Here is a 144,179-nt window from a genome sequence, read left to right on the forward strand (position 1 = left end):
TGGAGCCTTCGTATCGAGCAACCTTTCCTTCAATATCAATATTTGTATTGTAGATTTATTACTTCGTTATATCCTCATTCTTACCCATTATTTCTGATGTTCCCATGGCTAGACATAAATGTGATTCCCAGGTGATAATTTCTTCCCTTCACCGAAGAAACATTGTCCAACATAAATTGAGATTGCCTGTGTTATTGCCTTAGGCATTTCCAGGCTTTCTCTACATAAAAACATTCCAGATTCTATCTAGCCCTTTCCCTGTCCCTACCTGCTTGCAAGGTAAGTACACAAAGACTCCATTTCCACTCTGGATTTAACTAGTTCATGCCATATTTCAACATCCCCCATCAACCTTTTATGAGAAATCCAAAAATCATTACATGCCTCAATTCAATTCAGTCAATGAAGAGATATTGCTAAGCCTAAATAAAATGCTATCTTATGTCTTTGTTAATGAATTTGGCAGCAGCAACACAGATGAAAAATTAAAAAAAACCTTGTACAAATTTGTCCAAATATGCTTGTACAGTAAAACTTTCAGATGATTAAAAGGTAATAGTGAAAGAACATCTACCTGACATATTTTCCTCTCTCCAGAGATATTCTTTATTTGCTGAGCATCTTTAGTATTTTCTATTTTTATTTGTGTGTATTTTCTTAGTGCTTCAGTTTGTTTACTATTTTTATTTGTGTATGTGATCTTAGTGCTTCAGTTTGTTTACTATTTTGCTTTTGAATTACATAGCACATAGAACAGTACAGCGCAGTACAGGCCCTTCAGCCCACAATGTAGTGCTGATCCTTACACCCTGCCTCCCATATAACCGCCCCACCTTAAATTCCTCCATATACCTTCTAGTAGTCTCTTAAATTTCACTAGTGTATCTGCCTCCACCACTGACTCAGGCAGTGCATTCCACGCACCAACCACTCTCTGAGTAAAAAACCTTCCTCTAATATCCCCCTTGAACTTCCCTTCCCTTACCTTAAAGCCATATGCTCTTGTATTGAGCAGTGGTGCCCTGGAGAAGAGGCGCTGGCTATCCACTCTATCTATTCCTCTTAATATTTTGTATACCTCTAACATGTCTCCTCTCATTCTCCATCTCTCCAGAGAGTAAAGCCCTAGCTCCCTTCATCTCTGATCATAATCCATACTCTCTAAACCAGGCAGCATCCTGGTAAATCTCCTTTGTACCCTTTCCAATGCTTCCACATCCCTCCTATTGTGAGGCCACCAGAACTGGACACAATACACCAAGTGTGGCCTAACCAGAGTTTTACAGAGCTGCAGACACAAGGAAATCTGCAGATGCTGGCAATTCAAGCAACACGCACAAAAAATGCTGGTGAACACAGCAGGTCAGGCAGCATCTATAGGAAGAGATACAGTCAATGTTTCAGGCCAGGACCCTTCGTCAGGACTAACCGAAAGAAGAGATACCCCCTCCGACATTCAAATCTCTTACTATCTCTTCTTTCAGTTAGTCTGACGAAGGGTCCCGGCCCGAAACGTCGACTGTACCTCTTCCTATAGATGCTGCCTGGCCTGCTGTGTTCACCAGCACTTTTTTATAGAGCTGCATCATTACCCCGTGACTCTTAAACTCTATCCCTTGACTTATGAAAGCTAACACCCCATAAGCTGTCTTAACTACCCTATCTACCTGTGAGATAGACTTTCAGGGATCTGTGTACATGTATCCCCAGATCCCTCTGCTCCTCCACACTACCAAGTATCCTGCCATTTACTTTGTACTCTGTCTTGGAGTTTGTCCTTCCAAAGTGTACCACCTCACACTTCTCCAGGTTGAACTCCATCTGCCACTTCTCAGCCCACTTCTGCATCTTATCAATGTCGCTCTGCAATCTGTGACAATCCTCTGCACTATCCACAACACCACCAACTTTTGTGTCATCTGAAAACTTGTCAACCCACCCTTCTACCCCCACATCTAGGTCATTAATAAAAATCACGAAAAGTAGAGGTCCCATAACAGATCTTTGTGGAACACCACTAGTAACAACCCTCCAATCCGAATGTACTCCCTCCACCATGACCCTCTGCTTTCTGCAGGCAAGCCAATTCTTAATCCACCTGGCCAAACTTCCCTGGATCCCATGCCTTCTGACTTTCTGAATAAGCCTACCGTGTGGAACCTTGTCAAATACCTTACTAAAATCTATGTAGATCACATCCACTGCACTACCCTCATCTATATGGCTGGTCACCTCCTCAAAGAACTCTATCAGGCTTGTTAGACACGATCTGCCCTTCACAAAGCCATTCTGACTGTCCCTAATCAGACCATGATTCTCTAAATGCCCAAAGATCCTGTCTCTAAGAATCTTTTCCAACAGCTTTCCCACCACAGACGTAAGGCTCACTGGTCTATAATTATCCAGACTATCCCTACTACCTTTTTTGAACAAGGGGACAACATTCGCCTCTCTCCAATCCTCCGGTACCATTCCCGTGGACAACGAGGACATAAAGATCCTAGCCAGAGTCTCAGCAATCTCTTCTCTTGCCTCGTGGAGCAGCCTGGAGAATATTCCATCAGGCCCCCGGGACTTATCCATCCTAATGTATTTTAACAACTCCAACACCTCCTCTCTCTTAATATCAATGTGCTCCAGAACATCAACCTCACTCATATTGTCCTCACCGTCATCAAGCTCCCTCTCATTTGTGAATACCGAAGAGAAGTACTCATTGAGGACCTTGCTCACTTCCACCGCCTCCAGGCACAACTTCCCACCTTTATCTCTAATAGGTCCGATCTTCACTCCTGTCATCCTTTTGATCTTCACATAATTGAAGAATGCCTTGGGGTTTTCCTTTACCCTACTCGCCAAGGCCTTCTCATGCCCCCTTCTTGCTCTTCTCAGCCCCTTCTTAAGCTCCTTTCTTGCTTCCCTATATTCCTCAATAGACCCATCTGATCCTTGCTTCCTAAACCTCATGTATGCTGCCTTCTTCCACCTGACTAGATTTTCCACCTCACTTGTCACCCATGGTTCCTTCACCCTACCATTCTTTATCTTCCTCACCGGGACAAATTTATCCCTTACATACCGCAAGAGATCTCTAAACATCGACCACATGTCCATAGTACATTTCCCTACAAAAACATCATCCCAATTCACACCCGCAAGTTCTAGCCTTATAGCCTCATAATTTGCCCTTCCCCAATTAAAAATTTTTCTGTCCTCTCTGATTCTATCCTTTTCCATGATAATGTTAAAGGCCAGGGAGCAGTGGTCACTGTCCCCCAGATGCTCACCCACTGAGAGATCCGTGACCTGACCTGGTTCATTACCTAGTACTAGATCTAATATGGCATTCCCAATCATCGGCCTATCGACATACTGTGACAGGAATCTGTCCTGGACACACTTAACAAACTCTGCCCCATCTAAACCCTTGAAACGAATCAGGTGCCAATCAATATTAGGGAAGTTAAAGTCAACCATCATAACAACCCTGTTATTTTTGCACCTTTCCAAAATCTCCCTCTCAATCTGCTCCTCAGTATCTCTGCTGCTACCAGGGGGCCTATAGAATACTCCCAATAGAGTAACTGCTCCCTTCCTGTTCCTGACTTCCACCCATACTGACTCAAAAGAGGATCCTGCTACATTACCCACCCTTTCTGTAGCTGTAATAGTATCCCTGACCAGTAATGTCACCCCTTCTCCCCTTCCCCTCTTCTCTATCCCTTTTAAAGCACTGAAATCCAGGAATATTGAGAATTTATTCCTGCCCTGGTGCCAGCCAAGTCTCTGTAATGGCACGACATCATAATTCCATGTATGTATCCAAGCTCTCAGTTCATCACCTTTGTTCCTGATGCTTCTTGCATTTAAGTACACGCACTTTAGCCCTTCTACCTTACTACCTTTACACCCTTTATTCTGCTTCTCTTTCATCAAAGCCTCTTTATATTTTAGATCTGGCTTTACACCATGCACTATACTTGCAGTTCTCGCATGACCTTTATCCTCCTCCACCTCACTATCTGCTCTGACACTATGGTTCCCCTCCTCCTGCAAATCTAGTTTAAACCTCCCAGAGCAGCAGTAGCAAACCTTCCCGCAAGGATGTTAGTCCCCCTCCAGTTCAGGTGCAACCTGTCTCGTCGGAACCGGTCCCACCTTCCCCGGAACAAGGCCCACTTGTCCAGAGCTATTACAAATAAGCTATTACAAATCTGTATAGCTTACATTATTGATGTTAAACTATTGGTTTATGTTTTCCTGGTTTAATTTTGTTTTTCTCAACAGATGTTGTTGGATTACCAAATTTCGGATCTGTTGCCCAATTTACATATCCCAGAAAAATGACAAGATTATCTTCAAGAGATAAGAATCTTTACCTTTGTCATGATACTTTTTGTTTAGATTTTGGTGCGTGCTATCAGGACCTGATAAAATGTTTAAAAACACAAACACGAGGAAATCTGCAGATGCTGGAATTTCAAGCAACGCACATAAAGGTTGCTGGTGAACGCAGCAGGCCAGGCAGCATCTCTAGGAAGAGGTACAGTCGATGTTTCGGGCCGAGACCCTTTGTCAGGACTAACTGAAGGAAGAGCTAGTAAGAGATTTGAAAGTGGGAGGGGGAGGGGGAGATCCAAAATGATAGGAGAAGACAGGAGGGGGAGGGATGGAGCCAAGAGCTGGACAGGTGATTGGCAAAAGGGATATGAGAGGATCATGGGACAGGAGGCCCAGGGAGAAAGAAAAGGGGGAGGGGGAAAAACACAGAGGATGGGCAAGGGGTACAGTGAGAGGGACAGAGGGAGAAAAAGGAGAGAGAGAAAGAAAAAAATGTGTATATATAAATAAATAATGGATGGGGTACGAGGGGGAGGAGGGGCATTAGCGGAAGTTTGAGAAGTCAATGTTCATACCATCAGGCTGGAGGCTACCCAGACGGAATATAAGGTGTTGTTCCTCCAACTTGAGTGTGACCCAGATGGAATCGGAATCCCATCCGTTATTTATTTATATACACACATTCTCTTTTTCTCCCTCTGTCGCTCTCACTGTACCCCTTGCCCATCCTCTGGGTTTTTCCCCCCTCCCCCTTTTCTTTCTCCCTGGGCCTCCTGTCCCATGATCCTCTCATATCCCTTTTGCCAATCAACTTTCCAGCTCTTGGCTCCATCCCTCCCCCTCCTGTCTTCTCCTATCATTTTGGATCTCCCCCTCCCCCTCCCCCTTTCAAATCTTTTACTAACTCTTCTTTCAGTTAGTCCTGACGAAGGGTCTTGGCCCAAAACATCGACTGTACCTCTTCCTAGAGATGCTGCCTGGCCTGCTGCGTTCACCAGCAACTTTTATGTGTGTTGCTGATAAAATGTTTATCTCCCAGATTACAACCAGTGGCTTATGATTGTGAATACAAAAATAGGAAATGAATGTAAATGGATGTGTAGTTGAAGAGATTGTATAAGTAGAAAGATTTAGTTTTAGTTTGGGACAAAGTCAGTGGGAAATGGGCCACCACTAAAATCCAAGTAAGAAGGAGGTTGCTATTGGCATTAGTGATGTTGCCTGCAATTCGGATGCAAAAGGTATAGTTTTAATAAAAGATATTGGAAGACAGAGGAAGCAAGGGCTGAGGAAAACAACATTAATCCCTTCATTTAATGGGAGAAGTAAATAAAGTGGTTAAGAAGGCAATTAGCTAATTGACCATAATTGGCTGAAGCATTACTAAAATGTGCCAAAAGGGAATGTGCAATAAAGAGTCTGTGGGCTACTGTTAGATTGCTTTGCCCATTTTCTTAGCTCATCCTATGATTTGTGAGGTGTCGATAAGCTAGATGTTGGGCAGAGGTGCTTGGTTGGAGAGCAAGAGGTAGTTTGGGAGGTGGAGAGATCATTCTTCCACTTAGGCCAGCTTTCTGTGTACTTCTGATGAAAGAACCAGCCGAAACGCTCCTTCTCCATTCTGAATAAGCCAGGGAATCAAGACTCAGTGGGAATATTATATTTTTCAAAGCGGTTTGGAGAACAAAATTGAGCTGTTTCTTCTGTCCACTTGGTAATCATTTGCTGTGAGAAAGCTCTTAACAGGGTACCTGTTTTGAGTTTGATGTCAGGGGACCAAACAAAGTGGCCCTGCGTTGGAGATGACTGAGAATAATTAGAACCTTTATTGAAGATGTTGGTCTGAGATTGGTTCACTTAGGCTGCCAATGGACCAGGAGGATTTTGTGGTGACAGCATCCTTCATGTGCTCTGAAAAGTCTGCTGTGGATAATCCATATCTCCACGTGGATTCATGAGGGCAAAGATCATTGCTGCATGGTAGACCTTGAACTTCAGGTCAGTTTTGAGGGGCTGATCTTTAAATATTTGTTTCCTCAGATGGCCGAACGCTGAGGTAGTGCATTGAAGTCTAAAAGATTCTTCCCAAGATAATGGAAGTGATTCATATATTTCAGAGTCTCCTCATGACCTTTATTGGTAATGGAGTTGGTAATAGCACGTGTTTAACTTTAGAGACAACTCTCTCATTGACTTCAGTGAGCAAATCAAATCAACATGCAAATGTCCTACAGAGATTGCAGTTTGATGACCATGGTTCTGGAGATGGTCAGAATATAGGGTGAACAGTTTCCCAATTGTCATGCAAGTTAGGCATGAACTTCTTGGCGGTCATGTGCAGTATTGTGGCAGAAAAGAATAGGATTGTGGTAGTGACATAGCTTTACTTGACACTATTCAAATTAGATTGGTCAAGATGGCTTCTATCCGAGGTAGTGTTAATCTAAGCATGTGCGAGTGTTTTCTAAAATTTGTCATCTCAGTTCCTATTTTTCTTTGTAAGTTTTCCAGATCACTTTCAGACCAAGATATTATGCCAAAAGAATGTGTTAATATGGGTATAGTGAAAGTATCTGTTACTTTTGTTATATTTTTACTGTTGAGCTCTGTTTGGCAGAATTTCTTAAGCTTATTAAAGTAAATTCTGTTGAAAGTCTTCCCATTATCACACTGTGATCTATTTCCTTTGCTTGTTGATATCCCAGTTACTTATATGTTGCATATTCATCCATCAGTTGTATTGTACCCTTCTGTTCTGTTTTGTTTTCTGTTAACTCTGTTGCACCTTTCTTTATGTTTAATGTTCTGTCCAAAGTTGTTGTTGTTGTTGTTGTTCTTATTGTTTATTTTTTCTCAGCCCAAGCTGGTAAAACCTGAGGTATGGGCACAGCTAAACATGCTCATTTGTCAATTGCTAGGAACCTTCGAGCTATTCTATTTCTCTTTTTTTCTTTCGATTTGTATTTGCACAGCTTGTTGTCTTCTGCACATTGGCTGTCCAGCCTGTTGTTGTGGTCTTTCATTCATTCTATTATAGTTATTGGATTTATTGAGTAAGAAAATGAATCTCAGGGTGTTTATCATGATATATATGTACTTTGATAATAACTTTACTTTGAACTTTGAGTCACGTGTTCCAAGATTTACATCTGAGAACAAAGAAGGACAGGCAATACAGGATGATGTGCAGGTATACATGGATGGGGACCTGTAGATGGCAGTATTGCCATACACCTACTCACTGACATTTATTGAGGTTTCAGATTTTGAAAGTCCCATTCAAGTCCAAGGTGTAATATCTGCATTTTGTAGATATGACACCCTGGAGCCACAGTGTATCAGAGGTAACGTACATTTAAGGGTAGACCAGTGGAGCTAATGTACACTTAAGGGGAGTGGATGGGGCTCAATTAATGTTGGCTACTTTGCCTTTGATAATGTTGAGCTGCTTGGGTGTGGTTAGAACTGCACTCATCTAGGGAAATGGAGGGATTACAATGCCAGGACATAATCCATTTACTGCACAATACCCAGTTTCTAACCTAGTCCAATGGCCACCGAATCTTTTGTCAATTGAATTTCTAGCCACTGATGACATCCAGAGGTATTGATTGTGGGAAAATTGGTGATGGTATTGCAGTTAGGTGTAATTGACAGGTAGTTCAACATAAGACCATAAGATATAGGAGCAGATTTATGCCATTCCACCCATTGAGTTTGCTTTACCAATCCACCATGGCAAATTTATTGTCCCTCTCAATCTCATTCTCATGCCTTCTCACCGTAACCTTTGATTCCCTGACTGTTCAAGAACCTATCAACTTCTGCTTTAAATGTACCCAATGACTCAGCCTCTACAACCATCTGTGGAAATGAAATCCACAGATTCACTACCCTCTGGTGAAAGAAATTCTTCCTTATCTCAGTTCCAAATGTTCTAATTCATTCTTGTGAATTAAGTGAATACAGGCCCAAAGCCATCAAATGCTCCTCACATGTTCACCCTTTCATTCCCGGTTCATTCTCATGAAACTCCTCCAGACCCTCTCCAATGCCAACTCATCTTGGCTTGCATAAGGGGTCCAAAACTGCTCGCGATACTCCAAGTGCAATCTGACCAACGCCCTATAAAGCCTCACCAATATATCCTTGCTCTTATATTCTAGTCCTCTCAAAATGAATGCTAACGTTGCATTTGCCTTCCTTATCGCTGACTCAACCTGCAAGTTAACATTCAGGAAATTCTGCACAAGGACTCCTAAGTAATTTTGCACCTATGATTTTTGAATTTTCTCCCTGTTTAGAAAATAGCCTATGCTTTTATTCCTTCTACTGAAATGCGTGACCATGTATTTCCCGACACTGTGTTCCACCTGACACATCTTTGCCATTTTTTCTTTCAATCTAAGTCCTCTGGTGACTCCCTGTTTCCTCAACACTTTTTGCCCCTCCACCTATCTTTGTATTGTCAACAAACTTGGCCATAAAGCCATCAATTCCATCATCCAAATCATTGGCATATAACGTAAAAAGAAGTGGTTCCAACACAAACCCCTATGGAACACCACTGATCACAGGCTGCCAACCAGCAGAGGCCCCCTTAATACCTACTCTTTGCCTCCTGCCAGTCAGCCAATCTTCTATCCAGAGCAACACACATAGAATGTTGGGGGAACTCAGACTGTGAGACAGCATCTGTGGAAATGGATAAACAGTCAATGTTTAGGGCTGAGACCTTTCTTCAGGACTGGAAAGGAAGGAGTATGAAGCTGAAATAAGAAGGAAGGGGAGGATAAGAAGGATGAGTTATAAGGTGATAGCTGAAGCCAGGTGAGTAAGGGGGAGGGGGTTGATGGTGTAAGAAGCTGGGAGGTGATAGGGTGAAAAGGTAACGGGCTGGGGAAAAAGGAATCTAATAGGAGAGAAACGTCATCTGTTTATTCATTCCTGGCCCGCTGAGTTCCTTCAGCATTTTGTGTGTGTATTGCTCTGGATTTCCAGCATCTGCAGAATCTTTTGTGTTTATAATCTTCTGTCCATACTAGTATCCTGTTAAGCAGCCTCATGTGTGGTACCTTGTCAAAAGCCATCTGAAAATAAAAGTATTCAACAACCACGGACTCTCCTTTGTCTATCCTGTCATTTTCTCAAAGAGTTCCAACAGATTTGTCAGGCAAGATTAAAGGAACCATTCTGAATTTGGCCTACTTTGTCACGTGTTTCCAAGTACCCCAAAACTTCATCCTTAATTATAGACTCCAACATTTCCCCAACTACTGAAGTCAAGCTAACTGGCCTATAATTTCCTTTCTTCTGCCTCCCTCCCTTCTTAAAGAGTGGAGTAATATTTAAAATTTCCAATCCTCTGGAATTGTTCCAGCACCTCGTGATTTTTTTTAATGATCATTGCTAGTGCTTCCACAATCTCTTCAGCTACCACTTTCAGAACCCAGGGGTGTAGTCCATCTGGTCCTGGTGACTTAACTAACTTCAGACCTTTCAGCTTCCCAAGTACCTTCTTCTTAATAATAGCAACTACATTCACTTCTGCCCCCTGACACTCTTAAATTTCTGGCATACTGCTATTGTCTTCCACAGTGAAGAATGGTGCAAAATACTTATTAAGTTTGTCTGCCATTTCTTGGTACTCCATTATTACCTGTCCAGCCTCATTTTCCAGAGGTCAGATATCTACTCTTGCCTCTCTTTTATTCTTTATATATCTTTAAAAAAAACTTTTGGCAACCTCTTTTAAATTATTGGCTAGCTTACCTTCATATTTCATTTATTCTCTCTTTATGGCTTTGTAGTTGCCTTCTTTTGGTTTCCAATTCTCTACCTTCCCACTAATTTTATGCCCTCATTTTTGCTTTTATGCTGTCTTTGATAACCCTTGTCAGCCACAGTTGCTTCATCCTCCCCTTAGAATAGTTCTTCATCTTAGTGATGTACTGTATTTATCCTGTGCCTTCTGAAATGCTCCCAGAAACTCCAGGCACTGCTCTTCCATCATTATCCATGCTAGTGTCTATTGTGTTTTGTAACTTCAAAACATGAAACTAATTCAAAGGGAGACGTGGGAATCCAAGAATGGTGGTCTAACGCCGAGTTTGCTTTAAGCGAGACATGCACACTATCACATGATGGCATATGCAATTCAATATTTATACATATAATCCATAATGACCTACTTAAATGAAGAAAAATGCTTAACCAAACTTTTATATACATACATACACAAGATTACTCAAATATTAAATACACAACACTCCTCCCTGATTAACTATAAACTCCAACTCCTAGAGAATGCATCTCAACGATTTAGAATACAACTTCTATACACAGACATCCACAGCATAGTCAATTTTAAATTGTCCCATTCAAGCATAAAGATTTAATCACTATTGTGGGATAAAGTGTTTTTCTAGCAAGGGGGACCACTCGGCTTAGCAGGTGAGACTTGTGGCTGTGAAACAATCTCAGGTTCTGGGGCCTCCTCTGTGGTGGTTGTAGGAGTTGACTCTGAGACTGCAGGAAGTGGTTTTGATAGCAGTGGCCAGCTTTCTTCTCTAACAATTGACTGTGCTCCTCATTGATGTGTTTTCAGTAGATAATATCAGATGCAATCTACACTGTGTAGAAGACTCGTCCAATTCTGTCCTTACCGAGTTTTCGAGTACCCACTTTTGGTCATGTCTGTTGTCCCTCACCAGGACTGCTTGTCCAGGAGTGAAACATTGAACTTCCTTGTTTGAGGAGCCCTCAATTTGTCTCAGCTGTTTGTCCTGCATACATAGATTGGGTTTGAGAACGCCCAAGCATGAGCACAAGGGAGGACCAAGGAACAGTATAGCTGGGAGTTGTTGGTTGAGGAGCATGTTGCATTACAATAAGTAAGGAGGAAATCGGTGAGCTTCTGGTTCAGTGTTAGTGTAGTGTGCTCTGCGGACATTGCTTGCAGTGCATTCTTGAGACACTGGACAAACCTTTCTGTGAAGCCATGCGTATCTGGGTGAGATGGTGCAGATCTAATATGTCTTATTCCATTCATTTCCAGGAATGACTGAAACTGTTCCCCCACAACCTGTGGTCCATTGTCACTGACTAAGTCCTTGAAAAGAATCCTCTCAACGTATCAACAGTGTGTGAGGCTGCAGTGGAGGCTATTGGGAACACTTCTGGCCACTTTGTAGCTGCATCCACTACAACCAAGAAATTTGTGCCCATGACTGGTCTGGCAAATTCCACGTGAATCCTCTGCCAGGGCAATGCAGGCCATTGCCAGGGATGGAGAAATGCTGCTTTGGCATCTTCTGGGCATGTTGGCATCCTGAACAGTGCATGGCAAGCTGCTCGATCTGCTGGTCCATTCCAGGCCACCAAAGCTTCAAGCCAATGCTTTCATTTTGAGCACACCTAGGTGACCAGCATGTAGCTCCTCCAACTCTTTAGCTTTCAGCTTGGATGGTACAACAATTTTTAATTCCCACATAAGGCAACCCCTGTCAAGGGCAAGTTGTTCATGGCACTGCTATAAATGGGGGAACTGGAGCTTTTGCCGCAAACTTCAGCTATTTTGGGTGACAATGTAGACCTGAGACAGTGAGGGGTCTTGTCTGGTTTCCCTTTGGGTCATCTCTGCCATAACAGGGAGATTTTCTATTTGCATTAGGGAGAATGCATCAAGAGGAGTGTCCTCTTCTGTAAATTTTTCAGGCAATACTTTTTCCATGGGTAAGCAGGACCATTTCCATGATTAGTCATCCTCTTGAATTTGATCTTGTAATTGTGTCCTCCATGAAACAGCCCATCTCTGCACTTGTGGTGTTGCTGTTAGTGGAACACTCTTCTATGGATTGAGAATAGACACTAGTGGTTGATGATCAGTAAGAGGGTAAGCTCTCTCCCACACAAGTCCTGGTTGAAACATTTTACATCCCAAACCAGACTCAAGGCCTTTCTGTCAATCTGTACATAATTTTTTTTCTCTGCAGCAGTAAAGGAATGTGGTGAAAAAGAACTATGGGGTGTTCAATTCCATCACTCATAGCATGTGATATAACTGCACCTATACCATAAGGTGGGGCATCACAGGCATGTTTCACTGGATGATGTGGATCATAATGTACGAATACAGTTTACCTTTTTGAAAGCCACCTCCTACTACTTTGTCCATTTCCATTTTCTCTTGATCTGCAGTAATGACTTCAAGGGGTGGAGCACAGGAACCAAGTTTGGCAGGATCCTGATATAGTAGTAAATATGACAAGTCATTTAGCCTTGGGGTATCCACCACTGCTTCCTCAGCAGGCTTATGTAATACTTAAATGTCAATCCTATGAATGCAGTAAAAAATGCTTGGTTTAAAGAATTCACTCTTGACACATCGTGCACTGAACCCATAATCTTCTAACCTTTTTGACACTGTCTTGAGGGTTTGGAGATGTTCCTTGTCATCCTTAACAATAATTATATCATCCAGATAACACTGAGTGCCTGGGAAGCCTTGCAGCGCCTGGCCCATAGCTTTCTGCCAGAATGCAGGTGCAGATGCTCCAAAAATTGGCCTATTATAATGATAAAGCGTTTTGTGACTGAGAAACACTTTGGACTCTTCTTCTATCTGCATCAGTAAGTAGGCCTCAGCCAAGTCCACTGTGCTGAAGTGTTTTCCTCTAGAAAGGTTTGCAAAGATATCTTCTATCCTGGGCAGAGAGGACTGAGCTACTTTCAGTATTGGGTTGATGGTAACTTTAGAACTACCACAAATCCTGACAGACCCATTCTTCTTGGCTACTGAGACCCATGGTGTTCCCCATGGGTTTCACTCAACCTTGGAAAGAATTCCTTTAGCCTCCATGAGAGCTAGCTCACTGACTACTTTATCATGGATGGTATAAGGAACCGGATGGGCTTTGCAAAACTTGGTTGTGGCATTTTCATTTAACGCTATTTTACCCTTGATATGTTTGAGTTCCAATGACATTCTTGAACATTGCTGTAGCATCATCCAGGATCTTTCTTAATTCACTTTCATATGGCTTCATTGCAAGAGATGTATCATGCAAATAGTTGATGGATCTCTAATCAAATTGTAGCTTCTCAGTCACTCGTGTCCCCACAATGCTGGTCCTCTTGTTTTTACCACATACAAGACCAATATGTCTAGTAGGTTGTTGTATTTCACTGGTATGGATATCATTCCCTCAGTAGTTATCTTTTCTCCAGTATAAGTTCTTAGTTGGATATCTGCAGGCTTCAGTTCAGTATCTTTGAAATGCTATTCAAATTCATTTTATGGAATGACTGAAACAGCCGAACCAGTGTCCAATTCCATTTTAATTGATTTGCCATTCTCTTCTGCTGTAAGCCATATTGCCTGTCTCTGGTTAGTTTTCACACTATCAATTATAAGGTTATACAATCCTGTGTCACTCTCATCATTATCAGATTTTTCATCAGCAGCATGCAGATTAGTTTAGTGCTCTTTCTGAAACTGCAGCAACCTTTCCCATTTTTCTCTTGCCTGTACAATCCATTTATTTTTGTCTACCTGACATGTTCTTTGTATGTGTCCTACTCCGTTGCATTTTCTACAAGTTTCACCTTTAAACCAGCATTTGTTTGATGTATGTGAGCCCCCGCCATAACAGTAACACAATTTGTTCAGCCAGGCCAGCTTCTGCCAAATCATCCTATTCTTACCCACACTGGCACACGACACGGGCAGAAATTCTGAAATTACTACCCTGGAGGTCCTGCTTTTCAGCTTTCTACCTAATTCCCTATATTCTCCTTTCAGGACCTCATCCCTTTTCCTACCTACAGTATATTGCTGGTACCAATATGTACTGCGACTTCCAACTGCTCTCTCTGTCCCTTTAGAATGCAGTGGACCTGATCTGAAACATCCCTGATCCCAGCACCTAGGAGGTAATATACCGTCTGGGTGGCTCTTTCACATCCACAGAATCTCTTGTCTGCTTTTCTAACTATGGAATTCCTATTACTACTGCACGCCTCTTTCCCCCCTCCCTTCTGAGCCACCGAGCCAAACACAGTGACAGAGACCCGACCAGTGTGGCTTTCCTCTGCTAGGGCACCACTCCCCCTACTTCCTTTTCCATCCTCGCCACTCCTCCCCCCCCCCCCAACAGTCACTCAGTCGCCTGCATCCTGTCCCTGTCAGAATAATTTCAAACAGAAACATGTTTGTGTTTGAAATTTTGAAATTTTTGTGGCACGGATCTCGGTTGACAGTTATCACCCTCTGTCTGAATGTTGTCAAGGTCTAACTTGATGCAGGCAAGGAATGCTTCTTTGCTGAACAGTGGCAAATGGAAGTAAACAATGACACTTCTCACTTCTGAATTATGCTAATCCCAAGCAATTGAGGTGGTTGGCTTCAGAATGCTGCTCTGAGGAAGCTCTGCAGTGAAGTCCATTGAAATAGTTATGTCTTGATAAAACATTTTGCTGAGGGAACTTGTGCAGCCTGGGACTAAACTGAAGGTAGAACCTCAAAATAAAATTCTCTGGATTGTTATCAAAGCATTGAGTAAATTCTCGCAGGATTTAGAGGAACAGGGAGTTGAATGTGTGGCTCAAAGAAGATGGCGAGTATAACTTGCTATTAAAAAACAGAATGGAGGGAGAAAACGGAGCTACAGATTGAATACACTTTTTTCTGCATTGTTATTGTTTTTTCTCATTCTACCTCAATGCACTGTGTGGTGACTTGACCTATATAAGCAATACTTGAGGCAAGCTTAAAACTGTATCTCAATAGAATTGTTTTATTATTGTACCATGTACGAATTCAAAATCCAGTGAGGCCTCTCATGGTAGGTTAATTCAGAATATAAGGGTGCATGTGATCCAGGATGGATTGCAAGATTGGATTCAGAACTGGCTTGCCCATTGAACAGAGTGGGGATAGAAAGCTGCTATTCTGTCAGGGGGTCTGTGCTAGTGGTCTTCCACAAAGATAGGTGCCAGGACATCTGTTGTTTTTGTTACATATCAATGATTTAGATGAAAAATGAGATGGATGGATAAGCAAGTATGTGAACAATACTAAAGTTGATGAAGTGTAAAGGACTATCAGAGAATACAGCAGGATATAGAGCAGTTACAGATGTGGGCAGAGAATTGGCAGATAGAGATTAATCTGGGCTAAAGTGAGATCAAATGAAAGGTGAAAGTGTACAGTAGCGCTGAGGCATCTAGCAGTCCAGTTCACTGAAAATGGCTATCCATCCGAGTGTATAAGATGGCAAAGAAGGCACGTGGCATGCATGCCTTTATTGGTAAGAGCAGTAAGTATGAGTAAGGAAGTCTTGCTGTTCATTCATATATAAAACTTAGTCAGATCTCATTTAGAGTTTTGCAAGCATTTTTAGTTGTCCCATAGGAGGAAGGATATGGAGGTCATGGGAGAGGGTGCAGAAGAAGTTTACGAGGACACTCCCTGGATTAGAGGGTATGAGCTCCAAGGAAGGTTGGATAAGCTATGATTGTTCTCCCTGGCGAATCAAAGGCTAAAGGAGACCTGATACGAGATTTTAAAGTTAAGAGAGGCATTGATAGGGTAGACAATGAGAACCTTTTCCTTAGGGTAGAAATGTCAAACACTGGACATCATGCTTTTAAGGTTTTGTGGGGTTGGGTGAATTTAACAACAACGTAAGGGCAAGTTTTGTATACAGAGAATGGTAAGCGCCTGCTATAGGTCACCAGAGTAGTAGTGGAACCAGCAGTCTGGAGGAGTTTAGGAAGCTTTTAGGGATATAGATGATACACAGGGAGGAGGACATTTAGTACAAATCGGCATCAAGATCGGCACAATATCATGGGCCAAACAGCCCGTCTAGGGCTGAATTTTTCTGTTCTACACCCTAAGTCCACAGATGACTTTTTTTTTGTCAGCAGGTCTGTGGTGGCAGAGTTCTTGGTGTGTGGATTGATTGTAGAAAGATTTTAGATAGAACTGGTTTAAAAAAAGATAGCTTAATGTTTGACAGAGCATGAAAAGTAGCCTCCTCATGGAAAAAATATTCACAAAGATAATGCAGTTTCATGTGAAGTATGAATCTGAAATGTGGGTGTTGGCCACGTGAAAGAAAATTGTAATAGCAATGTCAGTTTTGCCTACAGCCTAGTGTCAAGAAATTCTTGTACTACCAAGGAAGGACCTGGATAACTATCTTGGAAAACGTCCAAAGAGCTGTTTTCTACATACACCACAAACACAAGCATCTGAGGAAGAATCGAAAGTTTATAGTACCTTTTCAGTGGTAGATGAAAGTTTTCAGTATGGTAGTGTCGATACGACCAGTGTTAAATAAATTCCTGGAAAGATATTGGTTGATTGTGGATCATTTGTTGATTTGAGATCACAACAGATATGAGGAGTTGTTCAGTGTAATACTTCAGGGAAGCTTTATGGATGAGCTTTGGAGAGGATCTTCAGATTCTGATTGAAGTATCAGATATTGTAATATGTTTTGATTGATCAAGATATATTAATGAACTGGAGAAGTCCTTCTTAGTGCTTTCTGCTCAAGCACCAGTATGGAGATGGCTAGCTCTTCCATCTTATACTAAGAATTTTTCAAGAGAAATCAGACTATTTCCTCCAAAAGAGGTCAGAAGTGCTACCGTTTGGATCATATATCTGCATTCCACTGAAGTCCTGTTTGTCCAACCATGACCTCTCTGCAAAATTAGTTTCTGATTTTGATCCACAAACTTTGTCAGATTTTTCTGCTCAAACAGAATTTGACCTACCATTCCCCAACTCATCTAACAGTCGAATCAGGAGACTGAAAAACTTATCCCCGCATCATTATCACAGAATCAAGTATATCTAGGGTGGACATTTTGTAGGTATCAAAACATTCTTACGCTTGAGAAAATTGTAGACATTAAGAAAATAGGTGGATCAATATAATTTATGCTGTTGACCAGGTAGTTATAATTAAATGTTTAATTGATGATGTGAAGTATTATATAGGTAGACTTCAGTTTACAACAGGATTCTATTCCCGAGAAATGTTTGTGCTTGGCCTGTTTGTAATTAAGAAATGAATAAAAATGTGAAGGGGGGAGGATCACCGAAACAACTGTGACACAAGCATAATCAGGCAGAAAGAACAGCTGCCAGCCGGCCTTGCTGATTCAGTGAGTGAGGGAGTGAGACTACTCAATGCTCCCTCTGCTGCTCGGCTCAACCCACGCTCTGATTGTTGTGGCTCGGAGGTGGGGTGGGTGTGGGACAAGAAGGCACATGGGAAACCCTGCTCACACCCAGCTCTTCAGCAGCCAGCAAATTCATCTGCACCCATTCTACCTGTCTCCCAAAAGCTCGTATGTATGCACAGTGTGTCCACGTCAAGCATTCGTTACTTGTGACTACTAGTATTTAGTTTTGTTAACATCACATTGTTATTTTTCTAGGGACAAAATATGTAAAGTATGTTGAATGTACTATCTATTGTGAAATCTTGTTAGTTTGGCAGTAGGCCCACCAGATAATGTTTACTGTGCTCCCTTTCAACCTACTAGCAAACCAGTTCCCACACTGTCTTCAAACCGATTAGCTCCTCAGGTTTTTAAATTTTGCAGATTTTTAGAAAATTGACTATATTACATCTTTTTGAAAAAAGTGAATTTAATACTAGTGAATAATGTGTTGCGTTATAGATAGAATAACATTCTAATGTAGAAAATCTGTCAATCTAGCATCACCATATCCACAGTATATTGGATTATCAGTCTTATTCTATATTGAATGTTAAACTATGTGCACTATATACTTTGTCTTTTGATATACAGTGTATAGTTTAATTAGAGACTGCAATTAGTTGAATGCTGTCATTTAATGACATTTAGTTTGAATTAATGTTAACTTGTTAATAAATAATTATGTAGAAGAACCTATGGGCAATTCCTACTTTATGTGGTTGAATGGTAAGCATGCCTTATGAAGACATTGAGGTCATTATATGTTAATTGTTGTATCAGTTTGGAAGCTATAGAGTTGACAGCTAATAAAAACAGAAAATCTTGGCCAGTTCAGGCAGCATCTGTGGGGAGAGAAATGGAGTTAACCTTTCAGATCAATGGCCTTTCATCAAGATGGACATATTCCATTAGTTTAATGATTCTAAGTCATCATTGTAAATCCATGCCCAGTTTACTCAGTGTTTGACATATAAAATCAGATCTGACAAACTGACAGACATTCAGTTTGTCAGGTCTTTGCTGTCAATTCCATTCAGAGCCTTACACTCACATCGTCAGATTTTCTCGATCAATGAATATGCCCATTAGTTTGACGTTATATTTACTGAAAACATTTGAGTGAAATGTTACTATGACTGGTTAGATAGAAAAGGCTGCATTCCAGGTTCTTCAGAAAAATCAATGTTTGTCATATTTGCTTGTACGCATGAAAGTATCAGAATGGTACGATACAATTGTTGCAGGGTAATTAAGTTGCATTATCTCATAATCTCACACCCTTGTTAGGAAAAACCAGCAGAGCAATCTGGCATAGTCTTATCTGTAAATATATACATAAATACTGCAAAATAGGAACTGGATCAATTAGGATGTTGAACTGTATTTTTAAAAAAATGCTTATTTTGTCCAGCGTAGATTTTGGGTCATGTAATAACTGATACTGTGATTGTTATTGAAACCCCGCTGGTTTCTTTGGCTATATAAGTCCAAGGAAGACGCACTCTGATCCTGCCAAACCCGTGAGGTTGAGATGGCTCTCCCACCCAAACACTGGTTTGTCTGGATGCTGTGTAATTTGTTACCCTGTTATAACTCAGTGCCAAGAAACAACAGACAGCACACTACATACGATTAAAGGAATTATATTTTTGAATCTTAACTAAAGGGTTATTAAGGAAAGAACAGAAAAAAACAAAGGGCCCATTATAATTAAGCAATCAAATGTGCACCAGTTGGAGCTCAATTCACCGAACAATGATCTTGTCGCTTGGCTTCATCGAATCACGATCTCCCTACCTGGTCGCATCATGCGACCGGTTCTCTCCAGTGTCTTCTCTCTTCATCTCCTGCTGAACGAATGACCCCACTCACATTCCAAAACACCCGTTATCTCTAACCGTAACCCAAGCACTGCTTCTACAGAAAGACCATTACATTAGCAGTGAAACTTTTTCTAGGGTGTTACACTATAAAATTCCATATATTTAATTAATATTAATTGAATTCGCACCGCTGTCTGTAAGGATTTTCTACTCTCTCACTGTGACAGCGTGGGTTTCCTTCAGGTGTTCCATTTTCCTCACACATTCTAAAGATGCACGGGCTAGGGTCAGTAAGTTCTGTGCATGCTTTTTCCCCCTAACATTTTTATTAAATTCCATATACACAAATACAAAATTCATAAGGATACTTATTATAAATCAAAATAAGGTAGCACAAAATGCACTATATATAAATCACACTGATACAATCACAGTATCCCATATTCATGATCAATCAAATAAAATAAATTGAATTATGAAATACAATAATGTGGTTAAATATATATTTTTAAAAAATCTACACCAAAACAAAGCTGGTCGGTAAAAAAAAAACAAAAGAAAAAAAAAGTACTTTACCATATAGTGTTTTATTATAATAGCCCAGATCTATATTTTAATAACAATAACAATTCAAAGATTTTCAAAATAGCTCAGAAAGGGTCCCCATAACATTTGAAAATCTTGGTTAGAATCAGAAATCAAACAACGAATCTTCTCTAAATTTAAACGTGACGTAACATTGCATAACCATTCAGCATGTGTGTGTGGCGGGAGGGGGGACCTCCTTCCATTTAAGCAAGATCGCCCTCCTAGCCATAAGAGAAATAAAAGCCAGTACCCGCAAATGAGAAGGCTCCAAAATTATAGCTCTTTCCTCAACAATACCAAATAAGGCAGTTAAAGGATTGGGCTTAAAATTAACTTTAAAAAGTACAGAAAAAGTTTGGAATACATCTTTCCAATACTTTTCAAGGCTTGAACATGACCAAAACATATGAATAAATGAAGTCTCTCCATTATTACATCTGTCACAATAAGGAGATATATCCGCAAAAAAAAATGAGAGAGCTTGTCTTCAGACATATTAGCCCTATGTACCACTTTAAATTGTAGGAGGGAGTGATGAGGACATAATGATGAAGAATTAACCATTTTGAAAATAGCCCTCCAGGTCTCATCAGATAATGAAGTGTGTAAATCCTTTTCCGAATCTTTTTTAATTTTGTCTAAAGGAGCCATTCTCAGTCCCAACAACAGACCATAAATATAAGATATTGAGCCAGTATCAAAAGGTTTCAAATTAAAAATTACATCTATTATGTTCCTATCTGGGCTGGTAGGAAATATATGTAGTTTAGATCTTAAAAAATCTCTAATCTGTAGATATTGAAAAAAGTGGGTATTTCATAGGTTATATTTCACAGAGAGCTGCTCAGAAGAAGAAAGAGGCCCTCCAACAAATGAATCCTGAAATCATTTAATGCCTAATCTATCCCATTCTCTAAAAAACAGAGCGGTCGTAGATGGTTTAAAAAAAAAATTAGAAAAAATAGGACTACAAAGGGAAAATCTCAATAAACTGAAATGTTTTCTAACCTGTAGCCAGATCCTCAAAGTGTGTTTAACCACCAAACTGTCAGTTAATTTATTTAAAGATAAAGGAAGAGAGGTTCCAAGAAGAGAAATAATAGCATATTTCGTAACAGAGTTGGCTTCCAAAAAGACCCATATTGAACAATCCTCACAATTAATATAATATAACCAGAATGTAAGATTTCGTATGTTAATTGCTCAATAATATAACCTAAAATTGCGTAGAGCAAGGCCTCCATTCTTTTTAATTTTGCGAAGGTGAGCTTTATTTATTTGGGGTTTTCTGTTCTTCCATATATAGGAAGAAAGAATCAAATCTAAAGAATCAAAAAAAGACCTAGAAATAAAAACAGGTACGGCTTGAAAAAGGTATATAAATTTAGGTAAAATATTCATTTTAATAGAATTAATTCAACCAATCAATGTTAAAGAGAGAGGCAACCAATTAGAAAGTGTCTTTTTCACATAATTCATTAAGGTCAGAAAATTTTCTTTGAATAGATCTTTATAATTCTTAGTGATTGCTACACCCAAATATGTAAATTGTTTTCTTACAATTTTAAAAGGAAGGGTATTATCCATTGGTATCAAATTATTTAAAGGAAACGATTAACTCTTATGTAAATTCAATTTATATCCTGAAAACTGACTAAAATTAGTCAGTAAAAGAAACATAGAGGGTAATGAAGTTGTAAGGTTAGATATAAAAAGCAATAGGTCATCAGCATAAAGCAAAACTTTATGAATAGTACCTTTCCTTAAGATACCGGTGATATCTTTAGACTCTCGAAAGGCAATTGCTGAAGGTTCTAATACCAAATCAAAAAGCAAAGGGCTCAACGGATATCCTTGTCTGGTTCCACATTGGAGTTTAATTGGTTTAGAATTCTGAGAGTTAGTAAGGACCCAAGCGGAGAGAGATAAGTAAAGTAATTTAATCCAAAAAATAAAATTGGGCCCACAATTAAATTTTTCTAAGGTTTTAAATAGGTAATTCCATTCAACCCAGTCAAAAACCTTCTCTGCATCCAGAGAAATCACACATTCCGATATTTCCTTGGATGGAGAATGCATAACATTTAACAATCGCCGTATATTAAAATGGGAATATCAGTTTTTAATAAATCCTGTCTGATCATCAGATATTATAGAAGGTATAATATTCTCGAGTCTACGGGCCAAAACTTTAGATCGGATTTTAGCATCAACATTGAGTAAAGAAATTGGTCTATATGAAGAGCATTCAGTGGGATTCTTATTCTTTTTAAGAATAAGCGAAATGGAAGTTTCATGAAAAGATTGTGGCAACCTACCCACCTTGAAGGAATCAGTAAGGGTAGAACATAAATAAGGTATAAGCAATGAAGAAAAAGCCTTATAAAACTCTACAGAGAATCCGTCAGGTCCTGGAGATTTCCCAGAATGCAATGAACGCATAGCCTCAGTGATTTCCTCCTGAGAAATAGGTTGATCCAACTGCTTTTGATTATCAACCGAAAGTCCAGGAATATTTAATTGGTCTAAAAAATTGTTCATTGCAGTATTATCTTTAACAAAATCAGAACTATACAGTTTAGAATAAAATTCTCTAAAAGTGTCATTTATTTCAAAATGGTCAGTTGTCAAATCACCATTGGTTTTGCATATTTCTTTAATTTGCCATTTAACTATAAAGGTCTTCCATTTTTTTCTCCATGTGTATAGAATTGGCTTCTATCTTTTAAAAGTTGGCTTTCAATTGGATTCGTTATAAGAAGATCATATTTAGTTTTAATTTCAGTACCTCTTTTGTATAGTTCAGGGTCTGGTGCCGAAGCATATTTCTGGTCTAATTGATTAACTAAGTCAGTTCTCTTTTTATTAGCTTTTTCCTTAATATATGCAATATAGGAGGTAATTTGTCCTCTAATATATGTCTTAAAAGCGTCCCAAATGACAAGACTAGAAGTCTCTTGCAATGCATTTTCTTCAAAAAAAAAGAGTAATTTGATTCTCCAGAAATTTTAGAAAGTCCTTATCAGATAACAAAGTTAAGTTAAAATGCCAGGATCTGTTCCTGGTTTCACTCATCTGTTCATATGAGTGAAACCAGGAAGATTTAAAGATAGAAATACAGGAGAATGGTCCGATACAGCTATTTCTTTATATTCAATGGATCAAACTAATGGAATCAATAAAAAAAAAATCAATCCTGGTATAGGAATGATGGACATGAGAGAAGAATGAATACTCCCTTTCTGCCAGGTGAAAAAAAATGCCAGACATCAAGAATATCACATTTTGTTAGAAAGGATTGAATAAATAAAGCTGATTTATTAGGTGTGGCTGATTTAAGAGAAGAACGATTTAATACTGGGTCTAGACAACAATTAAAATCTACCATCACTAAAGAATAAAGACTCAAATCTGCAGGAATGAAAAGAAACGCTCAAAAAATCCTGGGCCATCACATTGGGGGCGTACACATTAGCAAATACAATCAATTTATTATTTAGTTTCCCTGACACTATGACAAATCGCCTATTAGGGTCAGAGACAACTTTACGTTGAACAAAAGAAGTTGTATTGTCTATAAAAATCGAGATCCCTCGAGATTTTGCTCTGAATGAAGAATGAAACTGTAAACCCCTCCACCGATTAAAAAGGCATACGTTGTTACAACTATGTACATACGTTTCTTGTAGAAAAATAATGGGGATAATGGGGGCTCTTAATCTTTTAATATAAGCAAAAATCTTATTCTGTTTTACAAGATGATTTAACCCTTTCACATTAAAACTAAGTAAATTAATATTTTGATCCATTTTAAATACTAATTAACAGAATAGTTAAAAAATCTGACCATAAATTATTAGAACCAAAGAATGAACCATAAAATAAGGTACTCGACCCAAACTCTTATTTTTAACTGCGTCATTTCTTCTTCTTCCCTGGTGATTCTGGGTGGCCACTCCCACAGCATCATTTTTTGTACATACCTGGAGGCATTAAACTTAGTAATTTTTTTTTGCTACTGTATGAAGATATTTCATCTCTTTTCCTAACTATACCATTTGGTGAATGTTAATTTTTTTTTATATATATTTAATTTTTTTGCATTATATCTTTTCCGTTTTAGTCCGTGTACTTCTTGATTTGTTCACTTTTCTACTGTTTTTCAACTTTAGTTATCTTTTTTATATATACACTTTTTATTGAGCATTTATCGGAAGTCATGGGGGTAGATTTAGTGCTTGCTTCTATCTGGCTAGTCTATTTTAGATTTAGCTTTGAGGTAATGGGGCGGGGTGGGGGGCTTCACTTTTTAGTTTTTTTTCTTCTTGGGCGACTCATATATTATTGAAGTATTTTTCACATCTTCTTTCTTGTTATCTCCTGTTTACTCTGTTCCCTTTCCGGGTTCGTGGGTTGAATCTATTGTCAATCCTCCCTTTATTTGAGGGTTGACTTTAGAGGTTATGGATTCTACTATTAATTTTGTCCCTTGGAATACTAACGGTCTTAATCATCCAATTAAGAGGAAAAAAGCATTCAAAGTATTCCAGAGACATATATTTTTATTTGTACAAGAGACCCATGGGTGGAGGGAGGACAGATTACGTTTTTTTTTTAGTTCTGGAAGGATGAACAATACCACTCAAATTCTAATGCCAAAGTTAGAGGAGTTTATATTTTCATAGATCCCTGAATTATATTTGTGCAACAGGATATTATCTCTGATCGGAATGGTAGATTTTTACTGGTTAGTGGTTTACTTTTTAATAAAAAGGTAGTTCTGATTAACGTTTATGCTTCTAACTCGGATGGTCCGGAATTTTATAAATCGTTATTTAATACGTTTCCAAATTTGAATGGGTTTACATTAATTTGGGGCAGAGATCTTAATGCTTGTTTATCCCCACTATTGGACCGTTCGGCCCCTATAAAGACTGCACCCAATAAATCCACAACCTTGATTAATTCATTTCTCTTAGATTCGGGGTCGATGGACATTTGGTGGTTTTTACATCCCCAGGAAAAAGACTTCTCTTTTTTTTCACATGTTTGTCACTCTTACTCAAGAATTGATTATTTTCTGTATTGACTCTTGTTTTATTTCTTCAGTAGTTAAATGAGAATATGACTCTATAACCATTTCGGACCATGCTCCACTTAAGCTTTCTATTAAATTACATAACAATAACAATAGACAATGGCGTTTTAATTCACTGTTGCTTCAGGACTTGGACTTTGTTAACTTCATGAATGAACAAATTGATCGTTTTTTTTACAATTAACAGTACAGAGGATATATCTATGAACATCCTTTGGGAAACCTTCAAAGCTTATATTCCTGGCCAGATTATTTCATACTCTGCTGCTTTGAGGAAAAAGTTGAAGAAGGAAGAGCTTGCTCTTGTGGACAAGATTAGGGAAATTGATAAGAAATATGCTACAGCTCCATCTGAGAAGCTGTATAAACAAAGAACTGAACTTCAAATGGAACACAGTTTATTACTTTCGTCCTCTATTGCAAATCAACTAATGAAGACAAAGTCAATTTTATATACATAGTGACAAAGTTGGTAAACTGTTGGCTAATCAGTTGAAGACTAACTCCATTAAACTTCAAATTAATCAGATTTATAATCAAAAAGATCAACTGACGTTTGATCAAGCTGAGATCAATCAATCCTTCTTTGATTTTTATTCCTCTTTATATCAATCAGAATCCCCATGAGATTCTAAACATAGGTGTGAATTTTTAGATAACCTAGACTTCCCTAAGCTATCACATGATATATGCTCTATGTTAGAAACATCCTTTACTACTGATGAGATTAAGAATGTTATTTTTTCTATGAACTCGAGGAAAGCTCCTGGCCCTGATGGGTTTACCATGGAATTTAAAAATTTTTTTGCTTCCTCATTGGTCCCCTGGTTATCCAGGGTTCTGGAGGCCTCACTAAAACTTGGTAAACTACCAGAATCCTCCTATAGAGCATCGATTTCTTTAATATTAAAGAAGGATAAAGACCCCGCTCAATGCGCATCTTATAGACCAATATCCTTGTTAAATGTTGACTCCAAGATTTTTACTAAATTATTAGCAAATACACCAGAAAAAGCTCTTCCTTATATTATTTCGGAAGATCAAATGGATTTTATTAAGAATCGCTATTGCTTTTATAATATTCGTACACTTTTAAATATTGTCTATACCCCATCACAAACCGATCCTGAATGTGTCATTTCCCTAGACGCTGAAAAAGCCTTTGACAGGGTTGAATGGCCCTACTTATTTAAGGTGCTTGAAAAGCTTAACTTTAGCCAGAAATTTATATCCTGGATTAAATTGTTATACCATTCTTCTATGGTGTCAGTTCGTACTAATACTCAAAACTCACCTTTTGTTTCCTTTATTTCGAGGTACCAGAGAAGGGTGTCCTCTTAGCCCTTTATTATTTGATATAGCATTGGAACCACTAGCAATTGCTATTCGAGAATCTCCTAACATTATTGGCTCGTGGGTTAAAGTCCCATAAAGTATCACTTTACGCTGATGATGTACTCTTATATATTTCCAATCCTTAAAAATCTATCCCAGCAGCTCTAGGTTTATTAGCCCACTTTAGTCTTTTTATAGGATACAAATTAAATCTTCATAGGAGTGAACTTTTCCCTGTGAATAAGCAAGTTCCCTTATATCAGAACCTGCCGTTTAGATTGGTTAATAATCACTTTTCATATCTTGGGATTAAAATTACCTGTAAACATAAGGATCTATTTAAGGCTAATTATTTACCCTTAGTTGACCATATCACACAACTTGCCTTTAAATGGTCTCCACTTTATTTAACTTTAACTGGTTGTATTAATGCTGTTAAGATGTTTATTCTGCCAAAATTTATATATATGTTTCAGACATTACCAATTTTTGTTCCAAAATCATTTTTTAATAAAGTAGACTCTAAAATTTCTTCACTTATTTGGCAAAATAAAAACCTGAAGTTGGGTAAAGTACATCTACAGAAAGCTAAGAGAGATGGAGGCTTGGCATTACCTAACTTTAGATTTTATTACTGGGCAATCAATATTCGACACATGAAATTTTGGTTACTTGACCAAGATAATCTATCCATTCCTAAATGGGTAGTATTGGAATTACAATCTGTCCAAGGCTATGCACTTGGTTCTACATTAGGATCTTCTCTTCCTTCTGATTTGAAATGGTATAAGCAGGTTTGCAACCTGATAGTTAAACATACCTTACATATCTGGTTTCAACTCCGAAAATTTTTTGATCTTAATCAATTTGTGCTCGTGATTCCTATTATTGGCAATATATTTTTTCTCCCCTCCTCTATGGACCCTGCCTTTCAAATTTGGAAGACTAATGGTATATCACGGTTTTCTGACTTGTTTTCAGATGGCTCCCTTATGTCTTTTGAACAGTTATCTAATAAATACAATTTACCAAGAACACATTTTTTTAGATATTTGCAAGTTAGAAATTTCCTAAATACCATACTCTCTTCCTTTCTGGCGTTACCCCCCGTGAACATTTTAGACGCTATCATTGACCTTAACCCGTTTCAGAAAGGTGTAACAGCTATTATTTATAATATTATCATGAAATTTAGGAAAGCTCCATTCGACAAGATTAGGACTGACTGGGAAAGGGAATTGGGTCATACTATCCCGGCTGAGGACTGGGCCTATATTTTACAACTTGTTAATACTTCCTCTATCTGTTCCAAACACTCTTTAATTCAAATTAAAGTTGTCCATAGAGCACATATCTCTAAAGATAAATTAGCTCGCTATTACTCTCATATTAACCCTCTTTGCGATAGATGTCATGGGGAGATAGCTTCCTTGACCCACATGTTTTGGTCTTGTCCTACTCTGGAAACTTTTTAGAAAGACATTTTTAATATTATCTCAAAGGTTTTGAATAGTGATATTTCTCCCCATCCTATTACTGCTATCTTTGGATTACCTAAAACTTTTGGTAATTTACCCCCCTCAGCTTGTAGAATGATTGCATTTCTTACTTTAATGGTGAAAAGATGTATTTTACAACATTGGAAGGAGATTAACGCTCCAACTACGTTTCCTTGGTTCTCTCAAACGGTACTGTGTTTAAATTTGGAAAAAATCAGAAGTAAACTTTATGATACTTCAGTTAAATTTGAACAGACTTGGAGATCATTTATTCAATATTTTCATTTAATGTAACTGTTTTTTTCTCTCTGACCATATATACATTCCCTTCGTGGACTTTATCTGTTATTAGTGGAGGTCGGGTTTGAGGATGCAATTGTTTAATTGTTTAAAGTCTACAATACACCTAGTTAGCCCATTTCTTTGCTTTGTTAGGTTAGTTGCACGGTAGGTGTTTTTTCTGGGGTTTTTTCATTCTATTAGGTATATATGAAATAGTAGCATACAATTATATTACCTTGTCATTCTACAATTAACATACGTTGTATTTTTTTTGTATTAATATTACTTTTATATTTGTATCCTAACAATGTATTGGTTGCTGTATGTTTTATGTTTTGTGTCCTAACTTAATAAGAAGATTTAAAAAGAAAGAAAATAAGGTACTCAAACAGAAAATTTGGATGGTAGCCGAACCCAGCTTCCCCTCCCAAAGCCAAAAAGCCGGCCAAAGGACAGTCAGCATGCTAAACCCTAAAGACAACTCTCCCAAAGAAATCCTGCTGGCAAAACTCCAATCATTCAAGGTTATTATGTTCCTATCAAGAGAAAACAGACAAAAAAAATTTAGATCAGAAATCCAAAACATAAGAGGATTCATTTTAACAATTTCAAAAAAAAGAATAAAGTAATAAAAAATATCAAAAAACAAGATATATAAACAGTCAAAATGTAAGTTTATTAAAACCTTATTCTATCCAACATTAAAAAGATAGTTGGTCTTGTAAGAGATATAATGCAATTAATCTTCTGCTTTCAAAAACTACTGTGCGTGTTCAACTGATCCCAGCCATTTCTGCACACTATTTTTCTGAACGATTGTAAGACATGTGGGGAAGCGAAGGGGGGGCTTAAACCCTTCATTATAAAGCAGCGACATAACCTCTTTATACATGGCATGTTTAGTCATAACCTCCGGTGTATAATCTTCCATGAATCTGATCATCTTTCCATTGTAATTGATCATTCCTACTCGACGGGTATGATGGATTAAAAGCTCCTTAGTATGAAATTCATGAAAACATAAAATAACCCACCTAGGTCACTCCCCCAACTTTGGTTTCGGGCCAGTGACCAGTGGGCGTGGTCCAACATAGGCACAGACGGCAATAAATCAGGGAATAGCTGCTTCAGAAAGCTTGCAAAGAACTCTGTGGGGTGGGCACCTTCAATTGATTCTTCAAGACCCAGAATATGTAGATTGTTCCTTCTGTTTCTGCTTTCCAGGTTGGTAATCTTCTTTGTTAATTTTTAATTAGATAATGATAATTTTTTGCAGAGCTTACTCATGTCTTCTAAGTCCGCTTCCAGTATTGACAAAGTTTCTTTATTCTCCTTAATTCGCTTATCATGTTCGATTAGAGTTTGTTGAATAGTGTCCAACTTAACATTAAGATGTTGAAATTCCTCAGAAAGTTCTGTTCTTTGCTTTTTAAGGAAATCTCCAATTGATTCCGAAGTGGTTGGAGAATCATCGTCTTTTTCTTTTGCAGAGGCTTTAGTCTTTCTCATAGACATAATAGAGCAATATTTTTGTTTAGATTTAGATTAGAGATTGAAATTTATAATAAGGTTTCAAAAAACTGGTAGGAAACAAAAAGATAGATAAGGTAGGAGCAAGTTCAAAAAGATGTTACCCCATCGGCTGTCAGCAAGGCTCTGCCAGTGCATGCTATGTTGGTGTCAGAACCATGGTGATGTTTGTGGGTTGTCCCCAGCACATTTTTGGACTGTGTTGGTTGTTAATGAAACATCATGCAAAATCCATGCCTCAGGTCTCTGCACAACCAGGCTCCAACCTGATGGTTATAAACATTGATTTCTCTAACGTAATAATTTTTCCCTTCCCTCCTTTTCTTCTTCTCATCTGCCCATCACCTCCCTCTGGTTCCACTCCTCCTTCCTGTCCTCTCCTATCTAATTCCTTTTTTCTCAGCCCTTTCACTCATCCATTTCGTCCTCCAACCCACTTTCCCTCTCACCTGCTGTAGTCTCGCCCATCACCAGCCAGCTTGTATTCCATCACCTGCTCCCTCCTTCTGACTCTCGTTTCTGCCTCCTCCCTTTCCATTCCTAATGAAGGCTCTCAGCCTGAGATGTTCACTATTCATTCCCCTCCGTTGATGCTGTCTGACTTGCTGAGTTCCTCCAGCACTTTGTGTGTGTTGCTCAATAATTTAGCCACCATGCTGTTAATTTGACTAAGTTTGATCCAGAATTCTGGTCCATTCTGAAAGTTACCAGGTCTTTCGGGGCTTCAGTGAAAACTTCTGGTTCCATATCCGTCATGCACATGTGTACTGGCCATTCAGGCCACAGGACTTAAATTGTGCACATGTTGTTGGCATTAGTGGCGAGGAGCTATACATCTGCATCTAATATCATCTGGCATTGGCTGATGAACTGTATAGGTGCACTCAAGGTCAGAGTTACCACTTCTTAGAAGGCTGCAAGGATCAAGGGGTCTTCAAGCTGAAATGTTAACGCTTGACTCTCTTTCCACAGTTGCAGATGTCAGAACATATTCCAAGAGGGTGAACCCTTGTACCGTGTCAGGCCCTGATGGTGTACTTGGTAGGGTTCTGAAAATATGTGCCAACCAACTGGTGGGAGCGTGCAAGGACATCTTCAATCTCTCACTGCTGCAGTCGGAGGTTCCCACCTGTTTCAAAAGGGTAACAGTCACACCAAGAAGAGCAGGGTAAGCTGCCTCAATTACTATTGCACAGTGGTGCTGACATTTACTGCAATAAAGTGCTTTGAGAGGAAGGTCACGGCTAGGATAAGCTCCTGCCTAAGCAGGGACTCTGATCTGTTACAATTTGCCTATCGCCACAATAGGTCTACAGGCAATGCCATCTCACTGGTTCTCCACTTGGCCTTCTAATCAACTAGCTCCAAACCTGGGCCTCTGTACCTCCCCCTGCAACTGGATTCTTGACTTCCTCACCGAGAAACCACAGTCTCTGAGGATCAGAAATGACATCTCCTCCTCGCTGACCGTCAACACAGGCACACCTCAAGGATGTGTACTTAGCTCACTGCTCTACTCTCTCTACACCCTGACTTTTGGGCTCGGCACAATCTAAACAACATCTATAAATTTGCCGATGGCACAACTATTGTTGGCAGAGTTTCAGATAGTGATGAGGAAGTGCAGAGGAGCAAAGTAGATCAACTAGTTGAGTGATGTCACAACAACAACCCTGCATGTAATGTCAGTAAGCTCAAAGAATTGATTGTGGTATTCAGGGAAGGGAAGTCGAAGGAACACACAACAATCCTCATTGAGGGATCAGCACTAGAAAGGGTGAGTAGTTTCAAGCTCCTGGTTGTCAAGATCTCTTGAAGATCTATCCTGGGCTCAACATATTGATGCAATTATAAAGAAGGTGTGACAGGGAACAGATTTCTGAATCGACAATGAACTCATGAACACTACCTCAGTATTTCTTTCCTCTCCTTTTGCACTTATTTGATATATATACAGTGGCATGCAAAAATTTGGGCACCCCGGTCAAAATTTCTGTTACTGTGCATAGCTAAGCAAGTGAAAGGTGACCTGATTTCCAAAAGGCATAAAGTTAAAGATGACACTGTAGTCGCGCTGATACACAACGAGTGAAAGCAACACACTGTGTTGAGCAGGGTCTGCTTGAACTGTTTACTGTTTCAATCCGCACACGCTTAAGTGCCCGCTCCCAGCATCCCCCACTCTTTGCGGGGCGGAAGTGACGTCGGTTTCCGGGCCGACGTCTGCCCCACACTCAGAGCCCTCTCAGTTGCCGCTGGCTGCGGGCTCGACCGCGACTGCTGGAGCCGGTTCGCTTGCCGTGTGGGCGAGCTGCCACGTGGCTCTCCACCCCTCCCAGAACTGGCGATAGGTGGTGCAGAGTCCACAGCCTGCACACTGCCAGTTCTTTAGGTGGCCGACCTCGACGTCGTGGGAGTGGCACCACAACCGGGCGTTCAAGGTCTAGATGTGCCGGTTTGAGACGGTCAATGGTAAAAGTCTCTTCACGACTGCCGATGTCGAGAACGCAGGTCGTCCCATTATGGCGCACCACCTTGTAGGGTCCTTCGTATGGTCGCTGCAGAGGTGGTCTGTGCGTGCCTCGGCGAACGAAAACATACTTGCTCCGTTGTAGGTCCTTGGGCACGAAAGAGGGTGTTGTTCCACGATGGGATGTCGGGACTGGGGCAAGTGTTCCAAGCCGCTCCCGGAGTTTAGTTAGGACCACTGTAGATGTGTCCTCCTGGCCACGGGGTGCTGGCACAAACTCACTGGGAACTGTGAGCGGAGCACCGTAAACAAGTTCGGCCGATGATGTGGCCAGGTCCTTCTTGGGTGCCGTGCAGATACCAAGCAGCACCCAGGGGAGTTCATCCACCCAGTCTGGCCCTCGGAGGTGTGCCACCAGGGCTGACTTCAAGTGCCTGTGGAAACGTTCCACCAGGCCGTTGGACTGCGGGTGGTAAGCAGTCGTTTGGTGGAGCTGGGTTCTGAGGAGTCCTGCCAGCGCAGACCACAAAGCCGATGTGAACTGCACACCCCTGTCTGAAGTGAGGTGGGCTGGGAGTCCGAACCGTGTCACCCAGGTGGTAATCAGGGCTCTGGCGCACGTCTCCGTGGCCGTGTCAGCAAGTGGGATAGCTTCCGGCCATCTCGTGAACCTGTCCACCATGGTGAACGGGTATCCTGCTCCTCACAAAACCAGCAGTGGGCCAACGATGTCCACGTGGACATGTCCAAACCTCCTATGTGTCGGCTGGAAGGGTTGCAGTGGGGCCCTCATGTGCCTCTGGATTTTGGAGGTTTGACAGTGCGTGCATGTCCTGGCCCAGTACCCGACCTGCTTGCGTAGGCCGTGCCACACAAACCTGTCTGCGATCAGCCGGATGGAAGGGTGGGCTAAACCGTGCAAGGCGTCGAAAACGCGGCGCCTCCAAGCAGTCGGGACAATGGGCCGAGGTTGCCCGCTGGACACATCGCAAAGGAGCTCATTACCTTCGGGCCCAATGGGTATGTCTTCAAGGCGGAGTCCTGAGACTGCGGTTCGGTATGCCAGCATCTCGCTGTCCAGTCGTTGCGCCTTAGCTAACGCCACATAATCCACCCCCAGAGACAGAGAGTGCACTGATTGGATGGAGGTGTGTGACAGCGCGTCGGCTACCACGTTGTTCTTCCCGGAGATGTGCGTGATCGTGGTGGTAAACTCCGAGATGTACGACAGGTGGTGTTGCTGGCGGCCCGACCATGGGTCTGACACTTTGGCAAACACGAAAGTGAGGGGCTTGTGGCCTGTGAAGACCGTGAACTCCCTCCCTTCCAGGAAAAACCTGAAGTGCCGGATGGCATGGTACAGGGCTAGCAACTCCCTGTCGGAAGAGCTGTACTTAAGTTCCGGGGGTCGTAGGTGCCGGCTGAAAAAAGCGAGCGACTTCCACTGGCCTTCAATGAGCTGCTCAAGCACGCTGCCAACTGCCGCGTCGGAGGCATCCACAGTGAGGGCATCGACCCGGTGGTGGACCAGGAGCGTGGCGTTTGCTAGCGTGTTATTCGCTTGTTCAAAAGCCACCATCGCCTTCTTTGTCCAGGTGACCTCTTTCACCTTGCCGGACATCAAGCCGAAAAGGGGCCGCGTGATCCGGGCCGCTGAGGGCAGGAAACGGTGATAAAAGTTAACCATCCCAACAAATTCCTGCAATCCTTTAACAGTGCTGGGTCTGGCGAATTGGCGGATGGCTTCAACTTTTGCCGGCAGGGGCACAGCTCCATGGTGATTGATCCGGTGTCCCAAGAAGTCGATGGCGGGTAGGCCGAACTGGCACTTGGCGGGGTTGATAGCCAGGCCATAGTCGCTTAGGCCATGGTAGAGCAGGCGTAAATGTGCTGGATGTTCCTGGTGGGAGCGGCTGGCGATAAGTATGTCATCCAGGTAAATGAACAGAAAGTCCAGATCTCGCCCTACTACGTCCATTAGGCGCTGGAACGTCTGCGCCGCGTTTTTGAGCCCAAACAGCATCCTGAGGAACTCGAACAGGCCAAAGGGGGTAATGAGGGCCGTGTTGGGTACATCGTCTGGGTGGACTGGGATCTGATGATACCCTCAGACCAGGTCAATCTTTGAAAAGATGCGCGCCCCATGCAGGTTGGCTGTAAAGTCCTGTATGTGCAGTACTGGACAGCGATTGGACGTGGTGACGTCGTTCAGCCTCCGATAGTTGCCGCACGGTCTCCACCCTCCCGTGGACTTGGGCTCCATATGGAGTGGGGAGGCCCACGGGCTGTCGGAACGCCGCACAATCCCCATCTCCTCCATCTTGAATTCCTCCTTCGTGAGGCGGAGCTTGTCGGTCGGTAGCCTGCGGGCCCGGGCAGGAAGGGGAGGTCCCTGTGTGGGGATGTGGTGCATCACGCCGTGCTTGGGGTCTGTTGAGGAAAACTGCGGCGTGATGATAGATGGGAACTCCGATAACACTCTAGCGGACTTGTTGACGGAATAAGTGATGGAGTCCAGGTGTGGGGCCGGTAACCTGGCCTCACCGAGGGAGAAAGACTGGAACGTCTTCGCATCAACCAATCATCGTCCCTTCAAATCCACGAGCAGGCAGTGCGCGCGGAGGAAGTCCGCACCCAGCAATGGCTGTGATACTGCGGCCAGTGTAAATGTCCATGTAAAGCGGCTGGAACCGAACTGCAAGGGGATGGTTCTTGTGCCGTAGGTGCAGATGGTGCTGCTGTTGGCTGCTGTAAGTTCAGGTCCTGTTCTTCTAGTTCGGGTATCATGGCTCGAGGGGGGTAGGACGCTGATTTCTGCCCCTGTGTCCACCAGGAATCTTCACCCGGAGAGCTTTTCCCAAATGTAGAGGAGGCTACCACGGTGACCAGCTGCTGTAGCCATCCGCGACGACTGGTCCTGGCGTTTCCCTGGAACGAGCATGGCGGTCGGCAGCGGCAGGCCCCGGAACCCCACTTTCGATGATAAAAACACCAAGACTCAGAAGTGGTGCCGTCCCTTGGCGTGGGTGTTACGTGCTCCGCTGCTGGGGTGTGGGAGGACTGGACTTTTGGCCGTGCCACAGCACTAATTTCGATGGTGGTTCCGCCAATTTGTTTGGCGCGCCAAAGTACATCAGCTTGGGCAGCCACCCTGCGCGGGTCGCTGAACTCTTCATCTGCTAGCAGGAGACGGATGTCTTCTGGCATTTTGCTCCAAGAAGATCTGTTCAAGAAGCAGGCAAGGCTTATGGCCGTCTGCCAGTGCTAGCATGTCGCTCATCAGGGCTGATGGTGCTTAGTTGTCCAGGCCGTCCATATGCAGTAACCGTGCGGCCAATTTGCAGCGGGAGAGGCCAAATGTGTGGATTAACAGGGCCTTGAGTGCCTCGTACCTGTCTGTTGCCGGGGGCTGACGCAGAAAGTCGAAAACTTTCGAACCAGACCGGAGGTTAAGTGGTTCAGAAAGTTGGCAGTTTAAGGGAAACTGCATTCTGCAGAGCCGAGTTGTTCATGCTGGGTCCAAATGCCGTTGGACCGTCAGGGTCACCAATGTGGTCGCGCTGATACGCATCGAGTGAAAGCCGCACACTGTGTTGAGCAGGGTCTGCTTGAACTGTTTACTGTTTCAATCCGCACACGCTTAAGTGCCCGCTCCCAGCATCCCCCACTCTTTGCAGGGCGGAACTGATGTTGGCTTCCAGGCCAAGGTCTGCCCCGCGAAACTCAGAGCCCTCTTGGTTTCCGCTGGCTGTGGACTTGCCCGTGACTGCTGGAGCCGGTTCACTTGCTGCATGGACAAGCCGCCACAACACATTTCTTTAATATTTTAAGCAAGATTACTTTTTTATTTCCATCTTTTACAGTTTCAAAATAACAAAAAAGGAAAAGGGCCTGAAGCAAAAGTTTGGGCACCCTGTATGGTCAGTACTTAGTAACACCCCCTTTGGTAAGTATCACAGCCTGTAAACGCTTTCTGTAGCCAGCTAAGAGTCTTTCAATTCTTTTTTGGGGGATTTTCACCCATTCTTCCTTGCAGAAAGGCTTCTAGTTCTGTGAGATTCTTGGGCCGTCTTGCATGCACTGCTCTTTTGAGATCTATCCACAGATTTTCGATGATGTTTAGGTCAGGGGACTGTGAGGGCCATGGCAAAACCTTCAGCTTGCACCTCTTGAGGTAGTCCATTGTGGATTTTGAGGTGTGTTTAGGATCATTATCCTGTTATGGAAACCATCCTCTTTTCATCTTCAGCCTTTTTTACAGATGGTGTGATGTTTGCTTCCAGAATTTGTTGGTATTTAATTGAATTCATTCTTCCCTCTACCAGTGAAATGTTCCCTGTGCCACTGGCTGCAACACAAGCCCAAAGCATGATCGATCCACCCCCGTGCTTAACAGTTGGAGAGGTGTTCTTTTCATGAAATTCTGCACCCTTTTTTCTCCAAACATACAGTACCTTTGCTCATTGCGGCCAAAAAGTTCTATTTTAACTTCATCAGTCCACAGGACTTGTTTCCAAAATGCATCAGGCTTGTTTAGATGTTCGTTTGCAAACTTCTGACGCTGAATTTTGTAGTGAGGATGCAGGAAAGGTTTTCTTCTGATGACTCTTCTATGAAGGTCATATTTGTGCAGGTGTCGCTGCACAGTAGAACAGTGCACCATCACACCAGAGTCTGCTAAATCTTCCTGAAGGTTTTTTGCAGTCAAACAGGGGTTCTGATTTGCCTTTCTAGCAATCCTACGAGCAGTTCTCTTGGAAAGTTTTCTTGGACTTCCAGACCTCAACTTGACCTCCACCGTTCCTGTTAAATGCCATTTCTTAATTACATTATGAACTAGGAAACGGCTACCTGAAAACACTTTGCTATCTTCTTTTCCAATATTTTTATTAATTTTCAAAATTATAAACATAACAACAGTATTAATGAACAGAGATAGGGATTACATTATTAATAATTAACATTACAAATATAGCATTGGTAATAATACAGATACATAAAGTTTCCCAAACTCTAAATATAATTAACATGGTAAAGGGATAAATGAGAAAAAATCTAAAAAAAACCCCGAATTAGAAAAGAAAAAAAAAGACGTATTAGTTAAACTAAGCGATAATAACCCAAACTAAATAAAACTCAAAACAGAACTATAGAAAAAAAAGACAGGCTAACATACTACATTGGATAGAATCATTAATGTTGTTAACTCCACTCCTCTATCCATGTATTTTAAGTTAAAAAAGGCTTTGAAAAGGTCAAACCACATCATATGGAAATGTTGAATAAATGGTCTCCAAGTTTCTTCAAACTTAATCATAGGGTCGGAGGTGCCACTTCTAATTTTCTCTAAATTTAAACAAGATATAGTTTCAGAAAACCATTGAAATGTAGTAGGGGGATTGACCTCTTTCCAGTTCAATAAGATAAATTTTCTAGCCATTAATGTTAAAGAAACAATCATCCGACAGGCTGAAGGAGATAAGTAATTATCTTCCATCATTGGTAACCCAAAAAGTGCAGTAACAGGGTGCGGTTGTAAATTAATACGCAAAACAGTAGAAATAATATCAACGATATCTTTCCAATATTTATGCAAGAAAGGACAAGACCAAAACATATGAGTCAAGGAAGCCACTTCAGAATGGAATGCTTTGCTATCTTCTCATAGCCTTCTCCTGCTTTGTGGGCATCGTTTATTTTAATTTTCAGAGTGCTAGGCAGCTGTTTAGTGGAGCCCATGGCAGCTGATTGTTGGGACAAAGTTTGAGGGGTCAGGGTATTTATAAAGCTTTGAAATTTGCATCACCTGGCCTTTCATAACGATGATTGTGAATAAGCCATAGTCCTAACAAGCCAAATAAGGTCTGAGACCTTGGTAAAAGTTATTCGAGAGCTCAAATCTCTTGGAGTGCCCATACTTTTGCATGGTACTCCTTTCCTTTTTTCACTCTAAAATTGTACATAATAAAAATAATACACTACTTTTCCTTAAAATGTTGAAAAGAATGTTTCATCTTTAACTTTATGACTTTTGGAGATCAGTTCATTTTCTGCTCACTTAACTATTCACAGTAACAGAAATTTTGACCGGGATGCCCAAACTTTTGCATGCCACTATGTGTGTGTGTATGTATGTATATATATATATACATACACACACAATTCCATGAAAAAGTATTCAGCTACCAACCCTCTGTTCACATAAATGAGTATTACAACCAGAGATTTTGATCAATTTAACTGAGAATTTTTATTCACGAATTACACGCTCCTTTTTCACAGCAGAGCCTGAAAACAGGGAAAGTTGTGAAGTATGAAAAACTAAAAATTCAAAACCTGAAATGTCAGTAGTTCAAAAGTATTCATCCCCCTTTGCTCAGTACCTGGCTGAATCACCTCTCATAACTATTACAGCCAGTAGGCTTTTTGGATTATTCTCTATTCGCTTGCTCAACATGATGGAGCAAGATTTGCCCATTCCTCCTTGTGCCAGGTTAGTTGGGGAGCATTGGTGGACATCAATCTTGAGGTCTTGCCAGAGGTGCTTAATCAGGTTAAGGTCAGGATTCTGACTGGGCCACTAAAGGATATCAATTTTTTTCATTTGAAGCCACTTCATGGTTGCTCTGGCAGTGTGCTTTGGGCCATTGCCCTGCTGAAAGCTGAACTTCCTTCTCAGTTTGAGCTTCCTGGCAGAAGGTAGCAGGTTTTTATCTAGGAACTCTCTGTATTTAGCAGCATTCATCTTCCCATCTATCCTGACTAGATTTCCAGTCCCTGCTGCGGAAAGGGATCCCATAACATGATGCTACCTCCACCTTACTTTACAGTAGGGATGGTGTTACCTGGCTGATGCGCAGCATTAGATTTATGCCACAGTTACCACTTGGTGTTGAGGCCAAAAAGTTCCAATTTAGTCTCATACATCCACAAGAGCTTCTTCCATATCTTTACAGTATCTGCTAAGTGATGCTTTGCAAAGTTTTATGAGCAAGGATATGCTTTTTTTAGCCAAAGCTTCTTCCTTGCCACTCCTCCATAAATACCCATTTTGTACAAGGCCTTAGAGATTGTGGAGCCATGAACTTCATTTCCAATTGCAGCCATCGAATTCTGCTGCTCATTCAGAGTGACTGTTGGCATCATATAACCTCTCAGGTAAAAGTGCCATTCTCCTCTGGCGACCTAGGTAGTGTGTCTGTGGTTTCACAGTGGCCTGTACTGAGCACAGCGGTGTGTTCAGTACCTTTGAGATGGTCTTATACCCTTCTCCAGGTTGGTGCTTTTCTATTATTATTTCCCTGACATGAATACTCTTTTGTCTTCAGTTTTGTTTGATCTGTTGAAGATCTACCATTCTGTTGCACCTTACAGAGAGAGGGTGTAATTATTCTTGTGAATTCATTAAAATCAGGTGATCTTCCAATTTTCTACATCAACAAATTGGGTGAATTGGTAAGGTAACATTCAGTATCGCACTTGAGGAAAGTTAGCATAGTGATTACAAAGGGGATGAATAGTTTTTCAGCCTCACGACTTTGGTTTTTAATTTTTAGTAAATTGTTGACGGGGTTTTGGAGTTTTTCTTTTGATTTGACATGATGCACAATGTTTAGTGGATTAGCTCAAAAAATCCTACTTTGATATATTTAATTTTAGAAAATAAGACAGTTAAAAATGAAAATAGTTATGGGGCTGAATATTTTTTGAGGCACTATATATAGAACCATAGAACAGTACAGCACAAAAAACTGGCCATTCGGCTCTTCTAGTCCACGCCAAAACATTATTCCGCTAGTCCCATTGACCAGCATCCAGCTCACAACCCTCTGCCATCCATGTACCTTTCCAATTTATCCAATTTATTCTTAAAACTTAAGAGTGAGCCCTCATTTACCATGTTAGATGGCAGCTCAATCCACACCCCCACCACTCTCTGAGTGAAGAAGTTCCCCCTAATGTTCCCCCTAAATCTTTCCCCTTTCACCCTAAAGCCATGTCCTCTCGTATTTATCTCTCCTAATCTAAGTGGAAAGAGCCTACTCACATTTACTCTGTCCATATCCCTCATAATTTTGTAAATCTTTATCAAATCTCCCCTCATTCTTCTACGCTCCAAGGAATAAAGTCCTAACCTGTTCAATCTTTCCCTGTAACTCAACTCCTGAAGACCCGGCAACATCCTAGTAGATCTTCTCTGCACTCTTTCAATCTTACTGATATCCTTCCTATAGTTAGGTGACCAGAACTGTACACAATACTCCAAATTTGGCCTCACCAATGTCTTATACAACCTCATCACAACATCCCGACTCCTATACTCAATACTTTGATTTATGAATGCTGGGATGCCAAAAGCCTTCTTTACAACCCTGTCTACTTGTGACGCCACTTTCAGGGAATTCTGTATCTGAACTCTCAGATCTCTTTGTTCCTCTGCACTCCTCAGTGCCCTACCATTTCCTACCTTGATTTGTCCTTCCAAAATGCAGTAATTTGTAATCCACATCCCGGCTGCTGTTTGGAGGCCTGCATACAACTGCCATTAGGGCCCTTCTACACTTGCCATTTATTAACTCAACCCATAGAGACTCTATACCTTCGGATCCTATGTCATCCCTTTCTAATGATTTAATATTATTTCTTATACACAGGGCCACACCACCCCCTCTGCCTACTAACCTACCTTTCTGATACACCGTGTGTCCATGGACATTCAGCTCCCAATGGTAGCCATCCTTTAGCCAAGTTTCAGAGATGGCCACAGCGTCATATCTGCCAATCTGTAGCTGAATTTCAAGATCATCCATTTTATTTCTTATGTTGCGTGCATTCAAATACAACACTTTCAGTCCAGTATTTGTTGCTTTCTGTTTTAACTGTACCATGCCTCATTTGCCCTGTAACTCATCCCACTGGCTGTAATTATGCCTCATCTCTTGCCTGTCCTTTCTATCATCTCTGTTGCACGCTATCTTTGATTTATTTCTGTTTTCCCCTTCCTCAGCCCTATCACTCCGGTTCCCATCCCTCTGCCAAATTAGTTTAAACCCTCCCGAACAGCTCTCTTAAACCTGCCTGCTAGGATACTGGAACCCTTTGGGTTCAGGTGTAACCCGTCCTTTTTGTACAGGTCGTACCTCCCCCAGAAGAGACCCCAGTGATCCAAGAACCCGAAGCCCTTCCCCCTTCACCAGTCTCTTCACCACGCATTATTATGTCTGATCATGCTATTCTCGCACTCGTTAACATGTGGCACAGGCAGCAATCCTGAGATTACTACCTTGTCATTGGTACCAAAGTGTTCACCCTCTCCCTTCAGAATAGTCTGCACCTGATCCGAGATTTCCCGTACCCTGACACCTGGGAGATAACACACCATGCAGGTATCTGCAGCAGGCTGATAGAACCTCCTGTCTGTTCCTTTCACTATGGGACTACTGCATTCTTCATCTTCTTCTCTCCCTTCTGCACCATGGAACCAGGTTCGGTGCCAGAGACCTGATCGCTGTGGTCATCCTCTGTCAGGTCACCCCCCCCAACAGCATCCAAAACAAGATAACAATTACTGAGGGGGATGGCCACAGGGGTACTCGCTACTATCTGAAGGTACTGTACTTCTGGAGGTAAGTTTTGTTGATAAAAAGAAACAACATATACAAGGTATTTACATGAGTAAAAACAATTCAAAATTCTGTTTAGGTTCCAAATCTCAGATATCAACAAAAACCAAATTCCTGTTTAGTTAGAATCAGTGATATTCATTAGAATAACCTTTGTTACTCCGATTTCTCTAACTAATTAGATCTGGTGTTATTCCCTATTTAAAGGTTTACAGACTAACTTTTCCTTTTTTTTAGACAAGCTAATTGAATTCCTTATTCTTAAGTATCATGGTTAACTTTAGTTTCAGTTTAAGTCAGAATGTCTTCAAGTTCAAAAATTATATGTCTATACAGCTTAACTTATTTCATAACAATTCTCCAACATCACAACTTTTAAACAAAGTAATTCTCATTCAGTAACTTAAAATCTTTGCAAAAATAATCAGCTCTTGCAGAAAATCAAATTCAGATCCTTCAAATGAAAATAAACTTGTACATCCAACCGTTTTAAGTCCTCTATATCATGAACCATTTTGTTCCCACGCCAGTTCTTCATCTTGGATGGCTCGCCATCTTGTTTGTTCTGTTGGATTAAATAGTTATCATTCACAGAAAGTCGATTCACAACACACAAAAAAAACCCTGACCTGTATACAACAGGATTACAATTTGTAAGGTTTTATACACGTTCTATTTTCTATTTCAAAATAACTCAATATCACATTGTCATTTCCAAACATTTCTCAGTTACACTACTGAATGTGTTTCGCACACAAATTGATACACTCAGAACAGTAAAAGTTTTAACTCAACAAATCCCTTGGTGTGATTTAACAAAACTAATTACCGGTTACACAGTAGAGATTTTGGACACTTGTCTCTGCCGATATTGTATCATTACAGCTGCTGCTTGAACAGTTATAGCTTCTATAGATCTTTTATTGCTATCGTCTCTCCTCCAGGGGTTTCACCCTGAGGTTTTCAAGTAAGCAGGGTAGAGGTACTCACTACTAATTCCAGTTTTAACAGTTTATATCTTTAGTCTCTAATAGTTTGCTGTGTTTCTCTCGCTTTCCTGCACTGTGTCAGCCACGCCTCATTCTCGCATAGCTTTTTTTATCCAAGTTCTCTTTTTTTAAAAAATTCGGTAAACCTCATTTTCATCCCTCCACAGGTGGAGCTTTCTGACATTACATCTTTCGGGTTTAATTAACCTGGGTTACAGATGGGTTACATCTGAACCCAAGGGGAACCACATCCTTGCGGGTAGATTTGCTAGAGCTGTTCGGGAGGGTGTAAACTAATTTGTCAGGGGGATGGGAACTAGAGTGATAGGCTGAGAATGGGGTAGTTAGTTTGCAAACAGAGGCAGTGTGTAGTGAGACTGCTAGCAAGGAGAGGCTGATGACAGCAAAATTGCAGTCAACAGGATGAAATGCAATGTAAAAGGGGAAAATTTGAAAAGTGTGATGAATACAGGACTCATAAAAGTTGCTGGTGAACGCAGCAGGCCAGGCAGCATCTATAGGAAGAGGTGCAGTCGACGTTTCAGGAAGGGTCTCGGCCTGAAACGTCGACTGCACCTCTTCCTATAGATGCTGCCTGGCCTGCTGCGTTCACCAGCAACTTTTATGAGTGTTGCTTGAATTTCCAGCATCTGCAGAATTCCTGTTGTTTGCATGAATACAGGACTGAAGGTTTTATATTTGAATGCACGCAGTATATGGAATAAGGTGGATGAACTTGTAGTAGTTATTGAATTTAATTGAATTTTTTACACATCCTTTACATACATGAGGAGTAAAAATCTTAATGTTATGTCTCCGTCTAAATGTCCAATGTGCAATTTATAATAATGTATAATAAATAGTATGTACAACGGGACAGTCAATATAACATAGAAATACAGTTGTGTCAGCATGAATTAATCAGTCTGATGGCCTGGTGAAAGAAGCTGTCCCAGAGTCTGTTGGTCCTGGCTTTTATGCTGCAGTACCATTTCCCGGATGGTAGCAGCTGGAACAGTTTGTGGTTGGGGTGGCTCAGGTCCCCAATGATCCTTCGGGCCCTTTTTAAACACCCGTCTCTGTAAATGTCCTGAAAAGTGGGAAGTTCACATCTACAGATACGCTGGGCTGTCCGCACCACTCTCTGCAGAGTCCTGCGATTGAGAGAAGTACAGTTCCCATACCAGTCAGTGATGCAGCCAGTCAGGATGCTCTCAATTGGTATGTATGATTTTGTGGGCATCATTGAATCATAGCTGGAAAAAGATTATAGCTGGGAGTTTACCAACTAAGGATACACATTGTATCGAAAGTACAGGCAGGTAGGCAGAGGGGGTGAGAGAGCTCTGATGGTAAACATGAAATGAAACCATTAAAAAGAAGTGACATAGGATTGGAAGACGTAGAATCATTGTGGTTAGAGTAAAGAAACTGCAAGAGTAAAAAGATACCGAGTTATATGCGGACCTCTGAACAGTAATAAAGATGTGATCTACAAATTACAACAGGATTTAGGAAGTACATGTCAAAGGGGCAATGTTACAATGATCATGGGGGGATTTCAATATGCTGGTAGATTGGTGCTGGATCCCAAGAGAGAAAATTTGTAGAATACCTACAAACTTGCTTTTTAGAGTAGCTCGTGGTTGAGCCCACTGGGGGATGAGCTTTTCTATATTGGGTGTTGTGCAATGAACTGAAATTGATTAGAGAACTTAAGGTAAAGGAACACTTGGAGGCAGTGATCATAATATAATAAGATTCACCCTGCAATTTGAGAAGAAGAATCTAAAGTCAGATGTATCAGTATTACAGTGGAATAAAGGGAATGAGAGAGGCATGAGAGAGAAGCTGGCCAAAATTGTTTGGAAGGGAACACTAGCAGAGATGACAGCAGAGCAGCAATGGTGGGAGTTTCTGGGAGCAATTGGAAAGGCAAGTATAGATACATCCCAAAGACAATGAAGTGATCAAAAGGTAGGATGATAGAACCATGGCTGACAATAGAAGTCAAAGCCAACATAAAAGCTAAAGAGAAGGCATACAATAGAGCAAAAATTAGTGGAAAGTTAGTTGATTGGGAGGCTTTTAAAAACCAACAGAAGGCAACTAAAAAAAGTCATAAGGAAGGAAAAGATGGAATACGAATGTAAGCTATCCAGTAGTATTAAAGATGATACCAAAAGCATCTTCAGGTATATAAAGTGTAAAAGTGAGGTGAATACAGATATTGGACTGCTTGAAATGATACTGCAGAGGTAGTAATGGGTGATAAGGAAATGGTGGATGAACTGAATAAGTATTTTGCATCAGTCTTCATGCCAGAAGACATTAGGAAGAGAAACTATAGGCCAGTTAGTCTGACCTCAGTGGTTGGGAAGATGTTGTTAAGGATGTGGTTTCGAAGTACTTGGAGGCACTTGATAAAATAAGCTGAAATCAGCGTGGTTTCCTTAAGGGAAAATCTTGCCTGACAAAATATGTTGGAATTCTTTGAAGAAATAACAAGCAGGATAGACAAAGGGAGTCAGAGGATATTATGTACTTAGATTTTCAGAAGGCCTTTGACAAGGTGCCACATGTGAGGCTGCCTAACAAGAGCCCATGTTATTGCAGGAAAGATTCCAATATGGATAAAGCATTGGCTGGTTGGCAGGAGGCAAAAAGTGGGAATAAAGGGAGCCTTTCCTGATTGGCTGCCAGTGACTCGTGGTGTTTCCACATTGGGTTGTGTTGTGACCATTTCTTTTTATGGTATATGTCAATGATTTGGATGCCAGAATTGATGGCTTTGTGGCCAAGTTTGTGAACGATGAGAAGATAGGTGGAGTTAGTTTTGAGGGAGTTGATGCTAGAGTAAGATTTAAGATGGATTAGAAGAATAGGCAAAGAAGTGGCAGATAGAATACAGTGTCAGGAAGTGTACAGTCATGTACTTAGATAGAAGAAATAAAAGGGTGGACTATTTTCTAAATGGGGAGAAAACTCAAAAATCAGCGGTGCAAAGGGACTTCAGATTCCTCGTGTAGGATTTGCCTAAAGGTTAACCTGTAAGTTGAGTTGGTGGTGATGAAGGCAAATGTTATGTTAGCATTCATTTTGAGATGAATTGAATATAAAAACAAGGATGTAATTTTGAGGCTTTATAAGGAACTGGTGAGGCCCCACTTAGAGTACTGTGAGTAGTGTTAGGCCCTTATCTAAGAAAGAATGTGCTGATATTGGAAAGATTTCAAATGATTTTCGTGAAATTGATTCCAGGATCAATTGAGGAGTGTTTGATGGTTCTGAGCATGTACTCACAGGAATTCAGAAGAATGAGGGGGGGATCTCATTGGAACCTACCAAATGTTGACAGGTCTCAACAGAGTGGATGTGGAGAGGATGTTCCTGTGGTAGGGGAGTCTAAGACCAGAGAATGCAGCCTCAGAATAGAGGGATGTCCTTTTAGAATGGAGATGAGGAGGAACTTCTTGGGCCAGCGAGTGGTGAATCTGTGCAATTTGTTGTCACAGGCAGTTGTTGAGGTCAAGTCATTGTGTATATTTCAGGCAGAGGTTGATAGATTCTTGATTAGTCAGGGCAAGAAGGGATACGGGAAGAAGGCAGGAGATTGGGGCTGAGAGGAAAATTGGATCAGCCATGTTGAAGTGGCAGAGCAGACTCAATGAGCCAAATGGCCTCATTCTGCTCCTCTATCTTATAATCCTATGATCTAAGAGTGTGTATTGTAATGATATGAGTATTATGGATAAAGGTGATTAACTTAGATCATGGATCAGTACATGGATCTATGATGTTATGGCCCTTACAGAAACTTGGTTGAGAGAGTGACCGGGATGGATGCTTAACGTCACAGGGTTTCGATGTTTTAGAGGGGATAGAGAGGGACTTAAGAATGAGGGGGGAGTTGCACTATTAATAAGGGAAATCAGGGAGTTGCACTATTAATGAGGGGAAATATCACAGCTACACTCAGAGGGGGCGTTATGGAGGGCTCCTCCACTCATTCTATATGGGTAGAACTCAAAAATAGAGTTGATGGAATTGTACTACAGACCCCCCTGTAGCCACTGCGACATTGAGAAATAGATATGCAGGCTGATTAAGGAAAGGTGTGAAAAGAATAGAGTTGTTGTAATGGGAGGATTTCGACTTTTCTGATATAAACTGGGACCTTCTGAGTTCAAGAGGTTTAGATGGGGCAGAATTTGTTAGGAGTATCTAGGGGGATTTCTTAAATCAGTATGTAAATAGTCCAACAAGAGGAAGGGCTGTACTGGATCTGGATGTTGGGTTATAAGCCCAGCAAGGTGACCAACCTTTCAGTGGGTGAGCACTTACATAACAGTGACTACAACTCCTGAAGTTTTACGATAGCTATAGAACTTAAAGGAGAATGTTGAATTGGAGCTGGGCAAACTACTCGAGTATTAGGCAGGAATCAGGAAGAATTAATTGGGAACGGCAGTTTTAGGGCAAGTCCACATCTGACATGTGGAGAGTGTTTAAAGGCGAAATACACAGAGTACTGGACAGGTATTGTATGTTTCAGTACAAAGGAAGGATATGGGTGGCAAAGTAAGAGAACCTAGGATGTCAAGAGAGTTGATGAATTTAGCCAGGAAGAAGAAGGAAAAGTATTAGATTATGAGGACACTCAATTCTCGTTTATTGTCATTTAGAAATGCATGCATTAAAAAATGATACAATGTTCCTCCAGAATGATATCACAAAAAAAAAGGACAAACCAAGACTAAAACTGACAAAACCACATAACTATAACATATAGTTACAGCAGTGCAAAGCAATACCATAATTTGATAAAGAGCAGACCATGGGCACGGTAAAAAAAAAGTCTCAAAGTCCAGATCGACTCATCACCTCATGCAGGCGGCAGAAGGGAGAAACTCTCCCTGCCATGAACCTCCAAGCGCTGACAACTTGCCGATGCATTGGAAGCACCCAACCACAGCCAACTCTGAGTCCGTCCGAAAACTTCGAGCCTCTGACCAGCCCCTCCGACACAGCCTCTCTGAGCACCATCCTCTGCCGAGCGCTTCGATCCCGCCCCAGCCGCCGAGCAACAAGCAAAGCCGAGGACTTGGGGCGTTCCCCTCCAGAGATTCTGGATCACACAGTAGCAGCAGCAGCAAAGCAGGCATTCCAGAAGTTTCTCCAGATGCTCCTTCGTGCTCTCACGTCCATCTCCATCAAATCAGGATTGTGCATGGCACCCTACTTGACAGATAACAGACATCACTACCGGAGTGGCCGCTGCGAGCTGCGTCGCGTCGCCATCTTCTCCTCCCGACTATGCAAACTATAGGAGGGGTTAGAATCAAATAGAGCCCTTGAGGATCATAATGAAGCCTGAAGGGAATTACAAAAGCCAGGAGGGGCCATGAAAAATTCTTGGCAAGTAGGCTTAAAGAGAATCTCAAGGCATTCTTATATCCAATACAACTAGAGCAAGAGGGTAGCTAAGGAGAGAGTAAGACCACTCAGGGATAAAAGGGGGAACATTTGTTTGGATGTGGAGAATATGGGTGAGGTCCTCAATGCATCAATATTTACCAAGGAGAAGGATGTGGAGGAAAGAGAGATCAGTGTAAAGTGTAGTGATATGCTGGGACATTTGGAGGTAAAGGAAGAGGTAGTGTTGGGTCTCTTAAAGAGCATTAAGTTGGGTAAGACCATTACGCTGGTCTGCCGGCTGGGCATTTGGTTAAGCATTCCGGCAGAGTGCATGGATGTCCCATGTCCACATTGTAGGCATTTGAACGTGGAGCGGAGACTTAGACTCCAACCATGAGATCTGATTTCATCACATCCCTGTCCCTAAACCCTAACGTGACCCCTAACTCTTAACTCCTAACTTCCCTCTTTGTCCCCAAAACTGTTCTGTTTAATATCTCAGTAGTAATATAGTATGGTCAGGTCACTCGTCTGAGTGCTACTGGAACCATGTATCCCAGTACTACCTGTCGCATGGTCAGGCGGTCAGCGACTAAGCCGGCTGCCCCACGAGGCTTGCCTGGTGAGGAGGGTGGCTAGACACCCTGCAGGACGAAAAACAAGACCTGTCAAAGGGCGGATGAACCCTCTTGTAGGGTCAAGGGCCATCTAACAAACACGTGCCATGAAGCACGGAAAGGGCATCCCTTGCATCGAAGCTTGGTCTGAACATTCACTGCAACAAAACTTCCCCCAGCCGTCTTGGACCCCACCATGCTGCTGGATCCGGGAGGGGATGTCGAGAGGGGGGTCTGGACCTGTGCAACCCCCTACTCACCTAAAATCCACTCACGTACACACTTTTCCTTTCTGAGGAGTGGGGTATCATCAAACCCCACTAACTGACTGAAAGAAACCATCATCATCCTATGCGATGGATAGCCAGAGAGAGTAATATAGTAAATATATTGTTTGATTAAGCATTCTTGTTCATTTAAATTATTCATTATGGGTTATATAAGTAAAAATAAGTGAATTGCAAACATTATGACACTACTGCGTGATACGTGCATGCCTCATTTAAAGTAAAACAAAATTAAATACACGTTTTCCTTATGTAGATAGTATTTTATATATATTGTTACGTACCCCGTAACTGGGTTGCCAAACCAGCAGAAATGGACTACTTAGTTGGAGTCTGGATTACTGGAACTAAGAAAGTTTTATTAAAGAAATAAGTAACACCGTACTCTAAACGTAAGGATATAAATGCAACAGGTTAGCAATGAATAAACATACATGTAGACGGAACTATGATAATAGGATCAATCAAGCTCTATCGCAGTCGAGGGGTAAAATGATCAGTCGCAAGTGACACAGAGTTCAGTTCAGTTTCAGTTCGCAGTAATCGCCGTCGTGCCATTGGGAAGAGAGAGAGAGAGCGAATGAATATGCAAATCGGATTCCAAACAGACCTTCAATATTCCTCGCAGTTAGCTTTCAGGCGAGCCCTTTGTAATGTCTTCTGAGGTCACCGACTGTGACCCCTCCATTCCAGATACGATCGTTATTCTGCGGTGAACCCGGCACCCAGGCAAGGGCGGACACACACACCAGGCTCCCGCCCGACCGTATCTTTCCACCCTGTGCGTCCATGGCTGCTCCCACGACCAGACCTCCAAAACTCCTACCAACTTATGGGGGCACACTGCTTCCAGGGTCTCGTTACCTCGTGGTGTCGTGGTGTGTCTTGTCTTAGCGAACCTGTTCCTTTTATCCCCCTGCTGGGGTATCGCCTGTCCATCAAACTTCAAACAGTTCGGGTTCAAAGCAACCGGTCTCTGACAATACTCGGAACTGTCTCCTTTCGGTAATCTCTCTCGTCTCTCTTTTATTAGCATTTTGAATGTTCCCCCATTGTCATCTTATCAGCATCAATCTTCTGATAATTTGGTCTGTTGTCACAATATTCAGAAGGAAAGGGGGAAGAGGAGAGCGGTAGTGAGGGAATTCAATAGTTAGTGAACAGATAGGAGATTCTGTGAATTTGAAAGAGAGATCCAGATAATATGTGATCTCCCAGGTGCCAGAGTCAGTGATGTCTCTGATTTCGTTTCAGGGCAAGGGTGAGCAGCCAAAATTCATGGTACCAATAACATAGATAGGAAAAGGGATGAGGTCCTGAAGAGGGAATATAGTGAGCTAAGTAAGAAACTGAATAGCAGGACCTCAAGGGTAGTAATCTTTGGATTGCTGCCTAGGCCATGCATCAGTGAGGGTAAGAATAGAATGATGAGGTAGATGAATGTGTGACTGAAGAATTGGTGCAGGGGACAGGGTCTTGAATTTGTGGAACTTCAGGATCTCTTTTGGGGAAGGTATGATGTGTACAAAAGGGACAGATTACACTTGAACTCAAGGGGTATTAATATTCTAGTGGGCAGGCTTGCAATGCTGCTGAGGAGAAGTTTAACTAGTTTGACAAGGGGATAGGAATAAGGTCAGAGGATGGAGCAGTCAGTATATAGGTAGATGCAATGTGTAGAGAGACCAAGAGGAAGGGTAGGCAATGGCTATGGCATAATTGCAGTCAGTTGGATGGGATAAAATGTGTCTTTTTAAAGCCAGAGGTATCAGGAACAAGGATGAAGAACTCAGATCTTGGATCAATCAACACAAAGAACTATGATGTTATAAGTCATTACAGAGACTTGGCTGTCAGAAGAGCAGGAATGGCTGCTGGTTTTTCTGGGGTTTATATATTTCAAAAGGGACAGGGAGGGTGTAAGAGGTGGAGAGTGCTATTGCTAATTATGGATTGCAAAACAGCTGCAGAAAGGGTGGAGGTCTTGGAGGGATCATTTACTGGGTCTGTGTGGGTGCAAGTCAGTAACAGGGAGCAATCACTCTAATGTGAGTATTCTATAGGTCCCCAATAGCATCAGGGACAATGAGGAGCAGTTTGGGTGACAGATTCTGGAAAGGTGCAAAAATAACAGGGTTGTTGTCAAGTATCAACTTCCCTGATATTTATTGGCACACCCTTCGTGCAAAATGCTTAGGTGGGGCAGAGTTAGTTTGGTGTATCCAGGAAGGATTCCTGACACAGTATGTAAGCAGGCTGACTAGAGGAGAGGCTATACTGGGTCCAATATGAGGCAATGAACGTAGTCAGGTGAGGGTTCTCTCAGTGGAGACAGTGACCGCAGCTCCCAGACCTTGACCATAAACTTGGAGAGGAAAAGTAGTTGGAGGAGAGGAAATTTTGATGCTATTAGGCAGGAACTTGGGAGCATAAATCGGGAACGATGTACTTGGGGAAATTCAGAATGGAAATATCGATGTTGTTTAGGGAGACTGACATGGGGTTCCGAAGAGGTTTGTCCCATTGAGCTTCGGAAAGAATGTGAAGGAACCATGGTTGACAAGGGATGTAGAGAGGAAGAAAGAAGCATACTGGTGGTTTAGGAAGCAAGGATTAGACAGGGCTCTGGAGAGGCCCTACCATATCTGCATCTACCACCGTTGCCGGCAGCCCATTCCATGCTCTCACCACTCTGTGTGTAAAAAATATTTACCCCTGACATCTCCTCTGTGTCTACTTCCAAGCACCTTAAAACTGTGCTCTCTTGTGCTACCTATTTCAGCCCTGGGAAAAAGCCTCTGACTATCCACATGATCAATGCCTCTCATCATCTTATACAACTCTATCAGGTCACCTCTCATCCTCCATCACTCTAAGGACAAAAGGCTGAGTTCACTCAACCTATTCTCATAAGGTATGCTCCCAAATCCAGGCAACATCCTTGTAAATCTCCTCTGCACCTCTGCACCCTTTCTATGGTTTCCACATCCTTCCTGTAGTGAGGTGACCAGAACTGAGCACAGTCCTCCAAGTGGGGTCTGACCAGGGTCCTATATAGCTGCAACGTTACCTCTTGGCTCCTAAACTCAATCCCACGATTGATGAAGGCCAATGCACTGTTTGCTTTCTTAACCACAGAGTCAACCTGCGCAGCAGCTTTGAGTGTCCTATGGACTCGGACCCCAAGATCCCTCTGATCCTCCACACTGCCAGGAGTCTTACCACTAATACTATATTCTGCCATCATATTTGACCTACCAAAATGAACAATTTCACACTTATCTGGGTTGAACTCCATCTGCCACTTCTCAGCCCAGTTTTGCATCTTATCGGTGTCCCATTGTAACCTCTGACAGCCCTCCACAGTATACACAACACCTCCAACCTTTGTGTCATCAGCAAACTTACTAACCCATCCCTCCACTTCCTCATCCAGGTCTTTTATAATCACCATGAAGGGTCCCAGAACAGATCCCTGAGGCACACCACTGGACACCAACCTCCATGCAGAATATGACCCATCTACAACCACTCTTTGCCTACCGTGGGCAAGCCAGTTCTGGATCCACAAAGCAATGTCCCCTTGGATCCATGCCTTTTTACTTTCTCAATAAGCCTTGCATGGGGTAGCTTATCAAATGCCTTGCTGAAATCCATATACACTACATCTACTGCTCTACGTTCATCAATGTGTTTCGTCACATCCTCAAAACATTCAATCAGGCTCGTAAGGCACGACCTGCCTTTGACAAAGCCATGCTGACTATTCCTAATCATATTATGCCTCTCTAAATATTCATAAATCCTGCCTCTCAGGATCTTCTCCATCTACTTACCAACCACTGAAGTAAGATTCACTGGTCTATAATTTCCTGGGCTATCTCTACTCCCTTTTTTGAATAATGGAACAACATATGCAACCCTCCAATCCTCTGGAACCTCTCCTGTCCCCATTGATGATGCAAAGATTATCGCCAGAGGCTCAGCAATCTCTTTCCTCGCTTCCCAAAGTAGCCTAGGGTATATCTTGTCTGGTCCTGGTGACTTATCCAACTTGATGCTTTCCAAAAGCTCCAGCACATCCTCTTTCTTAATATCTACATGCTCAAGCTTTTCAGTCTGCTGTAAGTCATCCCTGCAATCACCAAGAGCCTTTTCTGTAGTAAATACTGAAGCAAAGTACAGTATTCATGAAGTACCTCTGCTATCTCTTCCGGTTCCATACACACTTTTCCACTGTCATACTTGATTGGTCCTATTCTCTCACGTATTATCCTCTTGCTCTTCACATGCTTGTAGAATGCCTTGGAGTTTTCCTTAATCCTGTCCACCAAGGCCTTCTCATGACCCCTTCTGGCACTCCTAATTTCTTTCTTAAACTTCTTCCTGCTAGCCTTATAATCTTCTAGATCTCTATCTTTTGTAAACTCTTCTTTTCTTCTTGACTAGATTTATAACAGACTTTGTACACCACAGTTCCTGTACCCTACCATCCTTTCCCTGTCTCATTGGAACGTATCTATGCAGAACCCCACGCAAATATCCCCTCAACATTTGCCACATTTCTTCCGTACATTTCCCTGAAGACATCTGTTCCTAATTTATGCTTCCAAGTTCCTGCCTGATAGCCTCATATTTCCCCTTATTCCAATTAAACACTTTCCTAACTTGTTTGTTCCTATCCCTCTCCAAAGCTATGGTAAAGGAGATAGAATTGCAATCACAATTGTCTTTGTGTCTTTAATGAGTATTTTGCTTCAGTATTCACTGGAGAGAGGGACTTGATGAATGTGAGCACAGTGTAAATCAGACTGGTATGCTGGAACATGTCAACTTTAAGATAAAGGATGTGCTGGAACTTTGATGAACATTATAATGATTTTCCAAACATCCTAATGCTGGACAGGATATACCCCAAGTTACTCCCAGAAGCTAGGGAATAGATTGATGCATCTTTGGTTGTGACCTTTGCATCTTCACTGGCCAGGAGTGGTACCAGAAGACTGAAGAATGGCAAATGTTATTCCATTGTTCAAGAAAGGTATGAGGGATAATCCTGGGATTTATGTACCAGTAAGTTTACATGAGTAATGGGCAAAAAATGGAGAGGATTCTTAAAGACAGGACTTATGAGAATTTAGGGAGGCATAGTTTGATTGGGGATAGTCAGTATGGCTTTGTGAGAGGCAGATAATAGAGTTATAGAAAAGTACAGCACAGTATTCTAGAGTTATGTGAATATAGTAGCAAATATTAATTCAAGCAAGAACCAGTCCAATTCTTCAATGTAAATTGCAAACAGTACAATAAATCGAAGTTAAAAGTGACCTTTGTAAATAATCAGTACTGTTTATGGTGCACAGGCCGGTCAACAGACTAAGAGATATGGTTCGAGATATGGTTCGTCATATGGTGATCATGAGGCATTTGCGTAAGCATCAGCCTAACATTAACACAATAGGGTTGAGTTAATTGGCCTGCATCAATCCGGGTAACTATGGTTTTAAATCATTTACACTATTGTAAACATGTTCAAGGAAGCTTGTAGATCAGACTGATACTATCACTTAGCACATCAGATAGCAGATCTATCAATAGTTGGCCATCTAGCTCTCCACCCTCAGACATTTTTAGAATATCTGTGTTAATTAGTTTCTTCCAACAAAGGTGTTTGAATCTTCAGAGGTGTCTTATTAATTACAATGTGCTTCCACTGTAAATGTGTACCTCAAAGGAACCATTTGTCAACCCAGAGTATTGAAGTAAACGATGCCATAGTAACTATTGAAGTTGTATCGAATCATCTTCCTGTTATATACTTTTGAATATGAGTGACTCTAACAGGAAGCTCTGCAAGAAAATGTCTGTTTGTTGTGATAAATACTTTCATAACCACAATTTCTCCAGTGACTTAGATTACAGTCACAACTCTAGATAGACCACACTTGGGGCATTGTGTTCAGTTTAGGTCACCTCATTATAGGAAGGATGTGGAAGCATTAGAGAGGGTGCAGAGGAGATTAACCAGGATGCTGCCTGGATTATGAGGATAGGCAAAGCGAGCTATTGCTTTATTTATTGGAGCAAAAAAAGATGAGAGGTGACTTGATATATGTACAACATGATGGGGACATAGATAGGTTGGACAGTCAGTGACCTTTTCCCAGGGTGGAAATGGCTCATATGAGAGGACATAATTGTAAGGTGATTAAGTGCAAGTATGGGGGAGAGGGCTGTCAGTGGAAGTTTTTTCCACACAGACAGTGGTGGGTGTGTGTAACGTGCTGCCATTGGTGGTGGTAGAGGCAGGTACATTAGGGACAGTAAAGAAACATTTAGATAGGCACACGATGATTTTAAAAAATGGAGGAGCATGTAGGAGGAAAGGGTTAGGTTGATCTTGGAATAGGTTAAAAGGTCAGCACAACATTGTGGGCCGAAGGGCCTGTACAATTCTATGTTCTGTGTTATGACCAAAATAAAAGACACATATACACAATCGTTTTAAACTGACTTTCATATTTTATTTAAATATAAGTCAATGTGACAGCAAACGAAAAGCAGAAACATTTCATTTTGTGTCTTTACTCAACTTAAACTTTCAATTAATCCCTTTAGACTTAAAAAAGATATATAATTAATAAAATACATTTTCACTGATCACTTCAGGTATCTCCGACATGGAAAACTGATTCTTTGAAAAATTCATAGTCTAAAAAGGCATAATATAGAAGAAATATAAATCAAGTTTTACAATTGATTTTCTTGGTATTTAATATTGCACTTTTGTTTGTATCCATTCCATCAGTTTATGTAAACAGTTTCTTCAATCAAGGTAGCTACCTGATGATACATTTAGCAGATGAATAAAACTCACAGGAAGAGGCACTTAACATTGTAACCCAGCCATACACAGCATCATTTGATTTGTATCAAATATGCAACAGGCATATATTCTTCTTCACTGCAGACACCCTGATTAGATAGTTTAATTATAAGCATCATTTCACAATGAACGATAGCCAAAAGAGAATACGAAAGGTTGGTCAGAACTTCAGACTTGAAACGGGTGAGGTATTCAGTTCCTCATTCAACAGTGACGGATTTGGCCAGGTTTCGAGGAAAGTCAACCTGAAATAAATAATTCAATGTAGTTAATAATCACCTACTTTAATAGCATTTTCTTTCCTACCCAAAAAGAAATTAAGGCGAACAGTAAAAGGCTGATGAACTCTGAAGTCCTTATCATCTCCAGCTACTTGGAGGAGCAACAGACAGGTGTTATTTCTTAGTTCTGGTGATGTTCCTGCCCATGCCCAGCTCAGGCCACTCTAACAATTAGGATATTTCATCATGGAGGAGGCCTTAAAAAGATGTGCTTCAAAAGGTGCCATCCATCATCCAGGACCCTCACCAACCAGGACATGCCTTCTTCTCTTTACTACTTTCAGGGAGAAGTTACAGGAGCCTGAAGATGCACGCTCAACAGTTTAGGAACAGCTTCTTCCCCTCCGCCATCAGATTTTTGGGTGGTCCATGAACACTACCTCACTATTCCCCTTTTGCATTTTTTTTGTTTTTTATTGTAATTAACAGTAATTTTTAATATCTTGTACAGCTGCCACAAAACAAATTTCATGACATTTACAGTACGTCAGTGATAATAAAAATAATTCTGATTCAATGCATGGGAATTCCTAATTATTAGCTTGGCTTCCCATGAATAGAGGGCAAAAATGAAGAGGAGGTTTCATCATTTTGAACTGCCCTAGGGATATCCAATGATGTTTCACCATTTTGAACTGTCCTAGGGATATCCAATGACGTTTCACCATTTTGAACTGTCCTAGGGATATCCAATGACATTTCACCATTTTGAACTGTCCGAGGGATATCCAATGACGTTTCACCATTTTGAACTGTCCTAGGGATATCCAATGACATTTCACCATTTTGAACTGTCCTAGGGATATCCAATGACGTTTCACCATTTTGAACTGCCCTGGGGATATCCAATGACGTTTCTTCATTTTGAACTGTCCTAGGGATATCCAATGATGTTTCACCATTTTGAACTGCCCTGGGGATATCCAATGACGTTTCTTCATTTTGAACTGTCCTAGGGATATCCAATGACATTTCAACATTTTGAACTGCCCTAGGGATATCCAATGACGTTTCTTCATTTTGAACTGCCCTAGGGATATCCAATGATGTTTCTTTCACTACAGCCTGCTGGTCATGAACTGTTAAAGATTCAGAAACTAAGCCAACTCAACCAACTAACTCAAAACCTGCCACTTGCTTTATTATCTCTTGGGCCATCGTAAACCTACTTGAGGAATTCAAATAGACATTCTTCTTCAGAAGCAATTTGAGAGTGACTAGTACTAGTCTCCTTATCACCAAACTCTATACAAGTACAAACAATGGACTATTTAATGAGACAAATATCAAGCAGAACCTGTTTATTATTCAATTTAAGCTTTTAAATTTTGTATTTTAAATTAGTATTTTGAAAAAATACACATTTAAAATATTTGGATCCTTTCATTTGAATAATATAACCATGCTATATAGGTAGTACATCTTAAGAAGTAAAAGTAACTCACATCATATCCTCGAAGAACAGCCAAATGGAATGAAAGAAGTTGAAGAGGAACTACAGTTAAAATTCCCTGTAAACAGTCGACTAAATGTGGAATTTCAATAGTTCTGTATGCACATTTCTTACTCTCCTCATCATTCTTTGTGCAGAGTACTATTGGACGGCCCTAAATAAAAGGAAGCACATGTCAGAACCGCTCAACAAATTCACGGTGACACAAACAAAAAAAATGCAGTTAATTAATTCAATCTAAAGACACAGTAGCTATTAAAATGCACAAAGTACATTACACAACACTCTTTGTCCGTGCATTTCAGACAAAATAATTTTAAACACCAAGTAATGCAAGGGTGATATTCATTTCTCAGGGACAGTTGATGTGCAAACAAGATCCAAATTTAAAATTAGCCGTACAAGTTCAATTGCTACTTCAGCAGCTGTAATTTCAAAAGCTGTTTCCATTTAAATGATTTGAACAAAAGTACCATCTTACTATACAGTCTGAGAGTATGACTTTGGTAGCTGCATCTCTAATTCTCCATCCTACTTCCTCTCTGCTTTCTCTGCCCCTGCCCTTGGCCTCCTACAATAATTCAATCAGGCTAAACACAAGCTTGACAAATACTTTTTAATGTACTTAAAAGGTTCAAAAAAGTGACCATCGCAAGGGGTTACTTTTGTATGCACTTCCAAGGGGATAAACAAATACTCCTGTTTACAATGAATACAGCTGAAATCTGCAGCCGCAGGCACTGCAGTAAGTTACATTGTGTCAAGCTATTTTGAAGAAATTGCGATCTTCAGAACCAGCAAACTCAAAACTCTGACCACCCAGAGAGTGAGTGCAGGAGCTGAAGGAGCAATCTGTTTCCCATCCTACCAGTTCTCGTCTCAGTACTATGGAAACTCCAGCCTGATGGGATTGCTGGACAGATAGGAGAGATAATTGACCATGCTGAGGGTCCTGCCTATGCAGCACTCTTGATAAATATCTCTGATGGGTGAAAGAGAGACCCCGATGATCCTCTCAGCAGTCCTTGCAATCCTTCATATGGACTAGCAGTCAGATGTCTTGCATTCCCATACCGGGCATTGATACAGCTGCTCAGGACACTCATGATGGTGCTCCTGTAAAAATCGATTAGAAGGGAGGATGGGGGAAACCTCAATTGCCTCAATCTCTTCAGGAAGTGGAGACACTACCGTGCTTTCTCTACCATGGAGAGAGGTGGTGTTGAGGGACCAAATGAGATTATTAGTTATGTGCACTCCCAGAAACTTGGTGCTCCTAACTCTTTCCACAAAGCAGCCATGAATATGCAGTGAGGAATGGTTTATTAGAATTAACTCCTGCCTGAGTAAGGATCTGGACCTGCTGTAATTGGTCTGCTGCCACAACTGGTTTACAGCAAACGCAATCACACTGGCTTCGAAGCACCTAGACAACAGCAATAGCTACATCAGGCTATTGTTTATTGATTACAGCTCAGCAATCAACCTCAGTACTAATCTACAAGCTTCAAAACCTGGGCCTCAATACCTCCCTCTGCAACTGGACCCTCAGCTTCCTTACAGGGGACCACACTCAGTGTGGATCAGAAACAACAACTCCTCCTTGCTTACAGTCAACTTTAAGGATGTGTGCTTAGTCAGCTGCCCTACTCTCTCTCTACATTCATGACTTTGGGGCTCGGCACAGCTGAAACACCATCTATAAATTCGCTGATCACACCACTGTTGTGGACAGTATCTCCGATGCTGATGAGGAGTGAGACAGACGAGCTGATGGAGTGGTGTCCCAGCAACAACCTTGCATTCAACAGCAGTAAGATCAAAGAATTCATTGTGGACTTCAGGCCAGGACACACTTGGAGCAGTGAGCAGCGTCAAGCTCCTGGGTGTCAACATCTAAAGATCTTTGTTGGGCCTGAAAAGGGCGCACCAGTAGGAGTTTGAGGAGACTTGGTCTGTCACCAAAGACTTACAAATTTCTACAGATGTACAGTGGAGAGTATTGTTACTGGTTGCATCACAGTCAGGTATGAGGACTTCAATAGGCAGGATAGAAAGAGGCTGCAGAGAGTTGTAAACTCAGCCGGATCCATCATGGACACAATTCTGCCCACCACCCAGAGCATCTTAACAAGAGGAGGGTGGCATTTGCCATTGAGGACCCTCATTATCTGGAGAATGTTCTCTTCTTGTTACTGTTATCAGGAGGAGGTACAGGAGTCTGAGACCCACACTTAACATTTTAAGAACAGCTTCTTCCCCTCTGCCATCAGATTTGTGAACAATCCACAAACACAACTTTGTTATTCCTATTTTGCATTAATTATTTTTGTAACATAGTAATTTTTCTGTCTTACACTGCAGTGTTGCAGCAAAAAAAATCACTACGTATCAGTGATAATATACCTGATTCTGATTGTTATAGATTTCTGGATTCTGCATTGATACAGATTATTTAATGATTCTACTCTTACCTTTAAAATCCTTTCTTGACCTAACTTTTGTTCCTTTACATCCCACTCCCATTTTGCCTTGTATCATCATCAATTGGTATTCAACATCTTCTATCCACCATTTTGTCACAGATCTTTACTTTGTTCTTTTATTGCCTATAACTGACCTCTCTCATTCTAAAGTATTGCCCAATTATTTTTAGTTCTTTCAATTATTTACGATGGAGTTAATTTGATCAGAAAGTTTGAATTCAACTCCTCCTATTGCAGTTGAAGAGGGTAACATACAAAAACGAATGCAGTGCAATATCAGATGAACTCTGAAAGAAAGTGACAATAACTTTACCTGTCGTGCAGCGACCTGTTGCATAGCATTCTGACACTTGGTGTAGCATGAATCCCTCATAATAATCATTATAACAGGCATCAGCTTGTCAACTAAAGCTAAAGGACCATGTTTTAACTCTCCTGCCAAGATCCCTTCAGAATGCATGTAAGTGATTTCTTTGATTTTCTATTGACAGAACAAAAAGAGATAATTACCGTTCAGAGCAATCAATATTTTATATAAAGCTATAACTCAAACTAGAAAAAGAAAAAAAAGAGAATCATCCCCCTCCCCACACACAATCAAGTACCAATAAATTACTCACAGCTATTTTCATCATCTGCATTCAAGTCTGCAAACAGATATACAAAGCTTGCATACATTTAGAGGAGCATTACCTTGTGCAACCCAATAGATAATAATAAATAATTTGTCAGATTAAATTTAAGGTGAAGTATTATGAAGTCATTTGCTTTGAATAAGGCTTAAGAAGTATTTTCTTAATGTTAAGTGATTTGGTAATTAGGATCCAAGTGTTCTTTCTACAAATCACTTTTGCTTATAGTTATAAAAAACCAAGTACTTAGATAAATGCTTAGATAAATACCATCTGAAGGGAGATGGAACATAAAAAGTAAGGAAGTGATGTACAAGCTAAATTTTGGAAAACAAAAATGCAGACGTCATCTGGACACCTCAATTTTAAGAGTCATTTAATTTTATTAAATTCATTATGACATTACCAGAATTGAAATTATGGGAGCACATTGTATGACTGTGGCTTATATCCCTAGTGTTGACAAAAATGAGAAATCATTTAATCACATATGATGAAAACAATAGGGGTTTGCAAGTCTTTTCAAGTGGATGACTTTGGTGATAGATTATTGACATGAAACATTAACTCCATTTTTGCTGAATAATCCAAATATTTCATTGGGATTGCTCTCTATAGGACTCCCTTGTACACTCAACCCTCCCCACCGATCTCCCTCCTGGCACTTATCCCTGCAAGCATGACAAGTGGTACAAACGCCCCTGCACCTCCTTGCTCACCACCTGGGCACCAAACAGTCCTTCCAGGTGAGGCGATGCTTCACCTGCGAGTCTGTTGGGGTCATCTGTTGTTCCTGGTGCTCCTGGTGCGGCCTCCTCTACATGGGTGAGATCAGGTGCAGATTCGGGCACAACGTCATTGAGTACCATCATGGTCTGTCGCAGAAAAACAGGATGTCCTGCAGGCTACCCATTTCAATCTAACTTCCCATTCCCATTCTGACATATCTGCCTATGGTCTCCACAATGAGGCCAGGTTCAGGTTGGAGAAGCAACATCTCATATTCTGTTTGGTAGACTCCAACCTGATGGCAGGAACATCGATTTGTCTAACTCTGCTAAAGATACCCCCTCCACCCTTCTCCCGTTGTCTATTTTTCATTCTGGTTACCCTCCCACCCTTTCCCTTCTTCTCACCTACCTAACACTTCCTGTGGTCTCACTCCTTCTTCCCTTTTTCCACGGCTAACTGTCCTTTCCTATTAGATTCCTGTTTCAGCCCTTTATCTCTTCCACCTGTCACCTACCAGCTTTTCACGTCATCCACTTTCCTCCACCCTGTCACCTTCCCCTTCCCTTGGTCTCATCTATCGCTTGCCAGCCGGTAACCCCCTCCACCCATCCACCCACCTCCCCTCCTTATTTTGGCTTTCACCTCCTTCTTTTCCAGTTCTTTTGAAGGATCTTGCCCAAAACTTAAATGTTTATTCCCCTTCATAGATGTTGCCTGACTTACTAAGTTCCTCTAGCATTTTGTGTCTGTTGCCCAAGTACTTGCATTTTTTTTTAACTTCAGCATGTAACAGCCTTTGATTATTTTTCCCACAAGAAGGGATTTTACAGGGGTTCTACTTACTAAAGCTCCTTCAAGGCAGGTAGCATAATGATACCCACGGCCCATGACTAGGAGTGATTTGTGCTGGAACAACTCTCGGGCCAATTGCTCAATTTTTTCATCCAAGGACAAAACCTCTTTGATCAAGTCTAAGAGAAGCAAGATGAAAATTTTTTAAAAGTCAGTAAATGAGGCAGTTGTGAGGCTAATAAATACTCCTGAACTGATGTTATTATCATCTAAAATTTCAGTGATATGCAATCAAAGCATGTAAATACTCAATAAGAAAATAAACATTTTGTTTTCCAGTACAATCATGTTTACCACTATTTTCCCCAAGTTCTATTTTGGATCTTTCCTGGACTAGACCTAATCACAATGGCCTATTCTTCCTGTATAATCATGTAAATTAATCTGCTTCAAACATTTATTATTTGAATGGAGAACTATACCATGCTTCAGCAATTATCAGTATGTAGAAGGAAATTCCTCCAAACTTTCTAATTGATTGATGATCCCTCACTACCAAATTCCCCAGGTGAATTCAGACAGGAAACTTTCTCTTACTGGGCAACATGGAATTAGGAGTCAATGTTTAAAAACAAGTGCTTGCTCACTTAAAACAGAGGTTTGGAGATTTTTCCCCCTCTGTGAATGTCACAAGTCATTAGAACTTTCCTTCAGAAGTGTAGAGGAAACAGATTGCCAGTGCAATTCCCTATGTTTAATAAGCTGAAGAGTGAAAGATATGAATGGTTATGATGCCAAATGAGAGAATGCAAGGGTTTGCTTATTGCAACTAGTCCATCTAAAGGAGATGTAAATAAAGGGAGATGAATGATGACAGAGGAAAGGAACAATGCTGGAACCACAAGATGCAAAGTACTGTAATTGCCGCAAGTTTAAAATAAAAGATAATGCGGGAAATGCCCAGCAAGTCTGGCAGAATTCGGGAGAGAAGATTTAATCCCCAATTTAAACTCAGTTGAAGTAAGGCATTTGGAAAAGGGAACCCTTAATTATAAATCTGCATAGTCACAGAGGCATAAGATACAAAATATTGAACCCACCGATGTCTTTGTTCCCACCGTTTAGGTCTGAATCCTACCCAGATTTGATGCGGAGCTGATGGGCAGGAGACCACCACCTGGAGTCAAAAGGATTAATCCTCAACTCTAAATTTAGGGAGTATGTGGTTAAGAGATGATTACTGATGGTTAGAAGAACAAGAAGAAAATCAAGAGTTCCTCCCTGGACTGGGTAGAAATAAACAAGCCTTACAGTGATTCGAAAGAACACGCTAACATTTAAAAGATGAACCTAGTTAATTTTATATATTTTTCAACAAAAATTTAATAAATGATTGCCTGGTTAAATTTCAATTATTGTTTGATAGACAATAATAAGCACCTGGTAAGGATTGAAGGCTGGCAATAATGTCCTTTCTCCTTTCCTGCATTGAGATGCGATCTTCACACATCATGAGGCCAAACATAATTAAGGAAACAAACTGGCTTGTATAGGCCTGAAAATAAGTTGATAAAAGGAGGTTTACCATGATATATTTAAGAAATATTTAAAAGATCTGAAAAACATAGTGCTGGTATAGGGATTATCAAGCATTGCTCATTTTAAAGCAAGGTATATTTTATCAGTCCACTCTGCACATATTCCTCACAATGCTACTTGCACGGCTAGCAAATTCACTTCAATTTCTAGCTCAAAGTAACCAACTTGAAATCTAATTTGAACAATACAAATAGTTCAACAAATAGTTCACACATGTGAGCCATATTGTAAAATTTACATTATATTCATTTGAAAATGGAATAAATTGTGAGAGATTTTTCAAAAGGGAAGCGAGAAAGTTGGCCAGTGCTAGTGAATATAAAATAGACATCTTGACCAAGGAATTCTTTGATTTCCAAGCTTCATGTACTTTCTTTCTTTGAAATAACTGATTCCAAACAAAAGCGCTTTTAGAGGAGAGTTCAGCTTGAACTCCAGCAGAGGGCAAATCAAATAGAGACCCAAATAGAGAAATGGAAGATTAGTAAAAGACAACTAATATTTTGCTGACTGAACTTCAGAGTTGAACGATCCTAAACTCGTATTCTACTTGCTTACTTTTCATATACACTGTATATCATCTGTATACAAAGAAAATATATTTAATACAAAGAAAACCATTTGAGTTATTCCATCGCATAGCATGATTTCAGCTGTGGATCACAGTAAATCTCTGATAACCCATCATGCTCTGGATATTTGTGGTGCCAGACTGTCATTTTGACTACCTCGTTAATTCTGATTAATCCTCTGACATACACTTTATGTGTTAACTCTGTAGTGTAATAATTTTTCCAATGAACGATTTTGAAAGGAATGTATGAAACATTGTCCTAGTGAGCCATATGGCCAAAATGGGGATTTCTGAACAACTGGACAACGGAGGGCATGCACTACTCTCCTGGTTCATTCTTGCTTCAAATTTCATTGAGAATGTCACTACATCTCTTCCAAAGCAAATCATTTAAATCCCTTTTCTCTCTCAATTAGGCAGGAACTAAAGACCTGCTTCTTTCAATAGCTAAACTAAAATTCGACTGAAGAGAGGTTAAGCTGGAAATTTTTTGGTGAAAGAATCCCTTTCATTGAAAATAAAAGTGAAGAAGAGAGATGCCAGATCTTTTGATGTCAAAGTAGGCATTCTATTTCGTCCAAGTGCACGGTCATCCAAACTGTAAAGATATTACTTACAGTTTTCACCAGATGAACCAGTAGACTTTCCAGATGAACAATATAAAGGGCTAATAATGACTTTAATGACTATAGAATCTTTAGGTTTTCTGCCAGAGTCACAGAGATTATGATATCCCTGGGGAAATACGCTCTTGATGTAAATAGGTACAGTGGGAACAAATTGCTGGGAGAGGGTTATTATATATGGTGAAAAATTGTGAAATTCCTATCAGTTGAAGACCACACGATTGAAATCATCTCTCCAAAGTAAGGACATACAAGACATCACAAAATGTCACATCATTGGAATCGAGCCCCAGACTTGAAACATTAACTTTTTCCACTATCCATTGATGCTGCCCAACCTGCCGAGTATTTCCAGCTCACACGTTGCACTATTAATTTGCATCAGTATTCACGGTTGAGAACATCATATACTGAACATCACCAGTAATGACGAAACACTGACAAAACACAAAAGTTTATTTGAAGAAAGTAATGTAGTAAATAAGACAAAATTTCAGATGGTTCCTATCCCTAGGCTTTAAAAAGAAATGATGTCTTCTGATTTTCTCTCAATTAGAGAGTAGTTTGTCTAGATGGGAAAATTCCATGTGTCTCTTTACTATTGAGATGAATTAAGAATTTCTCTTACCAGCCCAGCTGAATATTTATAACATTTTCAGTTTTTATTACTTAGTTGCATAGCGTTGTTTCAGTGGTATTCACAGAATAAAAATAACATTGATCGCTGAAGAAAAGTCACAAACCTTTGTGCTTGCTACTCCAATTTCTGGTCCAGCATTAATATGTATACCGCAATCTGTTTCTCGAGAGATCGAGCTTCCAACTGTGTTTGTAATGCCAACAGTCAAGGCACCACGATTTTTGCAGTATCGCAGAGCCATGAGAGAATCTGCCGTTTCACCTGTTAAAACAGAAATAGATTTGGGCATGATGTAAACTGATATTTTGGCAGGATACAAAATTATATTATTTCATACAATTATCTTCTTTCATCTGAACTTGGCAATTAAAATTATTACAGACTAAGTTATTTTCCAATAACACAAGTATATCTGCTGAAGTGGCAGAAGGGTAATCTGCTCATAACTACACATAGATATATGTTATTACAAGAAATTAAAAAATATATAAAATCTAGTTTTAATACCTACCTGACTGGCTAATGAAAAAACAGACATCATCTCTGAAAACAGGTGTACTTCTGTCCAAGAAATCACTGGCAAGTTCAACCATCACCGGTAGTTCTGTTAGTTCTTCCAATGCTTGACGTGTCTAAATCAATCAAAAACTAAAATGCAGTGATCCATCTACACTGATTACGTAATAAAATGTACACCTACTGGTGTACACAACTCAAGGTAATTTTTTTTCAAGCTTCCTAAGATTATTCACTCACAAGCAGATGTGAATTAAAACATTGAATGTGATTTCGTTTTATTTTTCTGTTGTTTTTTTGAGAGATACATCACCTACTGTCCCATAAGCCTCTGCATCCAGCACATAATCCTCCATAAATTCCGCCATCTCCAAAGGGATCCCACCACCAAGCACATCTTTCCCTCCCCACTCGCTTTCTGCTTTCCTCAGGATCACTCCCTAAGCGACTCCCTTGTCCACTTGTCCCGCCCCACCGATCTTCCTCCTGGCACTCATCCTTGCAAGCAGAACAAGTGCCACACCTGCCCCTACACCTCCTCCCTCACTACCATTCAGGGCTTCCAACCAGTCTTTACAGGTGAGGTGACACTTCACCTGTGAGTCTGTTGGGGTCATATACTGTATCCGGTACTCCCCACGTGGCATACTATACATCAGTGACACCCAATGTAGATCGGGAAACTGCTTCATCGAGCACCTTCGCTCTGTCCGCCGTGGAAACCAGGATTTCCTGGTGGCCACCTATTTCAATCCTATCTCCCATTCCCATTCCGACATGTCAATCCATGGCCCCCTCTGCTGGCATGATAAGGCCACACTTAGACTGGAGGAGCAACACTTTATATTCTGTCTGGATTGCCTCCAAACTAATGGCATGAACATCGATTTCTCGAATGACCAGTAATTACCCCTCCTCCGCTCCTTCACCATTCCCCATTCGTTTCCCTCTATCTGCCCATCACCTCTGGTTCTCCTCCCCTTTCCCTTTCTTCCATGGTCTTCTACCGTTTGCTATCAGATTCCCACCTTTCCATCCCTTTACCTCTTCCATCAATCAACTTCCCACCTCTTTACTTCACACCCTCCCCCTCTCCCAGTTACACCTTGATTAGTTTGTTCATCTTTTCAGTGAATCAGAGGTAGTTTTGTTGGTACTTTTAGAGTGAAGAGTGACGTCTGTAGTTCTGGTATCAGAAGCACAATCAGGAACAATTAATGAGAAAGGAAGCATCCAATAGCCAATTGCAGTATTTTTATTTGCCCCTCCCAAATTCTCTCAAAATTTCCCAGAATTTCTCTGAAAACCCTCAGATAATCTCAGACGCCACTGATTGTGCCTCACCAGGGCTCTCGGCATTTATATTCTAAAGTCTCCAAAAGAATGATGAGGTCCACAGACATTCACATAGGCAAGAAGCATTCCTTCATGCCATGCATTCATGTACAAGCCTTCCTGAAAACTGCAACAGGTTGGCCAAAACATTCATTCAAGAGGTGACACAATTTCTTCAGCAAGTTAAGTTTTTCAGGAAATTAGTTATTTTCAGTGAGAAATGAATGAATGGTAATAGAAAAATAGTGTCTGAAAAAAGGTACGAAATCGTTTTCTGCAACATTAATCCTGGTTAAAACAAAACTAAACATTGTGCACAAACCGAATCTAAACAGAAGTTCTGGATGATTGTTACAGCAATAACATATACAGTAACCCAGTTCCTAAATGCAACGGTATTTTGTGTTCCAGTGCATTTCTAGAGGTAGCTTGAAATGCAGTGACATAAATAGCGTGCAATATTTGCTTTGATGTCACTTGTAATGTTTTATACTGCACTTATTGTACCTGGGAGCACAGCAAACTTCAAAAACTGATGTAGGATTTAACTAGAATGCAAAAGCAGGCTTGCCATTGGTTAAAAGCCTCCACCTTACCTCTGCTACTGCCAGAGAGTCTGAAGTCTCCAAGAAAGTTCTCCTTTAAAGTATTCATCTTAATTATTACTACCCCTTCCTTCCCTGAAATCTTCAGTTTATTTCCACAAAAGTGATCATGTCCCCAACAAACCCCACAGTCACCACTTCCTCCCCCAGATGAATTCCCCAACAACCTCTTTCTATCTGAGAAAACAAAACCCTATTTATTATCTTCAATGACTTACCCCGTGATCTTATTGACCCCTCCCATAGCCTCCCAATCTCAGTGGCTGATCTCTGTACTGCCTGAACGCCAGTACGAAACTTTTCTGATCTGAAGTCTATCCACTTCCCAAAATTATCTCTCTAGATCCTCTCTTCTCTTCATCCTTCTGAATTATCTTGCTTAAACCCACTCCAACACCAGATGGGCTTTCCTGCACTCTTCCACTGCAAGCTTCAGACTCTTCTGTGGTTGCAGAGTTTTCTCTGAATCCAGGTGTACGATGCCTTAGGCCTCTCTTGTGATAAAATGGAGCAATCAGAGCGCCTTGCACGGTTGGACAGGCCTCTTCATGCAGTGCTGGTTTATCCCCTTTGTATGTTTTTAGTCTACTGCACCGAAAGACTCAGGCAAGGTAAATGAAAAGAAACGAGATGTTCAAACTTACTGCCACAGCAGCATGGTAACTGGTGCCGCAACCAATCATCAATAAACGCCTACACCGCTTTATTTCTTTGATGTGGTCTCTCAACCCACCTAGTATTACTGCAACAAATAAGAACACTTCATGTAATGGCTCGTTATTCAAAGCATATTCAAAATACTAGCAATTTGTTAGCTGATGAATAACATTATTCATCATATTGAAACTAAATTTTGTGCCATAAATATAATTCTATTTTATTACCTGTGCTATTTGTAAAATTTACTCTTCCTCGCATAGTATTAACTATAGATTCTGGCTGTTCAAAAATCTCTTTCTGCATGAATGCTTTGAAGTTACCTGCAAGAAAAAAAATCATTACGTCCCTAATTATTGTAAGTTCAACTAGAAATGATTACATTAACATATCTTTTCATTTTTATCTAGTGTTCAACCATACTCAATTTATACAGTGGTTAAAACAAAATTAACGGGACACCCTCTAACCAATTGGGGATGAGGGAGTAATTAAAAAGAAATGGGGAAAATTAGGTAAAGAATTTAACTGTTCTCCAGGACACAGTACAAAAAAGAGATCAGATGGGGTAAAGGGAAAAATTTGATGTTAGTAAATAATTTCCATTGTTTGGAATGATTTGTGCTAATTATGTATGAAACTAAGGAGCCTGAAGACGCTCTTCTTGGAATTGTTATTTCATTGACAATCTTATAGAGTAATGAAAATAACTGAATGATCACTCTGTGAAAAACTGACACAAACACAATCGGAGGGATGCTAAACACCAGCCATTTTTGTAACTAGTTTCCTGCTAAATTCCATCAAAGAGGAGTGCATTTGGCCTGTTGAGTTCTTTCTGTCTTATAGAGTAACCCTATTCCCTCACTCTTTTTCCTGTAAAAGAGTAAACCAGCATATTGGGAATAATAAAATGAATTTGAAACCAAAGTATAGAGAAGCAGGGGTATTCTGGTGGGAGGAATCCATGTGGTCATAAGGTTAAATGCACCAGAGATCAGAAATGAATGCAGTTTTGCAGTTTGCTGTAGCTGCAAAGCAACAGTTCTATTATGTGTGTTCCTCTTCTATGCAAAGATAGCTTGAAACTGCATTCAAGAAAAAAAATCTATGATAAGGTTTAAGTGGTAACAGTCTATAACGCCAGGTCAAGTTTGGTTACTTGGCTCTGCGTCTTCCTGCTGTAATAGTGTCAATTGGCTGGATAGGACTGAAGAGGTCAAAAAATCTTTCCCATCATTTCATACTGAACCGACTGGCAATTCTTTTAGAGCTCGGGTGATCAGGGATATTTATAAATAATTGTAATACATTTAATTACTTAAGCAACTTAAGTTTGAAAGGTAGATCCATTTGCCCAATTATTAAGACATTATTAGTTACCAAACTAAAAGGGAAAAGCAAAGCCCTTGGCCAAGCCTGTTTGGTCTCTCAGTTCAGTATGATCAGGAACCCAAGGCATCAGTGCCGAGTCCAAGAGCCTTGTTTAGACATCAGGAGTAACTCCTTCTCCTTGAAGTAAATGGAGTCACTGCATCTGCAGCAACAGGAAAATCATCGGCAACCACCTGTGGGGTAGTTTATGTCTATGCTCATGCACACTCATGTACACTCTGGGGAAAATCACAGCATTCTTAAGATAAATCTGATTACTCAAAAACAAGAATTAGGACAAACACATAAGAGAACCTGGGGAGGGAAGGTAGCAATTAAAGGTGGCATAGAGTTTTCATGAACTGGACTAACATTATTAAATAAGTTTATGATTTGAAAACTATACCCAAGCCAATACCTTTGAATTCTATTATATGGCAGATGGCTACAGTATATTTCAGCAATGTATACATAGTTCAGCATTACAACCTGAAAGCTGGTTTAAGAAATTCTAGTTAAGTACATTTATTAAACTGCTGTGAGATGACACAAATCTTCAACTCTTTTGGAGAATGTATATAATCTAGTGTATGCTTACTGTAATAAATATACAATCATGGATGCATTTGATTTTTTTGTGTTTTTTTAAACTGTTTCTGCAGACACCACATACCTTTCATTATTTGTTGCAATTCTATCTGCAGAGTATGTATGGTTCTGGATGCCAAATCACCCACTGATCTTTTAGCACGGTGAATGGAGAGAGCACCATCCACCACTGCAGCAATGTCATCATCTTCCAGAAATATCACTCGTTTCGTGTGCTCAATGATTGCACTGTTGACGAATTCATGAATAATTAAGCCATTGTTTAAGTATTTAATGTATTTATTTATATATATGTATATTTCAGCAAGCTAATACAACTTAAATAGATAATAACAGGATCCAGGTGCATGCTTTCAAACACACTGAAGGCCACTTCCCACACTTCGTAACTGCATAAGTTATACTCATTTGACATCTTTGACACAGGCAAAGCATGAAAAGTTAAGAAACTGAAAGTGCTAGAAGTCAGAAATAAAAGCAGGAAATATTTGAAAATTCTGACTCCAGCATCAATATTTTAAAGTCTATGTCATCCCATATTTTGATTATTTCCTATTAATTCCTAACAATATAGTTCAGGTGGTCAAAACATAGTTTAAAAAAAGATAATAATGGAAATATTATTATTTCCTGTATGTTTTACAGCATTATTTATCAAGTCAATGACGGATAAATATTTCCTGCATTTAAAATCTGCTGAGACATCATTTTAGATTTTCTTTAGCAATACTGTAATAATATTGCACTTTTCATATTGATGTTTTAATATTGTAAAGCACTCTGAGCTGTTACATCACATTAAATTCACTAAGTAAATCCAAGTGGTTGATCACTTAAGAAATAAGCAGAGAACAAATACATCTCATCACAATCTCAGGATGTTCCACAAGACATGTCAACCATTTAACCATTCTGAAAGCAGAGTTACTATAATGCACTTTAGATGCAGCAGTGATTCACCATAAGGAAAACAACTATGCCTAACTGTAATTAATTAATTAATCCATTTGATCACCTGACTGAAATAACATTAGTTGGCATATTTTTTAAAAAGTGTCACAAAATTTTTAATGTCTCTGAAACCAAGTCTAACGCCTTGGTCTCTGAAACCAAGTCTAACGCCTTGGTCTCTGAAACCAAGTTTAATATAGTTATAGAGCAATACAGCACAGATATGGGCCTTTCGATGAGACCCCTGCAGCATATCATAGTCACCAACTTCCATTCCAAGAAACAATCTTCACCCACAACCCTCTGCTTCCAAGCTCTCGGCCAATTTTGAATCCACCTAGCTAGCTCTGCCTGGATCCCCTGGGACCAAACCTTCCAGACCAGCCTATCATGCAGGACCTCGTCAAAGGCCTTGCTAAGGTCACTATAGACAACATCCATTGCTATATCCTCATTTACTTTTTAGGTTAGTTGTTCAAAAAACTCTATGGTTTGCCAAGGATGGCTTTCAAGGCACTAACACATGTAGTCTTCTCCTAATCAAATTTTGTCTACCCAATTGCTGGTAGATCCTGAACGTCAGAATGTCCTCCCGTAACTTTCCCACTACTGATGTCAGTCTGACCAGCCTGCAGCTTCCTGGCTTGTCCTTGCTAACCCTTTTAAGCAACTGAAAAATAATAACCACTTTCCAGTGTGGCAACTTCACAGACATCCCACCTCTCCCGGAAGTTCCAGGAGTCTCCCGCATATCGATAGTGGCTCCCTGACGCCCGGAAATTATATACAATATCCCGGAAATAGCTTTTTATGAGAGGGAGAGAGAGAGAGAGATCCAGCATCCTGATTGGTCTCCCTTTGTGCTAAGCGTGGTCCCCAACTACTGGGCCGCAAGGAAATGATATGATTTGGCGATATGAAACGATATGAGTCAGCTGCACCTTTCCTCATTCCCTGTCATGCACTGTTGAATTTTAACGCACACGAGGTCATCAGTGACCCAAGATGTGCAAAGGAATGGGTCCGTGACCCATTTGTGAATGTCCCCGGTGAATCATTCATGTCAGCACGGGAAAAAGATCAACTCCTCGAGCTTGCAAATGACAGTGGGCTGAAAAGTATGTTTGACATAACATCTCTGCTGGCATTCTGGATCAAAGTCAAGGCTGAATATCCTGAGATAGCTACGGAAGCACTGAAAACGTTGCTTCCATTTCCAACATATCTCTGTGAAGCGGAGTTTTCTGCAATGAATGTAACGAAAACTAAATTGCGGAATAGACTGGACATAAGGAACCCCCTTCGAGTATCGCTGTCTCCCGTCACCCCTCGGTCGGACCGTCTTGTTGCAGCGAAACAAGTCCAGGGCTCCCACTGATTCAGCAATATTGGTGTGTTGCAATGATTTTATATGTTCATATGGGGAAAATATGCGCTGTGTGTTTAATATCCAAACGTTACTTAAAATGTTACGATGCGATTGACTTATCACCTATATTCCAGTTGTGATTAACACCCCCGCCCCCGGTCGGTCGGTCCGCAAGAATATTGTCAATATTAAACCGGTCTGCGGTGCAAAAACGATTGCGGACCCCTGCTATGTGGACCTATCAGTTTTCTGTGTGGGCGGTCTTTACAATCGACCTCAAAAATAATGACAGTGTTGCTCGCTGCACTGTTTGCAATAGTGACTTTTCTATTGCCCATGGTGGGTTAAAATGTAAAAGACATGTTGAGGTGAGTTTAACAGGTGTCATTTGTTTATTAGCATAGCTAACGTTATTTAAACTGGCTGGCTGGCTGCTAAGAAGCTACACTATTGATGTCCTACGTGATGAGGTCAAACTCCCTGTAGACTTGCTTAAAGTTGTAATAGAATAAACATGATAATATAATATAAGTACATATTTTAATGTCACATTTTCTGCATATACCCAACTTGGTTTACAGATTAGATAAAAATCACCAAACAAAGTATTACATACACCCTTGGAGGAGGTCGACGGGGGGGGTGGGTATGATATGGGGTTGCGGGGGGCGGGGGTACTACCTCCCTGAAATGAGTTTTTACAGGGTGGGATGTCTGACTTCACCAGTAGCTAACAATGAAACAGGAATCTCTGCAAGGGCCTTTACAGTTTCCTCTTGAGCCTTCTACAGAGTCGGAGAATGCATTTGGTCAGGCCCTGAGGATTTATCTACCTTAATGTGCTCTAAGGCTGTAAATACCTCCTCCCAGGTAATATGAATGTCCTACAAAACACCTTCACTTGTTTCTCTTAACTCTGAAACAACCATGACTTTCTCCTCAGTACACAGAGGAATTTAACATTATGCCCCTATTAAAGATGGGACATTTAAATTTTTGTGAATACTTTATATTTGCCTTAAAACTCCAGCTTACACACTGAGACCACAACAAAAGTACTATGGTGAAAAGAGTAATACATGAGAAGTGACAGTGTACCTCAGCCTACGTCACTCTAAATAGAAGGATTCCCCTGAATCTGCAGGGATCTCCCAGACTGTAGAGTTAAAGGCCAAGTGTTTACATGGCCTTTCAAATTGTGCAGCCACAGTAAATACTGCACTATAAAAAATATACTTGTTTTGAGTGGCCAATTATTTCTCTCAAGTGGAAAACTCTGACCCTATTTCACATGGTAATACTCAAAATAACCATTGAATGATAAATTACTCATCAGGTTTCAGTCCCATTTGCAAAATGTCTGATGTGCATCACAACTGAAGTTGACAGGTCAAATTTCATGAAAATGCAAGTTTATTGCAAATCAAACAAATTTTGCATTTCCTTCGAAAATATCTTTTTTGAAAATTACATAATGATTAAAAACTGATGTCCTGCAAATCATTTTCTAGGTGTTTCAATAGGTACATTTAATGTCAGAGAAATGTATACAATATACTTCCTGAAATTTTTGGTTGAAAGAGGATGAATGTCAAGGCAGTACAGTGGTTAATTGGGACGCTTTGGGACCAATATATTTTGGCCCCAATTAGCTGAAGTTTAATCAAAATAGTTCAAAAGGTATAAAAAAGAAAAACTGAGTAACAAATTATGTATTTCAATAAAATACAAAATAATTTAGAACATTGCCAATACTACAGCAGTACTTCTTTACTTTGTAATAGTTATTGATGGAATAATTCAAAGCATCACATTCTTTTGACTGTAAATGAACAAAATCAGCACAGACACCTAGTGCAGATAATAGACTGCATTCATTCGATACTGTCAACAAATGCATCCTCCAAATCATCATTTTCATTGTAACATTCCAGATGATTGTCAATACCTTCAAATTCTCCATAGTTTCTAACATGAAATAGTGAAATAGTTACATTTTCACTCTTGGATGTTTCTGGCATCTGCAAGCCTGAATGCTTGAAAGTGCAGTTCTGAATGGTCTTACCAACTAACTATCAATGACAAAAAAAAATCGCTGCTTTTTGAACACACATGCGACTGACACTAGTTTTAAAAAATTGTTTAGCAACAGTCTCCTGCCCTAATTAAGCAGTATAGTGTCCCAAGGAAAGGAAAGGAATCTTGGCTATTTTTTTGATTAGTCTCTGTTCTTTAAGAGTTGTCGCAAATAAGTGGTGCCCCAATTAACTGTTGGCTCATTTAACCACAATCCTCGGTATATGGTAACATATAGGTCCTTTGATAATAAATTCACTTTGAACTTTGAATTACACTTACCTAGCATCAGATGCAAAGTAAAATTCACTGTTTTTGTCCTCTTCGAGGTGATTATGATCTTCATGCTCCAATTGGTGTGCTTTGGATATAGGGTTATTTTTGGTGTTTTCTATAATGGAAAAAAATGTACTAGGTAATTTAGCTGTGTTTTTACTGAAAATAAACAGAAGGTGAAAAGATGAGAAACTCCTTCATAAGACAGGTTAGAAATGGAAGAAAACTTTGTGTGTCAAAGTTTCTAAAGTGATCCATGAATTCATTTGAGAAAGATCAGCATGGTCTTCCAGATGAAATGTTAAGCAGAAACTCTGCCAACTCTTTTGGGTGGACTGAAAAAGACCCAAAAATTTGATTTGGAAAAAATAGCTGGGAGGATCTCAGCCAAAATTTATCCCTCACAAATTTGAATAGTTCAATGGTCATTTGCTATTGTTTGAATTTTCAGACCTCACTATGTGAAATCTGAGTGCCACATTTCCATGTATTACAATAACAGATAATCTTGGTGAGAAAAAGGAAGAGACTGGCTGCAAAGCAATTGGTGAATCCATTTAAAAGGTGCCACAGGAAAGCTTTCTTCATGTTAATTCCAAGTACAAATTCCTGGAGGTTACTTAAACAAAGTTAAAGAGGAAGTTTACAGGTTTACATACATAAGAAATTTTTCCTCATACTGGGATGAAGTTTAAAATTTAACGACAGCAGCTTTATTTTCACAGTACATTTACAATGAACAAGAAGAAAATCAAATTTGAAGCTACAACCAAAATTTATTTGAGCTTAGCTTGAACCCAGATTGATTCTCCTTTTGGTTTACATAATTCATTTAAAAAAGCAGATTAGCAGTACAATTCTAAACAAATAACTGTCTTAATTATTCATTAATAGCCAACTTACGTGTTTGGTACAGAATTGGAATCTGGTCAGCGGAGTGACTATTCTTGCTGTGAATACCAATCAGCAGAGGGCTCCCTCGCCTAAGGGGGAATTGAAAAGAAAATACTGAATTTGAATTAAAATATTTAAAGTAATTGCACAAATGAAACTATAAAGGTATAACCAACTGTGTTGGTTCATAGAATCAAAAACATTATTAAATTTAAGTGGTATAACCTCCAGATTACCTCATTTTATTCATTTTCACATCTTATTAGTTTTTTTTAATATTCTAGTGATAAAATGATTTTTGAAAATTATCTCTACCTTTATTTTTGGGACACCATAATTAAAACAATAGAATTAGGAGTTAAAATGCAGTATATACATGGACGGGGCATTATTAACTAAGAGAAACATTTGGAATAGATGGTCAAAGTATTAGTGCTGGGGCCTCATGTTTATATGTAACTTGGATGAAAGAACTTGAGTATATAACAGCAAGGTTTTGACGCAGCTTTACAGAGTGCTGGTGAGATCACACTGGAGTGCTGCAGTGTTTTGCTTTCCATATTTAAGGAAGGAGATATTTGCATTGGAGACAGTACAAATAAAAGCACAGAAGGTCAACTCCCATGAGGGAGAGAGATTAATATTAGAAGAAAGATTGAGTAGGTTAGGCATATATTGATTGGTGTATAGAAGATGACAGGTAGTCATATGAAACATTAGATTCTGAGGCAACAGCATGGATGCTGGGAGAAGAAGCATCTAGAGGTCAAGGACATTCATTTCATATAGAGTTCAGGAGCAATTTCTTCTGAGTTGTGAATCTTTGGAATTTTGAATATGAGAGAGCTGTGGAGCATGTGATTGAATATATTCAAGGCAAAAATTAGCAAGACTTTTATCTACAAAGGAATCAATAGCTATGGGACAGAGAATGAAAGTCATGTTGAGGCCGAGAATGGATCAGTCATGACCACATTTAATGGTGATGCAGGCTCCAGGGCTGACCTGTCTCTTCTTACTTGTGTTTGTATATTCAAGACTGATTTTAACCTCACCAGTTCCGTTGAGCCAATATCACTTTGCCACCTTCCCAGCAGCCTTTTAGATGTTTAGCATTTGAATGCACTGTTTTGCACAGGAGAGCAAATTCCTGAATGACAGTGGGTGCCTGCCTTTAGTATCAGTCTTATCAGGATCTGCTTGTAATTTTTAATCCTATGCCTGCGACTGCCAAGTCACTGTGGTTTTCCAGCTAAACCCAGAAAAAAAATGAAGTGGATGCATGCACATGTGCAAAGCCCTGCGTGAATATTTTGGGCTTTACCGAGATTTCTCTTTCTATCTACAACTTTGTAAATCACTGAACTTTCTAATTATTCTATTTCCTTGAGACTATCCTCTTGCAACTTGACAGCATCTTTGTAATCCCAAAATATGTTCTCATTTCTTAGTCTGCTATTTAAATTTACAGAATCACAGAGACATTACAGTATGGAAAGATGTTCTTGGCATACTAAATCCATGTTGGCTCAATGCAAGAGCAATCCTGATTGCCTCAATCATTTGTTCTCTCTCGCTCTAGAGTCTTGCTTACTCCTGAACTATGCATCCAGTACTCTTTTGAATTTTCCACCACATTTTGTCATTGTGGATTGGAGGATGTAGTCACTGTCAAGTAACTAATCATGATTACATGAGGTAGTTAATTGCCCCAAGGTGTCTGGATGCTTCTTGCTAAAAGATAAAAATGGAACTTTTCTAAATTAATGCTAGGCCAGATATTGTGGAATTTGGTCTATGACCCACCTGTTATTTTTGCTGCACTAGGTGTGTGGAGGAATGGAAGGGGAGATATTGCTGATTCTCCACACTCAGGAGGTGGGCAGATGAGTATAGGAAGACCACAGTGGTGAACACAAGAACAACAACAACTTCTTGCTCAATGTCAGCAGGACCAAGGAGCTGATTATTGACTTCCGGAGGAGGAAACCGGGGGTCCATGAGCCGGTCCTCATCGGGGGATCAGAGATGGAGAGGATCAACAAATTTAAGTTCCTCGGTGTTATCATTTCAGAGGACCGGTCTTGGGCCCAGCACGTATGTACAATTATTAAGAAAGCACGGCAGTACCTCTACTTCCTTAGGAGATTGCAAAGATTCAGCATGACGTTTATAACTTTGACAAACTTCTGTAGATGTGTGATGGAGAGTATATTGACTGGATGCATTACAGACTAGTATGGAAACACTAATGCCCCAAATGGAAACCCCTACAAAAAGTAGTAGATACGGCCCAGCCAATCACAGAAAAAACCCTCCCCAGCAATGAGCACATCTACACAGAGCGCTGTTCGTCATCAGGGACCCCACCACACAGGTCATGCTCTCTTCTCACTGCTGCCATCAAGAAGAAGGTACAGGAGCCTCAGGATTCACACCACCAGGTTCAGCTACAATTATTGTCAATTATTGTTCAGGCTCCTGAACAAGAGGTGATAATTTTACTCAACTTCACTTGCCCCATCACTGAACTGTTCCCACAACCTATGGACTCACTTTCAAGGTTCTCTTCACCTCATGTTCTTGATATTTATTGTTTACCTATTTATGATTATTATTTCATTCTTTTTGTAATTACACAGTTTGTTGTGTTTTGTACACTGGTTGAACACCCAAGTTGGCGCATCTTTTGTTGATTCTATTATGGTTATTATTCTATTATGGGTTTATTGAGTATGCCTGCAAGAAAATAAATCTCAGTGTTGTATATGGTGACATGTATGTACTATGATAATAAACTTACTTTGAATTTGAATTTTGAACGGGCCACAATTTATTAAATGTGATGTCAAAAAGAAAATGTTTTAATTTAATTAACAAAATATACTGAAAATGCACTAGATCACACACAAAAACAAAGAAATAATTAAACTTAAATAAAACTGTGTTATAACAATCACCAACCTGCCCCATCCATCAAGTTAGAAAACACCAAATGATCCCATACCATGGGTGAAAAAATATGGGGGAATCCCAGGACAGTTGGCCTGTATCGTTACACTCCACATGTAGTTCAGCAATGAAATAGAATGATGGTAATGCTAACAACTCTAGAAGAATGACAAGTGTACTGCTCTTAATAACAGAAGGAAAAAAAGTTGAGAGTTTTATCAATGCTGGCACCTGGAGCAAAAGATAAAATGTTGAAAAAAACTCAGCAATCCAACCAGTATCTGAAGAGGCAAAGAAATGGGAGATGTTTCAGGTTGATCACCCTGAATCAGGACAGAAAGAAAATCTCTGCCTTATACAGGAACTTTGCACAAGGGATGCTGTTCATTATCAAAACAGTTCAGAGAAAATAGAGTTTCATACATCAATTTTGACTCTGGCTATGCATTTCACTTTCAGAGTTTATGATAAGCAAGCACTTAAATTCAAAGATCATTTATTTTTCTACTGATTGACAGTCCTGATGCAACAGGAATTGGATATCCATTTTAATAATCCGAAATCATCTGCATGAAATAAACAATAGTTGTTATGAAATTAAGAGACAGTCTAATTAAAAGTAAAAGGGTGCTCAATGAGTTATAGAAATTATACTAGATACCAACCTTGTAGCAACAGCTTCACCTGGGAAATGTCTACTCTTGAAAACGAGTGCAAACGCTCCCTCCTGCAAGGACAAAAATATTGAAAGTTCTATTGCATTTCATCTGTTTGACAGCAAACAAATAAATCGATAGTGAGGAAATGAACTTTCTCGGTACAATTATGCATAATATTCTGGATTGTTCAGTGGCTTGGCATTTACAAGCACTGTGATGATTCTTCACAGTAGTTCCCAAACCTTCAACCTTTACCACAAAAAGAAGACAAGAGCACCAGAGGTATGGAAACATTGTCATCTCCCACCCTTTGTCAACCATGCCATTCCTTTGTAAAAATTGAATAAAAATATGTACTACCTAAAAGCAGTATGGATATTCTTTATTGTACAGACTGAGGTAATTTAAGTGCAACTGGGGACCTACCTAACTTCTGCCCTTTCTTGTAATGTCACATTCCCTTTATACACAGTAAAATTAATAAATGTAACTTTATTTCAACACATACTGTATACATGTCTTTTTTGAATTGATATTTAATTGAAATAGCTGACAGTGGATTCCATCATGAAATATTTCATATAGAACATTTTGCTTTCATGAGAAAGGTCTACTGTTCCAATGTCTAGCAAATATTCACACAATTCTGTTGGAAAAAGCTGAAAAGAGTATATGAACCATAATAAAATGAATATATGAAATGAATGAGATTACTATGAATATATAAATAACATCAAATTGTTATTTACCATGTACTGCAAATAAAAAAAATCAATTGTAGCTCACCAGTTGTTGAACAACTTTTTCCACCAAAGCAGAGAATCCAATATCTTCACCTTCTCGGTTGTCATATAGATACTTCGTTAGTTTAGGAATCACCTCTGTATCCGTCTCAGATTCAAACATATAATTTTTGCTCTCCTATATTGATAGAGCGCACAGTGAATGTACTGGGACACATTATAGTGATGGTTAATTTTTGATTAGCTTGCTGGTATTCTACTTACCAGGAATTGCCTTAGATCTTTGTAGTTTGTGATAATTCCATTATGAACTACCAGAAATTCTAAAATAAAGAAGTAGATTCCTGTTAAATCTACAAGTTAAACTTTAAAGTACATACCAACTTAAAATTAGTTATGATACCATTGCCCAGCGAACTATGTGAATAGTGTGGCACATATCATCAACTGCATTCCATGCCCAATGATTGCACCACTGTGTTCTTTAGAAGCTAGGGATTTCTCCCTTTACCAATTTTAGATTAATTCTTTGTCCTGAATTTTCAAATTGAATCATTGAAGAGTATTCCACTAATCAGTCAGATTCAATTTTAGGTCAGTTACATATTTAAGATGGGCAAGGTTAATGGGCTATTTTTGGTCCTGTTTGTAGAATAAATCACACTGTATATTCGTTGCTGTTTTTAAAGTACACTTTACTCTCTTACTGAAATGAACACATATAAAACAGCATTATTGATGAGTAGTATACACACAGTATCTGCCAAAACCATTAACAGAAAGCCAATTACCAATACAGGTGTGTGGATTTCCAGTAAGCTACATTTGGCAGGTAACTAACATACATGAAATTGCTGTTCCAGAGAAGCCAATGATACAATTCCTTTGTTAAACCAGTATCCATTAATATATTTAATATTCAATAAAGCTTTCCAATAAGTATTAAAAAGTGTGTGACCAAATGGAATGTAGACAAAAATCAATACAAATATTGCCAAGTAGAACAACAACATCTGATGGACATACAGCAACTTGCAGTGAGGTATAATTATCCTTCACTGAACGGCCTGTTCTCACAAGTTATCCAATATGGGCTGCTCTGCCACTGGCCTCTTTAAAACAGCACATCATGTTCACCTTTCCAGGATTTAAGCTTTTTATATTAGTACATAATTTGTTCATTAACCCTCGAACTGAAATTCAAATTATCCATAAATAGACATTTAGATATTAAAGCAACATACACAAAATGCTGGTGAACTCAGCAGGCTAGGCAGCATCTATAGGAAGGAGTACAGTTGACGTTTTGGGCTGAGACCCTTCATCAGGACTCAATATTTAGATATTAATGATGTTTTAGCAGTTAAGAGTGAACTACACTGGGAGGAGAGGGAAGATGCAGAAAATCGTTAGTGAGGTAAGTCAGCAGCTTTAAATTCCTGGGGCTTGAACATCAGATGACCTGTTCTGGGCTATGCACAAACTGCAGATGCATTCACAAGGAAAGCACATCAGCATCTTCATTTTCTTAGGAGATTATGAAGGTTCAGTCTGTCACCAAACAGTAACAAACTTCTGCCGATGTATTGTTGTAAGTGTCCCGACTGGTTTCTCTCTTCCCTCCCCCCACCTTTCAAATCTACTCCAGCATTTTTTCTCCAGTCCTGCCAAAGGGTCTCGGCCCCAAACATCGACTGCGTTCTTTTCCACAGATGCTACCCAGCCTGCTGAATTCCTCCAGCATTTTTGTGTGTTGCTAACAACTCTCAGCATTTTGCATGACCTTATTGAACAGCAAGTTGACTTCAGGAAAACAATTTCTATATGCTAGCAGCAAGTGTAGAGTCCTGCTCCAGCAGAAAATTCTGGCAGATAGTATTAGAAAAGATTGACATGGCAGATGATGTGAAGCTGACAGAACTGGAAAGCCTAGTCTGTGGATAACAGGTGGGACCGAAAAGAGTTTCACAGCTTTATAATTAACTCACAGAGGATCCTTGAATACATCTGAAGATTTTTTGGACTTTAAAGGATTCATGGGGTAAGGGAGTCAGTCAAAAGTAGACTTGAAGCAGAAGATAAACCATGATTTTATTGAATGGTGGAACAGAATTGTGGAGAAATATTGCCACAAGCAACAAACCCTAAATATTCACATAACCACCACCACTTAAAAGGACGAGGACAGCAGGCAAACAGAGCATCAACATCACCTCCAAGTTACATTCTACCCCAAACAAAATATATTGTCAATCTTTTATTGGGTCACATAGCTACCTTCCTCTTAGTCCCACCTCATTCCCCACTTCTAAACATCCTGATAGTACCTTTCCTCCACAGGTTCAAATAAACTCATAATCACTTTCAAATTAAAGTATGACTGAAACAAGCTAGGTTTCATTTGTGGCTGTAGCTTTCTCCATTTTATTTCCCAAAATCTACAAAGAGAGGGCATATAATATAAGAAAAAAAAAGTGGGATATTAGAGGAGTGGGAAGCTTTTAAAACACATCAGGAGGCAACTAAAAAACCATAAGGAGAGAAGAGTTGAAATATGAAAGGACGTTAGCCAACAATATAAAAGAAGATCCCAATAGTTTTTTTTTCAAATATATGAAGAGTAAAAGAGAGGAGAGAGTGTATATTGGGCCACTGGAAAAAGACACTAGAGAGATAGCAATGGGAGACAAATAAATGGTGGACAAACTTAATAAGTATTTTGCATCAGTCTTCACTGTGGAAGACACTAACGGTATGCTAGAAATTTGAGAGTGCCAGGGACCATACACTCAGAATGGGTGCAGTTGCTATTATTAAGAGGAAGGTGCTTGGGAAGCTGAGAGGTCTGAAGTTGGGTGTGTTGCCTGTACCAGAGAGACTACACCCCAGGGTTCTGGAGAGGACGTCTCCAATAGCGGGAGAGTCTAGGACCAGAAGGTACAGCCTCGGAACAGAGGGACATCCATTTAGAACAGAGAGGAGGGGGAATTTCATTTCCCAGAGAATAGTAATTCTGTGGAATTCATTGCCACAGATGGCGGTGGAGGCCAAATCATTGGGTATATTTAAAGTGGAGATTGATACATTCTTGATCCATTAAAGCATTAAAGGCTATGGGGAGAAGACAGGGGAATAGAGTTCAGTGCGATAGTAAAACAGCTATGATGGAATGATGGAACGGACTCATGGTCAAATGGCCTAATTCTGCTCCTATGTCATATGGTCTTATAAATATATTCAGCACATATACTATTCAATTGCAAGACGCACTATGTAGGTTCTATTTTAAATGGTTAACAGTGAGCTCACTGATGTGGCATCCCACTGAATTTTTTAAAAAATATTTAAACCATGTTTCAAATATAAATTATCTGTACATCATTTTCCACGTTTTGAAACACATACCATTGTTTTTATCAGAGCGATGAGGATGACTGTTCACTTCATTTGGAACTCCATGTGTTGCCCAGCGAGTGTGAGCAATGCCCAAGTGGATTTCAAATTCCTTGTTAAAATCCAAGTTCTTTTGCTCTAAAAACAATAATTATTGGACACAAGTGAAGTGTTGAAGAATTAATATTCATCACAGCAGATTAACAAGAAAATGTTTCAAAACAGAATTCATAACATTTCGCAGAAAAATCTGGAATGAAGAAAAACAAATTACATCATTAACTCCAAGAAGGCCATCTTTATGTTTGAATTAAGTATACCACTCATCTCCGTTCTGAAAGACCTTTCTACCCAGACCTTTCTACAGGACCCAGGATGACAAGTTCAAGATCTACCTGTACTCAGGAGAATATTTCCAGACAGAAATTGTAATGGGTAATCATTATGGGTTATTGGGGTAAAAAAAAACAGGCCAAAATCAAATCTCATGCAATGATTACTTCTCAGAGTGGAATGAGTTCTTCTGAAGAACTTTAGCTCCTACATTTAGAAATGCTCTTCCTATGAATGTAATTAAGATAATTTTTCTAAAACAGTTCCCTCAAAATAAAGGGGGTTGGATTTTGTAATAAAAAATTAAAAGCAACTATGGCCAGTTTAAAGAAAGCTTGCAAGAAAAATCTGAAGATCTTTAGACTTATTTCTTCCAATCTGATGGTACATTATATGTAGGTAATTTACAACATTTGGGTATTATGCAAGCTTAAGAAATAATTGATTTTTCTGTGCACGGCAATGCTGGATGTGAAAAATTACTATTATAAACAAGGGAAAATTATGCAAAAAGATTGAGGGGCAGTTTCTGCCTAATAATTGCGATTAAATATTTTAGAGTTTACAAAATACACTGATGAGAGCAGTGCAGATGATGTAGCCTACGTAGGTTTTAACACCTTTGACAAGGAAAGCCTGTCTAAGAGATTAGAGCCCATTGGTCCCAAGGTGAGATGGAAAACCGTTGGCAAAATTTGCTTTGCATTAAGAGAGAGAAGTAATGCACTCAAAATGCTAGAGAAACTCAGCAGGCCAGGCAGCATCTATGGAAAACAGTAAGCAGATGATATTTCGGGACAAGACACTTCATCGGGAGTCCTCAAAATGTTGACTGTTTACTCCTCCAGCATCTTGTGTGTATTATTTTGATTTCCAGCATCTGCAGATTTTCTCTTGTAGGTAATGGGGGGGGGGTTGTTTTTGTGATTGGATGCCTGTTTAAAGGTCTAAAGAGAGAGTGGAACAATTTAAAAGGGACTGGAGGCAACTTTTTCCACATAAAGGCTGACACGTATGAATGAACTGCCAGAAAAAGTGATAGAGGTGGGTACAATCACAGCTCTCAAAAGGCATTTAGACAGCACATGGATAGAAAAGTTTAGAAGGATGTGGGCCAAGTATGGGTGAATGGGACTAGCACAGCAAGACTCTAGTCGAGAGGAAAGAGTTGGGCCAAAGGACCTGCTTTTGGTGCTGAATAGATCCAGGACTCGACAATTAAACTATGCATCTTCCAAACAATAAAGTGACAACTAAAAGCTATTGGTCACTTACCAGTAATTTTTTCAGCTAGGTCCTTCACTTTGCCTCTGTTTCTGAAGAGACTGATTTGTCCACCAAAGTTTTGCTCGCTGCCATTGCCTTCATCAATTGCTAGCCCTGATATTTAAAAACAGTTGTTATTCAAAGATGAAAGCAGATTCCATCAATTTCTGCAGATGAAACTACAGTACATGGAGTGTTAGCGCGAGACCCGGAGCAAAGAATTTTCAGCCTGTGAAATTCTATCATGTAGGCTACTGCAATGGTTGCCAAAATTTATATTGGTGCCTCCTTAAGTAAGAACATTTAAGAGATTACAAGCTTGTTTAAGATTAGCATCTTCAAGACAGTCCCTAATTTATATGATGTATTCATCTTCAAATGCATTATTTTGCATCAATTGTCAGAAGATACAAGTGATGTGCTCCACAGCATATCCACCCCTGTCTCCCCTCAATCAAACACATATTTTGAGAATGGTGGAGGCTGAGACAACAAGGACAATCTTGTTAAGTTAGGTTAGTAGGATTTGCAGAAAATGATCTGATCCAACAGGTATGATGTACTTGCAACACGTAAGGATATGCATAAAATCAGTCAGAGGGATAACCAAAATGCTGATCAAAGGTTGCCAGGGGTAGGTAAGAATGAGTGTACAAATCGGATCAGAGAGCATCGATTCTACTAAAGGTTGGAGCCGATTTGTGGGCCAGTCCTGCTATGAATTTGTATGCATACAACTAGTGCCTTGGAGGAATCCCACAAGAGCCTATGGATCAAATCACCACAATTAATGGGGGGAATATAGGCAGCACAGACTTTGCAAACACAATTAAGAGGAAAGAAAGAAATCCAGGCTTTGTTGAGAGTTGTATTTACACTCCCTACTAATCATGAAGTAGTGGAATATATAACTATAGCAATTAGACAAAAGAGAATGCGTTAAATTTTTTTTTCAGTTTCACTTCAGTTAGGATAAACAATCTTGCCTCTGTCAAAAACAAAATGAATCACTTTCCTTTCCAGATAAATTTTTGCAACAATATGTTCAAACCGAATTATTATTTTAATTTAATTTAACTAAAGGGATAGATCATATAAGATTCAGCATTTTGTTAGATATAGTTAGCAGCCTAACAGTGCTTCTAGATAACAATCGGAATATGATTAAAGCTCTACATTGTGTTTTAAGGAAGAAACGTAAAACAATGATGGTTCTCCGGAATTTATGTACACCCCTAATTAACAATCATTCAAAGAACTCTCAGTCTGTGAAATATGGGAAGTTACACATACCACTCTTTCAGATACATAGCTGAATCTCTCAGTCACAGCCAATGGCACTGCAGTTCTAGCCACGTTCTGAGACTAGTTTTGGCTGCAGCGGTTCATCAGGATGAATCTCCGTTACAACCCTTGTGTTAGGTACGAAGTACTAATGAATTTTGGACCATGTATCTACACTATCAGTAATGACCATCTAGAGCTATTGCCTGGATTGTTGTCCGTCGTTCACCAGTTGCTCTAGTTTTCATCCATTCCTTTGCTGCCTCAACACTTGACCATTTCAGTATTCTGACTGGCATTCCTCCTTCTATTGTAAGTGGATTTGTCATCCACTGCCTTTATCTCGCACTATTCATCTACCACTCAAGTTTTGCTACTCGAACCAATAATAGAAAGCATCAAACATTTGTAAAATTGCAGTAACTAACAATTATCCTGTCGGTAGTTGATTACCTATTTAAATAATGCCAATGGACATCTGCTGAATGCATGATTCTACTGAAATCTGCTGAAAACAGTAGATTTTGAATTTTGTAGCCATTATCTTCAGGTGAAAAAAATGAGAAATTTAAAAATAGTGGCCAATGTATCAATAGGGCTGTAATTAAAATTTATTTGTTCAAAAAAGTTGCAGTACTGACTCATTGGTAAGCACCAAAGTGTCAGCCTAGATTATATACTCAGAGTCTTTGAGCAGACCCAGGACCTATGACCTCTGATTGCAAGGTGACAGTATTACTTCTCAGGCAAGATTGTCAAATAAATCAAGTAAATCCATTTCAACTGCTTACAATTCTGAAATGTGAAAGCTCTGTTCAATGATTATTCCTGCCCTTGCTAATTTACGTTGGCTCCCTATTCCACTTATCACCCAAAACAAAATCATCATCCTGTTCTTCAAAATCCCTGCACAGTGTCTTAACAGATAACTTTATCAACCGCTCAAGCTTTGTAACCCTTACGGTATGTTTTGATCCCAACTTTTTGGGCAATTGGCTTTTTATATTCACATTTGTGGTGGAGCCATTACCAATCTCAGTCATAAATCTTTCCAACTTTCTCAAAACTTCCACTCAGCAATTTTATAACGTACTGAAAACCTATTTCTCTGGTATAACTTTCAGTCACCAGTCCCTGTCTCCAAGATTGCTCAATGTTATTCTATTTCAAATTGGGCATTTTTACATCAGCAGCATTATACAAATTCAAATTACCAGTCTCAGATTGAATTAGATGGTTCAGCCTACACTTATGATTTTAATGGATTTTTTTCCTTTCAGTTCCCGAAAGTACTGTGCATATACAGTCGGTCTATATTCTTCACTAGGACTGTGCATAAGCCTAGATCTCTTTTTTCAGGAGCACTCTAATTGGCCTATACATCAGTACACTAGCCAATCTAGCTGAATTTTAACGGTATTTTGAAAGAGTAGTATTCTTTCACAACCATTTTCATCTTCCAAAGAGGGTTAGGAGGTATCAATCAATCTATATATTCAAGAGAGAAGAAGTTGGTAGAATTTTGAATATCAATAGAGGAATATGGGAGTTAGTCCTGGAAAGTGGCAGCACCGTCTCAATGGAACTGGCACAAGGGGTCAAACACTCTAAGCCAAACTCTATTTCTTGTGTTCCTTTTTCCAGTGAGGCAAGGAGTCAATATTACATAAAATTAGTTTCATGGAACATTAGTTAGCTGAAACCTGCCTGTTTCCAACTCTGTTTGTTCACGTTGGGCAGGAGATTAAATCTGGCTGATCAGTGTTTGAAGCAATGATATAATTGGTATGGATAAGAGAGGTTAGGATGAAATAGTCCAGAGATGTGGTTAATGGCAGTCAGGGAAGTAATGGTCTGGCTCACAGGAAACTTGGAGTTATCAGGCAGCTATCATTTATCTGTAGCTCAATTAATGGCCAATTTTAGTGATGGTTTGGACATTACAGCAGAAAGAAGGCATCTAAAAGGAGTTAGATTAGAATAAGATAGAGATCGGGGACTAACATCATGTTTTAGAGAGAAAGCTGTGGGTACGTTGGGAAAAATGCTATGTGAAGAAACGAAGTGATAGGGTTGGAAGTAAGTGAAAAGAAAGTGGCATTGGAAGATAGGCCTGCATTCAGTAAGCGTTCCACGGCTCCAATGTTATGATTAGGGTCCAATTTTATGTACTCTTATTTCTAATGCCTCATTTCAGAGGTATTCAAATTCCCTTGATGTCTTGAATGTCTAATTATTTTATTTCTCATTGGGTTGAATAGTAGCAATTTTTATCTTACCTTCATGAGATTGCAACATTGAATGGGGAAGTCCCAAAGTTTCCTGCTGCACTTTGTAGATACAGTAACTCTAAGTTCTGACACTGGAACTGCAGCAAGTACAGCAGTCCCTCTCTCCATTCATTCAGATTTTTAATGAAGAGAGGGACCTTGACACAAAACAGGATCCATTTGTATCCTTTTGTTTTTGTTTTTGAAAATAGCAATCACTTTCAGTTTGATGAGCAACCATAGGAAAGTTGGTCTGGGCGTTTCAGTGTGCTGTTCACTGCTGGGGTTTTCATCAATGTCAGTCGTGTAATTAACGATGTCGCATATTATTCAGACAAACATACAACCTTTGGAAACGTGCTCTGCTAAGTATCTCGATAAAATAGAATAGATACAAAATTTTAAATACATTTTATAAATTTACCTGCTGAATCATAGCCTCTGTATTCAAGTCTCTGCAAACCTTTGATCAAGATCTCCAAGATCGTCTTCTGTGTTTGAGGGACCCGGTAGTTCAAATATGCAAAGATTCCTGGAAAATTAAATTTTTAATAAATAAACTGAAGATTTCATTGAACACACAAACGATATTCAGTTAAACCACAGTTCACCAAGTAAAAAATATCGAAGTACATATATGTCACCATTAATGTAGAACCATGAGATTAATTTCCTTGCGGGCATGCACAATAGATCCAAGAAACACAAAAGATTCAGTGAAAGACCACACCCAACGGGGTGGTCAAACAACCAATATGCAAAGGACAAGAAACTGTGTAAATATGAAATAAATAAATAAATAAATAAATAAACAAGCAATAAATATCAAGAACATGAGATTAAGAGTCCTTGAAGTTGAGTCCATAGGTTGTGGGAACAGTTCAGTGATAGGCCGAGTGAAGTTGGGTGAAGTTATCCCCTCTGGTTCAGGAGACTGGAGGCTGAAGGGTAATAATTGTTCCTAAACCTGGCGGTGTGGGTCCTGAGGTTCCTGTACCCTCTTCCTGTTGGCAGCAGTGAAAAGTGATTATGGCCTGGGCGGTCGGGGTCCTTGATAATGGATGCTGTTTTCCTGCAACAATGTTTCATGTAGATGTGCTCAGTGGTGGGGGGGGGTTTACCCGTGGGTCACATCCGTTACTTTTTGTATGATTTTTCCATTCAAGGGCATTGGTGTTTCCATACTAGGCCATGTTGCAATCAGAAAATATATTCTCCACTGCACATCTCTAGAAGTTTGTCGAAGTTTTAGATGTCATGCCGAATCTTCACAAACTTTATGCTGGGCCCAGGACAGATCCTCTGAAATGATAACACTAAAGAATTTAAAGTTGCTGAGCCTCTTCACTCTGATTTCCCCGATGAGGACTGGCTCATGGCTCTCATTTCCTCCTCCTGAAGTCAATAATCAGTTTTTTGATCTTGCTGACATTGAGCGAGAGGCTGTTGTAGCACCGCTCAGCCAGATTTTCAATCTCCCTCCTTTTGCTGATTTATCATCACCTTTTGATTGGCCTGTTGCTGTGGTGTCGTCAGCAAACTTGGATATGGCATTGTCGCTGTGCTTAGCCTCGCAGTCATAACTGTAAAGTGAGTAGAGCAAGGGGCAAAGCACACAGCCTTGTGGTGCACCTGTGCTGATGGAGATGGTAGAAGAGATGTCGTTGCTAATCTGAACTGACTGGGGTCCACAAATGAGGAAATTGAGGATGCTCAAGGAGGTATTGAGGTCAAGGCCTTCAAGCTTATTGATTAGTTTTGAGAGGATGATAGTGTTGAATGCTGAGCTGCAGTTGATGTAGAACATCCTGATTTAAGCACCTTTATTTTCCAGATTTTCCCAGGTTGAGTGAAGAGCTGAAGAAATAGCATCTGCTGTGAACCTGTTGCGTCAGTCGGCAAATTGGAGTGGATCCAAGTCACTTCTCAGAAAGGAGTCGGTATGTTTCATCACCAACCTCTCAAAGTATTTCATCACAGTGGATGTAAGGGCCAATAGTTATTGAGGCAGATTACCACATTCTTCTTAGGCATCAGTGCATTTGAAGCTTGCTTGAAACATTAGGTATTTCATACTGGCAAAGCAAGAGGTTAAAGATATTGGTGAACACTTCAGGCAGTTGATTTATACAGGTCTTCAGTACTTGGCCAGGTACCTCACCTGGTACAGGTGCTTTCTGTGAGTTCACCCTGCTGAAGTAGGCTCTCATGTTGGCCTCAGAGACTGAAATCCCAGGGTCATTGGGAGCTGTGGAAGTTCGTAAATGTTCTTCCACGTTTTAATGGTCGAAGTCAGCATAGAAGGCATTGAGCTCATCTGGGAGCGAAGCCTTGCTGTCACCTATGTCATTTGGTTTTCCTTTGTAAGAGCTAACCTGCCACAGCTGTCGAGCATCCCCCAGTGACTCAAGTTTGGTCCAGAATTGCCACTTTGCACATGAAATGTGATATCAAGAAACAAATAAGATCAAGTTTTGAAAGATAGTTTTGATTTCCAACTTTTGAAGTAAATCAGACTTCAAGAAGAATCATACCATTTTAAAGAACAGAAAGTGGTTAGTCTTTTTGTTCTTGTTGAATACTCATAGAAATCAAAGTTGATCCTCCATTCTTCCAGGCCACTCCTAGCAGAGATTTTGCATGGAATACAAAATATGGGATAAGCATACTTTCCCATCACTGTTTTGAACTACACTTTGGTAGAATAGTGTTCAATATACTGCTACACTTAAGCTTTTTAAACCATAGAACTTATAATTGGTGTGGACGTATAAATCTGTGTAAACAATCCATAATAAAAAGAGTCAGATGACTAGATATTAAGCTAAAACTAATGAGAAAATAACAAAACAAAGTGGTAAAAGTAAATTGGGACTATTTGTATGAGGAAAAAGTAACAGAATAGGAGAGCAAGCACCAAGATTTAACTATAAGAAGGTCTACCCAAAGTTGATACCATAAAATGAATTTCATGGTCTGTGATTTGTTCATCAGCAGTGTGCAAAAGAGCCTAATTAGCTTTTTCTTCGTGTAAAATATTGCACTGCTGAATAGAATATCTAGTACATCTCTTTAAAATTGCACCATTGAAACCTTAGAGATAAACAGAACTATAGGTGTGGAATTTGAACCAAAAACAGAAATGCTGGAAGAATTCAGCCAGTGATGCCTTCTACTCGCTGACTAGAAATGTTGACTGGTTTCTCTTTCCCCAGGTGCAGCTTGATTGGCCAAATTCCTCCAGAATTTGTTTTTGCTTCAGTTATTCTACAGCTGGATTAGTAAATACGTTATTAATTCTGCTGACTCATGGATACTATGATAATTAAATCAGTTTGTTTCAATATACTCCCATCAGAGAGCCATGACTAAGATATAAACACACCCAGAAAATGCATTACATCTGAGAGAATATAAATCAGGATTAATGAATGTAAACGTAAAAATACTGGCTGAGACCCTATTGAAGAAAGTCTGAACTAGAACATTTTTTTGATTGAGGAAGATAGCCAAACCATCCTCATTCTTCAATTAAATGATAAACTCCCAAAGAACTTATTAAGCTATAAAACATTTAGTCATTATTAATCACCTGACAGCAATAACATATTTCAGCTCTATCTGATTAATAACTGGTGATACATTTTTTCCAGGTAGAACTTAGTTTGAGAGCTTGCAATGATCAAATTAAGTAAAATAGCAAATGGTCAGTACTAACTTTTTACATAAAATCACCACAAAAAAAGCAGCATTCTGAAGTTACTTTTGTATTTGTGATCAAATACTTCTTTTAGTATTTGGAGAAATTATTCCTATTCCTATTCCTCTCATAATGTTCCCTTTATTCTTTGGCTGGTTTAAATTTCATTTTCAAGTGCATTCTCATTTGCTCCTGCACATGCACGCTCACCAGTCACTAGAGAACATTTCTCTGAAACAGAATGTCTCAAAATTAGCTGCCAAAGTCCAAACTAACACTTCCTGGACTAAAGTCAAACAAATTGTGCTTCCACTATATTGAACGTTTCCCATGCAGCAGATGCTCAGTTCTAGTAGTGGCATCGTTGTCTTCCAAATAGAATACTGTTCTCCAAAATAATTTTTAAATTCAGACAACAACCCCCTTATATACAAAACTGTGCAAGCTTACTGGCAGCACACCAGTACACAGATTAGGAACAAAATGGCCTTTGGAAAAACGAGTTATGAGTCAACCGAAAAATGCAAAGAAGTTCATCCTTGGTCATTACAGCACTATATAGTAGTGGCGTCACATTCTACTTCCACTTCCAACAGTCAGTGGAGCAGAATTTCAAAAGCAAATGAGAATCCATAGGAATTGCGAGCCATATCTGTTCCATCACATTGTCCCCACAACTCTGATTATATCCCACAGCACAGCAACAATGGCAACTGTCTCTAGGGGTTTGCCTATCAGTTAAGAAGTGATCTGTAATATTGATAGGAAGTAAGGACAAAAAAGGATTTATTCTAATTAAGTTCATCAATGTTACATAAAATATAGTTAAAATATAATCAAAAACTGCTCAAACTATTCTGCAAGGTTACAGTTTATGGAAGAAAGGAATTTTAAAATCTTGTTCGTAAAAAGAGGCTTATATTTTCCTCAATTAGTAACAATAGAGATTTTAGATCTGAATCATTCTATTTCACTAGGATTTTATTTAATGGACATATGATTGCCAAAACTTTTGGCAGAGAACCTTGAAAATTTTAATCTGTTCAAAAACATTTGGTTAACTCAGATAAGTAAGGTTGAAGTAATCTTTAATTCTAATGAATATGTTAAATTAAATGCGTAAGAGACAGAGAGAGAGAAATCGGAAACGATATAAATGCATGCTAAATCAACATATTATTTATTTGGTAAACTTCAATAACTTAAGTCAAATGAAAAACATAGAGTTATATATCCAAATTTATCAATGACAATTAAGACAAATGAAAGGGAAACATAGATGAGTCGGTGAAATTGCAGCTGATAGGTATTAAAATTATCTACTTTCCACCTAATAACACCTTTCTGTCTATAATGAAGTAAACCACGCCACAGTACTTTACAGGGTGATTACTGACAAAATTTAATATTGCACATGAGAAAATGAAAAGAGAGATATCAGGGACTGCAGGTGGGAACTGAAAACAGAGAGGTGAGGGAAATCAGGCAGGAATCGGAAACAGAGAGGTGAGGGACTGCAGGTATGAATTGGAAATGGAGAGGTGAGGGACTGCAGGTGGAAATTGGAAACAGAGAGGTGAGAGACTGCAGGTGGAAATTGGAAATGGAGAGGTGAGGGACTGCAGGTGGAAATTGGAAACAGAGAGGTGAGGGACTGCAGGTGGGAATTGGAAACAGAGGGGTGAGAGACTGCAGGTGGAAATTGGAAATGGAGAGGTGAGGGACTGCAGGTGGAAATTGGAAACAGAGAGGTGAGAGACTGCAGGTGGAAATTGGAAATGGAGAGGTGAGGGACAGCAGGTATGAATTGGAAATGGAGTGGTGAGGGACTGCAGGTGTGAATTGGAAATGGAGAGGTGAGGGACTGCAGGTGTGAATTGGGAAGGACGAGGTGAGGGACTGCAGGTGGGAATTGGAAACAGAGAGGTGAGGAACTGCAGGTGGGAATTGGAAACAGAGGTGAGGGACTGCAGGTGGGAATTGGAAACAGAGGTGAGGGACTGCAGGTGGGAACTGGAAACAGAGAGTTGAGGGACTGCAGGTGGGAATTGGAAATGGAGAGGTGAGGGACTGCAGGTGGGGATTGGAAATGGAGAGGTGAGGGACAGCAGGTATGAATTGGAAATGGAGAGGTGAGGGACTGCAGGTATGAATTGGAAATAGAGAGATGAGGGACAGCAGGTATGAATTGGAAATGGAGAGGTGAGGGACTGCAGGTGGGAATTGGAAACAGAGAGGTGAGGGACTGCAGGTGGGAATTGGAAACAGAGGGGTGAGAGACTGCAGGTGGAAATTGGAAATGGAGAGGTGGGGGACTGCAGGTGTGAATTGGAAAGGACGAGGTGAGGGACTACAGGTGGGAATTGGAAACAGAGAGGTGAGGGACTGCATGTGGGAATTGGAAACAGAGAGGTGAGGGACTGCAGGTGGGAATTGGAAATGGAGAGGTGAGGGACCGCAGGTATGAATTGGAAATGGAGAGGTGAGGGACTGCAGGTGGGGATTGGAAATGGAGAGGTGAGGGACTGCAGGTATGAATTGAAAATGGAGAGGTGAAGGACTGCAGGTGGGGATTGGAAATGGAGAGGTGAGGGACTGCAGGTATGAATTGGAAATGGAGAAGTGAGGGACTGCAGGTGGGGATTGGAAATCGAGAGGTGAGGGACAGCAGGTATGAATTGGAAATGGAGAGATGAGGGACAGCAGGTATGAATTGGAAATGGAGAGGTGAGGGACTGCAGGTGTGAATTGGAAATGGAGAGGTGAGGGACTGCAGGTATGAATTGGAAATGGAGAGGTGGGGGACTGCAGGTGGAAATTGGAAACAGAGGTGAGGGACTGTAGGTGGGAACTGGAATCAGCAAAGTGAGGGACTGCAGGTGGGAACTGGATTCAGAGAGATGACGGTCTGGAAGTGGAAATTGGAAATACTAATGTTAAAATGTGATGAAAGTGTTTGAAACCAAAAATTAGAACTTTAAAATTTTGCATTTGCTGGAATGCACATCTGTGAAAACAAGCATGATGTCATTAAGGAGTAGGTTGAACTTAAAGAATGGACAGTTTTTTTGGATGAGGTCAGGTTATGGAAAGTGTTGCACTGTTGACTCTCCGGATTAAGAATGAAGTCAATTTAGAGGAAACGAAACCATGGACAAGAGACTTTCTCCAACAGTTAGAAGTCTGGGACTGAGACTGACAATAGTGCTTATACTGGAATCTAGATAAAGAATAGTCAGAACCGTGCAAGACTAATTAAGGGCTTTAATAGGAAACTGTACTTAACACAAATGTAGTGGATCTCCAAATGATTGTGAGAATTTCAAATTTCTAATATTAAGATTTATAAGTGTAAGAAAGGAATATAAATTCAAATTTGGTAAGGCATACTTAATATGCTGTTGAATCGCGTCTTAACTGAACGATTCATCAAACATGAGGAGCAGGATAGCCAACTCCAGCGCAGTAACCAGACTCTGCAATTCCATTACTTTATTAATATATAAAAACTGAATTCTGATGCTCTCTGAAATATACAGAAAATAATAACGATAGACTCGAGGATGGCGGACGTTTATGACAATTTGAAGTCAGGTTTTCAATTAAGGAGAATACATTATACAAAATATTTTACTAAACATCTCCGAAATTGAAGGCTTTGTAGAAGAGCAACGTTTATTAGGAGCCTGGCTCCAGCAGAGGTGGTCCATTAATCCTGCGCAAGATCTAAATGTTTAGTTTTCATAAGTGACTTTCTTATCATTTTGATCAACATTTATTTTTCAACAAATATCAACAAAACAGATTACTTGTAGTTTTTTTGCGTCGCTTTCACCAAAATCTTTCTGTACGCAAGCAAATAGGACTTTAAACTACAGTAACATTAAATACAGATTTCCATATTTCAAAAGTTCATAATTGTCCCCATAACTACGTCAGATACAACAGTTATACCTTTGTATTGTTTAGAAATATTTTATAGTTAATTAATGAAACTTCTTCCAAAAAAAAGTTATTTTCTGGCTGACAAGTTCTTTTCTGGGTTGTCTCATCTGTGTCAACAGATTAGCCAAGATAATATACTGTAAATTTACTAAACCGATCAGAATTATCAGACCCAATGGAAATTTGCTTGTTGCTATCGCACCAAAACACGATACATACACGGCGAATAAAATTACTTATACATTATGAGAAACTACGCAGTAATGCACCCATAGGACTTCATAGCCAAATCGCAAGATTATGTGAAAGGAAGAGTAAACAATGACGAAAGAAATCAAGTTCTGTGTTCGTGGTGGTGGTGGTTGGGAAGAAGGGATGGTTGGGTGGGAAGGGTAGTTGGTGAGGAAGGTAGAGCAGAGTGTGAGAGACCTCCGTTCACGATGCATTGTAAAAATCCCCAGCATTTTAAAACTGGCTTTCCGCCTTGCTTACCACACATCGTACTAGAAACAACTCCAAGACTAAAGAAACTGTCCAAATAGCTCTCCCCAGCGACTACGAGACTTTCTCCAGGACTGCCGGCTCAACTATTCTTCTTACTCCTCCTCTCTGTCCTACTTAAACAGCGCGCATCCCGAAACTTCAACGTCCTTGTCTCCGATTGGCGCGCGATGCCTGACGATATTGGCAAGAGCGATGCCACAGGACTGGGTGCGGTAGTTTGACAGGTTGGGGTGCCTTGGTCATCCGGGACACTGAAGAGCGAAGTTACGCAAATTAATATTGTAACTATACGTCAGTGCTGATTGATGAAGATGCCTTTCATTAATTATTTTACACTCAAATCCGGAATTACAGTTCAACTGGATTACTAAACAAGGAAATAAATTATTTGGAATAATACACCAGAGTGTTCCCGGTAAAACTTATAAATGTACAGTTAAAATAAAGGTTTTCAAACTGTTTCGGATTTCTATCTGATGAATGTCTATATAAACTTCTGGAATATTAAATTCCCTTGGGATTTTTTTGGAGGAAAAGAGACGGGAGAGTTTTGGTGGCACAAGAGGTTGCCGATGTCCCCAGGGAGTTTTTGTTTCCCACCTCACTAAATAAAGATTCTTTCATCCTGGTCTCTAACTGCATAATTCTCAGCTCTGTTCAGGATGCTTCTACCTTCTTCCAAAGTCCATGGTAGATTACCCTGGTAGATATATCATTCCAACCCATTCTTCAGTCACATTATTGCAACACAGCTTGACTATCCTTTCTCCTCTATCAGTCCTTTCCCTCCTGTGCCTGCAGATCTTCTGGTATCTTTCTCCATTTTAATAATTCGCTTCTCAGCAGAAACCAGACCTTTCCTCCATGCCACCACACTGTCCACTTGACTGAACATGTCCCTAAATCGACAACTTTTCATTTGACAATACTCACTTCCCTCTAATGGGAATTAGCTTGGATCCTTCACTTGTGAGGCATTAATATATTTTAAAGTTACTCAGTTTTCTGGGAACTGCATGTTGTCAGATAGGCCAATATTTATTGTTCAACCCTGACACCCCTTGAGAAAATGGTGGAGCTACAGTACCCTCTTGAAATATTGCAGTCCTCCTTGTGAAGGTGGCCTCCATGCTGCTATTGGATTTGGAATTCAAGATTTTGACTCAGAGATGATGGAGAACTAGCAAAATATTTCAAATCAAAGTACAGTATTATAGATCACAGGTAGGGGAACCCGCAGATGGTAGTGTTCCTATGTGCTGGCTGTCCTGGTCTTTCTTGGTGGTAGTAGATTTGGGAGCTAGTGTCAGAAGAGCCTGAGTAAATAACTGCAGTGCATCTGGTTAATAGTGCACACTGCAGTCACCCTCTGTAACTGGGGTGTTGGCTCATCTCATGCTCACTGCCCTCAGCCATTTCTAGATTTCACAAGGAGCGAAACTAATTTGCTGGACAGCGGCTTCTATTGAAGGCAATCCCTGAAGTCATTCATCAGTTTGTTATTTCTGGTTGAACATTCTTTGTTCCGCTCTTACTCAGATCCCCTCCTTTACCTAGGGCAATGATATATTTACTTCTGCTATTTCCTTCTTTTGAATTGAAATGGAAAATTTTGTAGATAATTTACTTACTTCACTGTCCTTTAGCCTATCTTCAACTCTTTCCTCCCCTTCTATTTATCTATCCCCATTTCTCAGAAAAAGGCAAGTAATGAATATAAAGTGTAAACTCAGCAATTCCCCCTTTCTTTCTTTGTCCATCCATTTATTTACTTATGTATTTGTATGTTTGTGTGTTTGTTTTTTCTGGTCAGTTAGTTATTTATTTAGAGACATAGAGTGGTACAGCCCTTCTGGCCCAGTGAGCTGCACTGCCAAGCAGCTCATCTATTTAACATTAGTCTAATCACAGGACAATTTACAAGGATGAAATAACCTACAAACCGGTATGCCTACGGACTGTGGGAGGAAACTGGAGCACCCAGACAATACCCACGTGGTCACGGGGAGAATGTCAAATTTCTTAAAGAATGGCACTGGATTTGAACTCCAAACTCCAACACCCTAGGTTAGAATAGTGTCACGCTAACCACTATGCTACCGTGGCATCTGTGCACCTGCCTTTTCACTCTACTCTATATGCCTACAATTTTTCTGTCTGTCTTATGGTGCTACCTCCCATTTACGTGCCTCTTGTTTGTAATCACCTTTCATTACATGTGTCTGCTCATTCGTATTTCACTTCTCTCTTTCTCCTGGAATATATTTCCGTGGTTCTCACCAACACCCAGCACCTCCATTGTACGTGGTCTACCCACACTATCCCCTTTCCACTGTAAGCACAAAGGACACAATATTTGCACTTTTATCTTCATCCCACTACCCACAACCCTAGATATAGTCGAAATTTCCAATTCAAGAAATTGACGATAGAAACTCAAGCACAACAGGGTGGAGCATTTCAACTCGGGAATTAGACTCGAATGTTTCATTAAACTTACTTCGTAATTTATTGTGAAACTTGTCAATAAATTCCTTCCCTGTATGCATCATTATTAAACAATGAAAAAGCAAATCACATTTATTTTTAGCCTTTTTTTCATATTTTGAATTGTACTGAATTTATCAGAAAGAGTAACTGTAGGTAAACATTTCTGAATAATATTAGTTTGCAAATTTCAATGGCATGAGTGCACCACCTATAAAATTCTTAAATGAACAGTTTGCCAAACCTGGTTTCAAATTATTTTTATTAGTTCTGTTAATCATGATCAACATCTGCCTGCCCACTCCTCCATACTGATCACCTTCTCATATGATCTGTGTCAATGCAGGTGACGTAGCACTGCTCTTCAGTGTTCAGCATCCAATGTCCTTTCCAAGTGAAATGTTGAATTCAACAGACAAACTGCAGATTAGGTGACTGCTTCAAAGGTAGTGATGGATCAGAATATTGAAGGTAGTTTGAAGATCTGGTTGAAAGGTGCCATAACAACAGCCTCTCGCTCACCATCAATCATCCAAAGAGCTATTATTGACGACAGGAGGACAGTCCATGCCTTATTCTTGCTGTTGGGAAACAGATATAGGAGTCTTCGGTCCCACACAACTAGGTTCAGGAACAGTTTTTACCCTTCAACCATCAGGATCCTGAACTCTCACCTCAACTCTGAAATGATTCCACAGTCTATGGACTCACTTTCAAGGGCACTACAACTCAAGCTCTCAATATGTATTTGTTAGTTCCTTTGCTTGTTTGCTTGCTTGCTTGTTTGTTTGTTTGTTTATTTATTTGTTTGTTTGTTTATTTATTTATTTATTATGTATTTGCACGATTTATCTTCTTTTGAACATTGGCTGTTTGTCAGTGTCTGTGTACAGTTTTTCATTAATTCAATTGCATTTCTTCAATCTACTGTGAATGCCTGCAAGGAAATGAATCTCAGGATAGTATATGGTGACATACAGTATACATACTTTGACAGGAAATTTACCTTGAACTTTGCCTGGTAAACCTCTATGCAGATTGCAAGCTGGAAATGGTTGGTGTTTTCAGTTGCCTGTCACTCAATTCCTACTGGTATCTTGGCCCTCAGCCTCCTAAATAATTCCACTGATGCTTAATGTACAGTACGCTTAAAGAAAACATCTTGAATTTCATCAGTATATAACATGGCCTCCCAAATTCAGTATTCATTTGTAACTTTCAGAAAACCATTCTGCTAGTCCTAGTTTTACTTCCTTCAGACTAGATTTTTGTTTTTTTATATGTTCCATTGCAACCTGATATTATTTGATCTCTTCTGCCTCATCCTTTCCTCCCCTCCTCCCCTTATCTACTGCTGTATTACTTCACATACCACACAGTCCATTCAGTTTATTGTGTCTGAGATTATCAAGACAGCAAAACAACACATTTCACACCACAGATAATAAACTTGGTTCTGATTCTGAAAGAGCTACCCAGCCTAATCCCAGATCCAACCCTCAGTCAGTAGACTTTTAGAAAACAGCTCTTCAGGTATACATCCAACCATGCTTCAAATGTGATAAAGGTCTGTAACCCAACACTCCCCCCACTCCACTCCAAACCTCAAGCAGTGACCCCTTGATCTCTGCCAGGATCCTCTTATCCTCCTCAATAGCTCCACAAATCACCTTAAATCTTTGACCCAGGGGTTCCCATCTGTTATGTGAAACAAGTCCACCATCTCCAAGCATGTCACAATTTCATATGAGCCTCAACTACAGCTCCACCCAGCTTCCTCTGTTCCAGAGGGAATAACTCCATTTTACATCGTCTTTAGGATTAAGAAAATCATAATGGTACAGAAGGCCATTTGGCCTTTTGACTTAATCGTTCCATTCCCTTCTTCTTTCTCCAAAGACCTGTAATTTTTTTCCCTGCATTTGCCTATCCATTTCCTTTTTAAAAGCCTTTACTAACTCAGTTTTCATCATGGGTACAAATATTGCGTTACAGCAGTCTTTGTCTTTTATTTGTCCTTCTGTGCCTTTTACCAATCTCTCCAATAATGAACTTGTACAACTCAGACAAATGCCCTTTCAGTCGATTTTGCTCCGAGGAGAATAACACCAGCCACTGCAGGCTAACCTTCCAGCAGAAATGATCAGAATCAGAATCAGGTTTATTATGACCAGCGTGTGATGTGAACACCTGGAGAATAAAGACGGATACGTAAGGCTCCTTTTCATTGACTACAGCTCTGCCTTTAATACCACCATTCCAAATAAACTGATTCCTAAGCTCCAGAACCTGGGCCTTAGCACTCAGATCTGCAACTGGATCTTCAACTTCCTCACAGACAGGACCCAGGCTGTAAAAATAGGGGACAAGCTCTCCTCTACAATCACTCTGAGCACCAGTGCCCCACAAGGCTGTGTACTCAGCCCCCTGCTGTACTCACTGTACACCAATGATTGTGTAGCCAAGTTTCCATTGAACTCAATATATAAGTTTGCTGATGACATAACAATTGTAGGCCGTATCTCAGGTGATGATGAGTTTGAGTACAGAGAAGAAATTAAGAACCTGGTGGCATGGTGAGAAGACAATAACCTATCCCTCAACGTCAGCAAGACGAAGGAATTGGTTGTTGACTTCAGAAGGTGTAGCGGACTGCACGACCCAATTTACATCAGTGGTGCGCAAGTGGAACAGGTCAAAAGCTTTAAGTTCCTTGGGGTCAATATCACAAATGACCTGACTTGGTCCAACTAAGCAGAGTTCAATGCCAAGAAGGCCCACCAACGCCTTTACTTCCTGAGAAAACTAAAGAAATTTGGCCTGTCCCCTAAAACCCTCACTACTTTTTATAGATGCACCGTAGAAAGCACTCTTCTAGGGTGCATCACAACCTGGTATGAAAGTTGTCCTGTCCAAGACCGAAAGAAGCTGCAGAAGATCGTGAACATGGCACAGCACATCACACAAACCAATCTTCCATCCGTGGACTCACTTTATACCGCAGGCTGTTGGAGCAGTGCTGCCAGGATAATCAAGGACACGACCCACCCAGCCAACACACTTTTCGACCCCCTTCCCTCCGGGAGAAGGTTCAGGAGCTTGAAGACTCATACGGCCAGATTTGGGAACAGCTTCTTTCCAACTGTGATAAGACTGCTGAACGGATCCTGACCCGGATCTGGGCCGTACCCTCCAAATATCTGGACCTGCATCTCAGTTTTTTTGCACTACCTTACTTCCCATTTTTCTATTTTCCATTTATGGTTTTTAATTTAAATTTTTAATATTTACTAATTTTAACTATTTTTAATATATTTAATATTTGTAATCTAGGGAGTGTGAAGCGCAGAATCAAATATCGCTGTGATGATTGTACGTTCTAGTACCAATTGTTTGGCGACAATAAAGTATAAAGTATAATTACCCTGGAACTATTCATATAAATGCCTTTTGTACACTCTTAAGGATCATTCCATTCTCCCTAAAAGTGTCACAATCGGAACTGGATGCAACATTTCAGTTGAGGGAAAACTGGTTCTTTATAAAAGGGAAAAATTCCTTTTTTTAACTATAGCTATTATTGAAGCCCAGGATCCCATAAGCTCTACTCAGACCTTCAGATAAGCCCTGCCATGTTAAGAATTTGAGCAGATTGCTGTGATCCTGCACATCTTTTAGAACTGTGCCATTTAACCTAACTTGTTTCTCCTCATTCTTTTCTGCAAAGTATCATTGCACACCAATTGATTTTTATCTGCCTTCTGTTTGCTCATTCTGCCAGCCTAACTTCCTGGTGTATTAATTTGCTATCTTCCTGATTGTTCACACAGCTCCAGGTTTGATGTCAACTTCAAAATTTGCATATTTATCCTATACTCCTATATGAAAATCACTAAAATATAAAATGAGGAAGCAGTTATTCTAGCAGCGACCCCCCCCTCAAAGAAGATATATGTCTACCATTAAATATTGATTTTGCCTTGATATTGCTAACCAGCCTTTTACATAGGACTTTATCACATCTGTCTGCATTCCCCTTATCAATCTTTCGTCGCCTCTTCAAAAAATTCCATCAAATTTTTCAAACATGACTTGCAATTATCTAATTCACGCTGGTCTCTTTAATTAATTTAAATTTCTTTAATTGGCTCTCAATTCTTTCACTGATTATTGTTTCTGAAATCTTCCTTCTACCATGATTGAATTGGTCAGTCTGCAGTTGGGGAGATCATAATGTCTAATAATTTAGCAAATTGTTTGAATTAACCAACCAAATAGGATGAATCTGAATGGGAAAATATGAGAGACCAGAATCAGAAGGAATTTGGAGGAGTGTGGCCCACAGAGTTGGAAGAGATTACAGAGAAAAGAAGGATACTTAGTGCAAGGCAGAGAATTTAAATTTGAATCATTCCAGAAATCAGCAGAAAGGTGATGGATGGTCAGGACACAAAGCAGGAAAGGATGTAGGCAGAGCAGTATTTATTGAAGGATGGGTCACAGAAGTTGTAAGCTGGCCAGTAGAGAGTACAAAATGGTAAATTTTGAGGTAACAAAAGTCATGCTCATCAAGGAAAATAATTCATCATTGAAGAATTGAGGAATATTGGGGGCTGGTTCAGATGAGGAATTAAGCCTAGCATAGATCAGCCATGATCACATTGAGTGGCAGGGCAGGCTTGAGGGACCTGCTGACTTCCCCCTGTTCCTTTCCTTGAGTATTCAGCAGCGAGAGTTGAGGCAGACAACGATGCAAAGCTGGATTTCGGCAATCTTTAAAGGTGAGATTATGGGATTTGAATCACAGCACAGAGTTGAATAAGATACTTGTATTTACTTGCACTTTGTGATAGTGTTATGATAACAGGAATAGTATAGCCATATGTTGTGCACAAGTTGTCTCACCACAACCAAACAAAGCCTTAATTGTCGGGCTGACCAGATGTTGGTGCTTCTGTTCATGATTAAGGGTTTGTGCTTGATACACAACATCTGAACAGGAACCAAGGGGTGCTTCTGTATGCCTAACATACCAGTGTTGCTCAAAGAATCAGTATCTCTATCGTCAGATTTTTCTTGGATTTCAGGAAACTGTTTCAAATTGTATGAATAACAGGCAACATTTTCATTTGTTGCAACTGAGATGTGACTTGTTTATTGGTTTAGGCATGTTTTCAGACTTTTTGAAATAATCAAAGTAGATATATCTTGAAAAGCTCTTTCAAATATCTTAAATCAGAAATATTTTGTATATCTAATCTTCACACAATTCCTAATGAGAACTGAGGCTGTACACTTAGTCAATGCAGAGAAGAGTTTAATATAAATAAACACACATGAAAAATACCCCGTGCCGAAGCTCCTTTTCTAAAAGCAATCATTAAGACACAAAAGGACCAATAAATAAATATTCCAAATGTGCTCACTTGTAGCTTCATTCAAAGCCAAGCTTAAAATATACCAGTTTACCGCCTTCCATAAAATATGTACTGTAAATCATAAACTCAAAAAATTTGCATTTTTGATACTAATCTCTCATTAAAATAGTTGCGGTGGATATTGGATATCCAGAAAATGATTGAAATCTGTTCACCTTTGCTAAATTAAATATATTGAATAATTATATCCTGCTGTAATGACCATTTCTGTTGTCACACTTTATTAATAGTTTCCTGCCAACTTTAATGCTTATTTCCATTACTTTAAATAGATATGCATCTGCTGACATCTTAACAAGGTTTTCTTAGACCCACCTGCCATTTAACTCATTATTATAAAGCTTAACCTCAAGAAATCCCTCTGGCTTACCTTAAGAATATTTAATCACATTTGAATATCTTAACATTACATTCATATTTTAACTCTCAATTATAATAGATGAATTGCAGCACTTTGTTTAATGCTTCCCATGTATCATTAAATAAAATTATATTTAAACATTCACCAATTATTCATTTATGTAAAACTGAACAGGTTGCATCTAGACACTTATGAGTAGGAGTCATCATGGTTTCATGAACCAGAAATAGTGTTTGACAAACATGTTACAAATTGTTTGAGAATGTATCTAGTAGGATGAAGAAAGGGTAGTAGTGGACATTATGTTTTTGTATTTCCATTGTAAAGTCTCCTGGTATTGAGGATAACATAATAATTTGAAGATTGGTTACTGATGGAAACTCCTCCATCCTCATCAAAAAGACGCAACAGCGCCTTTATTTCCTGCGGAGCATCAAGAAAGCTCACCTCTGTCCCAGGATACTGACGGACTTTTATCACTGTACCATTGAGAACATACTCACCAACTGCATCTCAGTGTGGTATGGCAATTGTCCCGTATCGGACCGCAAAGCACTCCAGCGTGTGGTGAAAAATGCCCAGCAGATTATCGGCACCCAGTTGCCCACCATTGAGAACATCTACCATAAACTCTGCCTGGGCAGGGCAAAAAGCATTATCGAGGATGCATCTCACCCTAACCATGGACTTTTTACTCTCCTCCCATCCGGTAGGCGCTACAGGAGCCTCCGCTCCTGCACCAGCAGGCACAGGAAGAGCTTCTTCCCTGAGGCTGTGACCCTGTTGAACCTCACATCACAATACTAAGCAGTATTGCACCCATATTGTACTGTCTCAGTACTTTTATATTTGTGTGCTGTAGCACTTACATTTTATTCGCAGTTATTTTGTAAATAATACTATCCTTTGCGTTTCTGGTTAGATGCTAACTGCATTTCATTGGCTTTGTATCTGTACTCGGCACAATAACAATAAAGTTGGACCTAATCTAATCTAACTGATTAGTATTAGTCAGGTGTTGGGGGTCACAGACGAGAGGTGGGCCAGTTCAACTTGCTGCTTTGCGGGTTTTACTTGACGCTGTGCTGGACTGAGGCCTTCTGAATCAGCTTTGGTGAACTTCTGATGCCTGGTGTTGTGAACATTACTTCTGAATGCTGTTTGCTTGCTTCATTGTTAGCACAATTTGTTTTTTCTTCCCTCTCTCACTGGATACTGGTCGGTCTTCTTTTGTTTTTAATGGTTTCTATTGTTTCATGGCTGTCGGTAAAGAGATGTTCCTCATGGTTGTATAAAGTACACATACTTTGAATTTTGTGATTTTCAATTAATCTGCATAATCTCTATCTACAACATTCAATGGATTTCAACAATATTCTTTGGCAAAATGAATAAAAATAGCTTTGACACTCAAATGACTATTGTTCAATCTCTCACCACTGGAGTTAGAACAAAACAAGTTTTAATTTTTAAAGATTTCCAGGAATATCCAATTAGATTGCAGCCCTAAAAAAAAACTGAGCCTTTAAAAGATATAAAAAGCAAAAAAGAAACCAACCTGAATTTACTTAGATAACTAAAGAATTGTGCATCAATGTAATTAATTTCATTGTGAAATACATCCGATTTTTCTCCTTACCTTTTTTTTAGATTATGAAGACACACAGTCCTCTTTTGTTGTCATTTAGTAATGCATGCATTAAGAAGTGATACAATATTTCCTCCGGTGTGATATCACAAAACACAGGACAGACCAAGACTGAAAAAACTGACAAAACCACATAATTATGACACATAGTTACAACAGTGTAACAATACCATAACTTGATGAAGAAGTCCATGAGCACAGTAAAGTTTAAAGTTTCTCAAATGTCCCACATCTCACGCAGATGGGAGAAGGAAGAAAAACTCTCCCTGCCATGCCGACCACAACCCGACTCTGAGTCATCCGAAAACTTCGAGCTCTGATCAGTTCTCCGACATCGAGTACTGAGTGCCATCTCTGTCCTAACGATTTGACCTCCTTCTCGGTTGCCAAAAGCAGGCAAGGCTGAGAATTTTGAGGCCTACCCTCCAAAAGATTCCTGACCACTCAGTAACGACAGTAGCGAACGGGCATTTCAGAAATTTCTCCAGATGTTCCTCTGTGCTTTCATGTCCATTCTCCATCAAATCAGAATTGTCCACGGCCCCTATTTAACAGATACGATATCATTTTTCACTGGAGGGCTGCGCACACGCAGGCACGTCGCCATCTTCTCCTCCCGCTCTCCATCATGAGCACTAGTATTTAACTACTTTATTTTCTAATTGATGGAAAATAATTCAGTAATTTCTTTACCAACATTATGTTGAATGAAATTTTCTTTCTAAAGTTGAATGGACCACACCCGGGTACACCGCTTTGACAGGCAGACTAAATCAGGTGAGGCTAGCCGGTGGCCTCATACCCCAGTGAAATAGGGATATGCCTGTCCTAGCACCTGATGTCAGCTCCAGTGGATTGGATAGATGAGATCTACAGTGAGATCCAACAGCCAGGGAGGTGGTACTGCAATGTTCCATGGAGAGCAAAGGGCATGACAAGGCACAGAAGACGTCATAGTCATCCACTGTAACCAAGGAAGGCCCTGGTTCATGATGCTTGTTTGTACCACTGGACCCGGATTTCTGAGGTCGAGAGAGTGGAACTGTTCAGCTGCAACGGCTTTTCCACTTTAAAAACTCTCCTGCATAGGTTTCCTGTTAATGTTGGGCACGACAGGCAACTGCTACCCTGAGATTCATTTTCTTGTGCAGTAAATACGAGAAAAACAGAAAGACCACGCCCAACAGGATGGACAAACAATCGATTTGCAAAGTACAACAGACTGTGCAAATACAAAAAGAATAAGTAAATAAGCAATAACTATCAAGAACATGAGAAGATCATTTGTCAAAAGTGAGTCCATTGGTTGTGGGAACAGTTCAGTCTGGGGCAAGTGAAGTTGAGTGAAGGTTCAACTTTGGTTCAAGACCCTGGTGGCTGAGGGGTAGTAGCTGTTTCTGAACCTGATGCTGTGGTCTTAAGGCTCCCTTACCTTCTTCTTGAGGCCACAGTGAGATGAAAGCACAGCTTGAATGGTAGGGGTTCCTTGATGTAATGTCTGCTTCTTTCCTGCTACAGTGCTCCATCTAGACATGCTCAATTGTGGGAAAGGCTTTACCTGTGATGGAATAGGCCATATCCACTACACTTTGGAGGCTTTTCCTTTCAAGGTGACATAGAGAATGTGCAAACTCCACACATAAGCAGAGGGAAAGAAGCTGTTCCTAAAACATTGAGCGTGTGTCTTCAGGCTCCTGTACCTCCTCCCTAATGGCACCAATGAGAAGAGGGCATTTCCTGGGCATCAGGGATCCTTAATGATAGATGCTGCCTTTTTGAGGTAACACCTTTTGAAGATGTACTCAATGCTGGTGAGGCTAGTGCTCATGATGGTGTTGATAGAGTTTGCATTTCCCTGCAGCTTTGCAGAGGCCTAGGATAGGCCTTCTGAGATGTTGACATCCAGGAACTTGAAGCTGCTCACCCTTTCCACTGTTGATACCTCGATGAGGACTGGTGTGTGTTCCCTTGACTTCTCCTTCTTGAATTCCACAATAAATCCCTTGGTCTTATTGATGCTGAGTGCAAAGTTGTTGTTGCGCCACCACATGATCAGCTGAACTATCTCGCTCTTGTACGCCTCCTCATCACCACCTGAAATTCTGCCAACAGCAGTCGTGTCATCGGCAAATTTATAGATGGTGTTTGAGCTGTGGTCATGGGTGCAGAGAGAGTAGAGCAGTGGGCTAAGCACACATCCCTGAGGTGCACCAGTGTTGATTGTCAGCATGGAGGAGATGTTATTTCCGATCCTCACAGTCTGCGGTCTCCCGGTGAGGAAGTCAAGGATCCAGTTGCAGAGGGAGGTACAAAGACCCAGGTTTGGAGCCTGTTGATTAGGAATGAGGGTATGATTGTGTTGACCACTAAGTTGTAATCAATAAACAGCAGCCTGATATAGGTACTGTTGTTGTCCAGATGGTCCATGGCCCAGTGGAGAGCTAGTGAGATTGTATCTGCTGTAGAGCTATTGAGGAGGTAGGTGAATTGCAGCGGGTCTTGGTCCTTGCTTAGGCGAGGGTTGATTCTCGGCATCATCAACCTGTCAAAGCACTTCAGCACAGAAAATGTCATTGCAACTGGTGAATATTCATTGAAGAAGCTCACCTTGCTCTTCTTGGGCACTGGTATGGCAGACGCCCTTTTGAAGCAGGTGGGAACCTCCAAGTGTGGCAGTGAGAGACTGACGATGTCCTTACACACTCCTGCCAGTTGGTTAGCTCGTTTTCGGTGCCAACCCGCACCCTCCCCCCCACTACACTATTGGGACCTGACACCTTGAGAGGGCTACCCTCTCGAAAGATGTTCTGACATCATCCTCTGAGGCAGAGGTCACAGGGTCACCAGATGCTGCAGGGATTTGCACAGGCCTAGTTTTACTCTCCTTATCAAAGTGTGCATAAAAGTCATTGAGCTCACCTGGAAGTAAAGCATCACAGTGTTTACGATCACAAACACGAGGAATTCTGCAGGTGCTGGAAATTCAAGCAACACAACTCAAAGTTGCTGGTGAACACAGCAGGCCAGGCAGCAACTCTAAGAAGAGGTACAGTTGACGTTTCGGGCCAAGACCCTTCCTGACGAAAGGTCTCAGCCCGAAACGTCGACTGTACCTCTTCCTAGAGATGCTGCCTGGCCTGCTGCGTTCACCATCAACTTTGAGTTGTGTTGCAGTGTTTATGATGTTAGGTTTTGGCTTGTAGAAAGCACTGGCCGTCAAACTCTGCCAGAGCTGATGAGCATCCGATTTCAACTCTAACTTCATTTGGAATTGTTCTTCACTCTTAAAATAGCCTTCTTTAGTTATGCCTGGACTTCATGTATAGTTCTGGATTACTGGTGTTGAATGCAACAGATATAGCCCTCAGCAATCTGTGAATAATGGTAAGATTAAGTAATAGCAGCTGGCTGAAAAACATGACAAAAAAATCATGCATCTGTAAATTACATGTAGAGTGTAAAAGAAAACAAAGAGCAAAGATAATTATGATGAGGAGTTCATAATGTTGTTGGGATAGTTAGAATATGTATTAGTATATTCCAGAGATCAACCTGAGTATTGTACCGTGCAGCAAAACAGGATTAGTTATTGAACTCATAGACAACACATCACTAGATATTAGCATGATTACATTTTACATTCAGCTTGATGGAAGGAAGAATGGATCCAAGATCAACATTTAAACTTAAATACAGATAATAGGAGGGTGTGAAAGCAAGGAAAGAAACAAATGAACTGGGAAATTAAGTTAAAGGACCAGTCAATCAAGAGGCACTGGCAGACACTTAAAGATATTAATCCAAACAGAATGGATATATATCAAGGAAAAAGAAAAAAATAAAAGAACAGTGCCTATAGTCTATAGCAACACACATAAAAGTTGCTGGTGAACGCAGCAGGCCAGGCAGCATCTATAGGAAGAAGTGCAGTCGACGTTTCAGGCTGAGACCCTTCGTCAGGACTAACTGAAAGAAGAGATAGTAAGAGATTTGAAAGTGGGAGGGGGAGGGATGGAGCCAAGAGCTGGACAGTTGATTGGCAAAAGCGATATGACAGGATCATGGGACAGGAGGCCCAGGGAGAAAGAAAGGGGGAGGGGGGAAGCCCAGAGGATGGGCAATAACAGATGGGGCACGAGGGGGAGGTGGGGCATTAACAGAAGTTAGAGAAGTCAATGTTCATGCCATCAGGTTGGAGGCTACCCAGACGGAATATAAGGTGTTGTTCCTCCAACCTGAGTGTGGCTTCATCTTGACAGTAGAGGAGGCCATGGATAGACATATCAGAATGGGAATGAGACGTGGAATTAAAATGTGTGGCCACTGGGAGATCCTGCTTTCTCTGGCGGACAGAGCGTAGGTGTTCAGAGAAACGGTCTCCCAGTCTGTGTCGGGTCTCGCCAATATATAGGAGGCCACATTGGGAGCACCAGACGCAGTATATCACCCCAGCCGACTCACAGGTGAAGTGTCGCCTCACCTGGAAGGACTGTCTGGGGCCCTGAATGGTGGTGAGGGAGGAAGTGTAAGGGCATGTGTAGCACTTGTTCCGCTTACAAGGATAAGTGCCAGGAGGGAGATCGGTGGGGAGGGATGGGGCAGACAAATGGACAAGGGAGTCACATAGGGAGCGATCCCTGCGGAAAGCAGGAAGTGGGGGAAGGGGAAGCTGTGCTTAGTGGTGGGATCCCGTTGGAGGTGGCAGAAGTTACAGAGAATAATATGTTGGACCCGGAGGCTGGTGGGGTGGTAGGTGAGGACAAGGGGAACCCTATTCCTAGTGGGGTAGCAGGAGGATGGGGTGAGAGCTGATGTGCGTGAAATAGGAGAGATGCGTTTGAGAGCAGAGTTGATGGTGGAGGAAAGGAAGCCCCTTTCTTTAAAAAAGGACATCTCCTTTGTCCTGGGATGAAAAGCCTCATCCTGAGAGCAGATGCAGCGGAGACAGAGGAATTGTGAGAAGGGGATGACATTTTTGCAAGAGACAAGGTGAGAAGAGGAATAGTCCAGATAGCTGTGAGAGTCCGTTGGCTTACAGTAGACATCAGTAGATAAACTGTCTTCAGAGATAAAAACAGAAAGATCTAGAAAGGGGAGGGAGGTGAGAAGCGTGAGAAGTGTCATGAACATAGGTAGGATGGGATTGAACAAGGGGGGATAAAACCGTGTGGAGGTATGCAGAAACGAGTTCAGTGGGGCAGGAGCAAGCTGAGACAATATGTCTACCTGGACAGGCAGGTTTGTGGATCTTGGGTAGGAGGTAGAAACGGGAAGTGCGGGGTGTGGGAACTATAAGGTAGGTAGCAGTGGATGGGAGATCCCCTGAGTGGATAAAGCTGGTGATAGTGTGGGAGACAATGGCCTGGTGCTCCTTAATGGGGTCATGATCAAGGGGTAAATAAGAGGTGGTATCCACGAGTTGTCGCTGTGCCTCGGTAAGGTAAAGGTCAGTACGCCAGACTACAATAGTCTGTAATTATGGTCTATAGTTAGTTTAAAGAGTAAAATAAAGCATACGATTGTGCACAAGTATAATGGGTAGTAAGATTGGATAATATGTATAATACTGGTTTCCTATTTAAGTCAAGATTGGGGCAGCTCAGCCTGATACTTGGAAAGGGTGGACTGTCTTATAAAGAAAGGCTGGATAGGCTAGGTTTGTGTCCAAACAAGAGAAAAGTTGAAAATGCTAGAAATCTAAGCAACACACACAAAATGCTGGCCAGGCCAGGCAACCATCGGCAGGACTGAGAAAAAAAAGCTGAGGAGTAGATTTAAAGGGTGCGGGGAGGGGAAAGAGAAACACTAGGTAATATGTAAAACCTGGAGAAAGGGATGAAGTAAAGAATTTTTTTTTCTCCAGTCCTGCCAAAGGGTTTTGGCCCAAAACGTCAGCTGTACTTTTTTTCCATAGATGCTGCCTGGCCTGCTGAGTTCCTCCAGCATTTTGTGTGTGTTGCTTAGGTTTATATCTGTAGAGGTTGGGAAAGGTGACTTAATCTGAGAGGAACACACATCAAAGTTGCTGGTGAACGCAGTAGGCCAGGCAGCATCTCTAGGAAGAGGTACAGTCGACGTTTCAGGCCGAGACCCTTCGTCAGGACCAGCAACGTTGATGTGTGTTGCTTGAATTTCCAGCATCTGCAGAATTCCTCTTGTTTGCATTTAATCTGAGAGGTCTTGATACAGTAGGTTTGTAGAAAGTGTTTCCTCTTATGGGCTCATCTTAAACTAGGATTCGTTGAGAATAAGGTACTGCCCATTCTGTATAGATTATTTTTTGGGAAATAGGCACTGAACAAAGTCAGAGGACTAAGGACAGAGGATCTAGTATAAAAGTTAGAGAACAAGTGGCAAGGCTATCAGATTGTTCACAAAGGTACTCAAGGAATCATTTACCAAAAAATTTTGCGTCAGTCATATTTTCTTCTTCCCATTCTGTGAATGACATTAAGGGTTTGCCTTTTAAAATGCTGAACTGCATTTGCTTCCTGGCTATAGTAGCAGGGTTACAGTGAGTGGCACTTAACTTTCCAGGAAGAAATAAACCAATTTTTATTCCTGTCCTATTCCAGTTTGTGGTTTGCTGCTGATGAGTGGTACAGTGCTACAGCCAGTAGAGCTGCTACCTTATCACTCCAGTGATCCAGATTCAATCCTGACCTCTAGTTATGTGTGCAGTTTGCACATCATCTGTGTCACCATTTGGATCTTCTCTGCAAGCCACAATTTGCTCTCACATCCAAAAGTGTGAAGTAGGTGGTCCATTGTCCGCAGTAAATTGCTCCTATTGAATAGAGAACACAGAACAGTATAGTCCAGTATGGACTCTTCCACCCACTCACTATGTGTGTCAATCTATTTTAACCCACTCCATGATCAATCTAACCTTTCCCTCCTACACAACCCATAACACCCCAGTTTTCTTATATCCATGTGTCTATCTAAAACTCTTTTAAATGTCCCTTTTGTAACAGCCTCTCCCTCCATCCCTGGCTGTGCATTCCAGGCACCCACCACATTCTGTGTAAAAACTCTAACTCTGAAATCTCCCTTAAACTTTCCTCCACTCACCTTAAATGGATGTCCTCTGGATTTAGCCAGTACCGCCTTGGTGAAGAGGTGCCCGCTGCCCACCCTATCTATGCTTCTCATGGTCTTACACTGTATACCTCTGTCAAGTCACCTCTCATCCTCCGTCACCCCAAAGAGAAGAGCCCAAGCTCAAACAGTCTTTCCTCATAAGATGTGTTCTCTCAGCAATAGATTGCAATCAGTAAGAATAGGCGGCAGCACTCTCAAAATTGGCAGCAACTCCATAAAGTTGCATCCTCAGCTCCCTGCTCTGCTGTCTGTACACTCATAACTGCGTGGCCAAATTCTGCTCTAAGTTCGTCCACAAATTTGTGGACAATATCATCACGGTATGTGCTGTATCTCAAATAATGAGCTGGACTACAAAGTAGATAAAGAGCTTAGTGATATGCTACTATGACATAACCTTTCCTTAAAGTCAGCAAAGCAAAAGAGATGGTCATTGACTTCAGGAAGATGGGGTAGTCTTCCCACTAATTTTTGCTTCCTTGTATGCCCTCTCTTTTGCTTTAAATTTGGCTTTGACTTCTCTTGTCAACCACGGTTGCATCCTTTTTCCACTTGAAAATTTCTTCTTCTTTGGAATATACCTGTCTTACACCTTCCTCATTTCTCGCATAAACTCCAGCCACTGCTGCTTTGCTGTCTTTCCCGCCAGTATCCCTTTCCAGTCAACTTTGGCCAGTTCCTCTCTCATGCCACTGTAATTTCCTTTAGTCCACTGAAATACCGACACATCAGATTTTGGCTTCTCTTTTTCTAATTTCACAGTGAACGCAATCATGTTATGATCACTGCCTCCTAAGGGTTCCTTCACCTCAATCTCTCTAATCACCTCTGGTTCATTACACAATACCCACTCCAGTACAGCCGATCCCCTAGTGGGCTCAACAACAAGCTGTTCTAAAAAGCCATCTCGCAGACATTCTACAAATTCTCTCTCTTGAGATCCAGTGCTGACCTGATTTTCCCAATCTACTCGCATGTTAAAATCCCCCACAATTATCATAACACTGCCCTTCTGACAAGCCTTTTCTATTTCCAGTTGTAATTTGTAGTCCACATCCCTGCAGCTGTTTGGAGGCCTATAAATAACTGCCATCAGGGTCCTTTTACCCCTGCGATTTCTTAGCTCAACCCATAAAGATTCTGCACCTTCCGATCCTATATCACCTCTTTCTAATGATTTACTATCATTTCTACCAATAAAGCCACGTCTCCCCCTCTGCCTACCTTCCTACCCTTCCAATACACCGTGTATCCTTGGACGTTCAGCTCCCAGAGACATGCATCATTTAGCCAGGTCTCAGTGATGGCCACAATATCATACCTGCCAATCTGTAGCTGTACAACAAGATCATCCACTTTATTCCTTATGCTGCGTGCATTTAAGTACAACACCTTAAGACCAGTATTTGATACTTTTCGCTTTGATTTCTCTGCAACTTTATTGCACTGCAACTCATCCCAATGGCTACATATTTGCCCCATCACCTGCCTGTCTTTCCTGACATCTTTACTGCTCACTATCTTAGATTTATTTCTGTTTTCCCCTTCCACCGCTCTGTCATTTCAGTTCCCATCCCCCTGCCAAATTAGTTTAAACCCTAACAGCTCTATTAAACTTTCCTGCCAGGATATTGGTCCCCTTCAGGTTCAGGTGTAACCTGTCCTTTTTGAACAGGTCATACTTCCCCCAGAAGAGATCCCAATTATCCAAGAATCTGAAGCCCTGCCCCCTACACCAGTCTCTCAGCCACGCATTCATCTGCCTGATCCGACTATTCTTGCCCTCGCTAGCACGTGGCACAGGTAGCAATCCTGAGATTACTACCCTGGAGGTCCTGCTTCTCAGCTTCCTTCCTAACTCCTGGAAATCTCTCTTCAGGACCTCCTCCTTTGTCCTATCTATGACATTGGTACCAACATGTACCAAGACAACCGACCGCTCACCCTCTCCCTTTAGAATATTCAGGACCCCATCCGAGACATCCCGTACCCTGGCACCTGGGAGGCAACACACCATGCGGGTATCTCTGTCAGGCTCACAGAATCTCATGTCTGTTCCCCTGACTATGGAATCCCCTACGACTACCGCATTTCTCTTCTCCCTCCTTCTCTCCTGCACAACAGCGCCAGGCTCAGTGCCAGAGACCCGGTCACCGTGGGCGTCGCCTGTCAGGTCATCCCCCTCAACAGCATCCAGAACAAGATATTTGTTGCTGAGGGGGACAGCCACAGGTGTGCTCTCCACTATCCGGGCATTTCCCTTCCCTCTCTTGACAGTGACCCGGTTTTCTGACCCCTGTAGCCTAGGGATGACTACCTCCCTGTAGCTCCTGTCTATCACCTCTTCACTTTCCCTAATCAGCAATAGGTCATCAAGCTGCAGCTCCAGATCCCTAACACGGTCTCTGAGGAGCTGCATCTCGGTGCACCTGGTTCAGATGTGGCCATCAGGGATGCTGGAGGTCTCCCAGGATTCCCACATCTGACACCCTGAACAAAGCACTAACCCTGCAGGCATGCTATCTAATTCTACAGGAATGAAACAGGAAAAATAAGTCTACTCACCCACTTACCTCGCCAAACTGATGAACTTTTTAAAGCGTTAGCTCGTACCATTAGCTGTGAGAGCCCTGCTGTTCCTGTCTGTCCGGGCCGATTCGCGAAGGGGGGGGGTGGGGAGAAAAAAAAGAGTTGGCGCTTCGCTCTCGCCTCTTCCCGTTTACCGCTGAAGCCCATGATGTTGTCCTAGTGCCCTTCCCTTGGACAACATCAGTGGCGTGGAGAGCGGAAACTTGCAGCATGGGCAACTGCTGGTCTTCCATACAAACTTGCCCAGGCCTCAGTCAAAGTCGAAAATTGATGGACAGCTGAAGAAGCAGCTGGTGGGGGGGGGGGCGCGGTGAGGGGGTCGTTACCTTGTTGCTGCTTGTGCATAGGAGGGCGGACGGCTTTGGGGTTATGTTTAACTGTCATTCATTCTTTGGGGCACTCCTCTGTTTTCGTGGATGTTTGTGAAGAAAACTAATTTCAGGATGTATATTATGTACAATTCTCTGACATTAAATGTACTTATTGAAGGAAATGATAGGCCAGTTAGTCGGACTTCAGTAGCTGGAAAGAAGTTCAAGCTAGTTATTAAGAATGAGCTTTTGCGGTACTTGGACGCACATGATAAAATAAGCCAAAGCTAGCATGATTTTCTCAAGGGGAAATCCTGCTTGACAAATATATTGGAATTCTTTGAGGAAATAACAAGCAGGATAGACAAAAGAGAGTCAGCAAAATTGTTTATTTTGATTTTCAGAAGCCCTTTGGCATGGTGCCATACCCCAGAGGCAGCTTAACAAGATAAGAGCCCATTGTATTAAATGGTGACACAGTAGTCGGTTTTGGGACCACCGTTTTCACATTACTATAAATGTCAATGATATGGATGAAGGAATTGATGGTTTTGTCGCCAAGGTTGTGGACAATACGAAGATAGGTGGAGGGGCTAGTAGAGTTGAGGAAGAGGGTGTCTGCAGAAGGACAGACAAATTGGAAGAATGGACAAAGAAGTGACAGATGGAACATAGTGTAGGGAAGTACATGGTCATGCACTTTGGTGGAAGGAATAAAGACATGGACCATATCCTAAATGGGGAGAGAACTCAAAAATCAGAGGTGCAAAAAAACTTCGGAATCCTCATGTAGGATTCCCTTAAAGTTCATTTGCAGGTTGAGTTAGTGGTAAGGAAGATAAATGCAATGTTAGCATTCATATCAAAAGGATGAGAATACAAAAGCAAGGATGTAATGCTGAGGCTTTATAAGACATTGGTCAGACCGTACTTGGAGTATTGTTACAGTTTTAGACCCCTTATCAAAGAAAAGATGTGTGGGCACATGGCCAAGTGGTTAAGGCATTTGAATAGCGATCTGAAGGTCGTGAGTTCGAGCCCCAGCCAAGGCAGTGTGTTGTGTCCTTGAGCAAGGCACTTAATCACACTGTGCTCTGTGGTGGCACTGGTGCCAAGCTGTATGGGTCCTAATGCGCTTCCCTTGGACAACATTGGTGTCGTGGAGAGGGGAGACTTGCAGCATGGGCAACTGCTGGTCTTCCATACAACCTTGCCCAGGCCTGTGCCCTGGAGAGTGCAGGACTAACGGATGCTAGCATTGGAAAGGGTCCACATTAGGTTCATGAGAATGATTCCAGGAATGAAAGGGTTAACATATGAGGAGCCTGTGCTTGCTGTAGTTTAGAAGAATGAAGCGGGGGGAGATCTGATTGAAACCTATCGAATGTTGAAAGGTCTAAGGAGAGTGGATGTGGAGAGAATGTTTCCTATGGTTGGTGATTCTGGGGCCAGAGGGCAAAGCCTAAGATTTAAAGGACATCCATTTAGAACAAAGTTGAGGAAAAATTTCTTTATCTAGAGGGTGGTGAATCTGTGGAATTCATTGCCAGAGACAGCTGTGAAAGCCAGTTCACTGGGTATATTTAAGTCAGAGGTTGATAGGTTCATTATTAATCGGGACATCAAAAGTTATTTACAGATGGAAGTAAAATAGAGTTTAGCTGGATAATAAAGGTGAATAATAATAACTTAAAGGTGAAATTTTGAGTGTTCAGAATCTTTATGTTCCTGTTAGGTTGAAAGGAAAGGTTAAAAGTTTGAGAGAGCCATGGTTTTGAAGAGATATTAGAAACTTGGTTTGGAAAAAGAGAGGGATCTTCAATAAATATAGGCAGCTTGGAGTTAATGAGGTACTTGAGGAATATAAAGAATGTAAAAAGAATCTTAAGAAAGAAATTAGAAAAGCTAAAAGAAGATACGAGGCTGCTTTGGCAAGGTGAAAATAAATCCAAAGGGTTTCTACAGTTATGTTAGTGGCAAAAGGATAGTGAGGCATAAAATTGGTCCCTTGGAGAATCAGAGTGGACGGCTATGTGCGGAGCCAAAAGAGATGGGGGAGATTTTGAACAATTTCTTTTCTTCAGTATTCACTAAGGAGAAGGATACTGAATTATGTAAGGTAAAGGAAACAAGAAGAGTAGTTAAGGAAAGTATGACAATTAAAGAAGAGGAAGTACTGGCACTTTTAAGGAATATAAAAGTGGATAAGTCTCCAGGTCCGGACAAGATATTCCCTAGGATCTTGAGGGAAGTTAGTGTGGAAATAGCAGGGGCTCTGACAGAAATATTTCAAATGTTGTTAGAAACGGGGATGGTGCCGGAGGATTGGTGTATTGCTCATGTGGTTCCACTGTTTCAAAAGTGTTCTAAGAGTAAATCTGGCAATTATCGGCCTGTGAGTTTGACGTCAGTGGTGGGTAAATTGATGGAAAGTATTCTTAGAGATGGTATATATAATTATCTGGATAGACAGGGTCTGATTAGGAATGGTCAACATGGATTTGTGAGTGGAAGGTCATGTTTGTCAAATCTCATTGAATTTTTTGATGAGGTTACTAAGAAAGTTGATGAGGGTAAAGCGGTAGATGTTGTCTATATGGACTTCAGTAATGCCTTTGACAAGGTTCCACACGGAAGGTTAGTTGGGAAGGTTCAATCATTAGGCAGTAAAATGGATTCAGTAGTGGCTAGATGGGAGACGCCAGAGAGCAGTGGTGGATAACTGTGTGTCAGATTGGAGGACGGTGTGCAGCAGTGTGCCTCAGGGATCTGTACTAGGTCCAATGTTGTTTGTCATATATATTAATGATCTGGATGATGGGGTGGTAAATTGGATTAGTAAGTATGCAGATGATACTAAGATAGGTGGCATTGTGGATGATGAGGTAGGTTTCCAAAGCTTGCAGAGTGACTTAGGACAGTTGGAAGAGTGGGCTGAAAGATGGCAGATGGAGTTTAATGCTGAAAAATGTGAGGTGCTACATTTTGGTAGGACTAGTCAAAATAGGACATACATGGTAAATGGTAGGGCATTAAAGAATGCTGTAGAACAGAGGGATCTAGGAATAATGGTACATAGTTCCCTGAAGGTGGAATCTCATGTGGATAGGGTGGTGAAGAAAGCTTTCGGTATGCTGGCCTTTATAAATCAGAGCATTGAGTATAAGAGTTGGGATGTAATGCTGAAATTGTACAGCATTGGTAAGGCCACATTTGGAGTATTGTGTACAGTTCTGGTCACCGAATTATAGGAAAGATGTCAACAAAATTGAGAGAGTACAGAGGAGGTTTACAGTACTAAAATGTTGCCTGGGTTTCATCTCCTAAGTTACAGAGAAAGGTTGAACAAGTTAGGTCTTTATTCTTTGGAGTGTAGAAGGTTGAGGGGGGACATGATAGAGGTGTTTAAAATTATGAGGGGGATTGATAGAGTTGACGTGGATAGGCTTTTTCCATTGAGAGTGGGGAAGATTAAAACAAGAGGACATGAGTTGAGAGTTAAAGGACAAAAGTTTAGGGGTAACATGAGGGGGAGCTTCTTTACTCAGAGAGTGGTAGCTGTGTGGAACGAGCTTCCAGCAGAAGTGGTTGAGGCAGGTTTGATGTTGTCGTTTAAAGTTAAATTGGATAGATATATGGACAGGAAAGGAATGGAGGGGTATGAGCTGAGTGCAGGTCAGTGGAACTAGGAGAGAGTAAGAGTTCAGCACGGACCAGAAGGGCTGAGATGGCCTGTTTCCGTGCTGTAATTGTTATACGGTTATAATAAATCAGCCATGATGTAATGGCAGAGTTAACTAGATGGGCCAAATGGCCTAATTCTGCTGATCTGTCTTATGGTAAGAATGGAAGTATGGTTTTATAGATAGGCTGAATAAAATATTCATGGATAGTATTCGGTTGCCTATCCAAGCTGAGAACACAATGCCACCTGCTGGTATACCTCAACTCCAGATTCATCAATTCACCATGTCTGTCACAACTATTAACCACATATCAATACTAGTCGCATTTTCCAGCATCTCGCCCATGACTTCCTGTGCTACAGGCTTTCAAGTACTTATTTAAAACTTCCAAAATAGTGTGAAAGTCTCGGTCTCCATTTACGCTTGAGCAGTGAATTGAAATTTTCAATCACACTTTTGGTAAAAATATTCCTCTAATCCTTTCAAAACTTACAAGCCTTTAGTTTAAACATATGCCTTTTGATAGTCACCTCTGTGAAGGGTAAATGTTTCTTAATATCTACCTTTTCTATGCTCTCTTACTTTTGTTCACCTCAACCAAGTCTCCATTCAGCTTTCTCTACTCCAAATATAACAAACCTAGCCTATCCAATCCCTCCTCATTGCCAAAATGTTCTGGGTAACATCCTGGTGAATTTCTTCAGTACCCTCTGCAAGATAATCACGTCCTTATTATAGAGTGGCTCAGTGCTCCAGCTGTGGCTAAACACAATGTTATATAGGTATATGATAACATCTCTCTTATTTTATGTTCTATGCCCTAATTAAAGAAAACAAGTATTTTGTATGGATTCTTAACTAAGAAATCCCACTGCTTCAGAGATCCTTGGCCATGTACAGTATACCAAGGTACCAAGGTTAGTCCACCTTTGGTCCCCACCTGGCACTCAGCTCTCACCTGTGGCTCCCCGTAGCTGCTTGCATGCGACAGTGGCCACACCCCGGGCAACAGCTTCGACAAGCTGGCTAAACCAGGTGAGGGTAGCCGATGGGTCTCAAACCCTCGGTGTGATAGGGAGTTGTCTATCCCAGCACGTGAAGACAGACTCCGGCGGATTGAGCGGATGAGACCTATGGAAAGTCCAACGGTCAAGAAGGCAGTCTCTGCAAGCGTTGTGGAACATGTAAAGCAAGACAAGACACAGAAGACGTCCTGGTCATCCACTGCGCCTAGTCCCATCTCCAGCCGTCTAGACTCTGTCTTGCCACTGGATCCAGATGGGAATTGGGAAGAGAGAGTGAGGCTGACGCTGCGCAACTCTCCCTCACTTAAATCCAAATCATGCGCTAGTCTCGACACCTGAGGTCCTCATCAATGTCAACGATGGACGAACAACCAAGGTACCTCTGTTCCACACCATCAGGGTCAGGAACAGTTATTACCCTTCAACTATCAGGATTCTGACCCAGAGTGGATAACATCACTTACCTCAACACAGAACTAACTCCACAACCTATGGAATCACTTTCAAGGACTCTACAACCCATGTTCTCAATATTATTTATTGCTTATTTATTATTATTATTTGTTTTTTGTATTTTTAGTTTGTCTTCTTTTGTACATTGGTTGTATGGCCATCTTTGCTTGTGTGGAATTATCCATTGATTTTATTGAGCTTATTTGTCCTATGAAGGCCTGCAAGGAAATGAATCTCAGGGTAGTATATGGTGACATATATGTACTTTGATAATAAATTTACTCTGAACTTTGAGAATTACATTTATTGTTGCATTTTAGACTTATTCATCCTCCCACAATGTAATATGTCACATTTTTCAGGATTAATTTCCATCTACAACTTCTCTGCCTATTTTACTAACCAATCAATATGATTCTAGAGCCAAAGATCATCTTCTTCATTATCCATAACACCATATAAATCTTCAATTTTTTTGCAGACTACTAATCATCCATTCCCATTCACAGCACTAATGCAGGGTCCTAATATGACCTCTGTGGTACACCACTGGTCACAGTCTTCCAACTCCAAAAATCATTGCATATTCTCTGCTCTTATTACCGTGCCATTTTCAGACCCGATGTTCTAAATTCTCCTGGTTACTACATGGGACCTCATCTATAAATCCATGTAAATTATATCAACTAAATTATCTTCATCTACACAATTAGTCACCCTCTCCAAAGGTTTCATCAACTTAGTCAGTCAGAACCTCCCCCTAACAAAGACACAGGAGATTCTGTAGATGTTGGAAATGTTGAGCAGCACACACAAAATGCTCAAGCAACAGCAGTTCAAGCAGTATCTATGGAGGAACATAAACAGTGGATGATTTGGGTTGGACCCTTCATCAGGACTTATGAAAGGTCTTGGCCTGAAACGTCGGCTGTTTATTTACCTCCATAGATGCTAGCTGACCCGTAGAGTTCCTCCAGGATTTTGAGCATGTTGTTCCCCTTAACAAAGTGATACTAATACTGACTGGTAGCACACCCCCCCCCCCCAAACAAATGACAACCCACTTTTTAATTTTGTGCTCCAATAATGAGGCTTTATTTGTTAAATGCTTTAGGACATCCTTCCTTCTTAGTACAGCATTAAATTCCAGTTCTGCAAGTTTGAGGTTAAGAGGCCAGATTGTGCTGGCGGTAGCTGGCGGTTCACCAGCATCCAGTTCAGTGTTGGAGTTGCTGATTCTAAGATCAGAGACTCCATGTATTTGATCTCTAACCATGCAGATGTAACATTGAGATTTAGAAAAGGCATATGGGGCAATAGGGAGGAAGGTTTCTTAGGGCATCTCGGGAACTCCCAGCATAAAGCATCTTAGTCATTAGACTAGATTATGAGAACACTCAGTGCTCTTTTATTGTCATTTAGAAATGCATACATGCATTATCAAATGATACAATGTTTCTCCGGAGTGATATCACAGAAAACAGGGCTAACACTGACAGAACCACATAATTATAACATATAGTTACAGCAGTGCAACACAATACCATAATTTGATGAAGTACAAATCATGGACACGGTAAAAATAGTCTCAAACTCCCCGAGTTGATCGACTCCTGAGTCCCCGATAGCAGGCGGCAAAAGGGAGAAACTCCCTGCCATAAACCTCCAGGCACTGTCAACTTGCCGAAGCCTTGGAAGCAGCCGACCACAGCCGACACGGAGTCCGTCCATCCGAAAACTTCGAGCCTCCGACCAGCCGCTCCGATACAGCCTCCTGACCGCCATCCTCTGCCAAGTGCCTTTGACCTCGCCCCGGCCGCTGAAACACACAAAGCCCAGGATTTCGGGGCCTTCTACTCTGGAGATTCCGGTGACCACACGGTAGCAGTGGCAGCGAAGCAGGCATTTTATAAGTTTTCCAGATGTTCCTCCGTACTCTCACGTCCGTCTCCATCAAATTAGAATTGTGCACGGTCCCCTACTTGACAGATAACAGATATCATTCATTCACCGGAGAGGCCGCGCGCGCAGCCATCGCGCCGCCATCTTCTCCTCCTTAAGATGTATTATAAAGAATCAGAAGCTATGAGTGTAAACTTTAGAACAATAAAATTTGTAATGACTTTATCATTGGCACTTTCTGCCCAACAGCTCTTGAATTCCTTTCTTAAATCTTATCATCTACTTTTCCTCTAATAACTTTCTTTAAAACCACTTTGACTGAGTCCATACTTTTCTGCTTTAACATTTGTTTGTGTGGCTCGATGTTAATTTTTTTTTCTAAGAATTCTACTATTGGACACATTAGCAAATTAAAACACTGTATAAATACAAAATATAGCTCTTGTGGATAGAAGTGTTTAATTTTCAGATCTTAAAATAAAACATGGTGACCCTGCCCCTGTGCTGTATGACCATATCCCGATAAGGAATAGGTGATGCTCCAGTTAGCTTAGTCCAATATTATTGTCTTGGGAAGAACAGGCTTTTGGAATTTTAAGTTCCATAAGGACTAGTCAATGTGAAATCTGAGGATATGATTCTTTCCCCAAGAGTTCCTTTGGAACAGTGTATTTTTCATGAGGCTGATATTAAACACAGAGTTTCATCAAATGAGTTTGGTGTGGTTTGGAAGAACATTGTTCTGTAGCAAAAATAAAATCCCCAACTCTCAACCACAATTAACCAACATTTTTAATCTTTCTCTTTGTTTTTCACAAATGATCACAGATTCGGGCAGGGTGTGATATATTTCATGAACAAGTATAAGTTTCACAACAGCAAACTCCAGAAACTGGAATTTTTACTTGTTCAGTATTACATCGGTGTGATGATGAAAATTTTAGAAGTAATTCACACTTCTTCATATTACATGGTGTGTTGAATTGATATTTTTATAGACATTCACGCAGATATTCAGTTAAATATATACCAATGGTTCAGATGAACAACTGCAAACAATCTTCCTGTTAGGTTGTTATATCAATGTTTAGTGATGTGGATATGGCCAAAGGGATGATTAGTTCACTGATAAATCATTGTGAATGCTTTAAATCTCTAAAGCATTCACAATGATTTATCAGTGAACTAATCATCCCTTTGGCCATATCCACATCACTAAACATTGATATAACAACCTAACAGGAAGATTCTGTACATCAATATAAATTGTTCATTCAACCTAGATGGCATAGCTTTTAGTTTCATGACCTACGTGCATACATAAGAAAAGGGCTTGGCTTCTACCAAGTGAGTCAGTTTTCCTAGTAATGTATGAACTTCATAATTTGCTGACATTAACATACATTCTTGAAATATATCCAGTATTGACTTATTTGCATTCTATGCAGCAAAATAGAAACACATACTCAATCACTCAACATCCTGAGCTAAATTATACTAGTTGTGGCCAGAACTGATTGAAAGAGCTCACGTAGAGTCATAAAGTCAAAAAAAAAGTACAGCACAGAAATAGCCCTTTAGCCCATCTAGTCAATGCCAAAACTTTTAAACTGCCTACTTCCATCGACCTGCCTCGGGACCATAGTCGTCCATACCGCAACCATCCACGTACCTATCCAAATTTCTCTTAACTGTTGAAATCAAGCTTGCATGCACCACTTGTGCTGGCAGTTCCTTCCACACTCACATGACCTGCAATGGTAAAAGGACCCTGATGACAGTTATATAGTGGTCTCCAAACAGCAGCCAGGATGTGGACTACAGATTACAATGGGAAATAGAAAAGGCACGTCAAATGGGCAATGATATGATAGTCATGGGAGATTTTAACATACAGGTAGTTTGGGAAAATCAGGTTGGTAATGGATTTCAAGAGAGTGAATTTCTTGAATGCCTACAAGATATCTTTTTAGAGCAGTTTATCATGGAGCCTACTAGGGGATCAGCTATACTGAATTTGGTGTTATGTATTGAACCAGACAAGATTAAGAAGCTTAAGATAAAGGAACCCTTAGGAGGCAGCGATCACAATATGATTGAGTTCAACTTGAAATCTGAAAGGAAGAAAGTAAAGTTTGACGTAGCAGTATTTCAGTGGAGTAAAATAAATTACAGTGGTTTAAGAGAGGAGTTGATAAAAGTAAATTGGAAGGAGATACTGGCAAGGAGAACAGCAGAACAGCAATGGCTTGAGTCTCTGGGACAAATGAGGAAGGTGAATGACAGATGTATTCCAAATACTCAAATGGCAAAATAGTACAACTGTGGCTGACAAAAGGAAGTCAAAGCTAATGTAAAGCAAAAAAGAGGGCATACAACAAAGTAAAAATTAGCAGTAAGATAGAGGATTGGGAAGTTTTTAAAAACCTACAGAAAGCAACTAAAAGAATCATTAGGAGGGAAAAGATGAAATATGACAGCAAGCTAGCAAACAATATCAGGGTGGACAGAAAAAGCTTTTTCAAGTATCTAAATAAAAGAGAGATGAGAGTGGATATAGGACCACTAGAAAATGAGGCTAGAGAAATAATAATCAGGGACGAGGAGATGGCAGATGAACTAAATGAGTATTTTGCATCAGTCTTCACAGCGGAAAACACTGGAGTAAGGGAACAGAAGTGAGTGCAGTTACTATTACAAGGAAGAAGGTGCTCAAAAAGCTGAAAAACCTGAAGGTACATTAGTCACCCAGATGAGATGAACTGCACCCTAGGGTTCTAAAAGAGGTAGTGGTAGAAAATGTGGAGGCATTAGCAATGATCTTTCAAGAAACTTTGGACTCTGGCATGGTTCCAGAGGACTGGAAAATTCCAAACGTCACACCACTCTTTAAGAAAGGAGGAAGACAGCAGAAAGGAATTTATAGGCCAATTAGTCTGATATCAGTTTTTGGGAAGACGTTGGAGTCAATTGTTAAGGATAAGGTTATGGAGTACTTGGTGACACAGGACAAGATAGGACAAAGTCAACATCTATTTAAAACAGAGGTTTGTGGAAATTCCTTTAGCCAGCGAGCAGTGAACTTGTGGAATTTGTTACTATAGGCAGCTGTGGAGGTCAGGTCATTGGGTGCATTTAAGGCAGAGATTGATGGGTTGTTGACTGGCCATGGCATCAAAGGTTACAGGGAGAAAGCTGGGAAGTGGGGCTGAAGAGGGAAAAATGGATCAGTCATGATTGAATGGCAGAGCAGACTCAATGGGCCAGATGGTCTAATTCTGCCCCTATGTCTTATGGACCTTCCGATTGAAGAAGTTTCCTCTCATGTTCCCCTTAAACACGCCTTTCACCCTTAACCCATGACTTTTGGTTGTAGTCTCAACCAATCTCATTAACCCTACCTATACCCCTCATAATTTTGTATACCTCTTTTCTCAGTCTCTACATTCTAAGGAATACAGCCCTAACCGATTGAATCTTTCCTTACAACTCAAGTTCCAGATCCAGCAACATCCTTATAAATTTTCTCTGTACTCTTTCAACATTATTTCCATCTTTCCTGTAGGTAAGTGAGCAAAACTATACACAATATTTCAAATTAGGTCTCACCAACATCTAATATAACTTCAACATAACATCCCAACTCCTGAACTCAATACATTGAATTATGAAGGCCAATGCAACCAAAAAGTTTCTCTACAGCCCTATCTGACAACACTTTCAATGAATTATGGACCTGTACTCCCAGATCCATTTGTTCTACCACACTCCTCAGTGCCCTATCCTTCACTGTGTCGCATCTACCGTGGTTGGTCCTATCGAAGTACAAAACTTTGCACATCTGCCTATTTTTCAACCCATTTTTCCATCTGACACAGATCTCTCCACAAGCCATGATAGCCTTCCTCACTGTCCACGACACCTCCAATCTTGGTGTCATCCGCAAATTTGCTGATTCAGTTGACCACATTATCATCCAGATCATTGATACAGATGACAAACAACAAAGGACACAACACCGATCCCTACAGCACACCACTAATCACAGGCCTCCAGTCAGAGAGGCAACCCTCCAGAACCACTCTCTGGCTTCTCCCACAAAGCCAATGTCTACTCCAATTTACTACTTCATCCTAAATGTTAAAGTTGATACTGCTTTGCCTGACATCTATAGACTCTGTGTCCATCTCCTGAATAAATACTGATGCAAAAACTTTACTTAAGATCTCCCCCATCTGTTTTGGCTCCACACATGGTCTTCTAGAGGACCAAATTTCTCCTTTGCAATCCTTTTGCTCTTAGTATATCTGTAAAATCCCTTAGGATTCTTCTTCAACTTGTCTGCTAGAGCAAACTCATGCCTTCTTTTAACCCTCCTGATTTCTTTCTTAAGTGTTCTTATACTCCATAAGCACCTCATCTGATCCTACCTGCCTAAACCTACTATGCACCTCCTTTTTTCTCTTAACCAGGGGCTCAATATCTCTTGAAAACCAAATTTCCCTACACTTGCTATCTTTACCTTTTATTCTGACAGGCACTAACAAGATTTGTACTCTCAAAATTTTATTTTTCAAGGCCTCCCACTTACACCTTCTCTAGAAAACAGCCTGTTCCACTCCACACTTGCCAGTTCATTTCTGATATCATCAAAAGTGGCCTCACTCTAATTTAGAATTTCAACCCGCAGACCAGATCTATATTTTTGTCTATTTACTTTCAAACTAGTGGCAGTGTGATCATTGGATGCAAAGTGTTCCACTGCACAAACTTCTGTCACCTGCCCTGTCTCATTCCCAAACAGCAGATCCAGTATCACATGCTCTCTCGTTGGGACTTCTATGTACTGATTAAGGAAACTTCCCTGACAAACTCTATCCCATGCAGTCCTTTTACAGTATAAGAATCCCAGTCAGTATGTGGAAAGTTAAAATCACCTACTATAAGAACCTTATGTTTCTTGCAAGTCTGTGATCTTTTTACTAATTTGTTCCTCTAAATTCCACAGACTGTTGGGTTGTCTGTAACATAGTGCCATAATTGTGCTCATACCTTTCTTATTTCTCAGTTCTACCCATAATTCCCCACTAGATGATTCTCCAGTCCATCCTGACTGAGCACTGCCATGACGCTTTCCCTAACTAGTAATGCCACACCTCCTCCTTTAATCCCTCCTGCTCCATCACATCGAAAACAACTGAGCTGCCAGTCCTGCCCGTCCTGCAACCAAGTCTTACTAATGGCTACAATGTCATAATTCCAGGTGTTGATCCATGCCCTGAGCTCAGCCACCTTTCCCATGATACTTGTTGCATTGAAATATACGCAGCTCAGGACACTAGTCGCACCATGCTCAACCTTTGATTCCTGACTTTGTCTGAGGAGTTACCAACATCTGTCTCCACAACCTCTCCACTAACTATTCTGCTACTCTGGTTTCCATTCCACTGCAACTCTAGTTTATCCAGACATAGATATCCTTCCATGTAAACTGATAGGGTTCTAAGTGCTACACCTGCCCATTCACCTCCTCCCTCTGTTCCATTCAGAGCTCCAAAAGTTCTTCCAGGTGATGCAAAACTTCACCTGCAAATCTGCTGGGGTTGTCTATTTTGTCCAGTGCTCCCGATGCGGCCTCTTCTACACTGATGAGACCCATTGTGAATTAGGGAACTGCTTTGTTGAGCACCTCTGCACCATCCACCACAAGTGGGAGTTCCTGGTAGCCAACCATTTAATTCCAATTCCCATTCCCATTTCAATGTGATGATCCCTGGCCTCTCTTGTGCAAAGATGAGGCCACCCTCAGGGTGGAGGAGCAACACCTTTTTTTTCTGCCTGGGTATCCTCCAACCTGGTGGCATGAATATTTATTGGTCCTTCCAGAAAACAAATTCACCCCAACCCTTCTATTCCCCACTCTAACCTTTTTCTTCACAGTTGCCTCTTACTTCCTGCTCAGTTCCCTCCTCCTTCCCTTTCTCCTATGGTCCACTCTCCTCTCCTGTCAGATTCTTTCTTTTCCAGCCCTTGACCTTTCCCTCCCACCTAGCTTCACCCATCACCTTCCAGCAAGCTTCTTTCCCCTCCCCCAACCTTTTTATTCTGGCATCTTCCCTTTCCTTCTCAGTGTTGACTTGCTGGATTTCTTCAGCAATGTTGCCATGTGAACTGAAGCCAGTCGTGTACTTAGGAATGTTTTTAGAATCCAAAACTTACTTATAAATTTGAACCTCTCACACCTTGTTGAGATTCTGCACCTTGGAGAGATTCACCATCAGTTTTCCAGGGAATGACTACTCAGATCTTATTCCAGATTAGACCTGCTACAGGTTCTATAGTCTCAACAAATTCAATGGAGACTCTAAGTGTTTTGCATAGGAAAGGGTGGGAAAGAGTTGTTTGTAATTATTTTCTCTTATATATATTTTAATTATTTCTATCTGCACATTATTTTAATGTTATATTCATTTAAATTTTTGAAAATATATTAAAATGAAGTAAATGTCCTAAAGTCAGAGACATTTTAAAAAGTTGCTAAAATTACTTTTCTTTTACAGCTACAAAGTTTTACCGACACCGACACTTACCTCTAACTGTAGACTACTCACTATTTGGACCTCCCTGCAAGCTGATCTTTCCACATCCAGTCCAACTAAGTGCAGATATCGAACCTGTGCAATGGATGCAAATATGTAAAACACAGCCTAATAGAGTAGTTCATGTGTGTTGGAGTCAATGCTTAAGTAACTTTCCATCAAATGCTCCATTGTATGCTTTGCTCATGTAATATAGAATATACTGCTATCTCTTTTAAAGTATTCCTAATTTATTGTATGATCACTAATTATAGAGATGAAATTCCAATGCAACTTTATCGTTTGATGTATGATCAGTTTTGTTTCATCTGGCCATTGTGTGGAGAACTTACAATCAGCTGCAATATCCAAACATGACACTGATTTATGACAAACGTGCTATATCACGTAATACTGATTATCAAAGCCCAGATTTTTCACAACAGTTCATGGAATCATTGCTTGTTAGCTCAGCACAGACTGTGATCCCGGTCATGTTTGTGCCAACTCTTTATTTCCATACCACATATATTTTTAGTATCTGTAGTTATCCAATACCAATTTTAAAGATATTATTAAATTAGATCCCATCAACCTATATGGCTTTGCATTCAGTATCTTATGCAACTATTGCATGAAGCTTGCCCTTATTGGTAAAACTTCAATAAGGTTAAAGTACTTTCATCCTTCAACCTCAGACTTTGGTTCTTTAGCCAATTACTGTACCTTAACAAGCTCCTTTCACTTGTTGGCAATTCAAATACTGTTAGCAATTTTTATTCTATTTTGGTTAGACCTATGGTGATTTTAATTATCTCAAACAAATTTCCTCTTGGCCGTTGTTGCTTTAGCAAACATAATTATGAACCTCCATCCCTGGAATCATTCTGGTAAAACTCCTAGCCTTTCTTAAAGTGTGGTGCCCAAATATTGCTGGGTCTGAATTAAGACTTTTAATTAGTTCCTGGCTTTTGCCTCTGTTTATGAAGCCCACAAAGGGCTTTCATGTATTTTGTTAAATGGTTTGTTAATCTGCTCTGTCACATTCAGCGTTCTGCACAAACACCATAGGTATATAATATATTATGCCTTTTTTATATTTCCAAAAAATTACACCAGTACTCCCTTTTAATCTGCTGTGTCTTCAGTCATTCCAACAACCTGTATACAGCAATTTGAAGTCTGCAATTTCTGTTTTTTTTAAATACTTCCAATGTTTGCATCTCATACAAACTTTAATATTGCCCACGGAGTTCAAGACACTGGTATTTATCAAACACAGGTGAGGTCCTGACACAAAACATGGGGGATGACACTGTAATCCAGAAAGCAAAATTACAACACAACTTTAATTTCAGTTTTGCAAACGTATTATTTCTACTTTTATCCCACAGGTTTCTAATTGCTAATCATTTCAGTAGATGGAAATTTATTAAGTACTATTTACAAGTCCATACACAAAATATGAACTTTTCAAAACAAATTAAGTAACCAATAAATCATCTTAGTTGTTAAGATGCATTAAAAAGAGTCAGGAACTACAAGTGTAAACTTTAGAACAAAAAAATTTGTAGTGACTTTATCATTGGCACCTTCTACCCACCAGCTCATGAATTCCTTTCTGAAATCTTATCATCTCTCTTTCCTCTTTAAAACCACTTTGACTGTCCATACTTTTCTGCTTTAACATTTGCTTGTGTGGCTCAGTGTTATTTTTCTTCTCTAAGAGTTCTACTATTGGACACATTGAACATATTAGCGAATTAAGACATTATATAAATACAACATATAGTTCTTGTGGAGGGAAGTATTTAAGTTTTTTAAAATAAAACATGGTGGGCCTGTTTCTGTGCTGCATGACAATGCCTCTAAAAGGAATAGGTGATGCTCCAGTTGTCAGCTTAGTCCAATATTACTGGTTTGGAAAGGACAGGCTTTTAGAATTGTAGTTCTATAAAGACAGATCAATGTGAAATCTGAGTGATTCCATTCCCTAAGAATTCCTTTGGAACAGTGGATTTTTCATGGGGCAGATATTAAACTGAGTTCCTTCAAATGAGTTTGGTGTGGTTTGGAAGAACATTGTTCTGTAGCAAAAATAAGTACCTCAGGAAATTAAAAGGTCGGTTTTGGTTGGCTAAATTAAGAATCCCCAACTCTCAACCACAATTAACCAACATTTTTAATCTTTCTCTTTGTTTTTCACAAGTGATCACAAATTTGGGCAAGGTGTGACATATATAATGAACAAGTGTAAGTATCACAATAAGAAAAGCTTTCACAATAATTTTTCAGTGAACTATTTATTCCTTTGGCCATATCCACACCACTAAACATTGACAAAACAACCTAACAGGAAGAATCTATACATCAGTATAAATTGTTTATTGTTCATTAGATGCCATAGTTTTTAGTTTCATGACCTATGTGAGCACTTAGGAAAAGGGCTTGGCTTCTAACAAATGAGTCAGTCTTCCTGTTAATCTACAAATTTATCAATTTGCTGATATTAACATACCTTCTAGAAATATATCCAATACTGACACATTTGCACTCCATCCAGCAAAGTAAAAACCCATCTTCAGTCACTCAACATCATGGGCTAAATCATACTAGTTGCTGCCAAATGTTCTGACTAGAACAGCTGGCATCCATCCATGTAAACTGAAAGCTGCCTAAATGCTACACCTGTCCATAAACCTCCTCTACCTTCCAGCTGAGGCAACACTTCACCTGCAAAATCTGCTGGGGTTGACCAAGTTGTCCAGTCCTCCTGATGTAGCCTCCTCTAAACTGGTGAGACCCATTGTAAATTGGGGGGACCACTTCATTGATCACCTCCACACCATCTACAAGCAGGAATTCCTGGCAGTCAAACATTTTAATTCCCATTCCCGTTTCAACATGTCGATCCATAGCCTCCTCTTGTGCCAAGGTGGAGGAGCAACACCTTAGATTCTGTTTGTGTATCCTTCAGCCTGATGGCATGCATATTGAGTTCTCCTTCTCCTTCTACACAAATTCTCCCCTCCTTCTATACCCCACTCTGACCTTATACTTCTCACCTGCCTATTACTTCCCTCCTAAGGTCCACTCTCCTCTCCTATCAGATTTTTTCTTCTCCAGCCCTTGACCTTTCCCTCCCACCTAGCTTCACCCATCACCTTCCAGCAAGCCTCTTTCCCCTCCGCCAACCTTTTTATCCTGGCATCTTCCCCCTTCCTTCTCTGTCCTGAAGAAGAGTCTCAGCCCGAAATAGCGACTGGTTACTCTTTTCCACAGATGCTGCCCGACCTGCTGGGTTCCTCCAGCAGTTTGTGTGTGTTGCCATATGAACAAGAGGCCAGTTGTGAACTTGGATCTGTTCAGAGAATCCAAAACTTATTTAAAAATGTGAATCTCTCACCCCTCGTTGAGATTCTGCACCTTGGAGAGATTCACCATCAGTTTTCCAGGGAATGATTACTCAGATCTTCTTCCACATTAGACCTGGGGTACAGGTTCTATAGTCTCAACAAATTCAGTGGAGTCTCTAAGCGTTCTGCATAGGAAAGGGTGGGAAAGAGTTATTTGCAATTATTTTCTCTTATATACGTTTTAATTATTTTTATTTGTGCATTATTTTTAATGTTTTAAATTTTTCATAAAATATTAAAATGTCCCAAAGTCAGAATAATTTTTAAAATTTCTAAAATTACTTTTCTTTTACAGCTGCAAAGCTTTGCAGACTTCGACACTTACCTCTAACTGTAGACTACTCACTATTTGGACCTCCCTGCAAGCTGATCTTTCCACATCTAGTCCAGCTAAGTGCAGAATTCAGACACTGTTATCAATTTTTATTCTATTTTGTTTAGACCTATCATGCTTTTAATTATCTCAAACAAATTTCCTCTTGGCTGTTGTTGCTTTTGCAAACATAATTATGATCCTCCATCCCTGGAATCATTCTGGTAAAACTCCTAGCCTTTCTTAAAGTGTGGGGTCCAAATATTGCTGGGTCTGAATTAAGACTTTTAAGTAGTTCTTGGCTTTTGCCTCAATTTATGAAGCCCACAATCATTTTGTTAAATGATTTGCTAATCTGCTCTGTCACATTCAGAGTCCTGCACAAACATGACAAGTTAATTCTTATACACATTTTTAAAGAATATAATTCATTATGCATTTTTATACTTCCAAAAAATTGCTCCCGTGCCCTCTTTTAATCTGCCAGATCTCCAGTCATCCAAGAACATGTATACCACATTTTGAAGTCTGTGATTTGTTTTTTGCCATACTTCCAATGTTTACATTCCATACAAACTTTAAAATTGCCCATGGAGTTCAAGACACTGGTATTTATCAAAAACATGTGTAGTCCTGGCACAAAATGCAAGGAATGATACTGTAATCCAGAGCGCAAACATTCAACACAACTTTGATTTCTTTATCAATTTTGCGAAGACATTACTCCTTCTATTTTTATCCCATGGGCTTCTAACATAGAAACATAGAAACATAGAAAATAGGTGCAGGAGTAGGCCATTCGGCCCTTCGAGCCTGCACCGCCATTTATTATGATCATGGCTGATCATCCAACTCAGAACCCAGCCTTCCCTCCATACCCCCTGACCCCTGTAGCCACAAGGGCCATATCTAACTTCCTTTTAAACATAGCTAATGAACTGGCCTCAACAGTTTGCTGTGGCAGAGAATTCCACAGATTCACCACTCTCTGTGTGAAGAAGTTTTTCCTAATCTCGGTCCTAAAAGGCTTCCCCTCTATCCTCAAACTGTGACCCCTCGTTCTGGACCTCCCCAACATCGGGAACAATCTTCCCGCATCTAGCCTGTCCAATCCCTTTAGGATCTTATACGTTTCAATCAGATCCCCCCTCAATCTTCTAAATTCCAACGAGTACAAGCCCAGTTCATCCAGTCTTTCTTCATATGAAAGTCCTGCCATCCCAGGAATCAATCTGGTGAACCTTCTTTGTACTCCCTCTATGGCAAAGATGTCTTTCCTCAGATTAGGGGACCAAAACTGCACACAATACTCCAGGTGTGGTCTCACCAAGACCTTGTACAACTGCAGTAGTACCTCCCTGCTCCTGTACTCGAATCCTCTCGCTATAAATGCCAGCATACCGTTCGCCTTTTTCACCGCCTGCTGTACCTGCATGCCCACTTTCAATGACTGGTGTATAATGACACCCAGGTCTCGTTGCACCTCCCCTTTTCCTAATCGGCCACCATTCAGATAATAATCTGTTTTCCTATTTTTGCCACCAAAGTGGATAACTTCACATTTATCCACATTAAATTGCATCTGCCATGAGTTTGCCCACTCACCCAACCTATCCAAGTCACCCTGCATCCTCTTAGCATCCTCCTCACTGCTAACACTGCCACCCAGCTTCGTGTCATCTGCAAACTTGGAGATGCTGCATTTAATTCCCTCATCCAAGTCATTAATATATATTGTAAACAACTGGGGTCCCAGCACTGAGCCTTTCTAATTGCTAACAATGTCAAAGATGAAACTTTATTAAGTACTATTTAGAAGTCCATATGCACTAGAGCAACTTTTCAAAAACAATTTGTTATCCAAATGTAATTTACTAGATTATCACCCATATAGCTGTTAATTTTCTTCTCAACTATTATTTTTGTTAATCCTTATATAATTGTGATTGATCTGCAACTACCAAATTTATTCTACTCCTGTTCATAGAGAGGTGTAATATTTTGCACTCCTTCAGTTGTTTTGGCAGAACAAGCTTATTATGCTTGAGGTGTGGGTCAGCATCTTGCAGTTACATTGAACACAATGTGGAAGCAACACTTAACAAGGGGATGAAGTGCATTCAGGATGAGGGACAGCAAGATAACATTTCAATGGGTTAGCAGCACCCTTGCTTGCTAAACTTGACAAGTCCTAATGGAGGCGGTGAGAGAATTGACACAGGGTAAAATCCTTCAATTGGTTTTACAGCATAAAGTAAATCCTTACATATAGAAGGATTATACAAGCGATATTGTACTAGAATCCTGTGACGGGTTTTGACCCAACCAAGGTTTATGTATCCCTCAGTATTACAAACCTCTTTAAGACCATTGTCCAGATTACTACAAATAGTCATTCTCTACGGAGACAATGGAAAAGTAATTGCAATTTACCATATGTCTGAATATTTTCATTTACAACAAATAGTTTTTTGGCTTTTCTATTTTCTTCAGTGATGTAAGTTTATTTGTTGGCTGTTTGATGTATATTCCTTTTGTCAGGCTTGCACAGCTAGGCACCTCCCAGTCTCCACTCAGCTAAGAGGAGTCACCTCCCACTGATTTCCAACTCATCACCTGCCCCACTTAAACCCAGCTCTCATCCACAGTCCTCACTGAAGTATCGGTTACTGCTAAATTGTCTTCGCTGCTCTGCTTCTGGGTCAAGCCTCCACTAAAATACTTGACAGGGTGGGTGAGCCAGTGATTGACCCAGGTGAGTATGGTCACCTAAAGGAAATCGTCTGCTGACATGAGTACACTATCCACAAGCAGCAGGAAACCATTGGCTATCTGCTTGCCAGACGTTTCCAACTCTCCGTCTCGATACAGCACTCCTGCATCAGTCAACCTCCATCCTTTGCGCCCCGGATTCCGGTGTCTGAACTAGACGGCCCGATGCCGCAACTTCCTGCCGCAGTATCTTTTACACTTTGAACTCCAGCCAACTCTGTATTCTGTGGATCGCGCCAAGATTGCCTTCGACATCTCTCGCTTGACTGCGTGAGTTCGAACCTGGGACAATAAAAAGAGCATTTGCAGTAAATAGGGGGAATTCGCCACTGAGATGCGCTTAAATATCGGACGCTTCGCCAGCATCAAGGCTGACGCTCGGTGTTGGATTACACTGTGGAACTCAAGACCCTCATGCCGGAGTGCGGCTGGAAAGCAGAAGGGCTGCCGGCCCAATACCATCACGGCCACCAAACTCGAATAGCCCCTTGACTCTGGCCCTCCGGATTGACAGGCGTCTGATGAACTGACCCTCCAGGATCACCAGCCAGAATTCTAGTTCCATTCCCAGAACCATTTCAGACTGCAGGACCCTCATCGGCAATACCTCCGGAGACCACGCTGTTAGGGAGAGCTCCCGTAACCCCCACCCCCAAGAGCGTGTGCGTCGCTGGAGAAACCACTTGCGCGCTTACTACGGAGCGACTGATCATCCGGGAAACGACACCACCACGTAGAGTCGAAGAACCTTCTACCTGGTTCAAAGTTCAAAGTAAATATTTTACCAAACTACCTATATGTTACCATATACAACCCTAAGATTCATTTTCTTGCGGGCATACACAGTAACTCCAAGAAACACAACAGAATCAATGAAAAACTACACCCAAAAGAATGGACAATAAATCAATGTGCTTCAATCAGGACATCAGAAGATTGGAGAGGAGGGTATTTCACTCAGGCCCACTGCCTGAATAGGAAAGGCTACAGTTAAAAAGAACTTTGACCATTGACCAATCGGCGTTTGGGATTGATTAGCAAGAGCAAATTAAAGGAAGGCAGGGCTAGTACGGCGGCCATCAGAATGTGGAGTGTTTGATCTAAGGATAAGTCCTTCAGTAGTTTATCTGGTTGTAGCTCCATGGAAGCTTGTATGGCCTGACATAGACTGGCATTTGTTAGAGGTAAAAAGGAAAGAAAGATATAAAACTGATTTGGTAAATGCATTTAACTGTCACATGATGGAAAAGTATAGTGATTATACTCACATTTATACGGATGGTGCGAAGGAACCTGAAACAGGAGTGACAGGGTTTGGGGTGGTTATACCAGCAAAAGAAATTGGAATCAGCAGAAGAACATCTAATAAGTTAGGGGCGTTTACAGTGGAGATGCTGGCAGTGTTGGTTGTGTTGCAATGGGTGCAGAAAGCCAGACAAGTCAAAGCATTGATATGCTCAGATTCATCCTCAGTTCTAGCAGGTTTAAGGTCTCTTCACACAAGCAGTCGGCAAGATGTACTTTATGAAGTCCTTCAGTTAGTTGCAAGAATTGCAAATCAGGGAGGTCAGGTAAAATTTCTATGGGTTCCAGCACATGTAGGGGTGAAGGGGAATGAGAGGGTGGATGAGTTGGCAAAGAGGACGTTAAAGAAAGAAAATATAGAAATGCACATTAGTATCAGTAAAGCAGAGGTTAAGTGTGTAATCTGGGAAAAAATCAACCAAATGTGGCAAGAAAGATGGGACAGGGAGGGGAAAGGGAGGCATTTATATCAAATACAAAAAAGTGTTGCAGGTACTAGGGTAGGTAGTGGAAACAGAAGAGAGGAAACTGTGTGGACTAGGTTAAGGCTGGGACACTCTGCATTAAACAAAACTTTGGAAATGATAGGGAAACACCAGACAGGATTGTGTGAGGAATGTCAGGAAGAGGAGTCAGTAGAACATGTAGTTCTGAGTTGCAGGAAGTATGGGATACAGAGAGAGATGATGAGAATTAAACTAAGGGAATTGGGGGTGCAGGAATTCACATTAAAAGGGTTGCTGGGCATGGGTGAGAGAGCACAGGTTAGGGTATTTTTAGCTTTCTTAAGGGGTACAGGGGTTTTTTTTATAGGATATGACGGATAAACAGGAATGGGGTACTAGGAAGGCCAAAGATGGGAGGATAAAGTATAGGTTAGGGGGTGTGTGTGTCTGTGTCTGTGTCTGTGCGTGAGAGATTGGGTGAAGGGATTTAGCATGTATGCCTATTGCACACTCCGGAGCAGAAGGTGGCGGTAATGCACCATTGAGCTGGGTGCCAACTGCCATAAAACAAGACACAGACAGACAGACACGGCAGCCATCATTGCAGTGGCCGTCAGCTGAGTGGACAGAGTGGAGAGCTGTAGCTCTTCAAGGCCTCCGCGAAGAGACAGGCTTCAGTCAGAGAAGGGAAAGGAAAGAAAGGCTCAAGGTTAATTTTTTTCCCCTTCCCTTCTTTATATCTGTTCAGTTAGGACGGTAGAGAAGACAAGGTTCTGGAAATGCGAGCAACACACACAAAATACTGGAGGAACTCAGCAGGGCAGTCAGCATCGATGGAAAAAAATGTTTTGGACTGGGACCCTTCATCAGGGCTTGGGGGGGGGGAAGCTGAAAAGTTAGAGCAAGAAGGGGAATGGAGGAAGAAGTGCGAAATGGGAGGTGATAGGTGAAACTGGGAGGAGGGAGGGATGAAGTAAAGAGCTGGGAAGTTGATTGGTGAAAGAGATAAAGGATTGGAGATGTGGGAAGCTGATGGGAGAGGGTAGAAGACCATGGAAGAAAGGGAAGGTGGAGGACACCAGAGGGAGATGATGGGCAGGTCAAGAGATGAGGTGAGAGAAGGAAACATGAATGGGAGTGGTGAAGGGGGAGTGTAATTACCAGAAAAATTGATGTTCAGGGCATCAGGTTGGAAGCTACCCAGATGAGATAAACTTGTTGCTTCTCCTACCTAAGTGTGCCTCATTGCAGTAGTAGAGGAGGCCACAGACTGCCATGATGGAATGGGAAGTGTATTTGAAGTGGGTGGCCACCAGGAGATCCTGCTTTTTTTCTGGCGGATGGACCGTAGGTACTTGGTGAAGTTTTCTCCCAATCTACGTCAGGACTCACCGATATATAGGAGGCCACACTGGGAGTACCAGATACAGTATATAACCCCAATAGACCCCAGCACAAATCTCCGCAACCTCTGCCCTCTCCAATAGGATCCCACCACCAAAGACATCTTTTCCTCCCCCCATTTTCTGCGGGGATCACTCCCTACACGACTTCCTTGTCCATTTATCCCTCGCTGCTGATCTCCCTCCTTGCACTTATCCTTGCAAGCATACAAGTGCCACACCTGCCCCTGCACCTCCTTCTTCACTACCATTCAGGGACCCAAACAGTCCTTCCAGGTGAGGTGACACTTCACCTGTGAGACTGTTGGGGTCGTCTGCTGCCTTGTACTTCTTCCTCCCCTACCTTCACCTTCTTGCTCTAACTTCTCATCTTTTGTTCCAGACCTGAGGAAGGGTCTCGGCTCAAAACATTAGCAGTTTGCTTTTTTCCATAGATGCTGCCTGGCCTGCTGAGTTCCTCCAGCATTCTGTGTGTGTCGCTAGGATAGTAGAAATGCCAAGCAGGATAATGGAATGCTCTTCTTGCGGGATTTGGGAAAGTAGGGAGACCTCCAGTGTCTCTGACCACTGCAACTGCCAGAAGTGCATCCAGCTGCAGCTTCTAACAATCTGTGATAAGGAGTTGGAGGTGGAACTGGATGAACTCCAGATCATTCGGGTGGCTGAGAGGGTGATAAATAGGAAATATAGAAAGGTAGTTACACAGAAGGTGCAGGACACAGGGGACTGGGTGACAGGAAAGGGGTTAAGGATCCAGTGCAGAATACTCCTGTGGCCATCCCTCTCAACAACAGGTTTGGGTACCCAACAGAGAAAAATTACAGTGGTCGGGTCTCTGGCTCTGCAACTCAGAAAGGAAGAGGGCTGAAGAGGTACACTGGTGATAGGGGATCAGATAGAACAACTGACAGGAGATTTACAGATGGCGTATTGCCTCCAGGGTGCCAGGGTCCAGGATATCTTGGTGAAATTGATGAGTTCAGCATGGGTGCATGAAACAGCACCAATGCAGCCATCAATGTAGCAGAGGAGTAGTTGAGGAATATTACCGGGGAAGGCTTAGAACACGGACTGTTCCACGTAGCCAACGAAAAGGCAGGCAGAGCTGGGGCCCACATGAGTGCCCATGGCTACCCCTTGAGTCTGGAGAAAGTGGAAGGAGCCGAAGGAGAAATTGTTGAGGGTAAGGACCAGTTGGTAGAGTATAGTGGTGGAACGGATGAGGATGAGGGTCAGCTCTGCCATTCCTCTGTGCATGAGGAGGTAGCCTTATCCGACGGATGCTCAGTTGGTTCCCCACTCTGCTCTGCTGTGGCTGTGCTAAAACCAGTAGTAGCCCAACCTGCAGCCCTGAATGAAGCCCAGATACGTGTTTGTCTCTGTTGCACTCAGTGCTGTGTATGATAGCCTTACATTCCTTTGCTTCGTGCTCCATCGAAACAGAACATTTGAAACATATTGAGTGCTCCTTTAGAAAGCGTCACCAGTCTTCCAATGGTTTTTCTCTGAACCCTCTACATTTCCTGAAAGGGTGAGGTTTCTTGTGGACAGGGCATTGTCTATCCGGGTTCATGGCAGAGCTTTCTACTTCAGATCTGTTGGTTGTGATAGGGGTTTTGGCTTTCCATACTTCTGCTGGAAACCTCTCTTTGTATGATGTGTTGCCGGAGGTTGAGAGCATACAACTAGGATTAATTTGCATTTCTGTGTGTCGGCAGATGAATTTCACAGAGAACATAAATGGTAGATAGGAGGCATAATGCTTTGTTTTATACTTAAACCCTTCTGTAATCCACTGATCTTGAATGTTGTTTGGTAGTTTCTCCACTATAGGGTTCATTCTTCTCACAGTGTCCAAGAAACCCAGCCCCTGGTATTTTTTACAGCTTGTAGTTCCGACAGCAGATCTGCAAGTTGCAGTAGCTTTCCTGGCTCTTTGTGTGAGAGCTTTGGAAAGTTGTCGTCTGCTGAAGAGAGATTCTTTGATTGCCTCTGGAGAGCCATTGCATTTCTCCCACCTCTGCCACTACATTTTTAAACCCGTAGTTGCACTATCAACGTGCCCCGCCCTAACCTTTGTCGTATGCTGCAGTGACTCCCCACCAAGCCACTTACAGAGAAGGTCTAGCTCTCTGCTAGGTTTGAGACTTGGTCCTTCCATGGCATTGTAAAAGCTTGACTTCCAGCACAGGTAACTGGCAGGCTGGTTGTCAAACACTTCTAGTCCTGCCGTGACTAGGTCTCGACGAACCAGATACCAAGCTAAATCTAATGTACCTGTGGTTCCTGAGTGAGAGCATTGTGGAGACTGGTTTGGTGGAAGCTCAGTCTGTCCATGGGTTGGCATCAGTAGCAACTCTTGACTGAGGTCTTTGCTGCAGTGGAACTGCAGAAGAGGGTGTTGTGGGTCTTTGCTGCTGTTGACCTTGACTGTCAAAGCCTGGACTAAGTGAAAGGCATGTTGACTTGAGTGGTTAGACACCTTCTAGCTGAAGAGCTAGAGCGCTGTCTTTTTCACAGCCAAAATGTGTTTAGACATGTGTTTTGAAAGCTGCATTGGCTGTTGTGACAGCAGAGCGTGACTGATTCTGGTTGTAGACTCGCCACTGTCTGAGTCACCTGCTGCTTCATACACCTTTGCCTCTGCTAAGGCAGTCTCAGCTCTACACACATCCCTGAGTGCTCTTAATGTAGTCTCTTCACGTGCTCTCTCCATGTCTATGTGAGCTTCCTCAGTTTGCGTCTCAGCTTTGTGGTTAGCATAAGCCATTCTCATTCTTGCTGCATTGGCTCTGGCGTGAGCTCGCGCTGTGGCTACGTTTATTGTGAATTCATTCCAGCGCTGTGAAGACGCAATCGATGTGCCACATTCTGACTTTACTTCCAGGTGTTGCTGAACGACATTGTAGCGTACGTCGGACAGACATGTTTCCAGGAGTGGGCAATGCCTTTGAAGTCGAGTTAACCTTTTCACACCACTGCCCTCACAGTACGTTATGCAGGGAGTTCAGCATCTCCTCAAAAATCAGCTGAGCCGGAAGGTTTCTTCATGATTTTTAGTGAGAAAACTTCATAAAAAGATACTGCTGTATCAAAGTCAAAGAGTGGATGGAGATGGATGTCTTTACACAGTTTTTGCTCCAAGTCGAAATCCAAATTAACCCATGAAGAAATGCTGTATTGGAAGACAGCTTATGATAGGGAAGTGATGTTTGCACAAAACAAACAGCATCTCTAGAGGCCGAACAACCCCCAAGACCATGTCTGTCACATCTGTTCAGTCCTTAGCATCTGCTTGAAAATTAACTGCACTGCAGGTTAGAAAAATGCCAATTCCACACCTCAGTCATTTCCTTCCTATGTTACAACCTTTCATTGCACCAAC

The 144,179-nt window shown here is 40.8% G+C and overlaps 1 protein-coding gene and 1 long non-coding RNA gene across 2 annotated transcripts; one reads left to right on the forward strand and one right to left on the reverse strand.

Moving 5' to 3' along the window:
* The first annotated feature begins 29,296 nt into the window (after positions 1–29,296).
* LOC134348899 (uncharacterized) lies at positions 29,297–63,797 on the forward strand. Its single transcript, XR_010018514.1, has 3 exons — positions 29,297–29,435; positions 30,714–30,909; positions 63,533–63,797. It is a non-coding gene; the product is annotated as an uncharacterized LOC134348899 (long non-coding RNA).
* Positions 55,710–97,627, reverse strand: LOC134348897 (glutamine--fructose-6-phosphate aminotransferase [isomerizing] 2-like). The gene is made up of 19 exons (XM_063052693.1): positions 97,546–97,627; positions 89,833–89,940; positions 85,864–85,968; positions 84,268–84,393; positions 81,127–81,185; positions 80,906–81,040; positions 80,126–80,187; positions 76,518–76,597; positions 75,621–75,729; positions 71,007–71,170; positions 69,187–69,282; positions 68,947–69,044; positions 66,358–66,478; positions 65,950–66,107; positions 63,848–63,962; positions 62,459–62,586; positions 60,565–60,732; positions 57,758–57,919; positions 55,710–56,276 (listed from the first exon to the last, which is right to left on the reverse strand). The coding sequence occupies exons 1-19, from the start codon at positions 97,550–97,552 to the stop codon at positions 56,232–56,234; spliced, it is 2,046 nt and encodes a 681-aa protein (XP_062908763.1). The 5' UTR covers positions 97,553–97,627; the 3' UTR covers positions 55,710–56,231.
* Positions 97,628–144,179: the final 46,552 nt, after the last annotated feature.

The sequence above is a fragment of the Mobula hypostoma genome, chromosome 7 (assembly GCF_963921235.1).
Source record: "Mobula hypostoma chromosome 7, sMobHyp1.1, whole genome shotgun sequence".
NCBI lineage: Eukaryota > Metazoa > Chordata > Chondrichthyes > Myliobatiformes > Myliobatidae > Mobula > Mobula hypostoma.

Coding starts and splice junctions, on each gene's coding strand:
- LOC134348897 (XM_063052693.1), bottom strand. Junction 84,394..85,863: donor CCTAGCTGAAAAAATTACTG/GTAAGTGACCAA, acceptor TATTGTTTTTAG/AGCAAAAGAACTTGGATTTT. Junction 80,188..80,905: donor AAAAAGTTGTTCAACAACTG/GTGAGCTACAAT, acceptor TTGTCCTTGCAG/GAGGGAGCGTTTGCACTCGT.